Source organism: Podarcis raffonei, chromosome 10 (genome assembly GCF_027172205.1).
Source record: "Podarcis raffonei isolate rPodRaf1 chromosome 10, rPodRaf1.pri, whole genome shotgun sequence".
NCBI classification, from domain to species: Eukaryota; Metazoa; Chordata; class Lepidosauria; order Squamata; family Lacertidae; genus Podarcis; species Podarcis raffonei.
Window position 1 is genome coordinate 6326111 of NC_070611.1, and position 144179 is coordinate 6470289.

At 42.3% G+C, this 144179-nt stretch overlaps 3 protein-coding genes across 8 annotated transcripts in view; 1 reads left to right on the top strand and 2 right to left on the bottom strand.

The window, feature by feature from the left end:
• Positions 1 to 386: 386 nt before the first annotated feature.
• PTPN12 (protein tyrosine phosphatase non-receptor type 12) lies at positions 387 to 60542 on the bottom strand. 3 transcript variants are annotated; one of them, XM_053404601.1, is made up of 19 exons: positions 60292 to 60400; positions 50719 to 50823; positions 34414 to 34522; positions 30966 to 31042; positions 28376 to 28471; positions 27060 to 27098; positions 26546 to 26617; positions 24687 to 24746; positions 23076 to 23218; positions 20492 to 20558; positions 20105 to 20182; positions 19883 to 19981; positions 13775 to 13860; positions 10789 to 11756; positions 5657 to 5737; positions 4993 to 5084; positions 3301 to 3328; positions 1974 to 2090; positions 387 to 1253 (listed from the first exon to the last, which is right to left on the bottom strand). In XM_053404601.1, exons 2-19 carry the CDS (start codon positions 50755 to 50757, stop codon positions 1192 to 1194), a joined length of 2313 nt encoding a protein of 770 aa, XP_053260576.1. In that variant the 5' UTR covers positions 50758 to 50823; positions 60292 to 60400; the 3' UTR covers positions 387 to 1191. The 3 variants fall into 3 exon arrangements, with proteins under 3 accessions (XP_053260576.1, XP_053260575.1, XP_053260577.1); XM_053404600.1 differs by lacking the exon at positions 50719 to 50823 and having other exon boundaries at positions 60292 to 60541; XM_053404602.1 differs by lacking the exons at positions 5657 to 5737; positions 50719 to 50823 and having other exon boundaries at positions 60292 to 60542.
• A 22559-nt stretch (positions 60543 to 83101) lies between these two features.
• GSAP (gamma-secretase activating protein) overlaps positions 83102 to 144179 on the top strand; it is a 68420-nt gene continuing 7342 nt past the window's right edge. Inside the window, exons 1-31 of one of the 4 annotated variants that reach the window (XM_053406705.1) lie at positions 83104 to 83445; positions 91377 to 91453; positions 94614 to 94670; positions 96209 to 96278; positions 97830 to 97886; positions 97978 to 98066; positions 98283 to 98352; positions 99188 to 99234; positions 100090 to 100194; positions 103552 to 103611; positions 103883 to 103926; positions 104772 to 104857; positions 106750 to 106827; positions 109383 to 109460; positions 110901 to 110993; positions 112506 to 112723; positions 113296 to 113365; positions 113673 to 113755; positions 114244 to 114297; positions 115093 to 115221; positions 118856 to 118908; positions 120639 to 120670; positions 122533 to 122594; positions 123612 to 123707; positions 124453 to 124523; positions 125395 to 125489; positions 129110 to 129229; positions 135125 to 135186; positions 136642 to 136746; positions 137371 to 137464; positions 138028 to 138731. In XM_053406705.1, the coding sequence (XP_053262680.1) occupies positions 83352 to 83445; positions 91377 to 91453; positions 94614 to 94670; positions 96209 to 96278; positions 97830 to 97886; positions 97978 to 98066; positions 98283 to 98352; positions 99188 to 99234; positions 100090 to 100194; positions 103552 to 103611; positions 103883 to 103926; positions 104772 to 104857; positions 106750 to 106827; positions 109383 to 109460; positions 110901 to 110993; positions 112506 to 112723; positions 113296 to 113365; positions 113673 to 113755; positions 114244 to 114297; positions 115093 to 115221; positions 118856 to 118908; positions 120639 to 120670; positions 122533 to 122594; positions 123612 to 123707; positions 124453 to 124523; positions 125395 to 125489; positions 129110 to 129229; positions 135125 to 135186; positions 136642 to 136746; positions 137371 to 137464; positions 138028 to 138119 (2541 nt within the window). In that variant the 5' untranslated portion in view covers positions 83104 to 83351 and the 3' untranslated portion in view covers positions 138120 to 138731. Of the gene's footprint in view, positions 83446 to 87602; positions 87868 to 91376; positions 91454 to 94613; positions 94671 to 96208; positions 96279 to 97829; positions 97887 to 97977; positions 98067 to 98282; positions 98353 to 99187; positions 99235 to 100089; positions 100195 to 103551; positions 103612 to 103882; positions 103927 to 104771; positions 104858 to 106749; positions 106828 to 109382; positions 109461 to 110900; positions 110994 to 112505; positions 112724 to 113295; positions 113366 to 113672; positions 113756 to 114243; positions 114298 to 115092; positions 115222 to 118855; positions 118909 to 120638; positions 120671 to 122532; positions 122595 to 123611; positions 123708 to 124452; positions 124524 to 125394; positions 125490 to 129109; positions 129230 to 135124; positions 135187 to 136641; positions 136747 to 137370; positions 137465 to 138027; positions 138732 to 144179 lie in introns of those variants that run through there. The other 3 variants (XM_053406707.1, XM_053406708.1, XM_053406706.1) reach the window with 3 other exon arrangements.
• Positions 140733 to 144179, bottom strand: part of CCDC146 (coiled-coil domain containing 146) — a 65332-nt gene continuing 61885 nt past the window's right edge. The window contains exons 18-20 of the mRNA XM_053406702.1: positions 144034 to 144171; positions 143023 to 143271; positions 140733 to 141428 (exon numbers count right to left, since the gene is read on the bottom strand). Coding sequence (XP_053262677.1) covers positions 141225 to 141428; positions 143023 to 143271; positions 144034 to 144171 — 591 coding nt within the window. The 3' untranslated portion in view covers positions 140733 to 141224. The remainder of the gene's footprint in view (positions 141429 to 143022; positions 143272 to 144033; positions 144172 to 144179) is intronic.

Below are 144179 nucleotides of genomic sequence, written 5' to 3' on the forward strand. Positions count from 1 at the left end.
TCAAAGTTAACACTAAATACATTACTTCTAGTAAATGAGCCACAATAGCCACTGCAGGGCCGTGGAAAATGTGTCTTGGGCTTTTTAGGCTCTTCTACCCATGTACTATCTGAAACCCAAGGGGCACATTGGTTGCCAGACGTGAAATATATTGGCATTCTTTTCGGCTCTCCTACCCGACTACAGGAGTTTTACACACACATCATGTGAAGGGGGGTGAAGGGTAAGAGCGAAACTCACTGGTACATTGAAGTTGTCTCAATGATCTCTTACCAGTGTGGCTCTGAAGGGCTTGTAAAATAAATATACACTCTTAAATGCTTTCCTTTTAGAAGCTGATTCTACATATTCTTAACAGATATATTACAAATGATAACTAGAGTGAGTTGAAGTGTTCTCTTTTTTTACTGGCAGTTCAAATAAGTTGATATGCTGATCTCAATCAGTGAACATATTCATGCTAAAATCTGATATTTTCAAGGCACTTATGGACTCCATGACTAGATGAAAACCAGGACAAATTATGACTGACAGTGAAACTGTATATAATATAAAAATAACCTTTTGCTTACAATTTACAAAATGTATTACAATCTTCATCTCTGCTATCCTGTAATTGTGGATGTGCGCCCAACTTTTTTTTTTAATGAAAACTATTTACTAAAACATTAGGGCAAATAATTTACAAGGTACACAAAAAAATTAGGTCATGCAGAGATTTCTTACACCTTCTGTTAATACTTTATGATTGCAGCTTTATCAAATTATATACCTGCTTGCCCTGTACATATACAAAATAAAGTGTACATGGTAATCAAACGTTAGCAAAAAAGTCCATAAACTCAATTTGTCAAAAGTTTCACCATATTAACATGTCTATAAACAGTGTGTAACAGGTTAAAAGACATTAAGGCAATAATACTTGAAGTAACAAAATAAACCATATGTAATACTTTCTCCTAAATGTAGTAAGGCAGATTGATGGCCCCAGCAAAGTTAGATTACAATACTAGAAAACACTCTTGTGAATGCTTAATGTTTGTGTGGATGTATAGAAGAGTGTACCATTGTGTAGTTGCATGTACACTGTGTTAGTCCCAAAAAATAAAAAGTGGAATACTATTTATTGATCAAGTTCAGTGGCACTTGGAATATTCCAGTATAATTTAAAAATGTCCATTTGTTCTTCCATCATGTCCATTCTGAAGGTGGTTCTCTCGGTCCTCTTGGTTTTCCACAACGGTTACCAAAACCTAAAAAAGGGAAAGGGGAATAGAACTGTTATAAGTTGAAAAAAAGGAATGTAGCAAAAGAAAAGAAATATTACTAATGAAAAGCCAATATAAGAAAAGATATAAAAGATAGGACTCTGCTGTTTTGAAACAAGTTCTCAATCTAAGGGGCTATTCTTCAAGTGTTCATTATGCTTCAAGCACCTCGCCCAAAAGAGCAAAAGAAATGGGAAAAGGACAAAATAAGCAGGCATGTTCATAAAGCAACTATCACAACCCGTGGGAATAATAAATTGTAAAAATTAAGAGTCTGAAATACTTCTTACATGCTCAGCTTACTCACAAACTGAAGTAATTTTCACAATTACTGACTGCATTTAAAGTAATCTTTCCTGCTGAACCTCATCCAGATTAATGGTGCTAAATTATGCCCATATATCTTAGACCTTGTGTAACATTTTAGTGTCACTAGCCTAACAAAGTTTTATCCTAGTTGGACATCTCAGCTATGTGCTGTAATTTCCACAATTATTACTGCTTATCCGCAATGAATTAAAGCTTTAGCTGTTGCAAAAGAGATTTTGTGGCTACCAAGAAATAAACTGTTTCCTCCTGATACATTAACCATTGGTCAAATCATGTACATCATGTATTTTCAAAAGCCACCCTACAAGAGTTATGTACAGATCAAGTAGTTTACGATAAGCAAATGCTAGAAAACAACAAAAAGCCACCATTTACCAATATCTGTAGTCTCAACTGGAACTTCTGGTGTTGGACCTCTTTTAGCAACAGGACTGGAAAGAGGAAGCTGAGGTATAGTATCAATCTGTGATTTGTCTGCTATCTCAGGATGATCTGGGGAGGAAAAAGAAATTCACTGACGCATAACCATATTTGCAATTCTAAGTATTCAGTTATAAAAACTAATTTCTGTTAATATCCAGTTTTGTCCTAAGTATGGGTTAGAGTGTTTCCAAAGGCCTAGTAATAATAATAATAATAATAATAATAATAATAATAATAATAATAATAATTATACCCCGCCCATCTGGCTGAGTTTCCCCAGCCACTCTGGGCGGCTCCCAATCAGTGTTAAAAACAGTACAGCGTTGCATATTAAAAACTTCCCTGAACAGGACTGCCTTAAGATGTCTTATATTAACAGGGCTGCCTTAAGATGTCTTATATTAACAGGGCTGCCTTAAGATGTCTAGTATTATAACACTAAAAGCAACTTTGTAGATATTGCCTTGATAACTGAAATAATTAGTTCCTTAAAGTTATATCCATGTTAAAAGGCAGAATTCTGGCTTCAAGACTAGCATGTCAAAGTCTCACACATTGGAAGACAAATAAAAAAATATTCTGAGTAATGCAAGGAAGGGTGTCTCATTTCCTGCAATGGCATGTTTAAGTGGAGCTATCAATATTGTGATGTAATTTATATGCTGGATTGCCTTGTCCATTTGTGAGCTGCATTGTAATGGATGGCCATTACAATGGCTACAAACAATAAAAACCTGACTGACTGCGAGGAAATGGGAAGCAGTTGCACTGAGAGGGATTGTGCACATGAAGCTTCTAGATCAAGGCATTCATCTGTCAAAGCCTCATTACTTGGAAGAGAATTTTTTTCAGAATACTGGCATCCTACTTCAGGAACTCTTAATTAACCAGTGTTTGGTCAGAAGCTACTCTCCTGTATTCTGACCTAGCTTAAACAACCTTCACAAGGACAGCTGCTATTTATAAACAAAAATACTGGTCAAGAGGTGAATGAGTATGAAAACCTGTTCTGCTCACACACAGGATTATTCAGCTCCCCCTTTCAAGCAACAGTCCCTTACATCCAGTCTCAGAGCAGCAGCCCCATAAGGCCTAAGATGTTACAATCAGAATGCTATTTTGCTTTCCCCATACATAAGTGGAATGACTTTCTAGATGCATCTAGGGTGAGAGAAATCCACCTATTGCAGCCAAGTAGCAGCATATTTCAGTAGCTCAGCATCTCATTTCATTAACAAAACATCTCGTCCCTTTTAAAGTTAAAAAATGAATTGCTTACCAGGCTGTGTAGTCGCCATTTTCAATCCCTGTTAACAATAAAATGTTTTTAAGTTGGTTCAAACGTATTTTACTGATTCAGTGAATGATTTTTTAAAAAAAATCACATTCTCTAATATTTCCATTCACATATAAAATGCCTAGATGAAAAAAAGAGAACATAGCTTCTACAACTTTAACAGTTGTATGAAAGAGAAAGTTTCTTTTATGCATATATTAAAGGTTCAGGAATGCTGGCTGCTTTTTCACCTGGCCACCGTATTCATATGCTAGATGCCTTGTTCAACTAGAAGTATCCACCTTTAAAAAATGTTTCTGCACAATGAAATCCTGAGAAAAGTAAAGGCTGATCGTTCCTTTGGCATTTCTGCCACTGCAACCATAACATCTAGGCAGTTTCAAAAGAGTGGTGTTCTTCAGATGCCAGTAAGTCTATATACCACACAAAGAAGCGTGGCATATGACGAAAGCTACTGGAGTTCCAACTCCAGCAGCTACAAACAGCATTTCCATCAGTCAGGGATGACAGTATCTGGCATTCAATAGAAACTGGAGGACCAGTTCCCAACCTTATGTTGTTATTCATATATAAGTGTGTGTGAGTGAGTATTTTACACACAAACACACACAATGAAGCTCTGATTTAATACTTCATTATTCTTAGGGATTTGTTCAAGTTTTAAAGTAAAAAAAAACAAGGTAGCAACTGTTTATGGCTTAACCCACACATCCCTATTTATCACAGCTTCTCCTCTCTTTCAACATACTCTAGGGGCTTAAATTACAATATAGTATGATTGTAACTCCATGGAAAACATTAAACCCATAATTTGACATAGATGACATACATGCCAGAGTTTGCACATACACACACAGTAAAATATCAGTTGCTTTCCTAAAGAGGTTGCACAGAAAATCTTCCACGCTGGGCTCAGGTGACCCTTCTGGTTAGCAAATTCTAAATATGGGGGAAGACAAGAAACTCCCACCCCAACCTTCCACGCGAATCTTACTTTCTTCCTAAATAGTACCCCCAGCAGAAGCTCTAGAGTGCAGCTGATGTACTGAGACCTATTAGGTTTACATGGGAGGCAGCCATTCCTTCAGTGGGCTAAACTTCTTAAGCAAGCACAAACAATTTGGATGAGGGGAGGGTAAAGATTTTATGAAATCATTTGGATTGAAATCAAAAGTCAAGTGATACTTTGGGGAGCTACCAGAAAAAGGAGTGAACAAGCAGACACTTATTTTGCCCTCAAAGGGTGTATCCCAGGGACTGGGAACCACTTTCAGTCAGAGGGCCAGAACCAAAGGTAGCCAACCCTCCAGGGACCACCCTGTTATCAAGTATGGGAAAGAAGCCATTGGAAAACACTGCTTAAATTGTGCTCCCAGTTGTCCCTTTGTGACCTGGTGCCAAATGCAAGCTGTGATCCTTTCAGACAAGAATTGGATATACTCTGGAGCTCCCAGTTGGAGCTCATGGTCATTCCTTTGCACCCACAGTTTATCCATCTCATTCCTGATATCATAGGATGTCGGGTGAGTGACAGCTGGGCATGGCCTGCCCAAAGCAACCTCACTGGAGAAATGAGGAGACCCAGTAGGGCTAATTAGGCCTGGAGACCAGAAGCTACACATGGCTGCTGTACATCCCTGAAGCATATTCCCAAAGCTAATATCCCATACTTACTGTACATTTTGGTTGATCGGAAGGTTTCTGGTCTTGCGAGAAACTCCACTCAGCAGATCGTGGAAGGATAACAGCTTTGGGGGAAGTTGTGACTACGAAAACCAATTTTAAAATACATTATTCAGTAGACATGCTGCTGTACAAATTCAATCAAACAACAAAAGATTAACGGTTAAGCAAGATTGGTAGTTACAGTATTTTTAAAATACACAACATTACAATATGGGGATTGAAAATGGTAGTCAATGAATTTTTCTCAGTAAACCCACTGAAATTAAATTCAGTGGGTCTACCAAGTAAAAATTAGTTGAATAGCCCCTTGTATATTGATGTTTCCCAATCTAGCCTTCCCAAAGCCAGTAACTGACTAAAAGGGAGAACAATACAACTGTAGGAGCACAGTCCTATATAAACACAGCACAGGGCACTATGGTGAGTGCATGTATCTTTCTATGCAACGCAGCAGCCAGAAAAATTTTACTATATAAGCCAAAACAATAATGCAGCAAACTAAAATTACCTGAACATCTATTTGTTTGTCACTACATGCATTATCCAGCTTCTGGTTACCTCAATATCTATCGCTATTTGGCCAAAGTGCTCCTTTAATGCACAAGTCTGATTCATGACTTTTGTGAAACCAACACAGTACAATGAAACTCACTCTGCTCACTTGCAAGCACAAGAGATTCTGGAGTTCTTTCTGGTAAAGGAGGAGAAGAAGAGTCTTCAGAAACACCAGCATCTAAAGTCACCAAAAATTGAGAACACCTTAACACTTAAACAGATACATTATGTAAAAGAGTGCCTGGAACAAAATAAAATATCAAATCATTTGTGATAAAGGTTTTAACTGAATATACTTTTCACAGTCGGGCATAGCCCTGCTGGCTTTGTACAAGTGTGTTTTGTACAGTAACCACAAAATGGCTGGCTGCCCACAATGTATTTAGATGCCTTGTCTGATGTATTAATTCACTTGGCAAGATGCCTGTAGTAGGCGGAAGCCATGGAACTGCAGCAACAGATTAATGCTTTTTCATTAAGATGACAGGATGCAGACCTTTAACCAAGCTAACCATTAGATTAAAATGGATCCAGCCTTTCTACTTTTCCAGGAAAGTCATGTAAGTAATGGCAACTGAAATTCTTTCATGCTGCAATCCTATACATACTAATCTGGGAGCACATCCTACTTAACTCAATGTGACAGACTTCTAAATGGGCATACAATAGAGTTGTGCTGTCAAGGCATTAAAACAAGCAGTTTACAGAGCTTGGCTGACAATGCCTATGTTACAGTAGCAGGTAGGGTCAAAATATTATACTTCTGGTTTCAAGCTGCATATTACAGCTAGAAGTTGTATTAATATAAAGTTACAAGGAAGCACTGCCCAAGTAGAGGAGGGAAGACCCATTGAGGCTAACGGGACTACTAAAAAGTCAGATTTGCAATGAAAGACGCATTTAGGATGTTCAATCGACTTTCTGAAGAATTTTTGCTGAACAGACTGGACAGATTCAATCACCATTGTATTATTTCACAGACAATGAATATGTCACGTAGACAATTCCTTTCAAACGTGGACTAGACTTTCAGACTTAATCCTGGAGTAAATGTGAGAAGTTCTTTTTTCAGATGTGTTGATGTCTTCAAATCCAAGATTTTGAAACAATTGTGAACAAAATTAACCAGGTATGATAATCTGAAAGCAGAAGCTGTGGGGCTGTACATCTACAGCACCTGAAGGAAATAACTCACTAAGAACCTGTGCATAAGCAGTAGAAGAAGAGCTGTTCTCTATTATTTTACTTCCCTTTACACTTCTCACCTGTTATAACAGAGCATAAATGCTTGATACTTTGCTTCTAAGGCAACCAGAACTATAGAATATAGCTGTGATCTACCACAGACATCCAGTGATCTACCAGTAGATCACGATCTACCTGTTGGATGCGCCTGATCTAGGTTAAATAGGTTAATGTGGTTTACAAGTGGATTTGTAATTGTTGACAAGACTTTGCAAAAGAGTAAACGCCTACTGATTTATAGAACAAGTCATAGTCCATAATACAACGCAGAGGCAGCATTCACGTGCCACAATAAACTAGGGTAGCGGGCTCAGTGTGACTTATTGCAGGGATAGCAACCCACACCTAACTTTCCTGTACCTGTGATATACAGTGTCAGGCACAGGAACCTCTGGGAAGGAACCCTATGAAACACTTTCCCACACCTAGCAAGGAGCGAGCAAGGTGACTGGGTGCAAAGCCACAACAGGTGAGCCAGAATCTAGCTGAGTTACGGTAGCTAGCAAGACAGCTGGGCACACTAGACCTGTCAGTACCAAAGCTAGGCAGATCACACGCACTGTCCCTTCCCCTGTGCACAACAGCTACACCAGTTCATGGAGTAAAAGAATGTCAGTAAAGCTTCTTGGAAGAAAGTAAATGAAAGCTGGTTGGATTTCTAGAGAGTAGGAAGAAGGTACCGTATTTTTCGCTCTATAACACGCACCCGACCATAACACGCACATAGTTTTTAGAGGAGGAAAATCCGTAGGCTTGCCACCCGTAGGCATTCCCTCCATAACACGCACAAACATTTCCCCTTACTTTCTAGGAGGAAAAAAGTGAGTGTTATGGTGCAAAAAATACGGTATGTTGCTCCTTCCCACTTCTCTGAAGCATCCCTGTACAGGGCAAGTAGGGAAGTTCTTTACCTCCCCACCCACTTTCAGGATTCTAGAAGACATTAAGGGACTTGGAGTGGCCAATTCCATTTCTCTACTTCAATCCTCCCCATCCCACCCCACCCTCAACATTCTGTGCTCAGCAATCCTAAAGATCCAAAAATCTTGGAAGTCACCAGACAACAGGACCCACCCACGTTGCAACAATTTTTTAATGCTTTTTAAAAAAGAGGAAGCTACCTTGTACCACTGGCTCAACTAGCTTAGTGCTATCTAAATGACTGGCAGCAGCTCTCCAGGGTTTCAGAATGAAGTATTCTCAGCCCTAGCTAGATATACTGGGAAATGAACCCAGTAAGTTCTGCATGCAATCCAGTTTACATCTGCGAATCTCCAGCTCCAAATGTGAGCCTTTTAGCACAAGTAACAGTTTCAGGAGAGGGAACAGTTTCTCCTCCTGAAAACCCAGTCCCAGCATTGAAAGCCCAGGGCTCATACTCCAGAGCCCTGAAGCGAGAGCATACCTTACATTTTGGTGTGGGTTCCAACTTGTTCCTTCTACTATTAAACCCAGGCAATTCCACACCTATTCGGGTGGAGCTATTTCCACATACCAGTAAAGTATTAATTCTTTTAATTAGAAAAACAACAACAGTCCAACTGCTTTCAAACAAAACGTTAAATGCATACACTGAAATGAAAGGAAGGAAAGAAAGAAAGAAAGAAAGGGGGAGCAGGACAGACTTATTTAAACCCCAAACATTTTAGAGTATCTATCCTAAAGGTGGTTATAAAGGTCAGAGCAGATGCATGTGCATGCGCAACAAAAGAGATAAAGCGCAAACACTCTTTCTACAAATACCTTAATTAGAAGAATTAAGGAAACACCACCCAAGTATCTAGACAACTAGTGAGCAAAACAACTAGACCCAACAGAGATATAACAAATGTGTGTTTGGCTTGCTAATGCATTGTGTGCATCTGAAACACAAACTACAGAAACAACAACACTGGACACCGATAAAATTGGAAAGACCATGAAGTGGCCCCATTCACATGCAGCCCCCAGCCCCATGGCATCTGACCTTCGATAAGCAGTTCCCACATGGCAGTGGCTGCATTTGAAGGACACCTGTGTGGAAACACTAAGGACAACAGGAGATTACTGGTTACTTCCCGGACAAATTGCCAAAAAAAACCTGTTTCCTTTTCCATTAAAAAACATGCACTACTGAAGCTAAACAGCACCTTCAATCAGAAACACACAGGGGGAAAGCATGTTACCGTAATCTAAAGCAGCAGTTTGACTGCTTTTCTGAGATTTCACACACAAAATTTGTATGTTTCAAACCTTAGTAAGTGCCTCGCAATTGGAGAAATGAGGTGCACACCAAGAGATCACTCCCTGTCACAAGTGGAGAAGGTTTATTAAGGAGGACAGATTTTTCCTTTCCCACTCTCAGGAACACAACACATACATCTTGGAAAGGGAATTGTGTTTGGAGTGTTAAACCTCCTCCATGCTATTTGGAGAGATTTCAGGAAAAGGAGGACCTCTAAAAAACCTCCACCCTCCCATTCTTTTAGCACAGTAAATTGAGGCTTCAAGAGGGCAGAAAAAGGTGTCCTTTTCCCTCTTCCCCCTCCTGAAACCTCTCCCAGCTTTGCAAACCCTAAACCATTCTATAAAACTTCTGTGGTAACTGGTGCCTGGAAAAAGAACACTGCAACCTTTGGTTACTGTTTCCTGCCAATCCCTCTAATAACTATTTTAAATGGATCAATGCCTATCAGTTTGGCTAACACAGCTGCCCAAAGGTAAGTTAGTGGTTTAGACTCGGGGGATTTACAATGTACTCATAAGTCTACAGTGGTGCCCCGCAAGACGAATGCCTCGCAAGACCAAAAACCCGCTAGACGAAAGGGTTTTCCGTTTTTGAGCTGCTTCGCAAGACAAATTTCCCCATGGGCTTGCTTCGCAAGACGAAAAAACGTCTTGCTAGTCTTGCGATTTTTTTCGCTTTCCCCCCCTTTTTCTAAGCCACTAAGCCGCTAATGGCCTTTTAGCTGCTAAGCCGCTAAGCCTTTAATAGCCGCTAAGCCGCTAATAGCGCTAATCTGCTAAGCGGGTTGCTTCGCAAGACGAAAAAACCGCTAGAAGAGACTCGCGGAACGGATTATTTTCGTCTTGCGAGGCACCACTGTATTGTGTTTTTAAAAAAATCAGCCCTACAAGGATCCAGGTGTTTGTCACCCACACAGGAGAGCTGGTTGCTTAAAGCTAACAGAATTGGAAGCTGTGACTAACAGTCACTGCCCCCTCCCCAACTAAAGAGCCTTTGAATGACATCAGCTGTTCCCTACTACCAAGGCTGATGTTTCCAAGGCCAACCTGAACAAATGAATGGCCAGCCCTACTCCACTTCATGTTGGCTCTTGTTTATGAAAACTTCCATGTACCAGCTTTCGCATAAACTTCTAATTTCACTTCTCCCCCTCCAGCCCCTGCCCCTAGCACCCCCTGTCACACTTCAGATCAGATTTTTGGGAGCATATAGGGGGCCCAAAAACAAGGATTGCTTGCTCACACTATTAAAACTTACTAACAGAATAAATAAAATAGCAGCAAACATTAGGTCAAAGTGAACATATTAAGTTATTATGTATAGATACCCAGCAAAGATCTGAGAAAATAAATGTTTTTAGCTGTTACCAAAATGTGATGAGTGTCGGCACCTACCTTCATAATATGCACAACCCCTTAGTTTTCTAAGTTGGATCCAAAGGTTGCAGAAGGATCTTTTTTAGCCGCCAGCCAATTCCAGCTGCAACCCCAACACCTACTCTAGAAAGTTGGGGAACACTGCTGAACAGTGTGGTCTGTGATGGACTCACTGAAAAGCACATGGATTCAGTATGTGCAAGTGAAAATGTGCTTGTGCAAGGCACCTCAGTCCAATTTTGCACTCCCACATCACAGCTGATGTTGTTCAGGAAGCGATGGGGGAAATCCTTGCACGAGGAAACTTTCCCTTTCACAAGCTTAGGATCCAACTCTACAAATTTAGTATTTCTAATATGGATAGCATCTAGTAAAGCTTACCTTTATCAGCTATGATTGAGGCATCCTGTCTTGCAATGGACATAGGCAATACTTTTCTAGCAGAAACGTTTTCTGTGCCAGCAGCCACAGAAACCGTGGCACTTGCAGTTGAAACATTAGACATGCTTTGTGTCATAGACACATCAGAGTTTCTTTCATCTGTATCAGAATCATCAGAATGCAGAGGATTTGTAAAACAAAGGGGTACTCTAACTGGAAGCATGCCACTGTGATAATGATCCGCTGATTCACTGGAAGGAGCATCCATTTGAGATGGTGAGTTCGATACTACAGACAGATTTTTAATCCCGTGACATAAAACAGCTGGAGATGTGTCCTCTGGCGTTGATGTTGGCTGCACATTTTTTGTCCCTTGTAACGACCACATAGCATGTCCCTTCTCTTTGAGAGGCAAACAGTCTGGTCTTTGCAGAGGATCAGAACCTACCAGACACTGATGGCCTTCAGGTGAGGATGTTACAGGTTTATTCAGTGGCTGCATATTGCATTCTATGCAAGAGTTTTGGTAGGTATCTGTAGGAGCATCTCCTGAGCCTTGTTCCTGTAGTTTAGATGTCTTGTCCACCGCACAAGATGAGCCAGTTTTAATTTTGATTGCATGTCCCCTATTCAAGAGGGTGTTCCCATCAAAGCTCCTTGGCCCCTCTTGAAGGGGTACCTTTTTAATTTCAAAACTCAGGTTGCGCTCAAGCTTTTTCTCTACACGTTCAGAGACTTCATTCTTCCCTGGTTGCTCTTCTGACTTATTGTAGTTTTCATTGAGGTCTGTTGGATGCTCTGAAGAAACCATGTGCAGAACAGGCTTTGGATGGTATCTATCATTGTCCTGCCAAACAGTTGTTACTGTTGGATAAGCTGAAGGAGGTGATGGTGTTAAAATGGGTGGTACTGGATGAGGCTCTGGAGGCTGCAGAATTTCTTCTTTGACATCTCCTTCTACAAGGCAGCTAAAGAGAATAATTGTGTAAGTACTCCATAATTAAGGCTTATGTACATTTATTATATAAGCTACCTATTCAGAATATGAACTTTAAAAACCCTTTCTCAGAATTACGTTCACAATAAAAAATAGGCACCTTTTACCCAAAATAGTTAGAACGTCAAAATCCACAAAATAGGAACCAAATGCTATAGCTTTGTAATAATCCCAGGAAACAGAACTCTCTTCAAACACCCTTAACTTTTACATCCAATATTTGAATAAAGGTCAACCCAGAAACACATTAAATATCAAGAAAGCATTTAACACATGAAGAAAAAATGGTATCATGCTGTTATTGCCTATGGGCAACCACCAGAACCTACTATTTATTGCTTAAAATCTACAATAAAGCATGCAATTATCAGCAGTCTGCAGGAAAGCCATGCCCCCTTGTGGCAAAATTTGAAATACATGTGTTGGAGGGGCAGGGGTATAATGCTTATTACTGCAGCAAAGCATGATGACTGCACCAGCTTCTATTAAGTTTGACAGAACATTTGAATGCCTTCCTGATTATGACATTCCTGATATGATTGTATAACCCCTCTATTATACATATAACATGGGACACAAGCAGTCTATGGGAAAGCCCATACTTGAAATAATGTATAGGGAAGACTATCCTTGGATTACCGTATTTTTTGCTCTATAAGACTCACTTTTTCCCTCCTAAAAAGTAAGGGGATATGTGTGTGCGTCTTATGGAGCGAATGCAGGCTGCGCAGCTATCTCAGAAGCCAGAAAAGCAAGAGGGATTGCTGCTTTCACTGTGCAGCGATCTCTCTTGCTGTTCTGGCTTCTGAGATTCAGAATATTTTTTTTCTTGTTTTCCTCCTCCAAAAACTAGGTGCGTCTTGTGGTCTGGTGCGTCTTATAGAGCGAAAAATACGGTAACTGCCTGATTCGTGCAACCTTGTTTTGATTAGACTGCTGAAGTCTGAATTAGGCCACAGTTATATAATTTTCCAGTTTATTGCATGTAGATATAAAATACATTGTTTGTCAGAGGTCCATAACCCTGACATTCACCCAGGTATATAGAATGTAGCAAACCAATCTACAATATATTTCCACATTGTCTCTCTTGTTGCCACTCGAGACGTTAGCAGATACACACACACACAATACTATGATTTATGGGCTTGCAGGCCTTAAGATTCAGAAAGTATGTCACCAGGTGGATTTATTTTACAGAAAATCCAGAATTTTTCTTAAGCGCAGCTTTCTCTACAAGCATCAAATGACTACACATGCTTCAAGGATGAATGAAAGGACAAGAATGTCGAATATGAAATAGGATGAAGATGTTTGTAAGTGCTTAAAATGGAACAGATGACAGGCACAGAGATAGTAAGAAATCATTATAGAAGGGCACTTCATGGAAATCATAAAGCAAAAAGCACATGGCTGACATAATAAAACTCTTTCTTTAGCAAGATGTGATGAGCAGTAGTGTCTGCTGACGGGCAAAGTGAGTCTCATCAGCCAGGGTGCTTTTCCTTCATTGAATTAGGAAAATAAGACTATAAGGCAACGTTCAGTAAAATCTTTAAAATTATTATGTTAACTTGCAACTCAGTAAACTGAATCTGATGGGAGGATGTGGCCTGGGAATGTTTTCCCCTAACCTAAAAGAAGTTGCCAAGAAACAGAATGCTTGCCTTCTTAAACATCTGACGGACTACCAGTACTATCAAACTAATATTACATAAATACAGCACCCTATGAAATGTTCCAAGGATGAAAGTGAAACCATGTGCCTCTCCAGATGTTGTTAGACTACAACTCCCCCTAGTCCCAGCCAGTACTGCCAATGGTCAAGAATGATGGGAGTTGTAGTACAGCAACATCTGGAGATTCTCCATTCCTGCCTTACACCAATAAGCTGACTAAATTTGTTCTTGGGCATATGCTCATCTGACCTAATGGAAATAAAATGGGTCCATAATAAACGATTCCCTATGAGTAATTCTCCAGGAGTACCTGCGAGTTCTAGGTGGCTTTGGTGGAGGTGAATCCTGTTTCTCAAGCTCTCCAGAACTGGCGGTATTTTCTGTGCCAACTTCATCCTGTCAAGAAAATTAAATCCCCAAAAGTTTTATTCAAAGGTTAAGAGAAACATCCACACAAAAACCAAAACATACACCAGCTTGGGATTGCGTTACTGTGCATATTGTGTTAAATGTGAGCACAAAGAAATACTCTATGAATGAATAGTATAATTTCACATGACTCAAATTTAATAGGGAGTTTTTCTAGTGTGACGATATAAAGGAATCAAAATTATAACCTACAACCCATTTGTTCTTCATATTCTCATCTGAATTATGTTTTATGAATAATGCCCAATAATGCCAAATGCAATCAGTAAAAAGCAGATCCTGGGTTAGGGAGGTGGCAACATTACAGCCTTGCTGTGAATGTGTGTGTTTCAACTTTGGCTGGGCTTCCCAAGGATTCCTGAGCTTTCCTTTGGATCTCTGCTGGCTATCCAAGCCTGTCCAGTGCTGATCCTTTCGATCTCAAATTTGGAAGTGGAAAAGATTACCGCAGGGTGGGATTTGCAAGGAGGCTGGGTTATCCAGCTGAGCTACAAAGGAGGAGGCACAGGGATGCTCTCGGAGCACAGAAAAATTCTCCGCTTCTGTTGCTGGGATAAGCAACAGAAGGAAGCTTGCATTTTGAAAACTTTCCTTCAACACTTTAGCAGCAGTAGTGGGAGGAGGCAAAGGGGAGAAATAATTCTGTCTCCTCTTCTGTCGCCCCCTTGCTAATGTAAACACACTGGGAGGGACTTTTGCCCCTTAAGGGAAAAATTGTAGATCCATCAAAAGCAGAAAGACCGCCAATGCTCCATAACACAGAGCCCTCTAAAATCAAATTACCATATTTTTCTCTCTATAACACTCACATTTTTTCTCCTAAAAAGTAAGGGGAAATGTCTGTGCGTGTTATTGAGCGAATGTGTGGACCCTGGAGCTGACTGGCCCGAGTGCAGGGGCAAAAATCAGATCACGCATCACGGAGGAGGGAAGGCTGCAGAGAGGAGGTTGGTGCTTTCCTGCATTCTGCCTCAGGGTCTTACTGCCCACCCTCTCCTGTTTTCGGTTGCTGTGTTTGCTCAAACGCAACAAAGAGCAGGGAAAGCCCCTGCTCTCCTGGCAGCATGAAGCACAAAAATGATACATCCACTGTTTCATTCAGAATTTTTTTTTCTTGTTTTCCTCCTCTAAAAACTACGTGCGTGTTATGGTCAGGTGCGTGTTATAGAGCGAAAAATACGGTAAAGGCCTTCAAGCCGCCATGCCATGCATTCTGCCTCCCAACCGTAAGTGCTATGTATAGTGCAACATGAAAGACCAGAAAAGACCAGGCATAATGCACTTTGCGGACAGAGCAGCACAGTGGGAAATAAAAAGCAAAAAACCACTGCATTTCTGTATCTTGCTCTCCCAAGTCCAGCTCACACCAAGCACCAACTAAGAAAAGTGGGGAAGACATAGGCCAAAGCTGCAATTTTCCACTGGTCACAAGCTTCTTAGCAATAAGAGAGCATTCCTGGAGATACCGCTGCAAAGATGAGGGTGACTGAGGAATCAAGCAGTGGCTGGAGGAGCATAACTTGCAGACTCTGTAGCCCCTAAGCTGAGAATCACTGGCTAGACCCAACTGCAGCCAACATGGACCAAACAATCCACATGACATTACGAAGTACACAGTTTTATAAAACTCTCATAATATTTATCCACATTCTTTGTTAGTAACCCAACAAAATTTAGTTGAAACTGTAAATAATAACAGATGTGTTTATTTTCTTTATTATTAATTGCTGGATCATTGTATTACAGCAAAATTGTACCTTGTGAAAATTCCTAATAAAAAGTCCCAAGTCAGCCAACAGATTTGAATGTTATGAGTACAAGTTTAAAATATTTTAATGACTGTTTAGTCATTTACAGCCCAGTGAAAAGGCCAGCTACTGCTGAAGGATCTTTACATAATATATTTAATAGCGAAGTAGTGACAGACTATATAAGACGTCTGGGAAAGTGTCTGAACAAGGCAAAGAGGGAAGACAGGACGAGGACTTATAAAAATAAAATAAAAAAGGCAGGTAGATAGAGAGGTGTTAACTCAAAATATTCTGCAATATATAAGCCAGGCATGAAATATTTTCAAATAATTCAGTTATGAGAAGCAAATATTTCTCAACATTGTTTCAAGGCAGCAAACTGAGAGTTTATGAGAAAGATACAAAGGAATTGAGAGCAAATCAGCTTGTGTAGAACGAGGAGGTTGAAAGGAAGAACAGAGCCAAGGGCAGACTACTAGAGATCTATGAAAATAGACCCAGGAGCTTATATCATTAAATAAGATTAAAAGCGGTATCTACTGAAAGAGTCAAATGTACCATATAAACCCATCTAATTCAACATATTGCCTTAGCATCCAGCCCCTTGTTGCCATTACAGAATATTAACAGAAGTGCTTTTGTTTAACTGCTCAAGGACGAAGATTTACTCATACTCCCTGCACCACCAGCTACATTCTCCTTTGCATTAAAGTATCATTGAGCAGCCTAATCCATTTCATGTCATGTCCTCAATTAATGTACCAAATGTTATGGCTACTGAACATGTGGATTAAGACATTAGCTTCTGGCAATCAAAAAAACAAAGCAAAACCCAAGAAGGTATAATGCATGTTATGAAGATGAGCTCATCTACGGTGGGGAAGAACAGATGGTGGTCTTACAAGAGAAAACCTTAGCCTCTTTAAATCAGATTTTCTTCAGCCAACTTATTGCCTATTTTCCTAGGCAAATGTTATTCTATTTTATTTCAGTAGCTACATTTAAGAAAGAATTTGCTTTGATGCAAAAGATATTGTGTAGCCCACAAGAGCTTGGTCTAATAATTTTCAAAAGCTGATTATATGCTTATGAACCAGAATGTGGCTTATGAAAAAAAATTGGTCCATTGGCACTGCTGGGAAAAGCCAATCTCAACGCTGAAATGGCTGGGCTTTAATTAAAACAGAGGGGGGAAATAACACAACACACACAGGCATGGCTTTGTCCACACATATTTGTGATGCAGCAGCCATTGTGGAACTCAGAAAGGAATTAAAAGTTCTTTTCTGCCAACAAAGAAGCCACTAGATTCGGCACAGGAACAGCACTCAATCTCCCACATACATTAAGGAAATATAAAGTATGAAATAAATGATCCCAACAGCAGGGACACAAATGGTGATCTAAGTTGTCAAAAATTCACAGGAGAAAATGGACAACTTGGTGAGCCCTTACTTAAAATATTTAACAAACTCTCTTAAAATGTGAGGTTTTAATAGCGTTGTTCTATTTCTATTCTAAATTGGGCGAAAAGCATTAGAGCCGATGTGGAACACACTTCTTTAAAAATACTTATTTTGGTTAATGGAAGAGAAGCTCCTCCAGACAATTACTGCAATTTTACTTTATACTTCCTGCATAGGTGTAAATTAGGTTTCTGCCTACTAGAACTGATGCGATGCCCTGTTAGGAAGACAATTGTGTATCAAGACCCCAACCATCATCAAATGGTTTCATTTCATCAAATAATAAGGATGTGGCCAAGAAACCACAGAGCCTAGGGCTTGCCGATCAGAAGGTCGGCGGTTCAAACCCCCGCGACGGGGTGAGCTCCTGTTGCTCGGTCCCTGCTCCTGCCAACCTAGCAGTCCAAAAGCACATCAAAGTGCAAGTAGATTAATAGGTACCGTTCCGGCAGGAAGGTAAACTCCAGATGAGCGCCGCAACCCCAGAGTCATCCACGACTGGACCTAACGGTCAGGGGTACGTTTACCTTAAGAAAGACTCAATCATGATATGCTCTTTTTAAAGTCAAATAATAATAAAAAATGCTACTGTGGTCACCATCAGTTCCTCCCTTCCCTGTGTTCTCAGTGAACTGGAAAGAGAGGGAGGGAAGGGAGCCATCTTTTCCCGTCTTTTCTGACTTTTCAGCCAAATACGGAGGGAGCAAAACAAAAGACTCCTACTGCTGTCATTACTTAGTTAAAAATAAAGATGACCCTTTTCCCTAGTCCTCAGGCAAATGCAGAAGACGGCTATCAGCAAGTCTCTCTTGCCACTTTTTCCTTCCCCAGTGCCTTTAGGCACTGAAGAACAATTTCTTCTGGAAAAGCTCTGCTGTGACAGGCCAAAGGCTACTCCAGCAACCTCACAGGGCCTGATCAGAAACCTATGATAAGCCCACAAGCAGGACATGTGCACAGAAGCCCAATCCTATTGCACTGTTGCTGCGGACCCCGCATCCTGAGACGACCCCCTCCCCACATTCTCTGCAATTCCTGGCAAACTTGGATGAAGGTGCCTGGACGTGGCAAGCTACTAAAGGTAAGATGTAAGGTTCTAGAACTGAACTGCATCTCCTGGCTTGCCTCAGCAGGCCCACTGATGACTAACACCCAAGAAGATTCTTTCTCCCAAGCATTTTATGTTTACCTCCCAGACTAAGAGTCAAGAGAAGTCTGCAGGAGATCTTTGTGGTAACTATAAGCAAAGCAGTTTCAGAGGGAAGATTAAGGCTTTGTCTGCGTGTGGTTACTTTGCCTGGATCAGTCAGTCCAACAAAAGTATTGTGCAACATCCTTTTCAGCTGTTATAGTCAAGAAAGTTGACACTGGTAGAGCATGTTAGACAAGAATGTGCTCCTAAACTATACTTAGGCCAGGCCAGTTCAATCCTATGTGGACTAATAGAACTTGCTGGGGGTGGAGGGAGTTTCCAGCTGAGAATTAAAGGGGCAGGGCAGTTTTCAGCTGAAAACAATAATCCTTACATAACTTGGGTATTCAGCTTTATTTTCATTAATTCAACACTATAATACAAACCAAAGGCACAGCCCTAATGAGGTTTTTTCCATTTTAACTGAAAACACAGCATCAAGGCCTGTTTCTAATAATGCATTAAATAACTGAGCGGTTTGCTCCAAAACAAACCTACTAAGTATCATTAGGTTGGATAGTTTAGCCTCAGTGGTACCTCGGGTTAAGTACTTAATTTGTTCCGGAGGTCCGTACTTAACCTGAAACTGTTCTTAACCTGAAGCACCACTTTAGCTAGTGGGGCCTCCTGCTGCTGCTGCTGCTGTGCTGCCGGAGCACGATTTCTGTTCTCATCCTGAAGCAAAGTTCTTAACACGAGGTAATATTTCTGGGTTAGGGGAGTCTGTAACCTGAAGCGTATGTAACCTGAAGCGTATGTAACCTGAGGTACCACTGTATTATCTATTGTAAGTCATGCCGATATCAAAAACATAATTTGTCAGATAAGTCCCTTGTGTCATATCACACTAATTATCATGGACCAAAATGCAATGAGACATGCTCTCAACACTGCAAATGCACCAGAACTTTCTGCCTCCCCTTCTCAATGCTCCTCCCAGCAGCATTCAGAAAAGCTTCTGCAGAAACATCAGGAACCCCCTAAAGTGAGACTCCTCAAGACACGAGGGAATACAGCCAGAAATTAAAAATATCCACTATCACCCCTTACCCCTTGGTGCAAGTGTGGAAGCACTTTCTGATCACATACCAATGGAATGAGGTGGGGAAGAGAAAAGAGACTGCATCCTGGCTATGCAACCAGTGCTGAAACAATAACAACCACAGTAATAGTTTCAAGAAGAAAAAGAAGACAATGACTTTGGTTTCTTTTCAAAAGAATTCAATGGAATAAAGTTTGTTGCAGTAAACTGACCCCTTTTAGAAAGAGCCCAACTGGCAGCAAACTCATACAAACAAGAATGGATTTTAATACCGTATTTACTTGAATGTAATGCACACCTTTTGGGGCCAAATTACATCACAAGAAGTAGGGTGTGCATGTGATGGCGCATTTACATTTGCCAGCAAACACTTTTTTGGTTTTGAAAATTGAGGTGAAGCATTAGGTTGATGGTGCATTACATTCGAATAAATACGGTATCTTATTACCACAAACAAAAACTAAGATGAACAAGGGTAATTTAACAATAAGGAAAAGCTACTATTTCAAATCTCATGAAATATGACAAAAACACCTACCAGCCCATCTGCAATTTTCCAGTTTGCACAACTTTCATATTTTTGAAGTTGCTTTTCAAACAACTGTGCTATGGCTCGATGAACAAGTTCATACTGTTCCTGGGTGCATGATAAAAACCAAGATTAGCATACAAATATATAAGCAGTGTTTCAAAGACACTATTTCACAAAGTGGTGATGTCACAGCCATATACTGAACCACTGAACTGAAAGCAGTATTACCTTAGTCTGTACTGCAGAATGTCTTTGTGTTCTCATTTCTTGTATTAAATTAAACACATTGAATTCCTCTGGTATTTTCTGAAATACAAAGGAGCAGAAGGTTGTCCACTGATGTACTTTGGTTCAAATACTATCTAGAAGTAACAAAATGCTTCAGTATTTAGTATTTCTATTGCAATCGTGAACTAATTAGAAGTAACAAAAGAAAAAGGAAAATAAACTTGCTGCTACGGGAAAAGGTATTCTTTAACTTAAAACTCATTTTCAAATTATGTTCAATTCTGCACACTGAGGAGAACTCCATTACTCCCCTATAAAACTCTACTCTAATGACTGGCATAAGATGACCTAGTTTTGCAGCATTAGATTGCTATAAATCCTCCTTACCCCAGCTTTCAACAAATTCCATGTATAATCTATGGCACAGATGGCTCCTGTTCTTCCACACCCAGCACTAGAGTGGAAAAAGATGAACACCATAAGAGAAAAGGAGGCTTAAAACTTTGCATTTATGTTTATACCTACCAAACACTTAACAGGAGGTATCCTTGAAAAGCTATTTTAGAGTTGAAGTTTAAACAATTCTGAATTATCACCAACTGGATTTTTGTTATAATGAGTAGTGGTTTGTGTTTTCATATCAAAAGCATAAATCTACAATTTTGCTTCAAGGTTTTCTCTATTCAACGTACCAATCTACACCCAAAAATATGTCCCTCTTCAACAAACACATTGCCAATACATATAAAACAGGACTGTATTGTAACAACAAACATAATGGTAAAGGTAAAGGGACCCCTGACCATTAGGTCCAGTCGTGGCCGACTCTGGGGTTGTGGCGCTCATCTCGCTTTACTGGCTAAGGGAGCCGGCGTACAGCTTCCGGGTCATGTGGCCAGCATGACTAAGCCACTTCTGGCGAACCAGAGCAGTGCACGGAAACGGCGTTTACCTTCCCGCTGGAGCGGTACCTATTTATCTGCTTGCACTTTGACGTGCTTTCTAACTGCTAGGTTGGCAGGAGAACAAACATAATAACCATATACAATTGTTAGGGTAAGCCACATAGGCATTTTCTACATACAGTACATCAAAATGAATCAGTCCATTTATTTGCCATTTAATGGTTGCCATCAATTTGAGTTGAATCAATTTTATAATGAAATGATTTTAGAATGTTGTACTCTTTTATTGTTGTTAGCTGCCCTGAGCCCGGCTTCGGCTGGGGAGGGTGGGATATAAATAAAATTTATTATTATTGTTATTATTATTATTTATCAGCTGGTGACTATTTACATTTTATTTCAACTACAGTCAAGCACAAAGGGTAGTTGAAAATAAAAACTATCTGGGAGTCCTATTTTCAAGATACAGGCCTGGTTTACATATTACAATAAATCATAGTTAAAACCCAACTGTTGTTTAATGTGGACCACACGGCATGCTAGTGCATGTACCTGAAAAGTTATTGCTCTGCTCTACTGAGAACCAAGCCAGAGAATAGTATGTCATAACATCCGAATATAGGGTTGTGGTTTGTTTCTTTTCACACATCCCATGAATCGCAACAAGGTTTGCTCTTGGCTTAGGACTTCAATCAATCAATCAATCAATCAAATCAATATTTTTATTGTTTATAGCCAATGGCCATCACAATACAATATAAGTACAAATCACACAACTACAGAATAAAATACGTCCTTTTGAATAGTGCAAGTGCCAAACCCTAGGGATGCTAACCAGAATGCTTGTTTTTTAAAAAAATTCTGCACATTGTAGATTTGTCTAGGTCTGACATAGGACTTATGATTTATTAAGGGAAACAAATAATGTACCATGGTTCAAATATAATGACAAGTATGACTCTGGCTTGTTTACTAGTGGCATGGCAGAAGCAGAGTGAGAATCTTGGGGCAGTATGCATGAGCACACTGCTTGTACACATTTAACCGCAGTTCATAACTATGGTTTAATGCAGCATGTGAACTGGGCTGTGTCTCAAATGTTTTCAAAGACAGTCCACACAGAAGTCTGTATTTAACAAATATAAATATGTTTCAAGCCTTATTACATTACTGTAGTCCCCTTTCCTCTGTCAAGAACTCTAGGCAATGTGTTTTTGAGAAAGTATTCCTAGATTTAAGAAATTCCTATAATACTCACAGAATAATTAACGGGTGTTGAAGACATGACAAGTTAAAATATAAAGGATGCTTTGAATTAAACACACTCTAAAGTACAATGTAGCCCCCCCCAAAAAAAAACCATTACAGAGACATCAAGATTGGTATCACACACAGTGACAACTTTTTGAGTTTAATATCTATCTCATCATATCCCAGGATCCCTGGGAGGGATAGCAACAGTTTTGAATGAATATGTTACACTCACTTCTACAAATGTCTAGAAACAGAAGCATGTTTACCCCACAATGAAGATGCACTTGCTGCATTTTATCTGTCTCTTGTACTTAAGGTAACATGCTTCCTGTATAAGCATACTTTCTCTCCTTCCAAAATAATAGGCTGGGTTTGGTTACCTCTTTCCCCCCCACTCAATATTTATTTACGTATGATATTTATTTACCACCCGCTAACGTAGGTTCCAAATAAAATTACACAAAAAGTTATTACTGCTGCAACAATGTTAACATTATTCAGTAATACAGTGCATCCTGATATGTACATAACCTATAATACTACAGAGGTATAGCAATGAAAATATCAAAGAGATGCACCAGCCATAGATTTTTACAAATGTTTATGCATCCATGTTAATATGATTCTGCTGCTTTATCCTCAAGATTAGGTTTAGTACCCTCAAACTATCTTGAGCTCACCAGCTGATTGCAATGCACTATTAAACTTACATACACAAAGGCAACACATGAAAGGCATCAATTCCAAAGTTAAAAAATAATACTTTCTAGGATCCCCCATCTAAATTCCTGCATGAAAATTTTAATTTGTACCTGCAGTGTATGCAAATAGGAACATCTTCATGCTCCTGGTATTCCCTCATTAAGCTGATCATGTCCAGAATAGAATCAAAAGATGATGGAACGTCATGGTCAGGCCAATTCACATAATGAAATTGATAAACCCTACGTGTTTCCTAGAAGAAAAAAAGGTTGTGTTATATCTTTGGACGGGGGTCAGAAAACCTTTTCAGCAGGAGGCTGGTCCACTGTTACTCAGACCTTGTGGGGGGCCAGACTATATTTGGGGGGGAATGAATGAATTCCTATGCCCCACAAATAACCCAAAGATGCATTTTAAATAAAAGCACACATTCTACTCATGTAAAAACACCAGGCAGGCCCCACAAATACCCCAGAGATGCATTTTAAATAAAAGCACACATTCTACTCATGTATAAATATGCTGGTTCCAGGGCCATCCATGGGCCGGATTCAGAAGGCGATGGGGCCTGATCTGGCCCCCAGGCCTTAGTTTGCCTACTCATGTCTTTGAAGGTTGACTTGTAGAAACTGTCCATTTTGGGAGCTGATCAGGTACTCAGAGAAAAGTGAATAAAAATGTTGTGAAATACCACCATTAAGAAATATTTTTAAAGAAACAATGAAGTAAATAAGTAAGTGTAGGAGCTGCTTCACACAAATGGCTCACAGTATAGAGCTCATGAGGCTACATTTTACGTGGCAAGCACACCACTGCCAGCATCTACCCAGAACAGACCAACAAGTTTATAATTATTTTCCTACATAATGAATATAATTTTAATAAATTAATACAAACCCAAAGACTACATATGGTGTCTCTGAAATAGCACAAGTTGCAAAATTTGCTTCACTTAAAAGTTGACACAGACACTGGGTCAAAGCCCACGTCCTTCAAATATTAAGCTTCTGTTTGTTGAGCCTTTACAAATACACTCCAGCCCATTCGTGGCACCCTAGGCTCTTATGCAGGGCTACTGACAACAACATAGAAACAGGTTCTGCCAGAGGTAGAATTTAGAACCAAGTAGTGAATTCAGCTACCTGGGAATCACAGCTTTAAATTTACAAGGCCTAGAAACATTTCTGCAAACTATACAAGATGAAGCAACAAAACCACCATTAAGCTCAGCCCAGATCCCAATGCGCACGACACTCAAATTTATTAAAGCTGAAGAAAAGTGAAGTCACTCAAGTGCCTCATAATGCACCAAGAAGCATTTAAACCACACAAATTAGTAACTGAAGGAGCATCATCTCAAAGTCAAGATTTGAGTTGAGCTGCCGCTGCCCCAAACGACCAAAAACTCCTTTTGTGTCTTTTGGATGCCAAGTTATTATTAATTTTAGTATTATTTATTAAATTTGTGTACTGCCCTATACCTGCAAGTCTCAGGGTGGTTACAACATAAAATCACAATATTAAAACACAAAATACAAAAAGTTTTCAGGACGGTTGACAGTTGGAGGCGTTACCCTGCCAGTTATCACATGTCGCAAGGCCATTTCAGCACCACATTAACATGTTGTCAAAAGGGGCAAAGTGATTTGGTACACAGAAGACACCAGACTAACAATGCTATGTTTAAACCAGCTGTAATATAGAGCTTTTATCTTACTTACATTCTGAAAGGCTAATAGCAGAGTTCTAATATAGTAGTCTGTTCTGACTTGCTCAGCTTCCTAAATGAAAAGGAAATATTTGTGAATAGAGGGAAACGTCACAAAATTTTAGCTTAGTACCGACAGTAGTACTTTACTCACTCAAATCTAATTTAGTCCTAACAGCAATATTGTATCCACTTAGGTTAATCTTTAAAAATAGCAGAATTCAGAATCACACCATTCATAGGAGAAAATGAATGAATTTTTATTTGCTTCACTTGTTTTAAGTAAAACAATAACCAGAATTTAGGTTCTGTGCCAATGTAGCATTAACCATAACTAAAACTGGAATTTTTGGGGGAAAGTCGTATCTACACTGACACTAAGCCAGAGTGGTCAGCACTTGTGTGCTATAGTTTCTTTGCATAATGGGATAGATCCAAGCAACCATGAGTGGAAGGAAAGTAATTGCTACTGTTGTTCCACAAGATCTTGGAAAAAGCTTGCACGGTGCTATCATAGGAGGTTTTTAATTCTCCTGTTTCTGATTCTCCAACGAGTGTGAGCTCTTGGACAAGCAGCATGACTGTTAAGAGAACATTGCATGGGAAGTGAAACTGAATCTAAATCTAAAAAAGCATAAAAGATCCCTCCTGTGAGACTTCTGCATCCAACCAAGAGTCACCTGTCACAACCCTTGAGTCTTTCAGGTATTCTCTTGCACACATGTGCATAACTTGCCCTGCTTTTCTTCCTTATTGGTTTTCTCATTTCTATGACACTATTCCTATTTCAGTGGCTCCTTATAATAAACTAAACAGAACCACATTCTCAGTATAAAAGGCCAGCTTTCTTCTATGGCAGTTGATTCAAATTTTGCTACTTATGCCTTACCATGGCTTTCTTAAAATTCCTTGCAACCTATAGGCTTCTGCCACTTCTCAAACTCTACCATGAGTTATGAGTAGTTCACCAATTCGTAAAACACCAGCAGCATACCCCTATGACTGCTGTTCCCCATTTTGCCCAATGAAAACTTTTTTGTGTAATAACGTTAGTTGATGTTTTAATTATTCAGTGGTCTCAATTGCACATACTAACCTATTGTTTAGTATTACAAGAATGGATGTGGGAAAGGAGTGGGTTTGCTCCTTGTCGCCTCTAGCATGTCTGCAAGGAGGTCAGAAGCTTTAGTTGGCAGCTTTCAACTGGAATTGTTTCACCAAATCATAGTAAAGACCAACCACAGTTTGTTGAGGCACTGACATATGCTATACTGTGGTTATTTAAAAACAAAAGCTCCTGATTTCTTCTTTGTAGACGTGTCAAATGAGAAGAGAGGGGGGATGTAAAACACCAAGGTGAGTCCAAGTTTATTCCTGTGGTTGTAAACCATGTCACCATTATGTCCACAAAACCAATGCATAGTTTGCCTTGTTTCAAAATGTTCCACATGCCAAGGGGAGAGACACAAATGTAAGCAAACTCTTCAAATTATTTCATATAAAAGAATATCAATTTGGCATCATTGAGGCTTATGGACCAGCATTTCCTCAGAATTAGAGCAATTCAATATACTGTAATTACAGTAAGCCCACAACTTATACATTCCGGGAATCACACCTCAAGCCAAAATCATCTATAGTCAAAAACCATTGGGTTCAGTGACGGGCAGGATTGCCAAAGTCGTTTTTCCTTGAACTCTGCCCCCTTTTTAATTTTTCCCACATACATAAAGCTAAATGAAAACAAGTTAAATACATGTGAGTTGCAGGCTTACTACAGTTAATATATACATTTCTTTAAAATGGAATTAGAACTTTTTTATTTTTTTAAAGCATCAATTAGTACTGCACTATCATTAACAAAATACTTACACAAGAAATATGAAATGGTCCAAAAGAAACACCTTCTTCCCCATACAGAGGCCAGTAACGTTCACATTTTTTCTGTTACCAAAGAAAATATAGTTACCAAAAATATAGTTTAAAAATAAGCACACACATTTATGAATATTCACAGATAGTTGGATTTAAATGGGCAAGGTCACCCTTGCTAATACGCCCAAGACCTTCATCTCCCTTTCAGGACTTTTTTTGTGTTTCCTTTTAGAATCTGGAAGATCCATAGGAAAAACTGCTATTTGCTCTGTTCATGCACCCACATTGTGCAATTCCATTCTAAAACCATTTGTTTCTTTACACCTTCCTACACTAAACTTAACAGAGTGGCAAGAAAATGTGCTAGTTTTCATTAAGTAGCAAATGTTCAAGATTTACATGGGAATTCCTCAAATAAAATGAGTAACCTATACAGAGATTTGATTAACTGCATTGTCACAGTAACAAATTTAGCGAAGGCCACATACAAGCCAGCGCTATTAATACATACCCTTCCCATTTCAAACTCTCGACAAGCCATCACAATAATCTATTAAAGAAAGAAAGAAATGTGACTGTACAAAGTTTCCAAGAATCTGTGCTTTAAAAGCCTTTCCAGGTGCATATTCATATACTGACTACAACTGAAGGAGTATACCGTCCAAGGACTTAGAAGCAGGCCAAACACTATATTATCCATGTGCCAGAGTTTAACAAAAAAGTGGATAAACTTTTGGGGGGTCAAGGACAACATCTGCCCTTGTGCCAATCCTCTGGGGACTGTATCAATGTTATAAACCACCCACTTCTAAAACCAATCAATCTATCAATTAAGGATTTCATCACCATGCTGTTATGATAGTTGCATCAGTATTTCTGCTTGCCATGTTCTCCTGACCCCACAGAGCCAATTCTGGGGAGGGAAGGGGGAGAAGTCCTGTTGCACGACAGGGACTCACAACTATTTAGATGAAGCTGTCCCCAAACTCATGCCCAATCCTTCTTCTAAAAGGAGCTTAGGGCAGCAAACAAATAAGTGATAAAACAATAAAAAATCTTTTTAAATGTTTTTAAATTAAAACCTGCCTAAATAGGCTTCTATCCAAAGGAAACAATGGCAAGTTAACAAAAGATGTATTGTGAAAATCACGTGATTTCAAATGTGACAACTTGCTGACAGCACAATCTCCTCTTTGAGGATGGGGCTTTTTGTTGAGTTGTTTATATGGATATCAATACAAGAGACCTGCTGAAGTGAAGCACAGGTGCTCCACCATTTAGTGAAGTCAGTCCTTGTTTCTTAATCCCTTCTCCCATTGTGAATTTAACAGCCACATGATCTGACAGTTCATGTTCCTCCTCTTCTGCCCAGACACTGTAGCTCAGGGGTGTGGAGTGTGTGGCCCTCCAGATGTGCTTAGATTACAACTCCCAGAACCTCTTACTACTGGCCATCCATGCTGGCTGGAGGGCTGATGAGAGTTGGAACCCAACAATATCTGGAGGGTCATACATTCCCCGTCCCCAAGTTAGGCAAATGCATGCTGGCACAACAGACTTTGGCTGTACCCATTCAGCACATCACCAATCAAACTCTTATTGTCACGAAGACCCCTCTTCTCAAAGTAGGGGGGATGTCACTGATCTCATATCACAACTTGGAACACAGCACGTCAGAGGAAAATGTACTCCACTTTCTATCCCTAAGCTTAGATTAGAGGATGAAACATAAAACAAACTCTGGTTCCAAACTGCTCAGAACGAGAAGTAGGGGCAGAAGTTTGCTCACATCACAGAATGAAATAAATATTGGGTTAGCATACTTACTGCAACATTGTACTCCCATATCATCCTCCAGAAGTCTATTACTGTGTTAGCTAGTGGTCCTTGGGTGGCAACATATGCTTTTGGCCCATGAACTCCCTAAAATTTCAACATATAACGGAATGCAAAAACAGTTAAAGGCATGCTTGAAACAGTTCTTAGACACAAACTCTCCCAAGGATGCTTCGACTATGGGTGTGTTGAAAAGGTTTTGCATTTTCAAAACTGATCTATTCAAAATGTCAACATGCTAATCTCTTCAAAAACAGGAATGGAAATTTAAAAACTGATAGCACCCAAGATAAACCCTACAGGATATATACCAATTTTACTCTACATTAGATAAGTAAACAGCAAATTCCAATACAAAAGTTCGCTGCTAATGCCCAAGTAACTGAATAACCAATAATAATACATAACCTCCAACGAATCTTGGTTACAAAATATTTGTGAAGTTTCCCCTTATCTGCTCGCTCAACATACCTACTGTAACTGGGCCAAACATTCCATTATTATTTTTTCAAATGCTCTGCTATTTTTCTCCCCTTTGAGTATTTTGCTCAAAGTTAAACATCAGTTCAGGTGGTTGATAGGGAGAAGGGGCAAAAAATGCCACATCCATGGGCATTAAATACTCCAAATTACAAGTCATTTCATAGTGATGCAGCAAGGAGATACCGAATTCTCCTTATGGGAGTGGGAGTGCAGGGATGTTAAAAATGCAGTACTGTACTGCATTTTATTCACACCTCCAGGTAATCTTTTTAAGTCAAAAAATAATGCATGAGTTTCATGCATTTGTAAGACCAAGAACAGAAATTAGCATCAGGTAATTACATACCTCAATAATTGCACCCTTGTGCTATTTTACATTACATTAAACTTTAAATTGGAAACAATCAAAAATTTGTTTTATTTAAACGTATTTATTTGGAATCCCTAGTTGCAGAAAGTGCACAGAAGTGTCGAGTGTAGCACCATTCAGTACTTTTCAAGATAGCTCAGTCGGTAGAGCATGAGACCCTTAATTTCAGGGTTGTGAGTTCAAGCCCCATGTTGGGCAAAAGATTCCTGCATTGTTGGGGGCTGGACTAGATGACCCTCATGGTCTCTTCCAACTGTACAATTCTATGATTCTATGAAGACATTCACAAATAACAAGGACCACCGCACTATATTTTTAAAACCCAATGAGTTACAGGACTGCAAAACCCTTAATAAACGTCACATCGCTTCTCGGCCTTTTGGCTAAGATCAAGTGTAGTGTAATAAACGTCACATAGAATGCATAACTGAGAGAAACAATGGATTAAACCCAAACTAGTGTGAGCCAAAGAGTTAACTGATTAGCACTTTTCTGTGAACTGCTGTGCAGGCAGGAAGACTTTGCACAGCATTGTATTTGGAGCCTCATCCTAGTATACAAAGAGATTATGTAACTCCACATCTGAATATAGGATTATGGAATTCCACATCGCAAAGCAAACCAGAAAGAGGAACTATATGCACTCCACCCATCAAGGCTTGCTTTGTACAAGGGGCTTCATGATTTAAAGTGGCCATTCTTGCAAACCACAAGCACTTTGCAAGACAGAACTCCATGCATCCCAGCCTTGGGGACTTGCTCCACAATGGGGAAGTGTCCAGATTCATGCAAACGGGATTTAAACGATGCACAGCTATGGAATTCAGAGAAAGAATGAATGATCTTGTGTAAATGGATGCACAATGTTTGTTCAAACTGAAGAGCGTATTTTGACCTAAGCCACTGCACCAGGGTCATGCGGATAGGTGGAACCCAGAAACTTTGAATTGTGATTCTTGTACCGTCAGCCACTGCACAGGATTCCTCCACTGCTTTTACTAACACAAGCCTATCTTATGTATGTGGCAAAGCACAAGTCCATCTTATAAGACCTCTTAACGTCTCAGTGGGTACCTGGTTCAACAACCTCCTCTAGAAACTATTCAGTAACATAGAATGAGGTGTAGCCAGTGCTATTTTTCTAGAAAAAGAGGTACCAGAACTCACCACAAACACCTCCCTTGTTCTCTTACAATGGCACCGGTGCCCAACTGAGAGGGGCCAGAATTGAGTTCCGGCTGGAAAAAAACCTCTGGGTGTAGCAGACATTTACGTAGCTCTGGAAGTTCATAAAATATGCCAATGAGACCATGGTCTGACAAACAATGAAGCCCCAGGGACGAACCACAGCTGAAGTGAGCCAAGAGCTGGGCCAAGAGTCTCATGCTCTACCAAATGAGCTATCCCAGCTATGATACATTCTATCGATCAAACCATTGTTATTTTATATTATTGTAATAAGAGATGTTATCTTTGTCAGTGCTGTGAATTATCCCTGTGATAATCACTGCTTAATTGTGTACTAGTTTAGGAGGTCAGCCTTCCTCCTTTTTTCATTCTTTCTTCCACTTTTTATTTTTTCCCCTACTTTTTCTTTTTGCAATCAAATTACACAGAGCCACAACATAATCACATACAATACTTTGGCATCAGTTTGGTTTTCTGTAAAGAAACACATGTTAAGATTTTAGAAGTTTTATTATGTAATAAATCTATGTCAATACATACCTTAATAAAATTTGCATTGATGTAGTCTGAATCTTGAGGGGGAGTTTTTAAAGTCAGTTTAACTCTGCTGTGATCAACTAAAACATAACAATTTTAGGAAGAATTATTTTCCATGTTAACAGATATTCTCCAGCAAGAATGATAACAAGTTCTTACCCAAGAATTTTTCCACTGTATCTAGGCACTACTTTAATCTACCCTAAGAGAATTCCTCACTCATTTTCAGGACTGCTTGCTCTTCACATTTCTATTTATTTCACTGCAGAACTCTGCAGGACATAATTCTATATATTTTCCTTAGAGAGCATTTCCTTTATTAATGAAGTTACTCATGAACCACTGGATATAAAATTCTGGGTTGGCTGATAGTTCCAAGTTCTATGATGAGATAGCAACTATTTTGACAGTACTGGGCTGTTTCAAAGCATCTTTCTTTCACTTCTAGGTATCTAGGGATTAAATTTAAGCAGTTTCCAGGCCACCTTATTCTCTGAATAAGTGAAAATGTTCCAAAACAGATGTTAACATTAGAAGCAAAATAAGTTCACACAAATGAAAATGTGGAACAGTATAGACATTAACTCAAAATATATTCCCCAGCCAGGGGCTCTTGAACAACTTAAATTTAACACACAAGCACAATGTCTTTGAGACTGGCTAAAAAAGGCACCTACAGCAAAGGATCTACACAGATAACTCCAGATAGTAAACATTAATTTTTATACTTATAAAAATATTTTAAGATGCACAATTACAATAATGTATTAAGTGCTCGTGTGTTCCTCTATAGAAAGGATAGCACATTTAGTTTTTCCAGCAACACTTTATAATTGCTTGCTTGCTGCTCAGTGTTAAAGTTGAAGGCAATCCAAAATCACATTATCAACTTCACAGAATAGACTGACAGTCATCTAAATACTAATTCTTAGAGAGAGAGAAAATCCAATTTCATTTGCAAGGTTGTTCTATATTTTGAAGACTTGGGGTTGTCTTTTAAGTCTTTGGTAATACTTGTTTCCAGGTGTTGCAGGTTATTTGAATTGCAGTCTTGTCCTACTGTTCCTGTTTTACTTGTATAGATATAAGCTGTTTGCAGAAGACAACACTTCCTTAAAGACTCGTTGTCAAAGTGATAGATATTCCAGTTATGCCCTGATGACAACCAAGACCTTGATAAAAGCATTTGCTAATAAACCTCTCTTTGCCAAACACAAAAAAAAAATGTAGCCCTACTGACACAGAGGCCTCATTTACGCATAATACTAAGCCAAAGCATGGCTGAGCAGGAATGAACAGGCATGCTATGGTGCACAGTTAGAAAATCACAACTGCTTCACTCCTCTTCCCCTGCTGCCACATTGCCATGAAGACCTGGGCTCATGGTTTGTCTCTAAACAAACCACGATCTGCAAGCAAGGTTTGTTCTGAGCTTACTACTTGTAGTGAGTTTGGGAAAGACACCGCTAAGTCAAATTATGGCTTAACCTCTAGCAGAACAGCAGCAGCAGAAGCCAATTAAAGCAGCTAATATTTTCTAACTGTCCACCAGCACACTTCCTCGTTCATGCAGAGCCATGGTTTAGTGCAAACCAGACCAGATAGTTTAGAACAGGCTTCCTCAAACTTGGCCCTCCAGATGTTTTGAGACTACAATTCCCATCATCCCTGACTACGGGTCCTGTTAGCTAGGGATCATGGGAGTTGTAGGCCAAAAACATCTGGAGGACTGAGGTTGAGGAAGCCTGGTTTAGAAGATCTGGTAATAAATGCTACATTTGGAAATACAGGTTACACCACACTATAGACATTGTTTATCCAGTAATTGTATTTTGGGCATTTTTCTGTCACCAGCTAGCTTTAGTGCTGCTCAGATTTCTGTTACGTTTTCACTTCTGGGCAAGCTAAACTTGGGAAACAGAAGTCCACACAGAACTAAAGAGGATCCAAAAGTTCAGACTTCCTCAGCCAAAAATTTTCAAGGTCTATGGCCAAAATTTGATAAGGAAAAGATTGTCCAATATTTTAATAATGGCCAACCTTTTCTGTAACAACAACAAATCAACTAAAAACATATTGGCCGACCGTATTTTCAGTATATGAATTCATCATTTTGTAGTGTCAGACTAACATGGCTAGCAGTCTCCAAATTCTCAATGTTTTATGAGGGTTTCGAACAACAGGATGTTCTCCGAGCTTCATGTATGTATTTTGACAAAATCAGTCTGTCTTTATTCCAGGTTCTGCCTGTTTTCCGATAAGATTCAGACTAAGGGAGTCTTTCAAGAAAAATAGCATTCTGAAATAAATGGGTATATTTTGTGAGTCAGAAAAGCTTTTTCTGCATTAGTTGGAAGGTTAAAGTTATTAACAGATTTTTAGCCTTGGAAATGGTTGAAATGAAATTCACGGCATGTAATGCCTTAAGAGAAAATATTATGAAAATGATATACAGGTGGTACATGACCCCAGTCAAGCTTGCAAAAATATATCACTTGCCCGAAAATAAATGCTGGAAGTGTCAGGAGGTTGAAGGTTCATTCTTTCACCTTTGGTGGACTTGCCCAAAGATTAAGGCCTTCTGGGAAATGATTTATAATGAAATGAAAAAGATATTTAAGTACACTTTCCTGAAAAAACCAGAGGCTTTTCTCTTGGGCATAGTCGGCCATTTGGTGCCAAAGAAGGACAGAACGTTTTTTATGTATGCTACAACGGCAGCAAGAATACTTATTGCAAAGTACTGGAAGACTCAAGATTTACCCACTCTGGAAGAATGGCAGATGAAGCTGATTGACTATATGGGACTGGCAGAAATGACCGGCAGAATCCGCGACCAGGGAGAAAAGTCAGCAGAAGAAGATTGGAAGAAATTTAAGGAATATCTACAGAAATATTATAAAATTAATGAATTTTGAAAAGATGTTGGATTGAACTTTGATGGTCTCTAGCTGTTATGATAAAGATAATGGGGATTATAATTGCTTTTGTTATGAAATTTAAAAAAGAAAAAAGGTGAGTGGAAAATAAGGTGATATTCTAAAAGGAATGCTAAGAGAATAGGATTTGCTGAATAAACAAATTGAATTAGAGAACAAGAAGGGGAGGTATGAGGAAGTCAAAGAAACATGTGATTGAAAAAATGTTACTGAAACTGAATTGTTTTTAATATTTTTCTTTTTCTTTTTTTTTTATGTGTTTATATAAAATTGGAAAATCTAATAAATATTCATTAAAAAAAAAAAAAGGAAATGGTTTTTAAATAGATACTGGGAGGCTGACACACATACAAAGAAACATTCACTTAGGCAGATGAAGCATCTTAAAAAATACCCCTTTCGGCAAATAATTACTATCTAATTTACCTATTCAAGAGAACTTAAATGTTAACAGGCAAGATATCTTAATAAATGTTATTAACATGTCTCTCGAAGGGAAAAGTCAGGCTTACATGGCAGTATGTCCTTGTATCTGTTCTTTTTCACATTTTCTTCTTTTTCTCCAGTGACTGTTGGGTAGATCTTTTCTGTTCTATACTTCGTTGATAGCCTCCTCAGTCTCTGTAATTAAAATGTTCTGGTTTAAGTTACTTTTTCAGCTGCTCCTTTTTACTTTCCCAGAAAAGTAGTCTCTGAATAGGAGTAAGTTTAACTAGTCGTCTCTACCACTATTACTCTGCACAGCTATCCTTCTCTGAAGACCACGCCAAACAATGGAACTGCATACATCAAGGAAATATCACGAACGATGTGGAACATATAGCAGAAAGCTTTCATTTCCTACCTTGGTCACACATTACTGTAACAAAGAAACTTCATTTCATATTTAGAAGTTGGGGGGGATGTCCTTTTTTCTTTACTTGACAGCATAGGGTGTTACAGTACAAATCGTTTCAGCTAATAATAATAATAATAAATTTTATTTATATCCCGCCCTCCCCAGCCGAAGCCGGGCTCAGGGCGGCTAACAACAATAAAACACTCTAAAATCATTCATTATAAAATTAATTAAATTAATTAAATTCAAGCCACTGGCCACCATTGGGCCAGAGCTCTGCAAAGATTGCCGAGGGAGGGAGTCAGGCTGTGCCTTGGCCAAAGGCCTGGTGGAACAGCTCTCTCTTGCAGGCCCTGCGGAAAGATGTCAAGTCCCGCAGGGCCCTAGTCTCTTGTGACAGAGTGTTCCACCAGGTCGGAGCCACAGCCGAAAAAGCCCTGGCTCTAGTTGAGGCCAGCCTAACTTCTCTGTGGCCTGGGACCTTCAAGATGTTTTTATTTGAAGACCGTAAGTTTCTCTGTGGGGCATACCAGGAGAGGCGGTCCTGTAGGTACGAGGGTCCTAGGCCGTATAGGGCTTTAAAGGTTAAAACCAGCACCTTCAACCTGATCCTGTACTCCACCGGGCTACAGGATGCTGGCCAGCACCAGCTGTGAGAAAGGCTCAGGATCCAGCAGATCCCCGACTGGCTTGTCACTCTCACCCTCAGGAGGGCATTTCAGGACATTCCACCAGGCTCCAAGGGTGGGGGCATCCCACCTGCCTGCACAATGGGCAGAGGTTGGTGGAAGCAAGAACGAGTGGAGAAGCGCCTTTGCTCAACTCAAACCCCACACAACCTGGCTTAAGAGAGACTTAGATTGCAGACTTAAGGGGGCCACCAGGGGGCGCATTGGAAGATGGCCGACAATAACATCTCTCCGACCCACACGAGGTAATTAAGAGGCTGATATGGGAGTATGCAGCCTCCCCTGCCCCCCAAGGGAATGGGGGGCACTGCCTGGCCTGCTGTGTCCATAATTCACCCCCGGATTCGAAAGAAGGGGGTGAGGGCACTAGGCTCAAAAGCCCTCGGGTGGGGACAGTTCTCCCGGACGCTGTCTCTAATCGCGCACTGGTTTGCATCAGCTCGAAATATATAATTGGAAAGAAGCAAATGCACATACTTCAAGTAAAGATCAGGAGTAAAGACTGCTGATTAATGGGATCTCTGTGAGCAGAGCGACAGGCTGGACAATAAATCAAGTGAAGACTCATCATTAAAAGATCGGTATGTCGGAGCGAAACAGAAAGGGGGGGAGGGTTAGGGTTTTCTTTTTTTGTCTTATGTGAGTACCCTATAACCCTCCCCCCAGAGAGAAAGAATCGTTGCAAATTACTAATCACAAGCAGGAGATTAAGAACTGTGTGGAAATGAATTACTGATCAAAGAGAGGACTGGTGGAAACATCGGGAATAGAAAGAAAGCTTTGTGACGCAGTTACAAATGGAGATTCGTTAAGACAGGCCTGCCCACAGGAGGACGAGGGGGAGGAGGACCATGGTCATTGGAATGTGAATGTATGGTTACCGGAATGTGAATTTGGCCTGGCAGGGCCCCCTGAGATACAGATTGGCAAGCCTGTGGAAATCAACGGACAGACTGTGGGAATGTTCTTTACGGAGGTGTGGAAATGGAGTCTGTCCTTTATGTGATATGGCTCTTGGAGAGTGTAAAACCCACACAGGATATGTTTGTTTTCAACCCGCTTGTGAAGATTATCAGAGATCACAAAAAAAGGAATATATAATAACAACAAGAAGATGAGGAAAATAACAAAGAGACTATCTGGACAGAACCGTGTAATTAAAGCAGCAGCAAGAGTGATGTTTGGATCCCTTTCGGAGCTCGAAGTATGGGTACCCCCAACAAAATTTTAAAAATTTGGCTGTATAATTTGGAACTAATGTGATTTGGATTTAATGTGATTTGTTTGGCCTGTTAATAAAAAGTATTAAAAAAAAAAAGATTGCAGACTTAAATCACCTTAAGCACCATATAATTAGATGTATACATTAATGAAGTAAAATCCATTTAATCGGAAAACACAATTTTTTTTGATTATTTTAAGGTGTCACAGTACACCTTATGGTTATGTGTTTTCACTACCCTATCAGAAAGATTTTAAAATGGAGACAGAAAAGGTATAAAGAAGAGAAACAGAAGTTATGAAAGAGATAAAGAAGGGGAAAAGAAATAATGTTTGTGGAAGGAGCAGACCATGGGTAGGTAAACTAAGACCTGGGGGCCGGATGCAGCCCAATCGCCTTCTAAATCCAGCCCATGGACGGTCTGGGAATCAGTGAGTAGAATGTGTGCTTTTATTTAAAATGCATCTCTGGGATATTTGTGGGGCCTGCCTGGTGTTTTTACATGAGTAGAATGTGTGCTTTTATTTAAAATGCATCTCTGGGTTATTTGTGGGGCATTAGAATTCATTCAAATTTTTTTTTCAAAATATAGTCCGGCCCCCCACAAGGTCTGAGGGACAGTGGACAGGCCCCCTGCTGAAAGAGTTTGCTGACCCCTGGAATAGACTATTTCAGAATGGGTGGCATTCAACACTAGTCCTACTCAGAGTAGACCCACTGAAGTTAATGGATGTGGCCAACTTAGGGCCATTAATTTTAAAGGGTCTACTCTGTGTAGGACTGATGTGGAACTCAACCCAATGAAGGTAATTGTTTGAGAAAAAGGAAATATACTGTTTCCTATGGCATAGTACAGGTTTGAGGAATGCCCTCACAGCTAAACTTCTGGGGGCTGCATGCTGGCAGCAAGTAAGACTGATGCAAAAAGTCAGTGCGGACCACCCAACACACAAAAACTTCCTCTCTCACACGTGTGGGTGTGTATGAATACAACATCTACCCACACCTATTTTCAAACATAACACACACACACCCATATATACATTTTCTCCCCACCACACACACAAAAAGGCATTTTTCAGGCCGGATTGTTGTGCAAGATGGGGTAAGGAGGGAAGCAGAGAAGAAGGCTCATGGGCTGTACCTGGTCCAAGGGCTGGGGGCTTCCCAAATCCCACCCCTGGAGTGGCTGATTTCCATTTTGTCAATTCAAAACATTCAGTCTACTTTTAGGCCATGGATAACAAGTAGATTATGAGCAGCTTTAAAATGAAGGTGCCACATTTTCTTCATATTTGAGACTTACTTTATCCATGTAAAGGTAAAGGGACCCCTGACCATTAGGTCCAGTTGCGGACGACTCTGGGGTTGCGGCGCTCATCTCGCTTTATTTGCCGAGGGAGCCAGCGTACAGCTTCCGGGTCATGTGGCCAGCATGACTAAGCCGCTTCTGGCGAACCAGAGCAGCGCACGGAAATGCCATTTACCTTCCCACCGGAGTGGTACCTATTTATCTACCTGCACTTTGACGTGCTTTCGAATTGCTAGGTTGGCTGGAGCTGGGACAGAGCAACGGGAGCTCACCCCATGGCGGGGATTCGAACCGCCGACCTTCTGATCAGCAAGTCCTAGGCTCTGTGGTTTAACCCACAGCGCCACCCACGTCCCTACATTATCCATGTAGCTTCTATTTATTTGTGGTTATGTAGTTGGTTTTTTAAATAAATGATTCAGTGCCTCTTATCTGCTTATTGACAGTAATAGAAGAGTGTTGGTGGTGGTGTGTGTGGCTGTGTGTGTGTGTGTGTGTGTGTGAGAGAGAGAGAGAGAGAGAGAGAGAGAGAGAGAGAGAGAGAGAGAAGCCATTGCCACATATGAGAGGGAAGATATTTTTTACAGAACAATGTACTTCCTGGTCTCAGAGTTGTCAGACAACAATGTTATCAGTTGCTGGAATTCTACTACACTGCCTAACTCAAATGGCATCAAAACTTTAAATTATGAGCCCACAGTCAAGTTGGGTAAGAGGAGGCACAACTTTTGGATTTTTCCATAACAGTTTTGCACTATGCAACAGCTGCTGAGGGTAAATCTAGTGCGCACAGAATAAAAATTTTCATATCTACAATTGATATCCATCCTTACAAAATACAAGATCAGACTGCAGAAGCTTATGTTATTAGCTGCAACCACAAACAAGCATGTTTTAAATAGAATGCGTCTTCCCAAAAACATTTGCAGCCAATTTCCCACTTAATTCTGAAAAGGAAAACAGATGTTAATCTGTTGGAAGATTTAAATTATTTCTTGAGTTGAGTCGACCTTAGTCCCCTATAAGAGGGGACAAATAGACAGAGTCTAAGGGGCACAGACTGGGCTTCAAACCTGCGGTTAGAAACTGAGATATAAAAGCTAGGAGCCAATTGGTCGCCACAATAATATGTCTAGGTGCATTTTTTAAAAAAGCAAAGGAAGACAAGATGGGGAATCTAGCTGAAGATGGAATAAATGCTGTGCACAAAAGACAAATTATTTGAAAACACAAAGGTAATAAAGTGGGAAAGCAGTCTAGATGTGACTGCAGTTTTGTTCTAGCAAAAGTAAAAACCAAACCTCTTTTACTCAGTTAGAGAGGGTAGTTTGCCAAAACCTTTATCTTTATAAATTTGTGAACAACTTAGCATAGATAATTTATTTGGATCTTTTTCTAATTTGTGGCATTTGGAGGGTTGTAACCAGCCATAGCAAAACAGATCATACAGAGAGCACAGTGGGAACTACTGCCGCGCTCCGAAGGCTTGCGGATAGCTTCCTGAAGCCTGGAGAGGGAAAGGGGTCGGTGCACACCAACCCCTCTCGCTCTCCAGGCTTCAGCGAAAGCCTGCATTCGCTCCATAGGACGCACACACATTTCCCCTTCATTTTTGGAGGGGGAAAAGTGTGTCCTATAGAGCGAAAAATACGGTAATTCCCCCTTTTTACTGCTGCCACAACCTGGGTAAACATTTTAATTGAGCTATCCACTAAGACCCTAAGATCTTTGTTCTTTGTCAGTCACCACCAGCTCAAACCTCACTGATATGTTAGGATATCTTCCCACCCTCAATCACTTTACCCTTGTTAACACTGAATCAGATTTATCACTTTAATGCTCATTCACCCAGTCTGGGGAGATCCTTTTGGAGCACCTCACAGTCTCTTTTAGTTAAAAACTATTCTCCTTTTTGTCATAATTTCCAGTATGCTCTCCCCACCTCCATGCTCAACCTGCATTCCTAGAGAGAAAAAATGACGCAGCAGAATCCAAATAAAGGGGGGAATGTTAGAAACTTTTTAAATAATCAGCCAGCACAAGAAAAACACATGTAACCATTTGCAGCTTGTGTTTGTTTGCAAACCACAAGGTGCTTTGTGCTTCCCGCTCCCATAATAGAAAAGCAAGTTCAACTGTCTGAAAGAACTTCTTCTGTTTGCTTGCTTCTGCAAATCGTACAACATTGGAAAGGCTCCCTCTGACTCAGCATATCAAAAGGCTTCCTGAAAAAGGGAAGGCTTCAGTCACAAAGCTGCTCTTCTGCAGAGGAGATATCAATCTCAAACCACGTGACTGGGTAACTCAACTTGGTCACTAGGTGGTGCTCCTGAGTTACAAAATAACTGGCGACAAGCTAATTTTGAACACTGTCCCAACTCATTAGAAATTTTTAGGCCAAAGTTGAACGGCTACCTAATAGGGATGCTCTAACAGTGAATTTCCTTTTTGACAGGTGTTTGGACTTTATGACCTTTGGGGTCACTTTCAACTCAATGATTCTATCAGGGAGGGAAATCAAAGTTGATCTGTAGATCAAGTCTGAAGGTCACCACAAGCTTGTACAAACTTATTTCCCTATATTTTTCCAGACTGGCCAGATCTTTACAATGTGCTGGAAACAATCAGAGGCACAGTTAGAACTGTCTCAGCAATGAACTTCTAGAAAAAGCCCTCTTTGGGAACAGAAGGAGTGGTTGCACAGGAAATTCTGGTACCCGTAGTGTGACATACATTGGCTACATTCAGATGCATTGTTAAACCACGCCTCTTTCCTCCTCCATAATGAGCTCTGTAGCTTCTGCTTCAGATTAACTACAGCTTGCTGCATTGTCCAAACCCTAAACAATGTTTAATCTTAACTATGGTTCATGAAAACAAGCCATCTTAACAAATGATAGCTTGAAGTTGGCTTGTCTCCACTAACAATTTAAGGTTAACTACTATTTGCAACATAGCAAGCTGTGGCTAATTTATAAGGAACTCTCAGATCATGAAAGTTTCTAACCTCCTCCTTGTAGCCATGCTGGAGAAGGAGTGTGTGATCCTTGGAAAAGACCGGGCTTGTCCTTAAGATGCTAAACTATGGTTGCATCTGAAACAGAGAGGAATGCAATATGCTCTCAATAATCTATAATCCCTAGACTTCCACTCGTTATTCTCTATGCACAGATGCCAACTGGGTGGGGCAACAGAAAAACTGTCAGTGGCACTGAGATACCAGGGACAGCTTGGGGTGGAGGGTGGGAGCAAGGATCATGCTACAAGCTTGTACAAGGTCCAGAGGCATTATGCTTAGACACTGACTGTGGGAATGGTCTGGAAGCTAAGAGCAGTGAAGCACTTATGCTGGGAAAAATTATGATAGATCTTCCATGCAGATAATATTGCAAAGCATAGCCAACTTAGGACATCAGTGTCCCTAAGAGAGCAGCATGCCATGAAAGTAATCCATCAGCTCCTGGTGTCTTATTTTTCACTGCATCAGCACCTAATCAGATCAACAGACAATCTACAGTGCCACACAATGCTTACTTACTTATCAAATTATTGCTCTGAGTACCTTTTATTCCAGATAATGCTTCTTTGGCAATCTTTCCCCATATGTTGCATCTGAACACAAACAATTATTGCTATATGAACATTTGTTTTATTTATTATTATTATTGAGATTCCTTTCTCTAGTATGAACACTGCTGCAGGTTTAAGGTAAAGGTAAAGGGACCCCTGACCATTAGGTCCAGTCATGGCCAACTCTGGGGTTGCAGCGCTCATCTCGCTTTATTGGCCGAGGGGGCCGGCGTACAGCTTCTGGGTCATGTGGCCAGCATGACTTAGCTGCTTCTGGCGAACCAGAGCAGCACACGGAAACGCCGTTTACCATCCCGCCGGAGTGGTACCTATTTATCTGCTTGCACTTTTGACGTGCTTTTAAACTGCTAGGTTGGCAGGAGCAGGGACCGAGCAACGGGAGCTCAGCCCGTCGTGGGGATTCGAACCACTGACCTTCTGATCGGCAAGTCCTAGGTTCTGTGGTTTAACCCACAGCGCCACCCGCGGGTGCTAAAGCTGATTATGATCTCAAAGTTTGCTTTAAATTCTCTCTAGTTCTCCCTACATTCAGGTGATTAAAATCACAAATTTTAACACCATGATAGTACAAAGATTTTCCCATTTTAAAGTTTTGAAAGTCAAGGCTACTAGATGACTTCCACTGGCCCTCTCATAAATGAAATCTATATTGCCCCAGTAGTTTGTAAGGTCACACCCATTATGCGTCTGCTTCAAACCTTATTTTGTTAAACTTGCATTCCCAAGAAAAAGCTTTTAACTGAATTTAGAAATTAAGAACCAAGGCAGCATTCCCTTTTCTAATCCCTATCCCTGTGAACAAATATACAGTGGTACCTCGAGTTACAGACGCTTCAGGTGACATACGCTTCAGGTTACAGACTCCGCTAACCCAGAAACAGTACCTCGGGTTAAGAATTTTGCTTCAGGATGAGAACAGAAATTGTGCTCCAGCAGCACGGCGGCAGCAGGAGGCCCCATTAGTTAAAGTGGTATCTCAGGTTAAGAACAGTTTCAGGTTAAGAACGGACCTCCAGAATGAATTAAGTTCTTAACCTGAGGTACCACTGTAAATGTAAGTTAAAAGTTGCTTTCTTGCCCTGCAAGTCCAGCAGTGGCGACCCTTTGGCTCACAGGCATAATCTAGCCTGACAGAAGTCCCAATTTGGTTCACAATCTTCCTCAATTCACACCCATTTGCCCTAAATCTTATATCTTCTCCTTGTGGCCAGTGTTAGAAATTAGCCAGGTGCCAGGCACGTTTTGCTACTGCTGTGGGTCCAATTTTGTCTAGGTGGAGTTTTCTGGGGGCCAAGTTTAAAAACCTCTCCCTTAGTTCATAGTAAATACTATGTCCATTTCCACTGTGTGTTTCTCCTTTTTGCATACTGGGACAAGTGAAGTCAAGAAATGTAGCTGAGATCACAGAATCACAGAACTGTAGCATTGGAAGGGATCCGGAGGGTCATCTGGCACAACACTCTGGCAAATATTCCGTTGTGGCAACTGTAACCTAGATTTAAGTTGCCATTTGGTACCTAGCTTTTATATCCTTGTTTCTAAAACTGCAGGTGGCCTTTGCCCGCATGGTTTGATTTCAAACGACCTGAGCAAAAGCAGCAGGGTTTGCAAGTACCACTGACAAGCTGTTCATTGATGCCTGATCACCTGAGCCTTCAACCATGTGCTCTGACTTCAAGCCACACAGGCAAAAGAAAACACTATGCCCGATTTCATGGTGACATCAGGTGCTTGGCAAAAGGGCAATCCCACCCACCTGGCAAAATGCCTATGGATGCTGGGGGAGACCAGTTCCAAAGACCTGATATAGTTATCAATATAGTTTAGAAACAATGTTAAACTACTTCGCTGGGAGGGGGATTAGGACGGCATGTAAATTTGTACTTGACAATGCCCACCGGTTAAGAGGAGCATTACAAAAGCAGAAGGATTCCACCAAGGCAGAGGCCCTGGTCTTTGCCTAGGAGGTTAGGTGAGCTGCTACCAACAGAGCATGGAAACCCACAAAATTAAGCATTCTGATTTGAGGAACTGATGACTTTGGAACCCAGAGGTAGAGGTAAAGGGACCCCTGACCATTAGGTCCAGTCGTGGCCAACTCTGGGGTTGTGGCACTCATCTCGCTTTATTGGCCGAGGGAGCCGGCGTACAGCTTCCGGGTCATGTGGCCAGCATGACTAAGCCGCTTCTGGCAAACCAGAGCAGCGCACGGAAACACCGTTTACCTTCCCGCTGGAGCGGTACCTATTTAACTACTTGCATTTTGACGTGCTTTCGAACTGCTAGGTTGGCAGGAGCAGGGAACGAGCAATGGGAGCTCACCCCGTTGTGGGAATGCGAACTGCTGACCTTCTGATGGGCAAGTCCTAGGCTCTGTGGTTTAACCCACAGTGCCACCCGCATCCCCTTTGGAACCCAGAAGGGCCCAATTAAGTGATTTATAAACAAACAAACAAACAAATAAATAAATAAATATAATAATACACAGGGGGGAAACTACTCCCCACACCTTCTTGCTCTGGTCATCATGAGATCCACCACTCCTCCCAGACACCAGGTTTGGATTGCTGTTTATGAACTGAAACTACAATAGTGAATTCTGAATCTATTGAAATTTGCCATGATTATTCAGTCAGAAATCTCCAGATGCTATCAGTTTATGGTTTAAAATGCCTCACTCACAAATCCCCCACTGACACAAATCCAGGCCTTTATTCAGAATGAGCATTTTACTTTACCCATTGTTTTGTCTTCTTCCTGACCCTCCCTCAGCAGAGGAAGCATACAGTACATGCTAGCACAAACAACACAGGCCTTTTCTTCCAAGAGCCTAATCCACACTACAATTCACAGAAAGACTCAGTGATGCTTCACCAAAAGGTATATATGCTTTTGTATTGTAACAGTGTCAAAACGGATAATGAAAAATTGATGCAGCAGAATCCAGATAAAGGGGGCAAACCTTTATTCTTCCAAGCAAGCCAGCAAAAATAATATTATGAGTTTTTCACACATGGCTTCTCCATTTTGGTGCTATTAATTTCTAGTACTTATTTTATCCATTTGTTACATTAAAAAGTTTTCCTTTGGATTACACTTGATCAAACTCTTACTAACTGCAAACACTAGCTGACAAAACCCACAATCATGACTGAGAGTTTATTTCATGTAATCCGCTGCAATTTGTTTGAGTAGGCAGTGCCTAAAGTAGAGCTTCAGGCTTGTAACACTCTGCCAGCCGAGTGCAGATTTGTTCTAAAAGTAGCAGATGTCTCATGGAATATATATAATACGGAAAACATTCTGATTTAGTTTTTCCTCATTTTTTTATTGGCATGGGAGCTTGCATGGTAGATAAAATCTCAGTTCAAAGATGAATTATTTTTAGACATTGAAATCAAACTTTCTAAACAACTCCCATTACAAACTCTTCCATTTAAGAATCTTAAACCATATTTGTTGAACTCAATAACAAATCCATTGATATAACCCTGCTCACAGGGTTTCGTCATACATTGTTTTTTAAGCTAGGGAAACAAAATTAAACCCAGTCCAAGCAACTATATTTTGCATGCCAAGTTTCCCGAAACAAACATTGCAACAGAGTGCTAATCCTTTGCCACTTCTGTTTTTACTACATAGTGTACCTAAGCCATTTTCATCTGTGCCCAAACATTTCACCTCTTAAGATGCTTTTTATACTGGGCTAATGTACATCAGCCCTCAGTCATGAAGATTTGATTTGCAAGACCTCCAGAGCCTTTGAAGACCTATGGTGTCCTGGGCCTTTGAGGATCCCATTTTTGTATTGAAGGACTGGTACACTTCAGTACAATCTTTTTTAATGCTCTCTTTGTGGGGCAATCAGACACTCCAGAGGCTGCAGCCACGACAAAAGGTCTAACTTTTATTTATTAAGAGGGGTTGGCCAAAACATATTAAACCCAATAAGCACTAGATTCAAGATTTCTGTTATCACCTTTAAAGTCCTAAATGGCCTGTACCTATCATTATCAGTTGGTGTGAGAGCCTCTCTATCAGAGAGAGCATAATCACTTAAAAGTAGCAATAACAGCAAAACACAAAAGAACAGATCCATCAGCTGTAGCTCACCATAGTCAGAAGAACTGAAGGCTCTTTTAAAAAGGGAAGTCTTTACTCTTGAGCAGAAGACTAGCTAGGAAGGGAATAAGTTGCTCTGTTAAAGCAGCAATTCCAGAGTATGGCTACAGCCACTAAAAACGCCCTTTCCAATCTGAGTCAACAATGCTTTTAGAATACGTACAAGGATCTGTTGTTAATAGCCAGGCAGGCTGATTTTGGAGGAAGAGGTCATTCAAGGACTCAGGTTCCAAACTGCATTGTTGCCTTTACGGTTACTCAGTTGCAAACATTTGTATCCAAAGGGAATCCAATTTTTACACCAATGGAATGAGTCATTAATATGGAATCCTGTTTAGTACACTGGTGTTAGAAAAAATGCTGGCTGGTCTCTCTTTCCAGAGTTTAATACTGGTATGAAAATAATCAGGAGAAAAGCAACAAGGAACGCAGACGGTTCACTGAAACTCCCCTACCCTCTTTACGGAAACTATTACTCCATAGTACTGTGTTAGTAAAAAGGTGCCTTCAAAAATATGTCTCTGTTTTAACACTGATTGTCTTGCAAGTCATAAGCTACTTAAAGTAGTTTGACCGTGAAAACATTCTAATAAATGTACAACTCCAAGCCAGCTGGGGTTTACTACAGTGTCATTACACAAATACTACCAACTAAAGATTGCAATCCTGTGAAGGAAAAGTACAATTTACAGCATATTTGTAACACAGCAAGTTATGCTAGCATAAATATGCTTACATTTTTTTTAACTATCCAATGCCTTTACCATACAAAATTGTTTGGGGCACCAATCTTCAGGATACTGTAGCTAACAAAAACATGGCCTTATTCTTTTAAGTTTGAGCAGCAGGAAGATATAGCAGGTGAGTGATTTGCACAGCCATAAACAATAGGTTTTAGCTACCAAAGGACCTATGAAAGAATGCCTCTAATTAAGCCAAAAGGGGAAAACTGCATCCTACTGTTATATAAATTTGTTATTTGTAAGGTAATTTTTTAGCTCATCCTTCATCATATGGTCCCATAACAGGTTACAATACAAGTACAATAAAACCAATCCAACACAACCTATAAAAGGAGATTAAAGTACAGCATAATTAAAAGCACCCTGGGGGCCACAACTTGAGCTGCTCACTTGGTACAGTGTTGAAGAACTATCATCCAGTCACTAATACTCCCTTCTGCAGCAAGGTGCTCAAGAGAGTGGTGGTAGCTCAACTACAAACATACCTGGAAGCAAATTATCCCCATCCCCAAGATTTTTATTAAAGTTTTCACAGTACAGTGGAATAGTGCCTAGAACAAATTGAATCAAAAGACAAGAGAATGAGAAAAGAGGATGAAGGAAAAAAGAACAGAGCAGTGTTTGAAATTGGCCAGGTGCCAGGTACATTTTGCACATGGCCACTGACCACCTGTAACCAAGTGAAGATGCCTGGGCACCAGGATTGGTGCCTGACGTCTCCACCATCTGGAGCTGCATGCCTGGGGATCATTTGATCTTGACTGTTTTCACACACTAATGCCACATTCTGTAGAATTATATCAATTATCTATTATCTGCACAACCTGTAGCCTGAGCAGGAGCAGTTAAAGTTACAGTCAATTGTTGTAGCTTATCTTCACTTATCTCACCCCACTGCCCTTCTCACAACTGTGAAGAATATTCTTATGTTATCAGTCCCATGATGAGGCCAGAAACCTAATTGGAAGGGGTCCAAATAGTCTGCATCCTCCAGGCGTGTCTGGAGTTGTTCAGCAACCACCTGCTCAATCACCTTGCCCAGGAATGGAAGATTTGAGGCTGGGCGATAATTGGCAATAATGGCTGGGTCCGAAGAGGTTTTTTTTTAAAAAAAGAAGAAGAAATGGTTTAATCACTGTTTCTTTAAGCATGTCGGGGGGGATCCTCACAGAGGAAAGTATTCACCACCCTACGGACATGGCCCATTGCCCAGCCCAACTTGTTTTTATAAGTGAGAACAGGCAAGGATCAAGGTGGTCAGTTTCACTTGTACCATATTCTCGGTGGTAACAGGTTGAAATTGATTCATTACAACTAGACCAGTCAGAGCTCTGTGTCCCCGCTCCCTGTTACCACATAGGAGTCTCTCTCTTTCTGAATAATATGAGTGATTTTATCTGCAAAAAAAACTTTGCAAAATCACTACTGGAGATCTTGGAGTCCTTATTGGACTCTAATGGGAAAGGTGGTTCTATTAGACTGCAAACCACCTGAGTCTCCTGCTGCTGTTTTCTGTAGATGCAATAGGGGCGGCGAAGAAAGTCCTCTTTGCCGTCACTATTGCTACTCGGTAGGCTCAATGTTGAGCTCTAACTTGTGTTTGATGCGATTCAAAGTGAGTTTTTTGCCACCAGCACTCTAGCCATCTCAGCAATTCTTTCATCACCCTCAGTTCTGAGGAAAAACATGGGGCCATCCGGGCTCCATGCAGTCAGAGAGGGTGCTTAGGAGCCAGACAGTCGATATCCCTGGTTAGCTCCTTGTTCTAGCGGGCCACCAGGGAATCAGCTGAAGGGCCAACAATATGGGATAAGACATCCCCTACCACTCTCTAGAAGCCATCTGGATCCATTAAGTAGCAGGGGTGGACCATTCAAACTGGTCCCACTTCCCTGCGGAGGGGAAGGGTCATGGATAAGTCTAATTGCACCAGGAAGTGATCTGACCATGGCACTTTTTTTGTTTCACTGGAACTTAGGGTCAGATCACCTACATCCATAGTGGTAAACGCCAGATCTAAGGCACGTCCACAGCTATGGGTTGGGCCAAACTTATTCAGGGGCAGACCCATGGAGGCCATGCTTTCCACGAAGTCCCAAGCAGCCCCTTGTAAGGTTGTGTTGGCAAGGATTTTTGGGCAGGAAATCCTTGGCGTGGGAGAGAGGCTGGTACATCAATAAGAATCCTGTACTGCCCCTATTGCCCAGCTTTCATGTGACAGTCCTTCAGATAGTTGAAGATGGCTATCATATCACCTCTCAGTCTCCTTTTTTCCAGGCTAAGCATATCAACTCCCATAACCATTCCTCATGAGATTTCATTTTCAGACCCTTTATCATCTTGCTTGCTATAAGTTAAAGGGAAAAGGCATAAGTGATCATTAGTTAATGGTCATGCAGAACAATAGCACAGTGAACAACCATAGTAAATACACTGCACTACATTTCAAGCAAGCTAAGTTTCTGCCAGACACCTATACACCATGCCATGAAATAAGAGTACAGACCCGAACATTGCTAAATTGACAGCTACCAATTTGACAGTCATCACTTTAAGAAAATATTTTGATGTACTGTTCAGAAGTGCTATTAATTCAAATTCTTAATAACTAAAGCAGAATAAATATCTTATTGCTTTTCACAGAGGACCTGAAGATGTTCCCATTTAGAAGACTAAAACTTAAACTATTAAAATACACAATAATTTATTTAACATAACCTGTATATACCACTACACTGCATTGTCTCTCTAAACAGATCATAGTGAAACTCATACAGGATACATCTGTGATGTCATAAAGAGTCTAGTAATATGAGCAATCTACTAGAAAACAATGCAGGAAAATGCATGAGCTATAGGGGGTCAATTAACTCAGTAAAATACAACTACTGTGTCTTCCAGCTGCACCTAACCATTACTGCTCAATATGTTTATTTTCCTTATATTTTATCTTTCTTCCAATGTGTTAAAGGCAGTGCAAAAAATCCCACCCGACCCCACCACACATTTTTATTCTTACAACCATCCTTTGAGATAGGTTTAAGGCTAGTAAGACAGTGTGGCTGTCCAAGGTTACCCAATGAGTTTTCCAATGGCAGGGTGGGTACTTGAACCCAGGTTGCCCAAGTCCAGCTCCAACACTCTAACCTTTATATCACATTGTCTAGGATCACAGTACGTCCAGTGGAAAAGACAATATAATTTCAATACTGTCTAGTATCCACTATTACAATACCTTTTTTCCAGAAGATCATTACTTTAACAGCATTAATAGCAATTACTACTATTAACCTGAATACAGTTCTCACTTATTGCCACTTCAGCTACCATGCAGTGTTCCACCCTTTCAAGCTACTACATTATGGTAGCTCCAATGTAGCATCAGCTATTTTGAAGCAGGAAGCTCTAACCACATTACGCTTCATATCTCTTCCAGCAAGTCCTCAGACAGTGTTACTACAGCTCAGCAATCACTACAGTTCTTGCTGGTAGCACTACACCCGTGCATCCACAATGATAGTGTCTCCCACTCAAGCATACAGCAAGGCATTTGTGCGTGACATGTTTCTGATCTGAATTAGTCTAGTTTTAATATCCAACTACATTCAATAGTAAGCCTCCCAGTTTTATAATTGCTATTGACTACATCCTTGGGATACAACACTTCTCACAATTAAAACCATTCAAGTTCTAAAGAGGTCAGTAATAGCTGCATGAACCTGCAGACTTAACCTGCACTTAAGCAGACCTATTCTGTACAATCCTTAATACATCCTCCTATAACATGACCTAAGAGAACTGCCAATAAAGTCTGTTTATACAAATTATGCAACTTCTGCATATGATCTTAGTTTAGGGTTGCCATACTTGAAACAGCGAAAATCCGGGCAGAAAACGACACTGTGGGGCATATGGCAACCATAGTTTGCATTATTGACCTGCATTTATAGTATACCTGCTAGAGCAATGTATTTCTCATGCACTCCCAGTCCTTACACAGCAGTTGGAAGCTAAGCTTACATATCTCCATATTGCAAATAGGGGTGGGGATGGGGGGATTTAGTCACTATAGGAGTTGTCCCCAAAACATCTACTGAGCCAACACTTAAGGTGAAATGTAAACAAGTGTTGGTTCTTAACTCATTTAGAGGGGTGTTGATAGAAAGGAGTGAAAGACAGGCCTTGTGGCAAAGCACTGCAGATTAGGGCTACAGGTTCCAATTGATTTAAAATCTTGAATAATTTTAAGTGCCCCCAAGTTAAATTGGGCCGAAGTTTTCAGAAGGTGTTAAGTACTTACAAAAATCACAGAGGGCAGGTGCCATCTTAGAAGACGCATCCCCCCTTCCTCTCACCCAAGAGAGAATGCATCTGAGATTATGCTTGTGGCACATGGGTGCATCATCTAAAAGACAAAGCAAGAATGCTGTTTTCTTCAGAGCCCTGTTTTAGTTGTATATGCAATCAGATTGTCAATAATACAATTTTTGATCAATTTTGATACATTTCAGTAGCACTATACTAGGAATTCTAGTGAAGCTTTGGAGATTTCACACACACCCCCAAAAAAAATCCTGCTACAAGAAGAATATACAGTCATAAAGGCAGATTTGAAAGTATATAAGTGCTAGTTATCTGATTGGAAAAACATGTGCTACAGTTTTCCAGATGTTGAATTCTTCATCCAAATGCCATGTCATATTTTTATATGCTTGATCACCTCCTTGGGTAACTTCACACAATCATATTTATTTAGAGTATTTCTAACCCACTCTTCATTAACATAATCACAGAACCTGTTACGTAAAAGAAAACTTTAAAACATCAATATTTTAACACATTTAACCACCTCCCAATGACTGTACCTGTACATATCAAGACTGGTCAGGTATTTTTTAACATAAAAATGTCACATGTTTTGTGGTCTATGGTCCTGTCATGGAGGCATTCAAACAAACTATTAATTCTTGCTTCTTATATAAAAAGTTATATAATCAAGGGACACCAGTTTAAAGATGTATTGTGGTTATCTGTTGGAAAGAGACAATGATGTCCTGTGTTTTACTACAGGCTTGCAAATAACCACTTGCCTGGTTGCCTGATGCAAGTATAAATTACTTCTAGATACATTATCAAGTCTCTTCTTTGAAGCTTCTCTCCAGCATGCAACTTGTCAATGCAAAGGGTATTTTGTGTATGGGTCAATCTATGACATGCACAAATGGCTGCCTGCTACTTCTCACAGCACAAGCATCCAAATGCAGTCTGGGATGCCATGGCTGCCTCTGTTCCCTTCACTATGTAAGTGAGACCTAGTTATCGTCTTATTTTCAGCATAATTATCTGCACAAATTTAGTAGGCATGGGCTTATCTTGCTCTTCTGTTTACCTTTTTTCTGCATGGCTTGAGGCAGTCATTTGGAATTCATTTGAACTGTGAATTCCTGTCCTGTATATTAAACTGTTTAAGATTAACTATCAAGTGGAGAGCTGCAACAATACTTTACTGCACATCCAATAGGAGTGGCTCCTATTCAGAGCTCCAGCCAAGACCAGGAGCCGTGTAGCACTGTTTAGGGTTTAGCCTGGGAGAGGAGGACCTCCTCTTCTCCCTCCCTGCCCACTCCCATGCTGTAAAGTACTGAAGAGTACAGTTTGGGTTATGGTTGTCAATCTGTGTTTTATTGCTGTATCTCATATGGGAGGGTTCTGGAGCTCTGAGGAAAGGAAAATCTGTTTTCCAAGTCTCTCCATCCTGAAACCTCCCCAAATAATACAGGGAGGGAAGTTTAATCTTAGGATGTGTAGTTCACTTCCTTCATTTTGAGGCAGTTGCTAAAGTCTGGAACATTTGGTTCAAAATGCATGAATCTGCAGAAGAGCAGTTATCACCCAGCTTCAAATCCAAAGAATTAGTTTGTTTGCACTTTTTCCCCCTGATAGAAAATACCATTTCGCTTCAATAGCACGTTCCCTTATGGGAAACAATTGATGAAATTCACAAGGTATGCGCAAATAAATAATTCCATTTTCATTTTGCAATTCTAGAAGCCCAGGTACTACCGTCTTTCCCCGAAAGTAAGACACCCCCCGAAAATAAGACCTACTTCCAGTTTTGCCTCTCGCTGTAATATAAGGCCTCCCCCGAAAATAAGGCCTCCCCGATAATAAGGCCACCTAGAATATAAGGCCTCCGAAGTTACAGTAAGACATCTGATTCCTCTGGACTGTAGCGGCGGGCGCCACTGCGCAGCTCACTGATTGGCCACAGCGCAGCCAGAGCTGTTCAGGCAGTGCGAGGTCTCTTTAAATCAGAGAGCCCGCGCCAGTCTGGCTGACTCACAATTAGACAGGACAGTGAGTGAGTCGGGCACATTGTGTGGAATCTTCATGGAATAGTAAGACATCCCCCGAAAATAAGACCTAGCGCATCTTTGGGAGCAAAAATTAATATAAGACACTGTCTTATTTTCGGGGAAACAGGGTATCAATCTTATTTTGGCTGCACCCACATGCTATTTAGTATGCAGTTTGCTCCTACCATGCAAATGCATGCTTTTGTGTAGTGCTACTCAGACTCATTTGTTATCAGTAAAAATACAGCTGTGGCCACTAACACTAGAGAAGTTACAAGCCATACAAGGTGTGCAAACAGTTTTATAGTAGCAATCAGGTGGGGGGTAAAAATCAATGATTTTTTTTAAATAAAAATATCTTATTTTTTATTTAAATCAGTTTTTTTATTTAAATTGGATTTATTAAAATAAAATGCTTTTAGAGGAAAAATCTTTCTAAAGAAAGTTTTCTATTTAAATTACATTATACTCCAAAGGCTATTCATCAGGAAAATAGGATGTTTTTAATTATGTAGCATGAGGCTTTATATGCAATGTTTAACTTTTTTGGTGAATGAATTCCATTAACCCATTCACAATGTCATGCTCTTCCAGAGGTTTCTGTAAGATTATTTGGGGCAGTTTTTCTAATGAGAAGATATTATCACAGATGCTTGTTTTTGCAGTTCTCAAAAGCATGAATTTGTGTCTGCAGAGATAACATGCCTTTTCTTTACAGGAAAAATGTTTTAAAATAAACATACAGAGTTGAGAGGAAAACCTTAATCCCATTGTTCCTTTGCAAATTATATACACAGAATCAGCCCCTTACCTCTTAAATGCTAAGTTACAAGAGTTCCAATAGATTGTTTGGAGTGAAATAGATCTTGCACAAGGAGCTAAGTGTGAAGCAGTAAAAATGAAAGTGAAACCTTGTGAGCAGAATACTCCACAAGTCTTGGGATCTTTGTGTAATAATAGTGCAAGTCAGTTGCATGTCTGTGCAACTCAGACTTGAGGCAAATGCTGAAGGCTCTTCAGGGCTGGCAACCTCTTCCCAATCCCACTGGGTTCCAACAACTGCACTAACACTTAACTGTACAGAATAGGCACCTGAATGTAGAAGCAAATCCAAAGGGGTAGTGGTGGAAACAGGAACTGGGACCTGTAAGTCCTTGGCGAGACCTTGAAGTACTTGCCAGTCAACTAATAAGAGTTCACTGGTTCCAGGCCCTGCTTCCCAGGGCTCGCCTGGCATTCTCCAAACAATAAAGTCTCCTGCAGCAGGAATTCCCGAAGTTCTCCACTCCAGTCCTCGGTTCCCCTTTTCCAGCTTCTTTCTGCAAGTTGTTCCAGCCTAGGCCTACCTACTGTATGTCTCACCCTCACCCCCTAGAAAAAGGAAGGCCAGCCTCTCCAATGCCAGGGCTGCTGGGAGATATAGCCCCTATAGATAGATACCTTATTAAACCCTCCAATATTTTCATAATTACCTATGTATTTCTAATAGTATAACCAAATCAGTAAAAAGTACCCTGAAAATTTATTATTCCAAAAATGAAACCTTATACCAGCAAGAATGAGTCTTTCTGTAAAAAAGAAAAAAAGAAAAAGGTGATTTAAATCAAGTCTTACTGACTACTGATTTAAATTGTGATTTAAATCAAATCCACCCTGGTAGCAATTCCTTCCATCCTTCTCCAGATCTGCCGTTAGTCAATGTATAATCATGCTTAGCGTCTATTATTCCGAGTCACAAGAGTTCTCTCGCCTTCCCATTATGGATGAGTGTGTTAATGCTACAGCTCACTGTTCCGCAACAACACCATGAAGCACTATGAAATATTTTACATGTATTCTGCAACCGTGTATATAAAACCACATCAAGGGCAATTCATCATGACTCCTACGCCCAACTGCACTACAGTGCCCGTTACTAGAGGCAAGGACACTGCAAAGTATCTGGACATCACTTCCAAGAAGAAGTCTGGTCAGGCCTTCCACAGAGAGCTCCCATTAACCCACCCTTCTCCAGGGCCCAATCACACAGGTTCTGAGGATCATGCTGCTCACTTGCGTAAGAGTTTATCATCAGTAAGCTAAAAAACATGTTTTGGTGGAGTGATGACCTGAATAGTAATTAGCTCTGGAGCGAGCACTTTCCTTTTCTCACCTGCAGACTCCAGGATGAAGTTAGACAACTTGCTTTCAAATGTTGAGCAGCCATTAAAAATTCAGATTAAGAATCTATCAACTAACCTTTAGAAATGCTGAACTAGCCTAGCCATCAAATCCAATACCGACATGGAACTACAACCGTTCCAGATTAGAAAGCATGCATTTTAGCCAAACTAGGAAGTGAATCAATGTGAAACAAGTTGGTTAGAGCATTGTGCTTATAATATCAAGGTTACATGTTTGAACTCTACACAGCTGCATATTTCTGCACTGCAGAGAACTGGACTAGATGGTGCTCAGGATCCCTTCCAGCTCTACAATTCTATTATTCTGAGTCATCTTTTTTTAGTATTCAGAGTCCTTAATGAAATACACAATAGAATATATTAATTTGGCTACTATATACCACAGCCATCCAACAAACTGGCCAACTATTCCAAATGTAAACCCATGGATTTAATTCTCCACAACTGCCAAACCAAAACGGTAAACTCATCAGAAGAACAAATAATCAGCCAAAGCCATTTTTAAACAGCCACATTTTAGCAGTCCCCTAACACAAAACAGTGATGGGGCCATACAGACCTTACTTGGCAAAAAAATTCACATAGTGGATGCCACTACAAGATAGCCGTAATCAAGGGGTTCCAAAACTGTGCTCTGCAAACTTCATTTAGGTATTCCACAGCATGTCTGTGAATTTTGTTTATTTCTTATATTGTGTTTCATTCATTATTATTTGAATTCCATAGAATTAGCCCTCATTACTGCCAGCTATGCTTCAGAGGAATGAAGGAACCAAGTGGGACCTCAGATAATGATTAGAGCATGAAGCTAGTGAAATTGCTAACTTGACTGAGATCATACTTGACTTAAAAATACTTTAAGTAGCATTCAACTAACTATTAGAGTAGACTCACTGAAATTAATGAACATGACTGCCTTAGATCCTTCCATTTCAATGGCTCTACCCCAAGTAATGATTAGTTGAATACCACCCCTTTATAAAATCATGCTTTTAAGTAGGATGACAATCTACACATTTTATTTATTTCTTATATTTGTTAGCCACTTTTCTCACAGAGTGACCCAAAGCAAGTTACCAATTAAGAAGAACCAATAAACATACAGATCCCAACCCACAACAGGACCTTCAAATTAAAAGCCAAAAAGCTCAGATAAAGAGAAGTCTTTGCCTAGGACCTAAAATTAAGATGGCATCAAGCATGCCACCCTGGAGAAAGTATTCCACAAGCGGGAAGCCACCACTGAATTATCTGATAGCAGCAGCAATGAAGGCCCCATACTGTGCTTTTTCAGCCAGTATCTGCCAAAATCAGAGCCTGCGGGGCAACTGAAGTTACCAAGCAGGAACAATGCTAGTTTGGCAATGTAAAATTGAAACCATGAGTAATTTGCTATATGAAGGAATATAAAGACACCTGTCAAACTAGGTGTAATGACCACATTGCCAGAACTAAAATAGGCACACCAGCAGGCACAAGGCTCTCAGCAGTGGTATGCTTTTTCTGTTAGAACAACTGGCAGGAGTGTTTACTAAAGATAGTGGTAGCACACCAAAACAGGCATGAAGCTTGCAGGGTGACTTTGGGCCAGTCACAGCCTCTTAACCTACCCCACAGGGTCGTTGTAAGGATTAAACGAAGAGGAGGACGAACCATGTACTCACTGGAGAAAAAGGTGGGATATAAATGCAATAAATAAGCTCTTCTGCTTAGCTGCTTAAGAAAGCTGGAGGGGCCAGCCTGATGAAGATGTCAGTTGCCAACATGGCATCCAGAGATCTCCACATGGTCACAATTGGAACCGTGCCAGTTGCAAAATGCACCTGGTGCCTGGGGAGTTTCTAGCACTGCTTCTCAATTAATCCCTACCCTGGAGATACATTAAGAGGCTGTTACTGGCCCAAGGCCACCCAGTGAGCTTCATGACTGAGTGTGGTTTTGAACCCTGATCTCCCAGGTCCAATCCAGGGGCAGGCAACCTAAGGCCCTTGGGCCGGATGCAGACCAATCGTCTTCTCAATCTGGCCCGCGGACAGTCCAGGAATCAGCATGTTTTTACATGAGTAGAATGTGTGCTCTTTTTAAAATGCATCTCTGGGTTATTTGTGGGGCATAGGAATTCGTTCATTCCCCCCCCCCAAATATATATATAGTCTGGCCCACCACATGGTCTGAGGGACGGCGGACCAGCCCACGGCTGAAAAAGGTTGCTGACCCCGTCCTAGTCCAACACTCTAACCACTGCAGCAAACTGGCTTCATACATTACTGCTATGGGGTTATATAAATTAAGTAGGTAAATAAATATGGGGAAAGCAAAATGTCACTTAAAGAAGGATCTGAAATATTTTCCTTTAAGTTTGAATCTTTTTTATTCTGGATTGTTTTATTTGATGTTTTAATGATTTCGTGATTTTATATGAGTTGGAAGCCACCCAGAGTGGCAGGGGCAGCCCAGCCAGATGGGCAGGGTATAAAAAATGTTATTAGTATTATTATTGTTATCATCATCATGTTGTAAACCACTTTTACAATTTTTCTTTAAAATATAAAGTGGTATAGAAATTAAATGAATAATAATAGTAATAATAATAAATTTCACTGTAAAAAAAAAGGCTCCTAGACATTCCATCGTGGCAACTAAAACCTTGGTTTAAGGTGTCATTTGGCACAAATTAGTTTATATATCTGAGCTTCTAACACTGGGACAAATACTTTAGGAACATCTCTCCCTATACCAGTGCCCCCATGTTTTAAGATCTACAAGGGAGGGTCCTTCTTGTCCTGTGACTGGTTGAGGTCACCACCCTGTTTCGACCTCTCTGCTGTGGGATGACCCTTCTGTGACCATTACCTTGCCAAGAACACCTGATCCCTTATAATCTGTTAGTGGTCTCCCAATGTTCAGACGCTTGTAGTACACATTGCAGACCCAGTCCTCTGGAACTCCTCCCTAGTGAGATTAGACAGGCTTCCTCCCAGCTGTATTTCAGGTTTCTGACAAATACTTTCCCATTTCAGCAGTTTCCACATTCCCTGACCACTGGCTATGCCAGCTGAGGCTGCTGGGAGTTGGAGTCCAATAACATCTGACAGGCTACAGGTTAGGCACCTCTGCCCTAAAAGAAGTAGGGAAGGTGAAAGAAAAGCCTTAAGGAAAGAGTAGCATACAAAGTCAGAAGAAAGCAGGATTTTGTAAACCCTTTAATTAAAGTGACTATGTGTGGATTGTTTGGACAAGAGTGTTCAAAACAGCACACAGGCATAGGAGAATGTGAATTGAAGATATTAAATTTCGTCAAAGGAAACTTACACTAGCTCTGAAAATGCAAGCCTATATACAGCCAATACATCTTTAAAAGCCATTTTGTTCAGAACCATGCTGGGAACCAATTGGTTGAACTGTAGTATATAAATCATTTTCCCTACACCTCCACATTTCAATACAGAAACATCTTTGATGTGATTAGGAGACAGATTATTAAGCGTTATTTTACTACAGGGACAGATTACTTAAAAGGAAGAGTCCGTTTCAGTAAAAGCATTGGCCAGTTTTGGTAAGTTTGTTTTACAACAGTGCATTTACAGTACTAAAGCAACCATCTGGCATCACACCCGGGACCAAGTCCACCCACATTAGCACTTTCATTCCTTCCTGCTGTATAAATTCAGGAAAGAGACAGTACTAACAAGCCAAGTCCTCTTGTTCAATTTCATGCACTTAACTAATGAACACTAAGTTAAGAGCTAGACAAATGTTTCCTTATTCCAATAAGGGATTTGTCAAGTTCTTTATAAGAACATTGCAACTGGTTAAGAGATCAGTCATAGTCAATCCCATTTATTTGGTATTTCACAGGAAATAGTAATATTTGTGCATTTCATCTTCTATACAAAAAAATGTAAGAACTGTAATTAAACACACCTCTACACTCAGCTTTAAGCAGTAGATGCTCCAAACCAGTGAAGTTTAAAGCCTTACGGAATGTGCATCAGGGTAACTACTTCAAGTCAAGTAAAACATGCAAGCTTTCCCCTCCTTTCAAATCCTTTTCTATTTACCTCAAGAACAATAGAACCCTTTCAGCCAGAAGAGCCATTCCTCTTTCCCAGGCCTCCCCACCCGGGATGAGGAAACTGCTTCCTAAAGCCCACTTCCTCTTCCATGCCTCAGACCTGAAACAACTTTCAACAGCCCCTTGGTCTTTCGCAATATCCTGTAGACACCTCCCTATATTTCAGGAAACCTCTTATTTGTCACTTGCATCAGAATTTTTGTGCTCTGAAGCCATCAGCTCAACCAGAGCTTAACCAGAATGCTTCTACCCCGAAGCGAATAGAACAAAAATGAAATGAAGGCGCCCGATAATATTTCCAGTTGGGTTAACCAAAAAGCCCTTCCTTGCCAAAGGCTTGCTGTTCGATATTAAACATTTGCGACAACCTTTATAAGAAGCTACATTGTTTTCAGAATTACAGCTAGCCGTCATCCGCCAGCCGGCAGAGTGAAGTAAAAATGAAGGAGCTGTAACGATCCATTTGGATAAATATGGTCATAGGCCGTTATCTATGCACACAGAGATAAGCCTACCAATAAATGGCTGCAAGGATAAAAGAATGAGGATGCTGCTGGAGATTTTGAAGGGGAGGGAAGAGATGGTGTTGGCAAGAGGACTGGCTCCAAGGAAAGCACAGAGGTTTTGCAGTATGATACAAAAATAGGAACCGGGAACTGAAATTTCGATAAATGCCCGCTGCAACCCCAAGATGCTACTGTGTTGTATATGCAGAGAGAGCACTATACCTGGAGCAGGATTGCTTCGCAGAACTGGGGAGAAGGAGAAAGGAGATAAAGAATCTCCCCGCTGGCTTCTTACATTTCTATTTGTGGAAGCGGCGGGCAGGGTGTATGGGGGAGAGAGAGGAAGGGTGGGATCGCAAGCACAATGGCAGCAGCCCCTCACATGCCACGGGCATCGCGGAAGCCTCCCCGCCACATGCAGCACCAGCAGCAGCCCTACAGCAAAGCAGAGGGAGCCCATTCACGCCAGAGGCTTTCTGGGGAGGGAAGCGGGGGAAGGATGCAGCCCTGCAGGCTCCTTCCAGCTCCCCCCTTCTCCCCGCTTCCTGCCCACACGGACCCCGGGGCGCGATATGATGGGGGGGGGACAGGCCAGGATGCACCTACATAGGGGGGGAGGGGGAGGTCAACGGCATCGCCTGACGAGGCGCCCCGCCCTCTCCTCGCCCCACCAAAAAAGGAGGGAAAAAGGCGCCCCACCAGAGACGGAATTCAAAACGCACAACGCCCCCCCACCCCCAAAACCCGGCGTACCATGAAGTCGGTGGCGAAGTTATCCTCCCCATTGTGGTCGGTGTCCTTCATGGCCTGGACTCGCTGGATGAATTTCCTCAGGATCTCCTCTTGCTCCATCCTCCTCCTCCTCCTCCGCCGGCCCCCTTCCCTCCGCAAAGCGGGAGAGACCCAGCCTGAGGAGACGCCCCGCCAACCGGCTTTCTCGCTGCTGCTGCTGCTGCCGCCGCCGCCGCCGCCCTGGCCCTCCTTCCCCAGCCGCCTCCCCACCCCGACCCCGAGCACAACAACTTCCCCGCGGCGGCTCAGCTCAGCCCAGCGCCGCCCGGCTGCCCGCCCGCCCGATCCATTCTCCTCCCTCACGGCCCCTCCCTCGCGAGCGCAGCCGCCGCGGCCGCCAACACCGAACGCCGGACGGCGGCGACGCCACTCGCCCTCCGCCCCTCTGCGGCGCAGGCGCAGCGGCGCCCGCTCCCTCCCTCCGCTCCCTCCCACGTGTTGATCCGCCGCGCCCGAGCTCTCGGGCCCCGCCATTGGCTTCCGCTCTCAGAAGCCCCGCTGGCGATTGGCCTCGCTGCCCGTCAATCCCTGCCTCCTCCTCCTCCTACCTCGGGAGAAACTTCCTTTTCCCCACCCCCACCCCTAGAATTCCCTAGCGGGTAAGGTCTTCCTTGCGCTTGATAAATAGGACTCTGGGATGTACCAATGCGTTTGCGGGGGGGAGGGGAGGGGGGAAAGGTCGCCTGTGGTTTAGCTGAAAGAGACCGCGGGAAGGCAGGGCTCCGTCTTCGCGCCCGGGAGGCTGCAGGCGTCTCTGGTTTGGCCGCGGAGAAAGTACCTGCCAATATATGGCACGTTTAGCAAGCTTATTTAGAGCCCCCTCAACACGTTTGCGTGTACATAATAAGTAAGTCTGGCCTTTAATAGGACTTACTCTGCTGTGGCCGCTCCCTGAGTGTGACCCCTCCGCTCACAGCCTGCAAGCCCAGTTCAGACGTCTCGCTCTTTGGAAAAACAAAGTTCCCAGGCCTGCCATCCGGCGTGCAGCTAATGGGTCGAATGAAAGCACAATGATAGATTTGGCCATGCAATCGGAGAAGGCGCAGGGCGTGGGTTTTATTCCTTCGTTTTCCCTCATTAAGCTTCCACACTATAAATGGTGCGCTGCCATACGAGGTCTCTCGAGCTGCTTTTGATAACGCTATTTAATTCCCGCCTTCATAAACCGGCAGCTTCAAACAACTCTGCAGTCATAGTTGCAATACTGTAGGTATATGTTGCAGCTTTCTACCCGCCTGCGCTGCACCCTGCAGTTTCTGAGCTGAAAGCAAAGTATATTTTGCCCTGGCTCTGCGGGTAGTGAAAGCAGAGGCCATTCAGAATAGCATGAATATGTGGTTGCACGTTATTATAGGATACAGATAAGCTATACACTGAATCTTTACCAAATATTCACTAATAACAAGATGAGCCTGTTTTCAGAAGACATCTGAAGGGAAGTTTTTAATATGTGACATTTTAGTGTATTTTTCATCTTTGTTGGAAGCCGCCCAGAGTGGCTGGGGAAACCCAGCCAGATGAGCGGGGTACAAATAATAAATTATTATTATTATTATTATTATTATTATTATTATTTTCCAGAAGGCTGAAAACCTGGGTACAGAAATAATGTTCAAAATTGGGGATAGTGTATATGCTGCCCCACAACAGCTTGATCCTGTCCATGTTGACTGGGAAGTAAATCCAACTGAATGCATATAGAGTTGCAGACATAATGTACAGTATTATCAAGCAAAAATGTACAGTACACAACTCTAGTAAGGTGGTGCTCTAAAGGTCTGCTTTGTAGACCTCTCTTTCTCTGAGACCTGAGGGCTCCTGGTGAGGTCAAATTTAAGTTTTACAGATACAAGAGGTGGGGCCCGAACAGTAGGGTGGTTCATATACATACATACATATATGAAATTTCATGCATATCAGTAAATATCTTGACCTTCCTCCACGAAAATAGCTGTTTACTTGGCCATTTTCCTCTGTCACGCAGGCTGAAATTTCAATTCAGTGGAGCAGGGACAAGATATTAACTGATATGCATGAAATTTCAGATATAGCTATATAATCCCTAGTGTAGTAAGATAAGACCTTTGGAGCAGGCATTTTAAAAAAAGTTTTTACTGAACAGTGGAGAACCCACACAAGTGGAGCTCCTTCCCAACCTCAGGGAATATGCTTCCATTAAAGCACATGTAAAACATTCTTTAAACCCATTTATTTCGATTTGCTTTCTCTTAAAGGTTTTTTGCTAATTTATATTTATGTTTTGGCTATTTTATAATGGGATGCTGTTGACCTGTTACTTGATTATACTATTTCATGTTGTTTTATGGTAAATGTGTTTGTGAATATACTGTAGTTTTATGCTTTAGGAAAGCTACTTGTGTGGCTTTGCCCTGAAAGGCAGACCGAAAATAATAAAATAAGTAAAATAATTCATGAGTCAGTATTTAGTTGGACAATAAATAAATGTAAGCCCCTAACCGTTTCAGCTATCACCAACAGTTCATCATAGGCGACATGAGTAACTAGATTTCTTTCTCTGAAGATACAATAGCTCAGCTGTGTCACAGTGACTATTTGGGGAATGGAAGGAAGTACACCCTGACTACCGAAGAAGCCGGGTGACATGATGGGGGTGATGCAGAACAGTTTGATGTAAATAGGAAATGGAACCAGGATACAAACTGAACAGCTTCCCTATCCAGAAATTTCATTTCAAAATAAATCCCTTGGCTAAGAAGTTGAAAGAGATGGATCCTGCATAGCAAAAAAAGATAGAGCAATAAAGTCTTATTGTTCACAAATATAAGGCATAAAAAGCAATTCAAAAGGAATGACTGTATGATTAAACAAAGTCGCTTAGAGCAAGAAAAAAGGTACAGCCTCCAGCAATGAGGCATTTTAGAATCATAGGCTCTAGAGCTGGAAGGGACCATCTGGTTCAACCTCGATGGACTACAACTTACAACTTAAAAGGGATAAATTGCCTTTTAAAATGTGTTTACTGAAACAGGGTTGTTGGTTTTATGCACAATGTTGTATAAAATTTTGCTGTGTGGCTGGCGGAGAGTTACGTGAAGGGTGAGGTTTGAAATACTAAAGCCAAATACTATGGCCGCACCTTCCCATAGAACCCTGGGAAGAGGGGTTGACTGTTAAACCACTGTGGAAATTGTAGCTCTGTGGGGTGATGAAGAGCAATATATAACCTCTCTTACGCAAATGCCAACCTCACCTAGTATACACATTTGACTTTGTGTACCCTGTTTATTCCAATGAGGCTCCAACGACTGAAGTATAGTGGGATATCTGTTTCAGCTGGGTCTAAATAAATGTAGTCCCATAGAAAAATCTACTACACAAGAAAAAGAAAAAAAGTCCTTTCTAACCCATAATCAGGCCAGTGTGGAATGGTGAGGCCTAACACCCACAACGAATCTCATACAATGGGAATGCTGGAGTGAACATGAAGAGCTGTCCATCCAAAGATTGGTGTGAGATGGAGGAGGAGGAGGAAATAGCAGTCTCCTAACAACTCTCATGGGTGGCGCAGGTGGCGCTGTGGTCTAAACCACTGAGCCTAGGGCTTGCCGATTGGAAGGTCGGCAGTTCGAATCCCCGTGACAGGGTGAGCTCCCGTTGCTCAATCCCAGCTCCTGCCAACCTAGCAGTTCGAAAGCACGTCAGAGTGCAAGTGGATAAATAGGTACCGCTCCAGTGGGAAGGTAAACGGTGTTTCTGTGCGCTGATCTGGTTTCGCCAGAAGCAGCTTAGTCATGCTGGCCACATGACCCAGAAGCTGTACGCCCGCTCCCTTGGCCAGTAAAACGAGATGAGTACCGCAACCCCAGAGTTGTTCATGACTGGATTTAACTGTCAGGGGTCCTTTACCTTTACCTTCTTAACAACTCTCAGCACCTTTTACAAGCCATGACTGTTAAAGTGGTACTATAGTGATTCAATTGTATGCTGTGGACATAACCTGAGGCTGCATACACATGATTTTTTATTCTAGGATAAATGGAGGCTACTTGTTTTTTTCTGTGTCCTTCACACACAGTCTAGATCTATGACATACAAATAAGTTAGGTCTGCTGCTGCTGAAGCAGAAGATTTCTGACTAGAAGATAAAGAAGCTGAAGGAGAAAGCTGAAGGTCTGGAGCAGGTGGAAGTGTCAAGGCAGAAGAGAGGCAGGAGCCTAAGAAAAGCCTGGAAGTATCGTCTTCCCTAAAAAGAGTGAAGTCACAGGCTTAAGCAGAATATTGACAAAGAGGCCATCAAAATGCTGTGAGCCGTGAGTTCAGCAAAGAGCTTCTGGAGCCAACCAAACAGAGAACAGTCTGCAAGCTTGGATCATAAGAAACCAGCAGAAGTCCTGGTACTTCCTCAGGCTGCCCACAGCTGTGTCACATTCAGCTGCATTCTCCACACCCAGATTCAGGTGCAACAGGTTTGTTGAGTTTCCCCATATTTTGGACTTCCTGGGGAAGTTCCCCCCCCCGCTCCACTCACAGCTCTTTCTTCACCCTCTGTCCTCTTCTCCTCTGGCTGTGGGGACAAACTAGCTTAGTGGAGGTGAACTAGGAACCTGTCCACACTCTTGGTGAATCAGGAGAACCCAACCATGAAGATACCAATTAAGCACTATGCAGGCTTTTGAGGGTACTGGCTCAGGTTCTGATCATAGCCATCTCCACTGTTTTAGTACACTGTACTATGAGCAACCAAAGGATGTAATTAAGAACTCATTATCTAGTGCCTCTGTAGATGGTGAGATCCATTTTAAGATGTTTAATGATTTCCCCCTTCAACTGTCCTTGGGAGACCATGCAGCATGTGCTCACTCAGAAGCAAGTTCAGTGAGATTTGCAGCACAACCCTCAGCATATTTCCACAGAGATAAACCCCACTTAGCTGAAGGGGGCTCTTAGTGCTATCCTACACATAGCTGCTCAGAAGAAAGCCCGACAGAGTTAAAGGTTGCTTGCTTTCAAGTTGGTAAAGAAAGGATTGCAGCTTAACTTCAAGATTGCAGCCTCGTTCCCAAGGAAGAGAGCATAGGATTGCAACCATCAAGAAGGTTTAAAAACTAATTCCTTTGTTGTGGACTTCCAATAAGCATCTGGTCGGCATCTGGTTGGCTGATCTAGTAGAGCTCTTATTACATTCTTAAGTTAAATTTATTCACAGTGTTTGAAAAAAATGTATTTTTACCGTATTTTTCGCACCATAGGACACACTTTTTCCCTCCTAAAAAGCAAGGGAAAATGTGTGTGCGTCCTATGGAGCGAATGCAGGCTTTCGCTGAAGCCTGGAAAGTGAGAGGGGTCGGTGCGCACCGACCCCTCTCGCTCTCCAGGCTTCAGGAAGCTATCCGCTAGCCGTGGGAGACCCAGCTCTCCCACGGCTAGCGGAGCGCTGCATTAATCCCGAAGCTTGGGGCGTGCGGAGCTCAGCACGCCCCAAGCTTCTGGGTGCCGGCAAGGTCTCCGCTAGCCGTCTAGACCTTGCCGGCACCCAGAAGCTTGGGGCGCGCTGAGCTCCGCAGCCCCAAGCTTCGGGATTAGCGCTCCGCTAGCCGTGTCTAGGCTGCGGATAGCAGCCTGCTTCCCGGAGCGTCGGGCGCCCTGAAAGCAGAGCGCCCGGCACTTCGGGAACACATCCGCAGGGTGGGGAGCCCTGCAGGAGTTCCCCGCAAGGCTCCCCAAGCTGCGGATAGCAGCCTGCCGCCCGGCGGGCGGGGCGCCCTGAATCAGAGCGCCCCTCGCGCCGGGCAGACATCCGCAGCGTGGGGAGCCCTGCAGGAGTTCCCCGCAAGGCTCCCCAAGCTGCGGATAGCAGCCTGCCGCCCGGCGGGCGGGGCGCCCTGAAGCAGAGCGCCCCGCGCGCCAGGCAGACATCAGCCAGCCCCACAAGCTCGGGGGACAGCAGGGAGGCGCAGCGCCACTATCCCGCTGTTCCTCAACCTGGTTCGGTTTCCCTGACCTGCTTTTGGGGGGGAAATAAAGGGAAAAAAATTTTCCTTTATTTCCCCCCAAAAAAACTAGGTGTGCCCTATGGTCCGGTGCGTCCAATCGTGCGAAAAATACGGTACTTTGTTTTCTATTAGATAATTGTCATTCTGCTAGTCTGCATTACAGTTGCTAGTAATGCAATGGTAGAATACAAAGGTCATGTTTCCTTCAGTGCAGGTCTGTAATTGGAGGAAGCAGCAGTAGGAGAAGAATTAGACATCTTTTCTCCTTCTCACCACCTCTTCCATCAAGCCCTCGCAATGCTAGTCTGTATCTAAAAAGCACAAGTCAACCAGTGTTTGGAAATGCAATTTGACTAGGTATGCAGTTCCTCATGAGTGTGTTTTCACTAGGCGAAAAAATAAGTTACCATATTTTTCCATGTATAAGACTAGGTTTTACCCCTAAAAAATAATGTCAAAAATTAGGGGGCGTCTTATACACTGATACATCTCCCCCCATTTTCTTAATTCTGAGTCCCCAAAAATAGTCTTATACATGGGGGTGTCTTATAGACGGCAAAATACAGTATTTGGATCTCTCAGAGGCCTTCCATAACGTTGACCATGGTATTCTTTTAGAGAGGCTGTTTGAATTGGCTGCAGGTGGCACTCAGACCTGGATGGGCATTTGCAGAAGGTTTGTTCTGGAGAATTTGTACACAATCCCTGTATTCAACATCTATATGAAACTGCCAAGTAAGGTCGTTCGGAGTTCTGGAGTACAGTGTCATCAGTATGCCAAGGATGACACACAACTCTGATTTGTCTTTTTCCTCAATTAATGGATGCAATAATTGGCTGGTTTGAGCTTCAGTTTATTGGCCCTCATCCAGTCCATGTCCTGTTCAGTGAGCACTCAAGCTTACAGGGGAAACAAAGCAGTGCGCCATCAAGAGGCCAAGGCAGGCATTCATGATACCCTGAGCACCCACAGGACCTTGGAGAGCTCCTAAGGTCCTGCTGAGGTAGCTATAGGTCTGCAAGTCCCTGGATCCAACTAAAATCTTACATGGGTTCTCTGTTAAAAAACAACAACCCCTGTCTCTCCAGAGGATATGGCTGGCTCCTAAAGGGCCTTCACCTTATTTTACAGTCTTTGGGTCCTAAGGGTCTGAGGAGAAGTTGGAACTGTGGGAGATTTCTCCACTGAATCAGAGGAGGGCAGCAGAGCTGTGTCCTCTAGCTTGGAAGATCCTGACAGGTCCTGGAAGTTCTTTCCCCTGGAGCCAGAACTTGGTCCCCCTCCAAGTCCTCCCTCCATCACACAGTACACAGTCTCCAGACAAGGGGTTATGACAGAGAAAATGGAGGTACTGTTAGTGAGTAGTTAGTCTTTCCAGGTGACTGATGTTCAACCTGTTCTGAAGAAGGTTGCACTCCCCAGGATCATTTTAAAAGTGCTTCTTATCACTAGAAGCACAAGTGTCAGCTGTAGCTTTGAATGTCTGAAGAACAGAAGAAGACCTGTCCCATTTACACAATGGCCAACCGGATGCCTGGTGGAAGCCAACAAATAGGACATGAGATCAACAGCACTCTCCCCACTTGTACTCCCCAGCAAGTGGTACATTGGGACACAGGTGGCCCTATGGTTGAAACCACTGAGCCTCTTGGGCTTGCTGATCGGAAGGTGGGTGGTTCGAATCCATGCAACCGGGTGAGCTCCAGTTGCTTTATTCTAGCTTCTGCCAACCCAGCAGTATGAAAGCACACCAGTACGAGTAGATAAATAGGTACGGCTGTGGCAGGAAGGTAAACGGCGTTTCCATGCGCTCTGGCTTCCGTCATGGTGTTCCATTGCACCAGAATCAGTTTAGTCTTGCTGGCCACATGACCCGGAAAGCTGTCTGTGGACAAATGCCGTCTCCCTCCGCCTGAAAGCAAGATGAGTGCTGCACCCCATAGTCGCCTTTGACTGGACTTAACCGCCCTGGGGTCATTTACCTTGTTTACCTACACTGGGACATAGGCAGATGCCTTTCAACAAGTCAGAATAGTGGTCCATCTAGTTCAGTATTTTTGACACTGACTGGCAGTAGCTCTCCGGTGTTTCATACTGGAGTCCTTCCCAGCACTACTGCAGATATCTGGGATTTAATCTGGGGTGTTTTGCATGCAAAGCATGGAATCATAGAATCGTAGAGTTGGAAAAGACCTCAAGGGTCATCTAGTCCAACCTCCTGCAATGCAGGAGTCTCAGCTAAAGCATCCATGACAGATGGTCATCCAACCTCTACTTGAAAACCTCAAAGGAAGGAGAGTCCACCATCTCCCAAGGGAGTCCGTTCCACAGCTGAACAGCTCTTACTGTCAGAAAGTTATTCCTGGCGTTTAGTGGGAATCCCCTTTCTTGTAACTTGAATTCATACTTCCATTTTCTGAATAAAGCCTCTTGCCTCCAATAAGCATTTTCTTGGCATGGTGGTACCTTGATATGCATTACCTATTCTACCTGATCTTTGATTGTTGTCTTTCTGAGCAAACCTCCAAGTACTCCCTCTTGACTTTTTATTTCAAATTACTTTTTGCCAATCCCTTCCTTTTTATGAATTTCCTCTTTTGAAGTCAAATATGATGGTTTTGGACTTTCTTGGCAATTTTCTGCTTATACACATATCTCCTCCATGGTATGGGCAGCAGTGCCACAATGGCCATTATGTGTTACTTATGAGTAAACTTTCAGATCATGTGGAACAGGAAATATGTCGTCCTAGTAAAAATAAGGCAACCCTTTTAAGCACCTCATATGGCAACATGAGCCTAGGTTTCAGCCCCCTATCCTCCACAAAATAAACAATGTGATCTCTCATTGGTCACAAACTATGACATCTGGAATTATATTTAATGAAGATATCATATTTCCATGTGTTTCACTGAAATAAATTCGCATGCTGCACTGCCAGACAAACAATCAATAGGGCTCTCTCTTTCTGCATATCTGTCATGCAGTTCAAGGACCAAAATGGGAACTCCATCAGTCAATGCCATCTGGATACTTGATATTCTCCAGAGAGGTTTTTGCATATAGATCAATGGACCAATTATTAGCATCTATAAACGTGGTTCGTCATCCATGGCAGCGAATACAGATAGTATTTCATCTCATCCCTAAGCATAGCACAAGTCGACAGGCACAGTGGCGTAGTCATGCAATTTAACTGTTTCAGTAGACTGTTCTGGAGATGACCCAGATGAAAAGGAAATTGTTCATGCAAAAGGAGGCAGAGACAGCCTGCAGCGCATTGGTACAAGTTATGTCTCTCAAGGGGACTGGGAGCTATGCAACATACTGTTCAGGGTGCCTAAAAAAATTCAAATCACATGACCTAAGATGAGTTATGCCTTCTGCTACACTTGAAATCACAGCACACGACACAAAAAGCTTTCCTTAACTGGAAAGAATGAAGTTCACATTTAGAAAATTATACAACCAGAATTATTTTCCTATATGTTCATGTTCAAATATTAAATCTGAACCAAAACTAGGGGACTGGAGGAGACGTTTAAATAAAATTCACCTAGACAGAACCAAAATATACTGTAAGGTGATAATTTTGTTCCAGTAAAATATCTCCTCTTTAAATATTTGCAATACTTTAAACAGATTTTAAGGAGGCGGGGGAATAATCTCATTAAGCAGTCATTAAACCCTAATAGACAAGTATTCACTGTCCTGGTTATAATGGCTTGTGTGATTGGAAGGTATTTCTGAACACACCAGGGAAGGAGCGGGCTTTCTACTGCAGTCTCCAGGCTGCCCCAGATGACCCAAACCTGCCCCAAATCTTAGGGGGTGCAGGGGACAGCAGAGGGAAAGGGAAAACACAAACACTTCTGATAGGAGTTTTATGGTCTTAGATATATATGGTCTTAGGAAATTAGATTGGCTTCAACCAGAGCCAGGGCCTTTTCAACTCTGGCTCCGGCCTGGTGGAACGCTCTGCCTCTCCCAGGGCCCTGCAGGATCTGATTTCTTTCCGCAAGGCCTGTAAGACAGAGTTGTTCCGCCTGGCCTTTGGCTTGGAGCCAATTTGATTCCCTCCCTCCCTCTCTTTCTTTTTTCTTTTCCTTCTCCTCCTGCAATGAGGCTACATTTTAATATTTTAATGTTCCATTATTTTAATGTTGTATTTTATTTTTGTTTTTAAGTTGTAATCATTCATCTTGTTTTTATTATTGCTTGTAAGCCGCTCTGAGCCCGGCCTTGGCTGGGGAGGGCGGGGTATAAATAAAAATTATTATTATTATTATTATTATTATTATTATTATATATGGTAATGTTCATAAGTGTACCAACCAAGCACATACAGAGATCAGCACAGGAAGGCCAACCTGGAACCATTTTGATTCCTAAACTGACCAAATGTTTTCTCTGCAAGGTCAAAGTGGAAACCTCCCCATTTTCTCTTTCCTCACAAATCCTGTCTTAAGGACACATTTAAGATATGAATAGGGTGTGAGCCTGTGACCTGGCCCAGGAACTAAGTATTTATCATTACAAAAGAATGGCCAGGCTCCCCAGGCAATCCAATCAAGTAACCTGCCAGACAGGAGATAAACAACAACAGGAGAAAAACAATATTCAAATTTCTGTTTTAGACCGCCTTTTCTGTGATGTAGGTGTGATGTATCTGTTATGTACTGAGTTGAATAGGATCCAAACTGCAGCAGTCTGATTGGTCCTAGAACAATAGGATCCAAAAGGCAGCAGTCTGATTGGTCCTAGAACAATAGGATTCAGAATGCAGCAGTCTGATTGGTCCTAGAACAATGCAGCAGTATGATTGGTTGGCAGGAACTACCCAATCATGCTCCAGATAGAAGTGAATCCACAACCTGATTGGCTTACAGTAGAATTCCGGAATTAGCCAATCATGTGCAGCCCATTGTGTAAATAATGTATATAAAGCAGATACTTTGAGGGGACTTTCATTCATTCCTCCTCACCACTATGAGCTGAATAAAGAGCATGAAATCACTTTGCAACTCTGAGTATATTTCAGTATCTGAGGGGTGGTCTTAGCTTACACCCCTTCTGTGATGTATGTATGATGTTTCTGGGGGTGGTCTTGATCTACAGGGTGGCAATTTCAAAAGTCTTTATAAGGCCTTGCACGTCATTTTTCTGGGTCCCTCCTCTCTCCTGCGGGTGAGGGGAGCACCCTGTTGCAACAGATCAATAAAGATCAAGCTTACTAGCTGCTTTGCTTCTCAGTATTCTCTGGTTGGCCTCTGTTATTCTCTCCTACCAATAGGGAACCTATGTAAGGACTCTATATGGGCTCTTGGATACCCCATAAGGGAAAAGGGCAATTTTTGTTTACAACACACTCTACTCAGTTTCTGGGACACAAATTATATGTCTATGTTATTTCTTGACTTCTGCTATTTGGAAATGCAGTACCTATTTCATAACCCTAGTCACTGGTGTTTTAAGAGTTCCTTAACATTCAGCAGAATATCTCCTTTTCTATGCTCCTTCCTGGTTTGGGGTATGTTCACCTTACTGGCTTGCAACACAGCAAGGTCATTTCCTCCTCCTGAATTTCAAGCCAAATTTGCATGGAGTTCTTCACATCAGAGCGGGGGCAGGGATGTCTTCACCTGACAAAGATGACCTTTTTGGTTTCCCCGATCCTGCATCCTCTCTGCAACTCCTATTTATTAAGCTGTCATCTGCGCCCGCGCAACAGCTGTTGGGGTATGTTCACATTGCCACTTACTTTGCATTCAGTTTTGTAATCAGGCTGAAGTTGATTTGAGCAAAAATACACCAGCAGTGTTTGTTAGGAAACTACAGGTAGAGCTATACCTTCCTTGGTGGCCAAATTTCTTTTTTTAGCTTTTAAGCGTCGCAAGACTATAATTGACTGTATTGATATGGGGCTATCTGTTTAGCCCATTTTAGTGTTGGCTAAGTTCTAAAATCTTCCTGGATGTTTTAACTGTGTATTGACAAATGTACTTTTTTTCTGACTGATGGTCGAATAAAAAGGTTGATGATGATGAGGAAACTACAGGATCAAATTAGCAGAGGCAGTGCACTGGGTGCTGGGTGAACTCTAATGTGAACATACAGATTGATGGGGAACATTTTCTGCACCCTGCCTATTTGCTAGTCCTGCAAATCTCACTTTCTTTCCCATTTTCTCCCACCTTTTCATAACTTTCTCCCCACAACACTGACATCACAACTGAACCCACATTGCAGGAAGAATTCCTCAGCCTGACAATTTTTGTAATCTGACTTTGGACCGAACAGCAATATACACAACAAGCATATTGTCTGTGGTGTGGTTGTATGCATTTGGACCGAAGGGGCCGAGAGAGCAGGCATGTTTTTTGGTGTTTCCTGGGTGGCGCTGTGGGTTAAAGCACAGAGCCTAGGACTTGCTGATCAGAAGGTCGGCGGTTCGAATCCCTGCGACAGGGTGAGCTCCCATTGTTCGGTCCCTGCTCCTGCCAACCTAGCAGTTCGAAAGCACATCAGAGTGAAGTAGATAAATAGGTACCACTCCAGCGGGAAAGTAAACGGCATTTCCGTGTGCTGCTCTGGTTTGCCAGAAGTGGCTTAGTCATGCTGGCCACATGACCCGGGAGCTGTACACCGGCTCCCTCGGCCAATAAAGCGAGATGAGCGCCACAACCCCAGAGTCGGCCACGACTGCACCTAATGGTCAGGGGTCCCTTTACCTTTTTATGTAAGGTGGCAGTTTTCTATGCCTCCTGAAGCAGAGTCACAGTCACCCATAGTTGTGACCTTTAGACCAAAAAAACCCCATACAACTGTAAGGGCTTGACTCTCACACCCCGAGACACAAAACTTAGGAGGGGTTGTAGAGGTGGGAATTTAGAAATCCCTCAGGCTCAGAGTTTTACACGTGTGGTCAAACTGCAGAAGCCAATGAAGTATAGGGCAGGAGGAGCTGGAAAGGTAAGTTTTAGCTTGTTTAGTTTGTTGGTGAATAATGATAATGTCAAAACAAAAAAATTTTTTTCCTTCCAGTAGCACCTTAAAGACCAACTAAGTTAGTTCTTGGTATGAGCTTTCGTGTGCATGCACACTTCTTCAGATACACTGATACAGATACACTGATACAGATACACTGTGTATCTGAAGAAGTGTGCATGCACACGAAAGCTCATACCAAGAACTAACTTAGTGGGTCTTTAAGGTGCTACTGGAAGGAAAAAAATTTTTTTGTTTTGACTATGGCAGACCAACACGGCTACCTTTCTGTAATGATAATGTCATTTGTGATAGGGTATGAATATGTATTCAAGAAATGTTCACCTTTGGGGGGGCGGGAATTCCTGGGTGTATACCATAATGAATTGTGCTGCACACGCCTAAGGCAGACAATTAAGAAAAACTTCTGTAATAGTCAGTTGGTGATCAGTTTTAATTTTTTTTATTTATTTTTTTGGTGAAACAACTTTGATTTTTTTAAATGAAACTGTGGTATTCAAATATTTTTACAAATAAAAGAACCACCTCTCTACTAGCCTGTCCTACATATTGACCTACTAGTGACCTCGGATGTTGCTCTGAGGGACCACCCTTTGAAGGTTGAGAAGTAATTCATTGTCTCCATTAGCCTTTTATAAGCATCTCCTGAGTATACGCCATCAATCATAGCAAATTACGGTAGCCTTGATTGCTTGCTAAGTTGCTGGATGTACATTTTTGCCCATTACTGGGCAATCTATCCTATTCTCTTCTGAATTAGCATTGAATAGGAAATAAGCCTCATATTAGCTTTTAAAGGTAAGAGTGTCTGGCGGAACCTATTTGATGTGCATTTCATCTATTTCAGAATAAAAACATCACAGATCTATTTCTATTACTCCAAATGCAACTGATTTTGATCAAATTATATGGGATCACTGGAATTGTAATCTGAGATGTGAAAACAGAACCCACTTTTTGGATGGGTGTATAGAAACAATAGCAAGTGCTACTTGATGCAGACTATTACACTATTCTACTAATGTTTAGGTTTTATTTTAAAATATATGCATTTAAAAACATATACAGGCTAGTAAGAAATGTTCAGCACAGTGATCTGAGCATTATCTATTTTAATTGCTTTGAAACACCATGTCTCCCAATATTTTTGTACACAAATCATTTTTTGTAAAGTATGTGCAGGCTTATCATATCCATGTTGATCAGGACAGGCCAAAGCTCAATACAACAGCATCCATTTTGCATGCATAAAAAGGTTCCAGGTTCAATCCCCATAATTGCCAAGTAGGGCTGGAAGAGACTCTGGTCTGAAACCCTGGAGAGCCATAGCCACTCAAAAGATGGATGGACCAATGATCTAACTCATTACTACGAGGTTGTTGTTGTTGTTTAGTCATGTCCGACTCTTCGTGACCCCATGGACCAGAGCACGCCAGGCACTCAGTTTGGTCAGACTCATGTTTGTAGCTTCGAGAACACTGTCCAACCATCTCATCCTCTGTCGTCCCCTTCTCCTTGTGCCCTCCATCTTTCCCAACATCAAGGTCTTTTCCAGCGAGTCTTCTCTTCTCATGAGGTGGCCAAAGTATTGGAGCCTCAGCTTCAGGATCTGTCCTTCCAGTGAGCACTCAGGGCTGATTTCCTTAAGAATGGATACGTTTGATCTTCTTGCAGTCCATGGGACTCTCAAGAGTCTCCTCCAGCACCATAATTCAAAAGCATCAATTCTTCAGCGACCAGCCTTCTTTATGGTCCAGCTCTCACTTCCATACATCACTACTGGGAAAACCATGGCTTTAACTATACGGACCTTTATTGGCAAGGTGACGTCTCTACTTCTCAAGATGCTGTCTAGGCCTGTCATTGCCCTTCTCCCAAGGAGCAGGCGTCTTTTAATTTCGTGACTGCTGTCACCATCTGCAGTGATCATGGAGCCCAAGAAAGTAAAATCTCTCACTGCCTCCATTTCTTCCCCTTCTATTTGCCAGGAGGTGATGGGCCCAGTGGCCATGATCTTCGTTTTTTTGATGTTGAGCTTCAGACCATATTTTGCGCTCTCCTCTTTCACCCTCATTAAAACTATGAGGTTAGTCCCACCAATTTTAATAGGGCTTATTACCAATAAGGGTACAATAGAATAGCTACCTTCATTTTGACTGAATTGTTGTTAACATGTCCCCCCCCCATTTTATACAGAAAAACTATTCCCTATCCTCCCCTCCCTTCAGAATACATGAAAACATAGCATTTACTGAGAGACAGGACAGAGACGGGTTTAGGGCAGTGGCTGGGTATTGCAACTGTGACACAGTGAATTGAACAGAAGGAGAGAGGTGGGGGGTGCTGAATTTTGGACTTACCACTGAAATTTGAAAGACCAAAGGCTGTCCTTGCATGGGAACCCATGGTGGCTGGTGCCCATTGGCATGGATGGGCAGAAGGGAGAAAAGCCAATAGTAGGCCATGTTGCAGCCAATGACAGGCAGAGTCAACTAATTCTTGTTTGGCTCCCATCCTGCTGCCTGCTGAGTTCCTACAGTGGCAACACTAAGCAGGAGGAAGCTGACCGTCCGTGCCACATCCTGAAGTGGAGCCTAGCTGTGGTTGGGTTTCCTTGTCTCCCAGAGCTCAAATATTGCCAGCCTGGCTGCTCTAACCTCTCCAGCACTCAGTCCTCATGGCGTGAAGAAAGCTTGCTTTTCCAGTGGTGCAGAATTACACATTTGGCAAAGGTGGATGCAAAAGCCAGGCCTTGAAGTTGGTTGGGAGGTTTAAAATAATTGGTTTTCACAACAGGGACATTGCACATAGGTTTCTTTGGGTTTGCAAAAAAGAAGTTCCTTTTCAACTCTGTTAACTAATTCACAGGCAACAGGAGGGTGTGTGTGTTTTTAAGATGATCCTTGTTTGCAGGTTTTCTTCTGGCCCCTTAAACAGTTTTAAAAAAGCACACAAAAAAGATTGTGATATATGCATTTGTGGTTTACAATGGACTGCATCAAATGCATTAACAATGCACTCCTACACAGTTATTCAGAAATAAGTCCACTGTACAATGGGGCTTATTCCCAGGTATATCTGCATAGCATTTTGCAGCCCAAGTGTTATAATTTCTGGGTGGGGTGGTAATACCATTTTCTGGCCCCAGCTAGGCTCCCCACAAAGCAGTTGACAAAGAAGAACATATTAAAACACAAAGCTTAAAAACACTTCTACTGAAAGTAGTTTCCATTTTCTGTTGCTTTCCAACTTTTAAAAGTTCATTTCTTGCAGCTTTTATTGCTCTCCCTACTTGCAAACTGCAACGTGCGTCCTTCCTCAGCTCTTCTTCTGTGGTTTAAGCGTGGGTGGAATGCAAAAAGCTATCTTTAAGACCTGATTACAGTGTTCAAAATGAGCACCGCCGAATACAACTCACGGCAATTCTGACCATGTCCTTATGGCACGGCAGGATTTTAAATATATCCTTAGCATCTGGTACAATATGAAAGCTCTAAACTAACAGTGTTACTTTAATGCCGGGGTTATCCTAAACAGATGATCTGGCATCGTGAAGTGACATCCTGGGCCTTGGGTGCAGCATTATCTTCTTTTGCTTCCAAATCATGCTTCCCAAAGAATCTATTTTAAGGGCCAGAAATGCTCACGCATGCTTCAGCCTGTATTTATGCACTGACACAATTGACTGCAGACTTTGCTTCTGTTCCCTATAGCACTCTTAATTCTTTACTACTGTATTCTTAACTAATTTGCAGGGGCTTGGGCTGGATGACCTTTAGGGTCCCTTCCAAACCTACAAACCTACAGTGATAATCTATGTTGGAAATGTAAAGAAAATGTAAAGAGAAAGAAGGTACCTTTTATCATATGTGGTGGACTTGTCCCAAGGTGAAAGACTTCTGGGAGAAAATTTATAATGAATTGAAAAAAATGTTAAAATATACATTTATTAAGAAACAAGAAGCCTTTCTACTTGGAATAATAGGTTTGGAATTGCCCAAGAAAGATGTCAGACTGTTTTTGTATGCCACAACTGCAGCTAGAATTTTGTTAGCCAAAAATTGGAAACTATAAGAAGTACCAACAGTGGAAGAATGGCAGATGAAGATGATGGACTTTTCGGAGCTAGCCGACCGTGACCAGAAGGAGGAGGAGTACCAGGAGAAATGGAAGAAATTTAAAGACTATTTAACCAAATATGCTAAGATAATCTAAATAGAAATATTTGCAAGCACCAGATTGGCCTAGGTTTTAAATATGTGATGTTACAGAATACTATGTCTAAAGTGAAAATGCTAAGAAAGAAAGATGTTAATTGCCTAAGTAAATTTTATGTGAAAATAATTTTGGAAAACTGTTACAATGATAATGATTGAAACTCAGCTTGGGGGAGTCGAGGAAGTCATCCAACAATGTAAACAAAAGTGGAATTATTACATTTAAGAATAATGTTTGTTTGTGTTTGTTTATAAATATGGAAAACCAATAAAATTTTTGAAAAAACAGAAACAAACCTACAGTTCTATGCTCCCCCTGCCTCTGTCAGTACTTTCCCCTTTTTAAGAGAGAGTGTAGAGTAGCCCAGCTGGTCAAGGTTCCACAGTTGCAGGTGCAGGAACAGAGGAAGTTTCCTTCAATGGTGGACATTGGTACTGGGACCCTGTCGGAGCTTCACGCCTCCTTCCCAAAGCCCAGCACCTTGCTTACTGGGCTTTGAGACAGCACCCCCTCAGCTTAGCGCCATGTGCACCCCTCACACTGCTATAAATCTGCCCCGCCACCTTAGACCAAGTCAGATTGCTGGTCGGTCTAGATCAGAATTGTCAACAGTGGCTAGCAAAAGCTCCCTGGGTTTTCTAACAGGAGTTATTCCCACCTTTCCACCCCACGCCCAGTATGGAACCTGGGACATATTGAATGTGCATTACCACAGAGCTACACTGCTGTATTTATTCACAAGTTTTTAGCTTGTGAAATAATGTTATGCCATTTTGTGCGTATCAAGAGCATTCTCCTCAATCTGATCCAAGTCTCCAAGCCAAGTTGAGGAGAGAAAGTTCTGGTGCATACTGACTGGGCTTAATGAGACTGCTTCTGGAAAAATAGACTTAAGTATCTCCTTAATTCAGTCAGTATGTATTCAAAGAGCTTTGATCAACCCCAGGGGGAGCTAGCCTGTGAAAAGAACAAAGAGTCCTAAGAGATGGAAAGGGAACTGAAAGAAGAAAAGAAAATCTCTCTCTCCCCAAGGGTTTATCCTTCTACCTCCACCTCATTTAAGAATCTAGGAGCCACTTTCTTACAAGTACATCCTAGTCTATGAAGATACTTTTCAAAATAAATAATTTTGTGATCTTTGACAGGGCCAACGAATAAATACTTCAATCAAATGATATGTTTTCCCAAGTTAAAAGTTAGCACACTAAAATTGCAATGCAGTGCCATATTTTTTCTCAAGTTATTTGCAATATTTAAAAAAGTGTACTGCTGTTTTGTGAGTTTCGGAAGCGTAGTTTTCAATTAATTTGAATAACTTTAAAGAGACCAGAGAACAATCCACACACATCGCTCAAATCATATTTTCCAGTCCTCAAACCCAGGCTACACATCACTTACAAACAAATGCACGAAGTAAAAGCCCAACTGCTCCTTGAAATGATGAAAGCCTAGCCTAGTTCTGACGGGAGCAATAAAGTTTGGAGAGCTGGTGGAAAGGATAACCCTTAGTATGAAACCCTAAATGGCTCAAGACTAGGATATCCAAAAGGCCATCTTCTCCCACAGAAACCTGCCTGTAAATTGATATCATTTTTAAGGCCATCTTATAAACCTTACCAAAAAAAATTTGGTTGGTGGGAACCATGAGACAGGGCCTTTTATGCAGTAGCACCCTGGTTGTGGAATTTGTTCTCAAAGGAGGTGAGATTAGCATGATCTCTGACTGTCATTTAGGTGGGCACTGAAAACATCATTGCTCCACATAGCTTTTAATTTAGGATTGAGGCTTTGTTTCTTTTGATTTTCAGGTTTTAGTTTTAATTTCTGTTATTTATTATGTTTTAGATGCATATATACAGAGCGAGCTTTGGGAGTCCTCATCAGTGCTAATAAGCAGTCCAAATTTTTTTCATAAATAAGAATAACTGGCTGAGTTATTATAACCTATATGGTTGCATAGAGAAACCAGTACACATGAATATGGCAGCATAGCTAGCATGTGGCCTCTTCTGTTGGGAAAGAATTAGCTAATTACCGCCGTATGGTGAAGTTACTCACTGTATATTTAACAGTGGAACCTCCAATAGCAGTGAAGCTGCTGGGATGGCCATGCATTCACCTTTACAGAAGATTGGGCTCTATTTGAAGGACTGTATAGTCTGTCTTAAAGATAAAAAGGGAGAGCACAGGACTTAAGAATGTCCATCAATAGTTAGCACGTGGTGACAGGTCACAATTTCCCCCACTATGGCAAGGGGTGCCCTTGGGAAGACCATAAGCCCCATATCAAAACAATCACCAATATGAGCCAGGGTGACAATGCACCAGTGCCCAAAAGAGACCAGGGTCAAGCACGGATAATTCATCCAAGTCCAAAATGTAACCAAAAGACAAGGCCAGGCAACACTTTAAGGTCAACACTAAGGGTAACCCAGGGAAGGTATAGAAAGAGCAGGAAACCATTTTGGCTGAGGGGTGGCGGCTCCTCCTCCTGCTCTGAGAGTTCTTCAGTGGGTTCTCAAACTGGTTTCAGGAGACCCTGCCTACTTCCCAAGATCCATTGTCTGTATTGAATCAGGTTCAACCAGAGGACTCCATGCCCATCCTGTTTCAGAGCAGAGCTAGGCATGGGCTTTTTGTTTTGTTACTGTACTGCCAATGTTGTTGTCTGTCTTGAGAGACAATGGGGGAACCTCCAGGGGTGAAGCCAAACCACTGTGTTAGCAGCACTGAAGTGATCTCCCTGGCATGCAAGCCTGGGCAGTGTATTTGGAGGTCCTGGGCTGCGCAGACAACAAGACCCCAAACCAGAGCAATAGGTTTGGCACCAGCTTGGCTGTAGGAGTTGGCAGAAGGAGGCGTACAAGGTGCCTTAGGGACTCCACTCTGGATTTGTGTAGTGTTTACTCCTTAGCCCTTATATTTTTTTTGAAGATGCAGTGATAAATAGAAACACATTACACCCTCACCTCAAATAGGTATGAGAAAGGGCCACAGCTCAGTGGTAGATTGAATTCAATGGGGCCTTCTCCTAGGCTCAGGTAAGCGGGGTTAGGACTGCAGCCTTGTTAGAAATGCAAGATAGTGGCATGAAAACAGATTGGCCTGTAATAAGAATAACTGTGTAGCACACAGAATTGTAAAACAACTGCCAAAAGATGCTTTGACAATGTGACATAAACATATTTTTATAGATCCTATGGCTGAGGTTCACTGCGAGTATAAGGTGATTAAAGGGTATTAATTTAACATACAGTGCAAGCCTAACCATGTCTACTCAGATTTAAGTCCTATTAAATGCAATAGGGCTCCAAGGTAAGTGGGATGAGGATTGCAACTTAAGACCCTACACTCACTCACCTAGGAGTAGGTCCAACTGAACTCAGTGGAGCTTACTTCTGAGTAGACATACACAGGACTGCTTCCTCTCTGTTGTGATAGCTGAACAGCTGCCATCCTATTAATTGTGTGCAATTTTTGGTGGCTCAGTTTGACCACCAAAACCCTCTGCTCTATCAATGAATTTATTTCGGTCACTGACCAGAACGAAAGCTATATATAATACTAAAATAATGCTTTTAGCCTGAATCCTCTTAATTCAAATTATATGCAATTATGTTGGGAAATACCTCTCCCATTATAAATTCAATCTGGAAAGTTTTCTGAAGAAAGGCAATTTCAGCTGATACTGATATGAACAAGGATTGCAAGTGAGGACACATCATACTCCTGTTATGAGAAAAAGCCGCTCTATTCACAACTAATTGTTACACTGCCATGGCTTCCGGCAAATGATATTGTTTACCACTTCCTTTTAACAAGATAACCCATTAGGTTCAGCAATAGCACACAAGGACTGGTATGCTGGTTTCGCAACATTTAAAACAGTAGTATTTAAACCAGGGGAATCTTATCTGAAGAGTGAAAATGCACAACATTATCCTCATACTTCATGTATTAGAAAGCAGTTCATTCATCATTCATGTTTTTCTGCTTTAAAGCTTCTTGCTACCCCCACTGCAAATGATTCAGAACCAAATATGGGCATAGTCAGGTTTCCTCTTCTTAATCAGGACCTGCAATCCAGGCAGTCATGACCAGCTAATACTTCACATGTGTATGAAGTTTAAAGTTAGGAAGGGGGCTGAAAATAATGTGAACGTTATTTACGAGGCTGCTTGAAAATAACTTTTCCAGTTGGTCTGATTCTGAACCATAAATATAAATAAGGGTTTTGTTAAACATATGCAGATCCATCTAGTCTTGCATTGTCTATTCCGTGTGACAGTGGCTTTCTCAAGTCTCAGGCATTTCCTACCTAGCTGAGCTCCTGGGGATCGCTCATGGGAACTGACACATGCAAAACATGTGGTATACCACTGAGCTCCGCCAGCTGTTTCTTGGTATCACTAGTAGGGCTTGCAAGAAAGTGCAAGAAGTATGATGCCACTTTGAGCAGCCACGGCTTTCCCCAAGACTCCTGGAAGCCATAGTTTGTTAAGGGTTGCAGGGGGTTGCCACCTTTGGTCGGGCAAAATACAGGACAGGTTGGGGTGGAATTGGGGGGCTAAAAATTACTTTACCTGCTGCAGAAATGACTTTAAAGCACTCCATTACAATGGCCTATGGGGGTTACAGTGGTTTATTCAATAATAAAAAACAGGCCCATGCAAAACCCGTTCCTCGCTCTCTGACTTGAGTGTCCGTCTCTGACCTACCCGCCTCTCCCTGCGCAAAAACTCTTTCCCCCGTTCTCCACGCATCCAAAAAGCTCTTGCATGGTTGAATCCTTGTTGTGCAAGTTTTCTCCTGCTGCGGTATTTTGCACTGGAAAGAGACTTCTTCGTCCTGGAAGGTTTGCACGTGTCGATTTGTATGCAGGAGGTTAGAACTGTCGTTCACAAGGGTTCCTCCTGAGAAATGTTTTTGCATTTAATATGTAACAAGTTCTGGAGCTCCAGCCTATCGCGCCCGTTAGGCGGAGCACTTTAAACCGCAGCTTACTTGTTTTGCTTTCACACCAACACCCGGTTTCTTTTAGGGAATGCTGAGACCTAGCTTCTCGGCATTCAACATGGCGAAAAAGGGGAAGATCGGGGAGCTTAAAGGTGCGCCTGCAAGCGCCACTCAGGGAAACACTCCCGGTGCAATTTAAACACTAACGGGGCCCCCGCGCGCGTCCCCCCCCCCGCCACTGCCCACCAGAAGCAAGATGCGATTTCGCCTCGCAAGATCGACACGCGACCTGGATCCGCATTCAAGATGCAGATAGTGGAAGAGGGGGGGGCGGACGAGGGGTGTCTACTACGGGCTACTCCGAGCGCATGCAATCATAAGCGGTCCCTGGAGAGGATGCGACCCATTTACTTTCGGTTTGGCCATTCACCGCCCCAGTTCCAGACCTTCCGGCGGCGTTTTGGGAGAATCCCCTTTGAAGTACCAACCCTCGCGAAGGCGCCCAGCCAGCCATTGCCGCCGGCGCTGCGCGAGGGGCGCGTCTCCCTTTCCCCGCGCGTCTCGGGGGAGGCGCAGGCTCCGCGCACAGGCTCCGAAGTTGGCAGGGCAGGCGCTTCCCCGAGTGACACCCGGCGCGTCCAATAGGCAGCGGCGCCTCCGCCTAGTTTGGGAGATTCCCCGCGAGGGGCGGGCCCGGGGCAAAAGCGAAAGGCGCTCGGGGAGCCCCGGGTCCCCGCAGGGCAGGCGAGGCCTCAGGCGGCGTTGGCGGGGCACCCGCCGGGCTGCTTCTGGAGGCTGCTCCCGGGAGGCTTTTGCGGGGCTGCTGCTCCCGGGCTCCCCCTGATCAGGAGGCAGGAGGGGCGATGCTGCTCCAGCTGAGCGCCCACTTTGATCCTCAGAGAGATGTGGGGCCCTGGCTTTCCGAGCAAGCGGCGCTGCTGGGAGACGCTGAGGCTGGTGAGGGCTGCTGCTGCTGCTATTGCTATTCTTATTTTTATTCAAAACAAAAAAAAAATTTCCTTCCAGTAGCACCTTAAAGACCAACTAAGTTAGTTCTTGGTATGAGCTTTCGTGTGCATGCACACTTCTTCAGATACACTGAAACAGAAGTTGCCAGATCCCTCTATATAGTGAGAAGGTGGGGAGGGGTATTCCTCAGAAGGGTGGTGGGAATGGGTGATTGGCAGATAGCTGTGATGAGCCTGTTGACGACTCTTAACGACTGCAATAGGTCTTACAGGAAAAAGCAAGGGGTGAGAAGGTGAAAAATGGCTTTGTCACGTATAATGAGATAAGAATCCAATGTCTTTGTTCAGACCAGGTCTCTCCATGGTTTTAAGTTTGGTAATGAGTTGCAATTCAGCAGCTTCTCTTTCCAGTCTATTTCTGAAATTCCTTTGTAGTAAAACAGCTACTTTGAGATCTTGTATAGAATGTCCTGGGAGACTGAAGTGTTCTCCTACTGGTTTCTCTGTCTTGTGATTCTTGATGTCCGATTTATGTCCGTTTATTCTTTGGCGTAAGGTTTGGCCTGTTTGTCCAATATAGAGAGCTGAAGGACATTGTTGGCATTTGATGGCATATACAATGTTAGACGATGAGCAATTAAATAGTCCCGAGATGGTATGTGTGATGTTGTTGGGGCCAGTAATGGTGTTGTCTGGGTGTATGTGGCAGCAAAGTTGGCATCTGGGTTTATTGCAGGCTCTGGTGCCAGTGTCCGTGTTACGTCTGGTTGTAGTATTATTGTGGGTTAGGAGTTGTTTAAGATTGGGTGGCTGTCTGTAGGCAATGAAAGGTCTTCCTCCCAGAGCTTGAGAAAGAGAACTATCATTGTCCAGGAGAGGTTGTAGATCTCTGATGATGCGTTGTACTGTTTTAACTTGGGAGCTGTATGTGATGACTAGAGGTGTTCTGTTATTTTCTTTTTTGGGTCTGTCTTGCAGCAAGTTCTCTCTGGCAAGTTATTCTTATTATTTTTATTCTTCTTCCTGAGTGGTGGAGTCGCGCATTCCTGTCCTTGTTGCCCGCTCAAAAAAACCCCTCGCGACCTGTTAAATGTGCACTCAAGCCAAACTGCAATTTTTTTGGAATTGGGGCGGTGGGACTCAGCTGCTACCTCGCCTTGTTCCGCTCCGGGTTCGTACTTGGGAAACTTAGAAGCAGTTTTCCCAGCGCAGGGAAGCCCCGGCCACGTGACGAACGTGTCTCGGCCTCAGCTCAGGGACCAACGTTGCTCAGGCAGGTGAGCTGAGTACCTGTGAGCAGGAGTGGGGCGGCAAAGTCGGGAGGGCAGGTTCCCCTCATGACCGTCGCAGCCTCCCCCCCCTTCTCACAGCTCTGCCCTCTTCTAAGAGAACCAGAAATAATCTTTAAAATGTCTGGCTGCGTACCCTTAAAGCACATTCATAGTTTCCCCTTCGCTGCTCCTCAAAGAATTCTGGGCACTGTAGTTTACCCCCTTCACAGAACTACTATGACCAAGAAGCCATAAACTACAGTGCCCAGAATTCTTTAAGGGAACGAATGGGCTTCAGGTGTGCTTTGAATACAGCCTTCCTCTGCTTACATTAGAACAGGATGCTTAAAACGGACGTTTAAACCTGCTGCAAAACACCCATCGTCAGTCTTGATCAAAAACAGTGATAAGCGATCACTGTGAACAGTGATATCGTCCCAGAGGAGACGATAATTCCATCTAATAAAATCCTTTACAAAGCTGAAGGTCACTGTAAGTACAATTGGACTATTGCTTTTTAAAGTGAATGTCTTATGTACTGGTGCTGTTTTGTATATGGTTCTACGAATGATGTTGTCTACCAAACGCCAGCCTCCTTTCAAAACACAGAATATCACCCATTATAGGAAGACAGACAAGTTTATGTATTATGCACAATCTACTGTATTACTAACAGCACATTATTTTCTGACCAATAACATATTGGCTCTTCCCTAAAATAACATTGATGATCCTAATCCCAAACAGACTACTAATGTGTCACTTTGTCTGATGTATAACATGAAGAAGCAGGCAGCCTGCGGGTCAAACTAGACATGATAAAGGAGATGTCTGATTATATCTATCGTCTCATTAAACCTATCATAAATAACAGCTGCTTGAGTGCCGGATGAGAAGTGGAATCCATTCTTAGGACGGGAGGGTTGTATCCAGCTTATCTTGTACTCAGAGTAGATTCATCGGTGGACTTAATTGAAGCTATTCAGTGTTTCAAAACAAAAGCCCCAGAGAGACAAAATATGGGGTACTTCCAGCCAGGAGGAAATTTGGTCATTAGAAACACAGAGATGGTGTAGCTCATGTGATTGTGTTGGAGAAGCACTAATGGTCATGTCAACACCAGAGAAGTTGAAAAATGTGCTGTTTTTGTTTGTTTTTTTAACTGCAAATAATTTTGTTTTGCTAATAATAATAATAATAATAATAATAATTATACACTGCCTATCTGGCTGGGTTTCCCCAGCCACTCTGGGGAAACTGCAGTACAGTGAAGAACAATTACAAAACAAGAAGTTACAGAGCCCCACGTGTCTTTATTACAGCATATGACTGGAGAAGTGATAACCATTAAAATCAGATAAACAAGAACTAAAGCAACTATCTGATATAAACCCTCAAAAACCCAGTGTGGGTAGTTGGGGGTCATGAACTCTCAAGAGAAGCATTTATGAAAGTTAGGAGCAGAAACCATACCATATCAAATGGATTAGGTGTACTTTGACCCCTCAAACATATCTAATGTATTGAATGTAGAGTTTTGCAAAATTTTGGAACCTGGGTGTGGACAAAAGGGACAGGCTTCAAAATGGAACCAGCTTGCTGCCATTTAATAGTAACCAGTTGTAGAGCAGTTTTTAATCTGAGCCATGGGGAAAGGGTTATAGGAGCAATGGAGCACCTAGTTTGGGAGGAATTGTCCACAAGAGATGAGCATGATTCCCAAATAGCAGTGGGATAGAATAAGGCAACTGAACTAGGTGTTCAATACGGCATAATATCCAGTCAAAGAGACCAGAGGGCTGTATGGGAAAACACACATGCCACAGACATTTGGAGATATAGGTCTGGATAAGCCAATTCTAGGAAGTTACTGAGCCAATATGGGAAATCCACAAGGCTTGGCTTTGTTGTTTCGTGACCCCATGGACCAGAGCACGCCAGACACTTCTGTCTTCCACTGCCTCCCGCAGTTTGGTCAAACTCACTTCGAGAACACTATCCAACCATCTCGTCCTCTGTCGTCCCCTTCTCCTTGTGCCCTCCATCTTTCCCAACATCAGGGTCTTTTCCAGGGAGTCTTCTCTTCTCATGAGGTGGCCAAAGTATTGGAGCCTCAGCTTCAGGATCTGTCCTTCCAGTGAGCACTCAGGGCTGATTTCCTTAAGAATGGATAGGTTTGTTCTTCTTGAGGTCCATGGGACTCTCAAGAGTCTCCTCCAGCACCAGGCTTGGCTTTAAAGGTGAGCAAAGATACTTTAGGGAGTATTCTAGTGGAATGCAGAGAACCAGTGGGATATAGTTGTATCTGTAAAAAAACCTCTAAAAGAAGGACAGGAAAGGGCATATGGTAATGGTGGGGTGTATCTCAGAGGGAATAAACTAGAAATCTCAGATGAAACAGACTCCCCTCCCCAGAAGCAAAATGCTCAGGGTGATCTTGAAATGGAGACCAAGTTATGTCAGGTCATGGTTTGCTTATATATAGCCTAGGACCTTGGTGGTAACTTAGACCCAAAGGCCCTCAAAGCAGTGAGCAGCATAATCATGTTAAGAAATATAAATTAAAAGTGCACTAAATACAGGAAATCAATCATCAAAACAAAACACCTGACATTGGCCTACCTATAATAGGGGTTGATGGTTGAGGAATATGATCCCTAGTGGTAATTGGCTAGTATTGTAGTAATAGATGGCTTCAGTTACCCTTACACAGACAGTGTGAATGTGTCTGCAAGTTATGGCAAAGAGGTAAAAATTATAGATAACTTCAGCAACTGTGTCTTGGAATGGTTGACCATGGAACTTGCCAGAAGAGAGATGACACTGGACTAATTTTCCGTTTGCAGTTAAACCATAGAATGTTGCCCCAACATGTGGCAATGGATTCCAGTTTAGGTGATTTTCAAAGTTGGGTTAGATCAGTGAACCTCAATATATCTGATGCAATAGACCTGGAATCCTCCCACCATATTTATGGGAGGGACCAGAACCATATTTGGACCTTGAAGAATCACATCCAACCTGGGCTGTAGTGGAGTCACCAGGAACCATCAGCCAACAGTTTGTGGACTGGCACCAGTCTGTGCACCACCACTTTGAAAGGCACTGGATTAGATGACTGTCATCTGCTTACTTCAAAAGTAAGTTCCAGTGGTGTTTCCTCTTAGGAAACACTGCATAGGATTGTAATCAACACTATTTAAGAAGGAGCAGCGCAATAAAGAACCCCAATCATTTTCCAGGAAGGGTGTATTTCAGAACATTTGCTCCCGAGTCAGGCATTTTTTATGAATTATTGCCACAATATATAAATATCTGGAAATTCCTGTTGTCCTTGCTGTGCTTTTTTGATCCTTCAAAAAATTATTAAGATACCCGTTGTGGAATTCCTTCCCAAAAGAGGTGAGATTAACCACATCCCTGGTAGCGTTTAGATGGGCTGTGAAAACATTCCATGTGGTTTTAATGGTTGTAAATTTATTTAGGTTTTTACACAGCTCCTTTTAATGTTAAGGTTTTAGTTTAAAGGTAAAGGGACCCCTGACCGTTAGGTCCAGTCGTGGCCGACTCTGGGGTTGCGGCGCTCATCTCGCTTTATTGGCCAAGGGAGCCGGCGTACAGCTTCCGGGTCATGTGGCCAGCATGACTAAGCCACTTCTGGCCAACCAGAGCAGCGCATGGAAACACCGTTTACCTTCCCACCGGAGTGGTACCTATTTATATACTTGCACTGGCATGCTTTCGAACTGCTAGGTTGGCAGGAGCAGGGATCGCCCGTCGCGGGGATTCGAACTGCCGACCTTTTGATCGGCAAGACCTAGCCTCTGTGGTTTAACCCACAGCGCCACCCGTCTCCCAAGCTTTTAGTTTACTTGATGGTATTTTGTTCTTTGTTGTAAACTGCATTGAGGGCTCTTGCTAGGGCCAAATATAGACAATTTTTTAAGCAGACTCTGTGACTCTTAAGAAAGTCCTCTGTCTTCTCTGATTATTTCTTCAATATGTATCTTCAAAAGTAGTATCTGGATATGTAATTCTACAAATGGCTCTGGCAACATTATTGATCTTATTCTGACAAGTAGCTTAATACAAACTTTAATTTTTAGAGTGAAACCCACTTTGTAAGGTGACTTCTGTGTGTTTGTAAAAAGAAAAGTGTGATGGTTTCCTTTAGTTTGCTTAGTCCTGGCAAGCATCAAACTTGTTTAATAAGTATTTCTGGTTGAAATCAATGATACTTAAAAGTACTTAACCTTTGGCTGGATCCTCCCCAAAGTTACCGTAAAGAGTTGCATAATCCGTGTGAATGCCAGGAATGGCATATCGAATTGGAGTGCAATATCAGATACAGCCTGAAAGCTCTGAATGTCTACATAAAGTGTAGAGTTTATTTTTCTTTTTAATTTGAACTTCCTTGAAATATGACCCAGTTTTACCTTTAGCATTATAATGCTGGTGATTCACACAAAAGACTTGAGAATGCTCGAACCGAAGCATAAGAGAGCAGGAAATTCTTCTGCAGATTCAGCTTCCTACTAACTGTCTATCATGTGCCCCAGTTTTCCTTTGGTGTGTCACAACTTATCTTGCTTCCATTTTTCTCCTGTCAAAAATGTGGCAAGAGAACATTTATAGCACCTCTCTCTCTGGACTTCAAACTCTAAATGTGTAACAAGGAAATGCTACAGTAATTAAACTGCAAGGATTGTTCAGGTTGCAGGTGATAGCATTTTGCAAGAATTATTACACTGGGTAAGGCAAAACAATAAATTAGGGCTGTCACTCAATTAAAATGGGGAAAACAAATCTTAGGCTGCAATCCTGTGCATGCTTCCTTTGGAGTAAGCTCCCCTGATCTCAGTGGGGCTTGTGTTTGAGTAGACATGCACTATGAATTGATAATCACCAGTGACTTTTAGCAAATTAGTCCAACAAATAAATTTGCTTCTGGATTAAAGCAGAAGTAAGAAGCACACTTGCGTTGTAGCTCATTCATGCTCATGCCATGGGAGACGTCTTAGAGTCTGCATGCTATGAGAAGGAGGTGAGGACCACTCCTTTAAAAACTGCCATCAGTAATCTTTAGAAGTGTGAAACGATGTCTTTTAATTTTTTAAATCTACCCTATCAAAGAGGGGCACCTTTTCAAATGATTACGGTAATGTCAGTTGGTTAAATGTTGCAGCCCTCAAAAAAATATGGTGGATTTTGGCACAGTGGATTTCAAATTTACTATTATTATTGGTTAGTTATAAAGCGTTTCATATTTGTGGGTTGACCTGTGCTAAGGGTTTGGGACAGAGAGTGCCTATATTTCCCTCCTGACTACAAGGGCCAGCCCAAGCCGTTTATCAGCCTGAGGGAGAGCAGCAAATGAAGACTGCTGCTCTTGTGCCTGCAGCAATCCCAACCCACTCAGTTATTCTGCGTTTCAATTAAGGATGGGCAAATCTGTCCATATCAGTTCCTCTTCGTTTCTAATTTTCCCACTCTTAAGTTCAGTTCTCTACATTTCCACAACATTTCCATATTTACAAAACAGTCCTTGTGAAAATTCTTCAGCATTGTACAGTGGTGCCTCACAAGACGAAATTAATTCGTTCCGCAAGTTTTTTCTTCTTCTCCCTGCCGCCCCTTGCTTCAAAAGAGGTCCGGGGACAGCGGGGAAGACGCGCTGCGCTTCCCCGCTATCCCCGGAGCTTGCGGGGCAAGCTTCGTTTTGCGAAGCAAGCCCATAGGGAAATGCGTCTTGCGAAGCGGCTAAGAAAACGAAAAACTCCTTCGTCTAGCGAGTTTTTCGTCTTCCGAGGCGTTCGTCTTGCGGGGTACCACTGTATTGTTTTTATTATTATTATTACAGTGGTGCCCCGCAAGACGAATGCCTCGCAAGACGAAAAACTCGCTAGACGAAAGGGTTTTCCGTTTTTTGAGTCGTTCCACAAGACGAATTTCCCTATGGGCTTGCTTCGCAAGACGAAACGTCTTGTGAGTTCTTGCGAGTTTGTTTCCTTTTTCTTAAAGCCGCTAAGCCGTTAATAGCCGCTAAGCCGCTAATGGCCGCTAAGCCGCTAATAGCCGTGCTTCGCAAGACGAAAAAACCGCAAGACGAAGAGACTCGCGGAATGGATTAATTTCGTCTTGCGAGGCACCACTGTATATAGGGAGCTCCCCATTCGAGTCACACGTGACTGCTGACACACATGCCGCTTTGGGCATTGGAAAGGGACAAAGTGGGGGCAGAACAGGGCAGGGTGGGCTGATGGGCTCCCCACCATTGCGTGTGGTGCTTTGGAACGTAAATGGGGAGTTGCCTGTATGCTCCTCAGCTTCTTGAGATAAGGTCATGTGATTTTCAAAGTTCCTTCTTATAGATGAAATCAAATCTCCCATTTCGCTGTCCCACCAGTTAACAATATCCACGGGACACTGTGGCTTATATTACATTAGAAGACTAGAATTCTAAACAATTTCCCCATTCATGCTGAAAAAGCTGCAATAAGGCCACTAAGCAATAGTTTAAAACTACTAATTATTCCTATAACATTGCATGACATTATTGTCCTAATGATGTTTGTTTCTTTGTCAGTCTTTTTAAAAAAATATAATTGAGCTTAAACTGGCCTGAAGCATCTTATGGTTGTTATTTCAGATATTTTGGGGAATAACTTGGAGACACTCCGCACAGTTAATGTTGAAAGAAATGGAAATATTATTTATACCTGGAAGGTAAGTAAAGAAAGAGAGATAAGACTTAAGAAATGGCCTGCATGATGCTATGTCTGCATTACTGGAAGTAACACTGACTACAAATGGGCATTGCACTCAAGTAAGACTTGGTGTGTTATATAGCAAATAATAAGTGTGTCCATCCCTTCATTTACAGTGGTGCCTCGCAAGACGAAAATAATCCGTTCCGCGAGTCTCTTCGTCTAGCGGTTTTTTCGTCCTGCGAAGCAACCCTATTAGCGGATTAGCGCTATTAGCGGTTTAGCGGCTTAGCGGCTATTAAAGGCTTAGCGGCTAAAAGGCTATTAGTGGCTTAGTGGCTTAGAAAAAGGGGGGGGAGCGGAAAAAAATCGCAAGACTCGCAAGACGTTTTCGTCTTGCAAAGCAAGCCCATAGGGAAAATTGTCTTGCGAAGCAACTCAAAAACGGAAAACCCTTTCGTCTAGCGGGTTTTTCGTCTTGCGAGGCATTCATCTTGCGGGGCACCACTGTAATTCAAACTTTAATTTTGCGCTGAAATTAGAGATCTTATCATTACAAAACTGATTAATTTGCAATGCTGACTTCATATCCTGCTTCGTTCATCAGTGAAGTGCTTCTATTTACCACATTTTGGACTGCAGGGCTACATACACTTACCTGGGAACTGGCCGCATTGAAACCAGTGGGATTTAATTTGAACAAACGTGCATAGAATTGGACTCCTAGTGTTTGAATCCATTGTTATATTAGCTGTCCTCCTATCTTGCCTTTCACCACCAAGATGCTCCCGGAAGTGCACCACTGTGCTTATCAGACCCTTGCACTGGGACAACCGATTATCTGTAATCCCTCCTAAAATCCAGTCCTATTTATTTAACAATTTATACAACTCTCTTTCCTTGTTTGCTATCAGCTGCTCCTCAGAAGGGTTGGAGCAGCAGGGGTCAGCAACCTTTTTCAGTCGTGGGCCAGTCCACCGTCCCTCAGACCATGTGGTGGGCCAGACTATATTTTGGGGGGGGAAATGAACGAATTCCTATGCCCCACAAATACCGTATTTTCCGCCCTATAGGGCGCACCGGCCCATAGGGCGCACCTAGGTTTTTTGGGGGGGAATAAAGAAAAAATTCTTTATTTCCCCCCCCAGGCACGGGGCTGGGGCGGGGGAAGCACGAGCTTCCCCTGACCCCAGCCCCCAGAACAGGCTGCTATCCGCAAGCCTGGGGATATCTACCCGAAGTCCAGGGCGCGCTGCTCAGCCCGCCCCAGGCTTTGGGATGCAGGCTGTTATCTGCAAGCCTAGGGAGCCCGGCAGGAAGTCGCGCCAGGCTCCCCAGGCTTGTGGATATCTGCCCGAAGCCCGGGGCGCACTCCGCTGCGCTCCCCGGGCTGCAGGCTGCTGTCCGCAAGCCTTGGGAGCCCGGCGGGAACTCCCATGGGCTCCCAAGGCTTGCGGACAGCTTCCTGAAGCCTGGAGAGCGAGAGGGGTCGGTGCGCACCGACCCCTCTCGCTCTCCAGGCTTCAGCGAAAGCCTGCATTCGCCCCATAGGACGCACACACATTTCCCCTTCATTTTTGGAGGGGAAAAAGTGCTTCCTATAGAGCGAAAAATACGGTAACCCAGAGATGCACACATTCTGCTCATGTCAAAACACGCTGATTCCTGGCCCGTCCGTGGGCCGGATTGAGAAGGCGATTGGGCTGCATCCAGCCCCCAGGCATCAAATGCCTCTGAGCTTCAGAAGAGTGGGCCGGGTTGCATTCCCTCCGCCCAACAGTGGACGACTTTTGCAAACTGTGGCAGCTGAAGCAGCTTCAGAAATCTTACCCAAAATTTCCTGGAACTCTCCCACCACTGACTGACTGCTCATGATCATTGGGTCATGCAAGTATGTTTTCCAGCAGCTGCTGTCTTCTTAACTGGAGAAACTGGTTGAACCTGGTACTTTTAGACATGCAAAAATGTTTTTTGCCACTTTGCTCTGGCTTTTTCCGCAGACCACTGACCAGGTGCTTCATCACTGAGCTGTGACGCTTCCCCTCTTGTGCCCAGACTTTAAAGCATGAGATTGTTGTTGTTTTTCCACAGACTTCTGATCTGGTGATACAGACTGGATGTGCCAGTTAGTTACATGGTGGCTGTGCACAGCCCATGCTGGTTCCTCCAATAGTCTGTCCAGCTGCTTTTAATTTAATTGTTCCTGTTCTGTTAACAGTGGCCTGATACACAGCAATCAAACATCTGTTTATCTCCATCCCAGTACAAACACCACATGCTCAATTTCTTTCTGTTGAGCTGCTGTTAAAGAAATAGAAATGGGGTCAGTCAAATAAAGTTGGCAGCCTTCAGGCAGATGGTCACACTGCATAGCAGAATTAAGAGGAAGTGAAACTACTAGGTGCAAAGATGAGATGATTTTAAATGGGTTTCCGAATTTCCCAACATGTTTTGATGAGTGCTTTTCCTTGGGAGAAAAAAAACCAAATCTATAAGTTCATTCAAAATTGTATTCACAAGGCATTAGAATACAGACTTATGTGCCTTTTCTCTTTCTTCTTACCATGAAAGGGAGAAGGGAGGATATATTTAGTTGAGGAAAGAGGATAACTGAGAGAGAAGGTATGAGAGAAGTAGGATTGTCTATGTGTGCGCCTGCTCTCTCGTTCTATCCTGGCCTGCTTTCTGAGTCTCACAGCAGCTCAGCATCAAGAAGTTAAGTAGGTGAAGGATGATCATCATCACTTTTATCTCAGAGATGGGCAACCTGTGGCGCTAGGACCACACACAGTTCTTGGTCTAATATCACCTCCCTGCTCCCAAAGGTGGTCAGTTCAGGCTTTTGGCGAAAACAACAGATTCCTTTCCCTGGCTGTCTGCTGGGCAGGAAGGAGGAATGAAAAGGAAGAGAGCAAGGACTCCTGGCTGTGGCCTTTCTGATTTATGGCTTCTGCCCCATTCAGCACTGACCCATGGTCCCTGACATTACCCACAAGGAAGAAAAACGTCACCTCCCTTCATGACAGGGGAAAATGTAATCATATATTTTGGGCTCTTAAAGATAAGGGACCAGGGCCAGTGAAATTTGGACAATTGAAGATAAATGGTTATATTATTACAGGTGACACTGAATGTTTTTAAAATGTTCTGTTCTCATGGCTGAATCACTTCCCTTGCAGGGGAATCAGGCGCACACCTGTATTGGATTGTATGAGCCCAGTAGTCAAAAGAACCAGGTAAGCTTCATCCACCATATAGAATAGGGAGTGTTATAGAGTTTGGCTGTGTCCAAAATCAAGGCTTTTAGAATTTCTACAATAAAACCAACAAGCGTAAAATCTATAACAGTTAATCATTCACATATATATGTATGTGTATATATATATGTGTGTATGTGTGTGTGTGTGTATATATATATACACACCCACCCACACATTTATAAAATTATGAATATTGACATATCATTATAAAGCAGCACTATTGACTTCTTCAGAATCCTCATAGAAGAAAAAAGGGTTTGGCCAAGATCATGACACTAAAGGGAATAAGCTTAACAGATCTTCTAGATAGGGTAGGATTTAAAGATGCAATTCAGGTAAATCATTTTGTTATTAGCACCCTCGGAATGAACCTCCTTAGGGGCTGATTTGCCTGAGGATCTTAATTGGCACAGTGAGGTTCACATGGCAGAAGTAACTCCCCTTATGAATTGGGGCTTGGGTTTGACTCAGTTTTGGCAGGAAACATGCAGTGAGTGGCAAATGTTCTGGCGTTACATGTTACCTGGCTTTCTTCAACGTATATGAATGGCTTCATTCTGTGACACCTACAATTTTTATACCACCCTCAGGTGCAGGTACGTGCAGGCAGTATTGCAGGTCAGGGTATGAGATATTCGGAGACACCTTTTCTCCAAAAGGGACTCAGTACCCAACACAGATGTAATTGAGAAAGGTCTCCCTGGGCACTGCTGCCACCCAGGAGCCAAGGCAGGTCCAGCAAAACCATCATATCACAAACCAGTGTAATCAGGGAGAGAATGTGTAGCTAAACTCATATCCCTAAAACTGCTCATAATCTCCTGTACCTCCATGTGACTCCTTCTTGGATTGACCCATCATCCTATTACCATATCTAGACACAGTGATTCACAGTCAAAATAAGATCCAGCATTAGAGGGAAAGCTGGTGGAAATTGGCATCTATTATAACTATGAGAACTTTCAGAATAAATAACTTGAACAAAACATGACCAGTAGATAAGATGTGCAGGTGTTGATTGGTCTAGCATAATAGGCAAGATACCTCTATTCTCTATACTTCCATAGCACCAAATTGCTTGGTTTTGAGGGTATGGACCATGGGTAGGCAAACTAAGGCCCGGGGGCAAGATCCAGCTCAATCACCTTCTAAATCCGGCCCGCGGACGGTCTGGGAATCAGCGTGTTTTACATGAGTAGAATGTGCCCTTTTATTTAAAATGCATCTCTGGATTATTTGTGAGGCATTCATTCATTCCCCCCCCCCAATAAAATATAGTCCGGCCCCCCACAAGGTCTGATGGACAGTGGACCGGCTCCCTGCTGAAAAAGTTTGCTGACCCCTGGTATGGACTTTAAGGAACCTAGTTTTAAGCGGGTTGCACTAATACTGATTGCTTTGGTCAGTTGTGTGGAGACTAAAGTGTGTGAATGTAAAGAACAAGGAGAAAGCGATAACTAAATGTAGTTAAGCTATACTCGCTCATAAAATGTCCAAACATTTCCCCCCAACAGCACTTATATACTTTTGAAAAGGACTTGCACATGATCAGCTGCTCTGTCAACAGTGAGAAGACATTGCTGGGTAAGCTCCTTCCTGTTGCTTTCTCAGTAAAGTTATGTTTCTGTACAGTGTTAGAAACTCAGACATATAAGCTATGTGACAAACGGCACCTAAAATCTAGGTTGCAGTCACTACAATGGAATATCTATTTGCCAGGGGGTTGTAGTAGATGACCCTTGGAATTCCTTCCAATGCTACAATTCTATGATCTCAACTGCATTGCTTGGTCTTACAACAATTCACTTGCCCCAGTATGCAAGAAAGAGAAACACACACAGTGGAAATGGTATTAACTATGAACTGAGGGAGAGGTTTTTAAACTGTGGTCGCCAACTTGACCCCAGAAATCTTCACATAGTTGCAGTTGGACCCACGGCAGTAGCAAAACGCACCTGGCTAATTTCTAAGACTGGTTCTGTATGAAGACTCCTTGCATCTTGTTAACTTGTACCATTAATCCTTTAAGTGTTGCAGTATAATCTAAGTTATGCCATTTTTAATGCAGGCTTTGGCATGGCGGGTGGCGCTGTGGGTAAAAGCCTCAGCGCCTAGGGGTTGCCGATCGAAAGGTCGGTGGTTCGAATCCCCGCGGCGGGGTGCGCTCCTGTTGTTCGGTCCCAGCGCCTGCCAACCTAGCAGTTCGAAAGCACCCCCGGGTGCAAGTAGATAAATAGGGACCGCTTACTAGCGGGAAGGTAAACGGCGTTTCCGTGTGCGGCTCTGGCTCGCAAGAGCAGCGATGTCACGCTGGCCACGTGACCCGGAAGTGTCTTCGGACAGCGCTGGCCCCCGGCCTGTTGAGTGAGATGGGCGCACAACCCTAGAGTCTGTCAAGACTGGCCCGTACGGGCAGGGGTACCTTTACCTTTACCTTTACCTTGGCATGTTAGTATGCAGTGTGGTGAGGGAGTGGGCCTGTGGGTTTCACATTTGTACATTTAAGCATTCTTTAGTGCAACATGAATGAGCAGGAATGAGTCCTGGGTTCCTCTTCTCCACTTGCTCCTCCAAGCCCAGAAGGAGGAGGGGTTTGGAAACATGTGGTTCCACATTTGTTTATCTGCAGATAGTTACACTGGCCAGTTCAATCAAGCCAACTTCAAACCACGTTATTGAAGTTGGCTTGTTTAAAATAAACATAGTTAGAATTAAGCACAGTTATGGTCTGGCCAACACAGAATACTGTCATTAATCAGAAGCAGAAATCAAAGCTTCTGAATTTATCCTAGTCTTGCAGTAGAGGAGGGGAAAGTACTCAGTTCCAAGGTTTGCCTTATCTTCTTTCATCCCATGCCCATGACGCTAAATTATGGTTTTAGTATGATTTGCACACTGAGTATTCATTTTTAAATATGAGTTAACCACCATACGTTTTTATTATAGCATTGCTTTAAAGTAATATAAACATAGTAGTAATACAATTGCGTTAGACAGGCCACTTTCATTCCCTAGGGCTGAGGATCCCCTCCACTGTAGCAATATCCCTTGAAAGTCTTGTTAATTTCCCTCAAACAAAAATTGTGGGAATTCAATATTTGACGCTTACAATTTCTATATATTTGTTGTTATTAGCGGTCAGTTTTCTCCAGTCAACAACAGAAGAAAGAACAAATCTCTTGTTTCCCCCAGGTATTTAAAACATTGATACAGCTTTAAATGGATGTCGGATATAATTTACAAACAGCAGACTAATATTATGTTAATTCTGCTTTTATCCTAGTGTCTAAATGTCTGACCTTGCTGATTGAAATTCACCCAGTAAATAATGTGAAAGTTTTAAAGGCTGTGGATAGCTGGATCAGAGTGCAGGTAAGTAATATTTGCAAACTTTTCATGATTAGGTGTGTAGTAACAGCCGTTAGGTTTGCTTTTTGTGCCAAAGTGACATAAAGCCTGCTTTCTACCTTAAATATAATTTAACAGTAACAATACCATTCTCTCAATTAGACTGTGCAGTACACCACTAGCCAGCTATCTAGCCTCAATACAGCAAGCCTGTTATCTTTGAACAATTTCCTTTTACAGTTTGTTTATCCAGTTGCAGAAACAATTACTTCTCCAGCAAGCTACCTGTTGCTCATTTCAGAAGATAAATGTAAGTACTTAAATTTAAAAAGCATTTTGATAAAATGTACATTTTGAGTGTAGGTTGGTATGGTGTTCTGCAGTGTCTTGCCTTTTCCTGCTTTGGAGACAATGTGTTTGTAAGGTCCATTTCTCTTTTTTAATCCTGCTTTAGGAAGTGTTGAGAGAAGAAAAAGATCTAGGCCTGAGTGGCATTCATGGGTGGCATTCTATTGTATAAAAAACCATCTCTGATTAAATGATGGTGGCAGGGGGAGGTCTCTTAAAATGACCTTGTGGTTGTGAAAATGCATTGTTCTGTTCTTTCCAGAACCTCTTGGGTTGTTTGAAAAAGCATTAAGTTTTATAGATGAACTGTGGGAATGGTTTCACGCAGACCTAGAACCACAAGAAAGAACTCTGTGTGGCTGGAAGCTTTGTTTCTTGTCAATGCATCATGACTTTCAGATCTGTTTGTTTATGAAGGATAACCGACAATTTGCCCTTATTTGTAAAAAAGTGTTGTTGTGTCCCATTTGCAAATTGCCAGGTTGAACATTAGCACCAGCACACAGAGGCTTAGAATGTGGCATTCAGGCTGCCGTCCTATCCCCAACTTCCTGGGAGTACCATAGAACTTAAGTCTGAGTAAATAAGCAGAGGATCGCACACTAAATCTGTACTAGTATGCTTTCGGAAACTCAATATTGCCACCAGCATTGTGTTATTATGCAACACTCATGTGCAGATATGATGGCACAAATGTGCTCATCATTTAGAAGCAAAATATCCATTGAATTGTTTGATGGTCTGTGTGTCTGTACTGCATAAAAAGTCACAAAATGACATTGTTTTTCAATTTTAAGATATTGAAAAAATCGACATCAAAGTTGTCAGAGAAGGAGACAGTGTGGTAAGAAGCGTAATCCACTCCCCTTTAATTCTTTTGTTCAAGTGGAATTGGTTGGGTTGGTATTTTTATGGACTGTCATTGTGTAATATAGATAAGGTCAGCAACTAGATGGCCAAATTCAGCCCCCAGCTGGAGTACAAGTTGGCAAGATCTTGCCATTAATCTAGTTTGGTGACTCATAGTCTTGGCCAGGGGTAAGCAACCCGCGGCTCCAGAGCCGCATGTGGCTCTTTTACACCTTTGCCGCGGCTCCGGGGCAGATACTAGCCAGGGGAGGAGGCGCATTGTGCCACACTCCCCACTGTGGCGGGCGCTGTACTGGCTGTGACGTCGCATGGGGGCGGCGTCCGTTAGTCACGCACCTTCCTGACGTCACCTTCCCACCCGCCCGCTACATTGAAAGGGGGCATGTACGCTGGTCACTGTTTTGAAGGGGAGTGAAGAACACACACACACAAGAAGGTAACTTGTTAATTTAATGTTTATTTCTATGAGGAGGAGTAATTCTGAGGGGTCAAACAAAGAAATAATAAAAAAGTGACAAAAAAGTTATTTTTATAATGACGAGTTTTGCGGCTCCCAGTTTTTTTTTCTTCGGAAACGGGTCCAAGTGGCTCTTTTTGTCTTAAAGGTTGCAGACCCCTGGTCTTGGCTGTCCTCCTAAACTAGGTCAGGTGTTTTTCTACATGCTGGGGATGGTCGGAAAGAAACATTACCTGCATTCTTATCTAAACTGCACATGTTGAGTTTCTGGGAGTGTTACCTGAACAGGTCTCTAGTTACTGCAGTGTATTTGATTTGACACACATTGTTTCACTTTTTTCCTGATTAATGCTGATTTTCTGTCCCTTCTAGATGATAGAAAATGCAAGCCAGCTTTCAAGACAAAGAATTGTTGACGATATCTTTTGGGCCCAGTGGGATACGCTGGAGCAAACATTATTTTACATTGCCTCAAAGGTTGAAAATATGCAATATTTTGTTGCTTTGGTTACGCACTTGCATGCTATTTATTCAGTGAAAATGTTACATTTTAAAATAGTAACGGTGTTTCTGATAATAAGGAAGATAGAAATGTGTTTTGAAATATACCTCGAAATTAGACTTTCATGCCATCTGCCATTTATGCCCTGATACTTAATTGAGTAAGGGGACGCGGGTGGCGCTGTGGGTAAAAGCCTCAGCGCCTAGGGCTTGCCGATCGAAAGGTCGGCGGTTCGAATCCCCGTGGCGGGGTGCGCTCCCGTTGCTCGGTCCCAGCGCCTGCCAACCTAGCAGTTCGAAAGCACCCCCAGGTGCAAGTAGATAAATAGGGACCGCTTTCTAGCGGGAAGGTAAACGGCGTTTCCGTGTGCGGCTCTGGCTCGCCAGAGCAGCGATGTCACACTGGCCACGTGACCCGGAAGTGTCTCCGGACAGCGCTGGCTCCTGGCCTCTTAAGTGAGATGGGCGCACAACCCTAGAGTCTGTCAAGACTGGCCCGTACGGACAGGGGTACCTTTACCTTTACCTTTACTTAATTGAGTAGGGGGAGGGGAAATGTGATTACCTACTGGAGACGGAACGGGATCCTGTATTACTGAGTTGAATATTGGGAATCTAGTAGTGAGAATGGATTCTTGAGTGACTAAGTGTTGATTTTGCAAAATTCAGCGGAAGCTTCTCCCCTATGTGTCTACAGTTCCATGTTCATCTCTGGGGTGAACACGAGCAGAGTCTTCAGCCATGGAATGAATTGCATTTTATACCAGAAGGTATTAGCAATCAAAAGACTACAGGCCAAAGCTTAGAACTGATTACGAAAGAGAGTGATTAATATTCAGTTTGTGATGAAAGTAAAAGATTGGTTACAGAGGCAGCATTCACATTGGATTGGCATCTATGGGTGAAATCTACAAAGTGGTAGAGGCTGGATGGATTCAATGCCAAGAGTTCTGGGGAGAGGGCAGCAGGACCCAGCGAGACATATGTGGCTGAATCAGATTAGGGTGGAAAGTTGGACTATAAACAGCTCTTTCAACCAGCAGCTGTGGCTTGATGGAGGAATTGGAGAAGCAAAGAGCAGAAACAGAGTATGAAAGAGGAAGCTGGAGGGCAGAGAGTATCTCTCTTACAGCAAAGGCAGGAGGGAAGAAGTTTTCTTCTTTAGGGGACAATAACTATAAAGCCCTTTAGGTCTGTGATGGGGAAGTGAGGACTAGCAGAGTCCCACAGATCTCCAAAGCCTGATGTTACACATGGCTTCTGCAGTTGAAGGCAGCACTATTTCTGAATAATTGTTGCTGGAAATTGCAGCAAGCTTGGATCCTGTTTGCGGGTTTCAACCAGGCATCTGTTTGGCTATGGTGGGAACAGGATTCAGGGCCAGATGAGCCATTGGCTTGATCCAGAAGGCTCTTCTTATGTTCTTAGAGGATTGTAACGTGAGACAACAGGCTGTGCTTTCCTCTGGTCCTTAATTAAACTGAATACAAAATGACAAAAAGATGGAGTGGGGGAGAGCACCGAGAAGACTGATGTTTTAGGGCAAAGAACTCCCCTGCGGGAGAGAATAATAGACTCATGGAATTGTAGAGTTGTAAGGGAACTCGATGGTTATCTAGTCCAACCCCCTGCGATACAGGAGTTGAGGCTGAAGCATCCATGACAGATGGCCATCCAGCCTCTGTTTAAAGAAGGAGAGTCCACAATCTCCTGAGGGAGACTGTTCTACTGTCGAACAACTCTTACTGTCAGAAAGTTCTTCCTGGGAGGTTTATACTAAATGAAGAGTGAGGAAATACTAGATTCATTAGATAAGATATTCACGTTTCCAACCACAGTGCAGAGGTATGTGGTGTACAGGCAGATTGCAGTGTGCATATATATTTGCATTGGGTCATGTCAGTGAGTGCTGATCTGCCATGGGCACAGAGCTTTGAGTAGGTCCAATCATCATGTGGGTTGGAGGTCAAGTAGAAAGAGAGGCACTTGTATGTTCTGGAAGTCTCATACTGGGTTGTGTGTTGAATATATGCACATAGACATACACACATTGAAAATTGCCAGCAAGAGTCCACTATTGATCTAAACTGAGGATACCCCCAGTACAAGCTTCAAGTTCAACTTCTCTCTGAGTGCCTAATGTATCTGCATATTAGCACTTGAAAGGCATCAGGGAGATTTCTAACTTAAGGCGCTATGGCCAAGCTTAAAATGACAGTGAGTCGGAGTTCCTTGGTAGCAAGCCTGTAAAAATGTCATCTTCCTGAAAGTAAAAAAATACTGGCATCAGAAGTGTACCCAGGTGTGCAGATTAGGGTGCCCAGCTGTCACAGCCTGGCATCTTTCCCCCCCAAATAATTCAGAACTGCTGATCTAGCTATGAGGCCACATTTCATAAGGACTTGCAGGAGAGGTATACTTTTGTGGTGGTTTTTGCTGTTGTTGTTAATAGAGTTCCTAGTAAGGTAAAGGTAAAGGGACCCCTGACCATTAGGTCCAGTCGTGACCGACTCTGGGGTTGCGGCACTCATCTCGCTTTACTGGCTGAGGGAGCCGGCGTACAGCTTCCGGGTCATGTGGCCACCATGACTAAGCTGCTTCTGGTGAACCAGAGCAGCGCACGGAAACGCCATTCCTAGTACCAACTGTTAAAAACTGTGCAGGGCAAATGTACTTAACCCTACTGAAATGTTGTTGCAAATTGTAGACTGTAATTTAAAACTAAAACACACACACACAGCTACTCTAAGTTTTCAAGATCCACTCTGAACTGAGAATAGTGTTTGCAGTTTTTCTAACATGTCTGTGCCAAAAGGCAATGGGAAGCAGCTTGACACCCACAAAAGGTTTCCTCTTATGAAACTGCAAACAATGTTTTATGGTAAGCAAAACCATAAGTATTTACAGACAGAAGGTAGACAGTCTGGGGGAGGCAGGAAGGAAGTATCAAAGCTGTGTTGTGGTGAATTTTTTGTACTTTCTTTCTGAATTGCTTCAGGGCACATATGTTCAAAGAAGGGTCATATATTTTAAGGATGGAGAGCTTTTAAGGGCAGAATTAGATGTTAGAAGGTCAAACACAGCTCTAATGCTTTTTCTTCTTCTCTCACAAATTGGACTCTAAAGCTAGCAGTGAGCCTGGCTTTGTAAGGAGTAGTAGTGTAGGGAGATGCATTAGGGGGAAACTATGGGTTCAAGAGCAGAGGACAGAATTATTCTCCCCATGCATGCATTCCTATTGACTTAGCCAGCATGAGCATGCTTTGCCAAGATAATGTCCAGTTCTTCCCCAGTGGTTTAAATGTATGCCAATAAAGTTTCTCTTTGTTGTAGGAATCAAGGGACACACTATATTGCATCCAGTTTTATCCTGATAAAAACTTTAAACTTATAGTAAGTTCTATTAAGCTTTTATTTGTTCAATTCAAAATACAAACATTCTGTTGATCTAGACTGCAATCGTAGCCTTATTTACCTTGAAGTAAAGCCCATTAAATTCAGTAGGACCTACTCCTGAATAGACATAGTTAGGATTGTGTTGTTTAAATAGTCCACAAAAGGCCTCCATTCTATGAAAAGTTCATCATTTTGATCTCTTAATTTCGCTGTCAGCTTTGCCATTTCTGCAGAGTCCATTACTTAGTGCCTTTCTGTTTTCCAACAGCTTGAAACACCTTTGGATATCAACTTGGATGACATAGGATTAAAGTGAGTTTGGGTGGAGTGCCTTCTAGCTGCTTTCCTCAGAGCTATTTAGAATTGAATTAAGCAACATCTCAGCTTCATGTGCTGCTACACATACATCTCCCCACTCCAAACCAGTTGTAAAATCATTTCCTGTCAGGAGATGTTGCCGTTGGGAAGCCAAATTTTAGAGGAGACCATTTGTGGGGTGCTCTTTTAGAGCTGTAGTGGCACATTATTCAATGTAGATAGTGATTGCAGATTCATTTCTGCATCTTGATATCCCATATGTATTTATGAATTGGTTTTCTGTTTGGCAAGCCTAAAAGCAATCAGTGATTGTTTCATGCTTCCCTCAATGCTGCAACAACTTAGTTCTTTTTTAATTTTCCTGCATATATACAAAGATGCAAGAATTGATGAAGATGACTCCATCTCCTGAAGATTTAATTCAGACATAATGGTGTCATTATGAGGAAGAGTCCAAGCAAAGCACTGAGTTCATATGCTTAATAAAACACAACAAGCTATGCCTTGTGCAAACAATGGCTTGCCAGCCAATCAGGTTTCCAGACAATTATGGAATTGTATTTGGAATCCTAGTGTAATGGTAAACTGTGGTTTGCACAAGCCATAGCCTGTCACATTCAGACAAAGCAGCAAACTATGGTTTGCTGCAGACTAGAAGCAGAAGCTTCCCGTCTCCTATTGTGTGCCAAGGGGAAGAAGACTCCCTGTAGCTTAGTCTCATAATGACAAATTTGTCTGAGGGCTGCCAGTGTCTAACTTAGGCTGCAGATTGATATTGACAAGGCTTCAAAGATGTCACTATTTTGAGTAAAGAAGCAAATTCATATTTCTGTTCCTAGATCTGTGAATTTGGATTTTAACTGTTCTCAAGACCAAGAGATGATATCTAAACCTTTGAATATTCAAGTTTTTACCAGTGAAACAGGTAATGTATACATGAGGCACAGACTTGTGAACCTAATTTACCCAAACCTTTGAATTTTACTTGCAGCTTAATTCTTTCTTACCTTTCACCATCATACAGTAAACTTATCCCCTTTAGGTATTTATTGTAGTAGGGAAAAAATGCCAGAAAACGTCGTGCATGAAGCTAGCATTTGTTGTGAGCAACATGCCTATTTAAATTACTGTTCTTCTCTACTTAAGTTGGGACACACTCTGTTCTCTATCACTTCTTCCATGAAACTTGCTGAGAAGAGCATGTCTGCATCACAAATCATGTAAGGCACAAATGATATATTCACATCAGTACCTGAGCTCAAGAGTGGTGTAACGAAACAGCTCTTGCATTTCAAAGTAATATATTACGTGTACGTTACTGATCTGCTTTTTTATTTCTTTTGGTAACGTGAAGGGTGTTTGATGATTACTGTGTTTTGCCTTGATACAGACATGAAAAGCAAACCTTTTTTCAGAGGTGTAATCATCCTGTCTCTCAACTGAATTCATTCCACTTCCACTACTAGCAGAAAATTTTACTAGAACTTCCAAAATGTAATACCAGTACTTCAGGTTTAAGGATGAACTTGTTTGATGACATACCACATTATTATATAATAAATGAGCATATATAGAATCATAGAATAGAATCATAGAATCATAGAGTTGGAAGAGACCACAAGGGCCATCGAGTCCAACCCCCTGCCAAGCAGGAAACACCATCAGAGCACTCCTGACATATGGTTGTCAAGCCTCTGCTTAAAGACCTCCAAAGAAGGAGACTCCACCACACTCCTTGGCAGCAAATTCCACTGTTGAACAGCTCTTACTGTCAGGAAGTTCTTCCTAATGTTTCGGTGGAATCTTCTTTCTTGTAGTTTGGATCCATTGCTCCGTGTCCGCTTCTCTGGAGCAGCAGAAAACAACCTTTCTCCCTCCTCTATGTGACATCCTTTTATATATTTGAACATGGCTATCATATCACCACTTAACCTCCTCTTCTCCAGGCTAAGACAGGCTATGTCTTAGATCTTTGAGCCACAATTATTGAACATTCATAAAGGGTTTTTTTTAGGAAGCACCTCTGATATTCACACCTTAAGTGCACAATATCACATGTATTTGCCCTCTGAAGTGTTACAGGTGTGTGAGAGATGACTACAACACATTTTGGTAGTACAGTCATACCTCAGGTTGCGAACGTGATCCATGTGGGAGGCATGTTCGCAACCCGCAGCGTTTACAGCCTGAAGCACCGCGTCTGTGCACGTGTGTGACGCGATTTGGTGCTTCTGTGCATGCACATGGTGTCATTTTGTGTTTCTACACATGTGCGAGCGCCGAAACCCAGAAGTAACGCGTTCCAGTACTTCCGGGTTCAGCACAGTCCGCAACCCACAGTGTTCGTAACCCGAGATATGACTGTACAGGAAGATAACGTGTGTTCTGCATCTGAACTCTTCTTCCATAGTGGGTAGGCTGGAAAAACTGAAATGAAATATCCTCTGCAGCTTCTAGTATAATACAGCTGCAAGTGACTTAAGTACCGTATTTTTCTGTGTATAAGACTAGGTTTTTTCCCTAAAATAGGGGGCTCCTTATACATGGGGGCGTCTTATAGACAGAAAGTACGGTACTTAACAAGTTGCTTTTTTCAGGGAGTCTGAGAGAAGGGACAGCTGTTCCTCCCAGGAAGCTTGAATGTTACTAGAGCAAACAACAAAATGCGTAGTTCAGAGAGGAAAGGTTAGAGCTACCATGTTTTTGAGCACAAGCGGTCAAACTGTTTGAGATGTGTTTGAGATTTCCTTCCTTCAGCTTCTAGGACTGAAAGAGTTTGAGGAACTGAAGAAACATACTTTCTTCTTCTTTTTCTAGGATGTCTCTGCATATGCTGTAACCTGGTTCCTGTTAGTCCTGAAGAAGTAACATACTCGGTGTCCTTTTTACATAAAGGTATGTCAATAGTGCACTCCTGTGCATGTCTACTTAGAAGTAAGCCCAACTGAGTTCAGTGAGGCTTCTCCAGGTATGTGTGGATAGGATGGCAGCCTAATGCATCTTGTCCAAACTTTGCTATTTGTATTCTAGAAGGCCTCATTCCGTTACAGGATTTGTATTTATTTTAATCTCTGTCGCCTCAAGCCTCCTTACCCCTTTGATACTTGCTTTTGTTTCATATCCAAATTTTCAAAAGCAAATACGTCTAATTTCAATTATTTAATTTTGTAAAGAATAAAGTAGATAGTGAAAGCACCAAAGGAAAGAACTATTTAATAAAACTGTATGGAAAATATCTTCTTGAATTCATTGTTTTTGTTGATGTAAAATACAAGAATTCAAATTCAAAAGTACTCTCTGCCCATCATAGAATTACAAATGTATGTAATTTGCCCATCATAGAATTTTGCATTGTCAACACAATCTAAGCTGTATTTTTACAACATTGCAAGAGGACTTTGGAATTTGCCTGCTTGAAATTTATTGTACTTATTTATTTAAACAAAGCTTTTTTGGGTTTTGCTTAGTAAATTTTATTCAAGGCCTGCTCTTGGCTTCCTTGATTCATAAATGGGAACCACATTCCCCCAGACACGATTACCTGAATATCTGCACTTCAGTGAATAAACCAGAGGATTTTATCCAGTGCTGCACAAATGGAGTCTTATTTGCGCAACAGAACTTCCCTTCTTTGCCTCTGCAGTTGTGCTCCCGGTATCTCCTCTCGAGGGTCCCTCAACCCTCAGGAACAGATTTTGAGGGTGCAAGGGAGAGGGGCTGCAAGCGAGAGAAGTTTTTGTGCAAGCAGAACAGCAACACCGGACACAACCCAAGAAGATTCAGATAATAATAGTTTGCAGCTCAAAGTTGAACTTTGTGATGCAACTGGAAGCAGGAGAGTTGGTTCTGTAATGTTACACACACTTATCTGAGAGAAACGACCAGGGAATTCAGTAGGCCTCATTTCTTAGTAGAGGCAGATTTCTGATGTGTAAGAAGCTTCTAGCAAAGGGGTGGGTAACCTTTCAGACTGTAGGGTTGTATCTGCACCACCACCGAACTCTCCCATTGGCCATGCACACATGGGAAGCAGATCACTTCCTCCTCATATGGTGGTCTAGACCTGGTGATCACTCATCAGGTATGAGCCCATCCTAGGGCTGTGTTCAGGGGTAACCTCTGCTGTGAGGTGAGGCAGTGGTGTCTTTCTAATGCTGAATTAAGATATTTTGGAGCTCTGGTCCAGTTCTCAAACTAGGACCTCCCTCCCTTCCTAAAGGTACACATGAAATCAAGTACCACAAAGTAAGTCTTGTGGTTTCTTAAAGAATGGCAAATTGATCATGGCATAAGTTTTCATGGACCAGAAGAAATACTCCTGAGCATGCGCAGATGGGGCAATAGAGTTAGGCTCTCACAAAGCAAGTTTGTTGAATTACACCCTTCTTCCACCATAGCATGCAGAGGTGTGCATGTTCACATACTTCTTGTTGTTTAGTCGTTTAGTCGTGTCTGACTCTTCATGACCCCATGGACCAGAGCATGCCAGGCACTCCTGTCTTCCACTGCCTCCCACAGTTTGGTCAGACTCATGCTGGTAGCTTCGAGAACACTGTCCAACCATCTCGTCCTCCGTCGTCCCCTTCTCCTTGTGCCCTCCATCTTTCCCAACATCAGGGTCTCTTTTCCAGGGAGTCTTCTCTTCTCATGAGGTGGCCAAAGTATTGGAGCCTCAGCTTCAGGATCTGTCCTTCCAGTGAGCACTCAGGGCTGATTTCCTTCAGAATGGATAGGTTTGATCTTCTTGCAGTCCATGGGACTCTCAAGAGTCTCCTCCAGCACCAGAATTCAAAAGCATCAATTCTTCAGCGATCAGCCTTCTTTATGATCCAGCTCTCACTTCCATACATTACTACTGGGAAAACCATAGCTTTAACTATACGGACCTTTGTTGGCAAGGTGATGTCTCTGCTTTTTAGGATGGTGTCTAGGTTTGTCATTGCCCTTCTCCCAAGAAGCAGGCGTCTTTTAATTTCGTGACTGCTGTCACCATCTGCAGTGATCATGGAGCCCAATAAAGTAAAATCTCTCACTGCTTCCATTTCTTCCCCTTCTGTTTGCCAGGAGGTGATGGGCCCAGTGGCCATGATCTTCGTGTTTTTTTTATGTTGAGCTTCAGACCATATTTTGCGCTCTCCTCTTTCACCCTCATTAAAAGGTCCTTTAATTCCTCCTCACTTTCTGCCATCAAGGTTGTGTCATCTGCATATCTGAGGTTGTTGATATTTCTTTCGGCGATCTTAATTCCGGCTTGGGATACAGAGAGGCATATGTGCGACACTGGGAACGGCATAGATGCAAATGAAAGACAATTTCAAATTTAAGGTGGAAACCTAGCTGAGGTGGAACTTTCCAATTTCTATTTTTCTATTATTTGTTCAGGAATAGTTGTATAAAACTGACTTTGTGTCTGTGGTATACCAAATCTCCCCCCTCTTAATCTTTTGCAGGTTATAGTAAAACGTATACTGTTACTCTGGAAAGAGGGGATTCCTCAGAAGTGAAAGATCTTACTTTTTTAAATCTTGGTAAGTTTCTAACTTCCTCTTTCTCCTTCAGTACTTCCCTTGATTACATACAATTATGATCAAAAATCCTTAAGTGGTTTTTTTATTGTGAAAAGTGGAAATGTACATATTTTCCTTCCTTTGTCTTACATGGGTCTATTACGCTTTCCCAAGATGATTGCTAAATAAGCAAATCTTTCTGCATTGACCTTCATTTCGTTTGGCCTTAGCAAGTAGCTTTAGTTGTCTACAGTCATGAGACCATAGCATGCTTTTGGGGGGAAATGAGAATAACCAGGCTGCTTATTTCCTGTGGCACGGCATGCATAAATCTTGCTGTCTTGTGTATTGTGCCTCTGAGACACAGGAGTGGTTTTTGCTGGCAAAGGAAACTAGGCTGGGAGTCATGTAGTTGGCACACATACAGGATACAAGTATTCTGGTTTTAATGAGATTAAACATACACAGAATATTGTTACAAAAGTTGGGTGCCTCCCTCTCTTTCTGCTGAGCAGCGGCAAGAGCCCCTGGGGTTCCAGGCACTCACTTAGGGTCTATGGTCCTTTGGAGAATTGAGACATGGCAGAGGCTGTTGTATCTTTAAAAAACATACAGTGGTACCTCTGGATACGCACACCTCTGGTTGCGTATCCTTCAGGATGTGAATGCGGCAAACCCGGAAGTGTTTTACTGGGTTTCGCCGTGCGCACATGCACAGAAGTACTCTACCACACGCATGCACAGAACAGGCACCTCCAGTTGCGAATTCCTCCGGAATTCAACCGGAGGTACCACTGTAGTTTGTTCACCTATTTACATGTTTGGGCTGCATGGAGGGAGTCCAGAACTTACAACATGGTTATTTCAAGAGGGGCTTGTAGTATTATTATTATTATTTTTATTTATTTATTTATTTATTTATTTATTTATTTATTTATTTATTTAAAAAATTGTATACAACCCTATACCTGCAGCAGTGCAGTCATCTTTCAGCCAGCCTGCGCAAGATGGCTGCTTTCTTCCTGCTTCTTATTCCCAGAACCCCTTGCTACTAGACACACAGTTACCCAGGCAACCTTCCAAACCCATTTCTCTGTTCACACATGAAGGTTAGGAAAGCAGTTCTCTTGCATTGCCAATGACCCTCAATGGCCTTTCATTGTTTCTTAATGGCCCTAGCTTGGCCAGGTCGTTTTGCGTAGGCTAGCCCAGGAATTCCTCTGCAGCTTGTATTCTCCCTGCAGATCCCTAATAACCAAAATCCTACCATTTATTAATTTCTAGGGTTTAGGGGGTCCCCCCTCCAAATCTATAACAATATTTTGAATACAATAGTTCTGAATAACTCATCTATCAAATAAACCTAAGCTGTAAGGATAATTAAGTGCTCAAAATTAACAATTCTCTCCTGTTTCTCCCCCCAAACGTATGTATATCTGGTTGTTGTGAAAACAACTACAGACTATTATGTGGCTGTCTACTTACCTGGACACTTCCTGCATCTTCTCAACACTCGGCATCCTGACCTGATGTGCTATAACTTCTTTCTAACAGGTACAGTGGATTCTTTAACAATTAGTTCTGCAGCAGCTTCTCTCAATAAAAAGTCCTTCTGTGTCCTTCAGGTGCCTCTACAGAAATGAAACCCACATGGACAATGCAAAATAGAAAGAACAATGAACTTTAAAAAAATTTAAAAGCAAAGCCTCAAGCTCTCTAGCCAGTGTGTACTGTCATGCTCTTTCCCAGTTTTCTGCACTGGCTCTTTAATGATGAAATTTTGGGCAAATTGGCAAAGATGCCATTTACACCACTGTGTACTCAGTGCACAGACAGATCATGCCCTGAGGGCATCTTCCACCAGCATATTTTCACTACATATGCCTTGGGGATAAATGGATGTTTGCACAGGAGAACATCATACACTGTGTGCTCTTGAGGAGGCCCCATTAATTTCAAAAAGGGGTTTGTATGAGAACTACTGAGTTTGACCTTGCAATAATTTGGAATTCAGAAATTGCTGAAATGTCCATGAAAATTTGAACGTATGGCAACCCATGTTGGATTTTGGCGAATTTTCAAAACAACAAAAACAACGACAACAAAAAACTCAACAACTTTGGCTAAGTTTCACTTTTTGAAATGAGGCAACCCTTGCTTATTCCCAGATAGAATTGTGTCTAGAATTGCAGCCTCGTTGTTTTATCTTCTCATTTTTACTGCACGCTTGCATGGTTCTAGTTTTTCTTTTACCTGCTCCCACCCACCAAATATAAAACAAAAACAGGAATGTGAGCCTACCTTTTCCTCTTCCAACTGTGAGACAAGCTAGGCAGTTTATGTGGGATATTTCCCCCCACTTTGAAAACATGACCCCATAGGAAGGTTTGAATGGGTTTATGATGAGACGGGAGCTTTAAGTTTCTCTCTCCATGTTGACATCTTGACAAAAATTACCCCTCCCACCCCCCACAAAACTGCTGTACCCCCTGAGGGGGGGCTGTATTTGGGGGTTCTATGTCAGGTTTTAAATCCTTTTTCATTTGTTATTTGCTTGCCTGGACTTTTCCGTGAGTAAGCGTGGGATATCAATTTAAGAAATAAATATGTAATACCAAGCCATATAGGGTGGGGTGGAAGAGCATCCTCCATTGCCCTCCCTTCAAATCTGGTGAGCCCTTCATTAGTTTAATGTAAATACTGTTCATGTGTCATGTGTCATTGCTAGCTTTCTTTGATCACGTAGCACAGGAGCCACAGCTTTCGAAAGCTCTTAGAATAAAGGCAAACATGTGATGCGGGAGGTTCCTTTCCTGCCTTGATTAATGTTTTCAGTCACCTAAAGGCAAAAGCATTGCAGCCCTTCTGAGAAATGCCACCAGCCTTACTCACCTGAAAAGCACACCATTAGTCATACACTGAAGCATGCAAAACGAAGGGTGAAAGTCACGGGTGTATTATAGGGCTTGTTCCTTATGGAAATTACACTGGGGCACGAGGGGATTTGTGTATTTCAATGTGCCGTGTGAAATGTAAACTACTTCTCTGCAACCCTGTGTTATTCAGGTGGGAATGCAAAAATTAATAGCTTGCACACGAACGCCCTCCTTTCCCCTCTCAAGTCGATGGTCTTGGATCGCAGCACAGGAAGCATATTTACCGTTGCTATAAACAGGCAGGCCTTGCTGCAGTTTTTGTGGAACAGCAAGTCGGATAACGACAGATTGGCAGCACTTCACTGTTTACTTCTGCATATTGGAAGCGCTAAGGAATTGGAAACCCAGGTGGGGAAAGGATTCATTTTTTTCATGCAGCACAAAGGTGGATGCCATTTTGAGTGTAAAACATAACAGCACAGTTTCTTTTATTAAGCAAATAGTTGCTAAGGCCACGTGTCCCATGAAAATATGCTGCAATCTGAAAGCAGGAGCCCATATATATGTAGGAATTTTAACTCAGCTCCTACAGAAGTTTAGCTTCGCAAAGAGTTTCAGTGGCTTGCGGCCCCCAAAGTAGGTCAGAACAAAGCCACAATCTTGGGATGAGCACAGTGGTAGAGAGTTGGGGAAAGTAGAAAACGTTCCAGAGATAATCTGCACTCATTGTATAAGTTTGCAAGCAAAAAATTAGACGACAGTAAGATTCAGATGATTTGGGGAGACTTGATGGACTCCCCCTCTAGCCAGTCAAAATGGCGGGAGGAAGAAGCTTTGTTGCTTGTAGGTTAAGTGGAAGGTGGGATATGTTTAGTCTTGACTCAGGAAAGCAAAGCACAGAGATTTAAAGTCCTTACATTTTTACTGTAAACCTTCACACCTCAATCTGTGCTGACCATTTTATATTCTTACTTTTACAGATTATCCAGTGGATTATAGAGAACACAGCCACTTGTTTTACATTTGACCCCATACAGGAACTTATCATAGGTAGGTGTTTCTAGGACTGGTGTCAAACTGGAAGTAGTGTGGGGTCTGTACACATGAGTTTGTTTGCCTAAAAATTCAGAGGTCACCCAGAGAGCTTCATGGCTGAGAGAGAATTTGAACCATGGTCTCCCAGAGGCTGGTCCAGCTAATACACCACTCCTTCTGAGAAGCCCAAGGAAACCCATGCTGATTCTTCATATCTGATATATTCTTTGAACTCCTGGTAGTTTTTGGAACAATTGCAGGAAATACGTTGACTTGGAGGTTGCCAAAAGCCTTCATTGAAATGTTCTCTCAATTTTCTCAGCTTCTTTGTCCTGGAGAATGTGTCTGAAGGACAGCAAACTGGATAGTGTTTTACCATATACACCACTCCTGTACTGGAATGAGGTAAGACAAATGCAGAATTGAAGAACTTACCCTTTCTCTTCAGCTAGGATTTAATTAAGAGTCTGTAATCACTCCTCTTTAATATGGCCCCATAATTGGAAACGGGGGGGGTGGGGTGGTATCAGGCTGCCACTGTTCCTGTGTGGGATTCAGTCACAGACCAGCAAATTTAGGTTGTGCAGTTACAGAGGATGTGTCACTCTTGTACAACAAACCCACGACCAAAATGGGACTTCCCAAAGTTACAGGAAAATGCACTGAAAAATGTGGTGTAACAGTTGGTTGACGCAAAGTTGTCTAACCTCCCTGCAGTTTTTTTGCAAACAAATTGGGATGAATGTTTAATAAGCAGGTTGTCTTGAAGCAACCTTGAACACAGAAGAGAAGACGATTCCCCTTTTTTTCCATAGCCTGCTATCCAAGTCTGCAGGGAAAATTGGTGCCACATCCCTAGCCTAGATTAAGATCTTGTGTTCTTGTATTTGTAGGATATCCCTGGAATCGTATGCAGAACACACATTATCTCACTACCTGTGTTAAAGGTATGTCTGCATAAGAGACACTTGCTAGCAGGATAGAGAGTTCCATGTTTGTGGTTTTCAGAAATACTTACGTAGGTTTATCTGTATGTGTAATTCATCATATTTTACAAAATTGCCACAAGGGGACACTATTGTTCCACATTGTTTTTCAAAAATTCTATCAAATACTGTAGCATACTTGCTGCAAGAGGCAATACCTGCAAACTCTGAGACTGAATGGTGAACTAAATGCCTTAAGCATCTGGATTTTTGAAATGATTCCAACATTTACTGTTTTTCACAGATTAATATTAGAATTCCACACCCTCATGGATTTTATATGGCAGATGTTTAAGCAGGAGCAGGCAGGATTCAAGGACTTTTGTTTGACTTCATATTTCCTTCAGAATCCATGTGGATGTTTCATTCAACATAATTGTTTTATGTTGTACTGATGTGAAAACGTTGAGCATGCGTTAAAATTACAAGCAAGGTCACTGCCAAATACTTCAACATGCAACTAAATTGTTGAAGTTAATATCTGAAGATTTAGCATAACCAAACCTACCCTCAAGATTCCCCATCTTCAGGAGAAAAATGATGGTTGCATGTATTTTGTTTCAGTGTATAAACATTTGAACTTATCAGTTTTGAGGCTGTGCAACAGGTTAATGTCTGGGTGATGCAAAATTTCTCTATCACTCACTTTAAAGCTCTTTGCATACCAAAGCTAGACTCTGCATGTCTCATTATCTTCTTTTGCTTAACTTTTGTTTATAGGAGGAAATAACTTCTCTGCTCTCTCTCGCTCTTAAGTTACAGAAGTGCAAAGGCTTCTGGGAAAAGCTAGGTTCAAGCTTGGAGTGCTCCAGGTGTTTTGACCCACACATGTGTTTCAACAGCAAGCTGCTTAGGCTGGAACGGGATAAACTGCTTTCAGATGAGGTAAATGGATCTCAGTAATGAATATTATGGATCAGACTTTCCATTTTGTCACAGCCAATTTATCTGTGTTCCTCACTTGTGTTCCTCACAAGTACATTATGCTCAAAGTGGTTCATAGGATATATAGAGTATAGTAACATTAGGCGCGAGTGATCATGCTCTTCTGAAGTTTACTATACAGCGGAAAGGAGCAGCCAAGCATACTAGGCCTCAATTTCTCGACTTTAAGAAAGCCGACTTCATAAAACTTAGGGAAGTGCTGGGTGAGATCCCATGGACAGTAATACTAAAAGGAAACGGAGTTCATGATGGCTGGGAGTTTGTTAAGAGGGAGATAGTAAAAGCACAACTTCAGGCAATACCAATGAGACGGAAACATGGAAGGTGCCTAAAGAAGCCAGGGTGGCTATCTAAAGAACTTTTAACTGAGTTAAGATTAAAAAAGGATGTGTACAAAAAATGGAAAAGGGGGGAAACCACCAAAGAGGGATTCAAACAAATAGCCAGCACGTGTAGACACAAAGTCAGAAAAGCTAAAGCACAGAATGAACTCAGGCTTGCTAGAGAGGTTAAAAGCAACAAAAAAGGCTTTTATGGGTATGTTCGTAGCAAAAGGAAGAACAAAGAAACAGTGGGGTCACTCAGAGGAGAAGATGGTGAAATGCAAACAGGGGACACAGAAAGGGCTGAACTCCTCAATGCCTTCTTTGCCTCAGTCTTCTCCGATAAAGAAAACAATGCCCGACCTGAAGAATTTGGAGCAAAGGATTCAGCAGAGGAAACACAGCCCAGAATAACTAAGGAGATAGTACAAGAATACTTGGCTAGTCTAGATGTATTCAAGTCTCCAGGGCCAGATGAACTGCATCCAAGAGTATTAAGAGAACTGGCAGATGTGATTTCAGAACCACTGGCAGTCATCTTTGAGAATTCCTGGAGAACAGGCGAAGTCCCGGCAGACTGGAGGAGGGCAAATGTTGTCCCTATTTTCAAAAAGGGGGAAAGAGAGGACCCAAATAATTACCGCCCAGTCAGTCTGACATCAATACCAGGGAAGATTCTGGAGCAGATCATTAAGCAAACAGTCTGTGAGCACCTAGAAAGGAATGCTGTGATCACCAATAGTCAGCATGGATTTCTGAAAAATAAGTCATGTCAGACTAACCTGATCTCGTTTTTTGACAGAATTACAAGCCTGGTAGATGAAGGGAACGCAGTGGATGTAGCCTACCTTGATTTCAGCAAGGCATTTGACAAGGTGCCCCATGATATTCTTGTAAAGAAGCTGGTAAAATGCGGTCTTGACTATGCTACCACTCAGTGGATTTGTAACTGGCTGACTGACCGAACCCAAAGGGTGCTCATCAATGGTTCCTCTTCATCCTGGAGAAGAGTAACTAGTGGGGTGCCACAGGGTTCTGTCTTGGGCCCGGTCTTACTCAACATCTTTATCAGCGACTTGGATGATGGACTCAAGGGCATCCTGATCAAATTTGCAGATGACACCAAACTGGGAGGGGTGGCTAACACCCCAGAGGACAGGATCACACTTCAAAACGACCTTGACAGATTAGAGAACTGGGCCAAAACAAACAAGATGAATTTTAACAGGGAGAAATGTAAATTATTGCACTTGGGCAAAAAAAAATGAGAGGCACAAATACAAGATGGGTGACACCTGGCTTGAGAGCACTACATGTGAAAAGGATCTAGGAGTCTTGGTTGACCACAAACTAGACATGAGCCAACAGTGTGACGCGGCAGCTAAAAAAGCCAATGCAATTCTGGGCTGCATCAATAGGAGTATAGCATCTAGATCAAGGGAAGTAATAGTGCCACTGTATTCTGCTCTGGTCAGACCTCACCTGGAGTACTGTGTCCAGTTCTGGGCACCACAGTTCAAGAAGGACACTGACAAACTGGAACATGTCCAGAGGAGGGCAACCAAAATGGTCAAAGGCCCTGAAACGATGCCTTATGAGGAACGGCTAAGGGAGCTGGGCATGTTTAGCCTGGAGAAGAGGAGGTTAAGGGGTGATATGCTAGCCATGTTCAAATATATAAAAGGATGTCACATAGAGGTGGGAGAAAGGTTGTTTTCTGCTGCTCCAGAGAAGCGGACACGGAGCAATGGATCCAAACTACAAGAAAGAAGATTCCACCTAAACATTAGGAAGAACTTCCTGACAGTAAGAGCTGTTCGACAGTGGAATTTGCTGCCAAGGAGTCTCCTTCTTTGGAGGTCTTTAAGCAAAGGCTTGACAACCATATGTCAGGAGTGCTCTGATGGTGTTTCCTGCTTGGCAGGGGGTTGGACTCGATGGCCCTTGTGGTCTCTTCCAACTCTATGATTCTATGATTCTAACCACAATTATAATACATTACTATATAACAACCAGTAATGTATTAATAATACATTACTATATAACAACCAGTGCAACAATTGCAGTTGATTTAAAAACATATCAGAAAATTAAATGAATGTAATAGGACGTACCAGTAGACCACAAAACAATATCCAATATCAATGTTATAATCAAATTAAGCAGTTCATTTAGTAGTTAATAATTCAAAGACCTAACAGTATGATACCATAACCACATCAAGCTAACAGAAAAAGAGGATAAGATAAAACAAAATAACCGCAAGACACTTTAGAGAACTCAGATGTGTAAGTGGATTTGCATATTGATTAAACCACATGACAATTTTTTATGTGAATTGCTTGTTGGCAGAAGTAGTTTTGTAATATATGGTTGCTGTATTAGAGAAATAACGCATTTTTGCACACTCATTTCTCTTTAACTAAAACCACCGTTTTGATTGGTAATTGGTTCTGTGTTCATGAAGAAAGGTTTGTCCTACAGTGAAGAAATATCTGGGCCTTGCTGTGGATTCACATGTTCGCTGGTAACTTTAAATGCTCATTTAGACATCTCTTTGTCTAATCCCATTTCAGTACTCCTTTAATCTTCCATCTAGACGGGTGTGAGTCAGCCTGGGGTGACCAATGTAGGCTATGCATTTTGTACATGTGGCTTCTCCTAGTCAGTGCAAGGGCTGGTTCGGGTGTAATGAGCAACCACAGCTTCCCATTCTGTGAATTAGCTTACATGAAACTCAGGTTCATGCATTTCCCACTATCCTACTGTTGTGTAGCCACAAGGAGATTAGCTCTTCATTGTGTCCTAGCCTAGGGTACTGTGGGTGGTTAAACTGCAGTTTGTTAGAACAAGACAGAATCAAAACATTGTGTAACATCCTTGCTTGTTCTGAGACAACGGTATAAACAAGAAGAGAGGTGGGAAGTGGGAAGGCCAAGGGAGGCTTATTCACATATCTGGAAACCATGTTTTTTGTAACATCTCGGCCAGCTCAAAGAACATTCTGGGGAGCAGAGGACCCACTTTTATTCTGGGTCACATCCACTGTATTCTGGTTTTCTGGAACTTAACTAAGAACTTCTGAAGCTGTTGCTTGCACAGTTGGAGTACATAATTTGACAATGTAGGTTTCCTGTCTTCCTTCCTTCCTTGCTTTTATTTTGACTTAAAATTCTTATTAGACATTGATAGAATAAAATTGACTGTATCTCATAATGCTCTTAATTCAAGTAATTTACACTTTGATTTAGAGAACTGAAGAGAGAACAATATATACGGAAAGCCTGCTTGAAAACGCAAAGAAGTAAGTTGATTTCTGTAACGTTGCTGTTTCCAGAAAGTGAAAGACTGCATTTTAAAGGGTCTGTCCATTTTTAGTGTGTTTGTGAAATTTAGCTGAAGAACAAGTTGCAGATGCCTCCAAAAAACACTTTGGCTCCTCATGGCGAACAGTTAATGGTCCATTGGTAACTTCAAACGGTGTGAGTTTCTGCTATCAGGTTAAGCAGGGACACCATCTTGTTGGGACTGAGTTATGTTGGGCTCCCCCCAGAATTTGATCCCATCACTCATGTACCCTGTGACACATGCCACCACCGCTCCCATGTGCAACAAAAGTTGGCGCCTCTGATGTTGAGTGTTCACCCTCTTCACTTTCATCAGCACTGGCATTTATGTTGGAGTTCAGAGTGTGATGGTAGAGATCCATGTGACAACTGCTTCTGTGTATTCTGACTGAGGCAGGCATCACTTGACACAGAAAGGCCACCCTCCCTGTCATTTTCAGGCTGCCCCCAAGACAAAACAGCATGCCTTGTAGTACTGGCGTATCCGTGGCAGAATTTTTAAGTGTTCATCGACCACCTGGAGGAAGGCAAGGGACTGGCTCAGTTGTATAGAAGCCTGGTTAATTATGGTAGCAGTATCATTATTTGAAATAAAAATATGGATGGGTAGAATGAGGAGTGGTTATTCTGTAGCATATAATAAGCTTTACTGGGCTTTAACTAGTGACATATAAACCAGCTGTCTGAGACTATTTTCCATTTCGAAGTTTCCATTATGAAGAAATGCTCCAGTTTTGTGTTATTAGTATTCAGTGAGTTATCCACGTCTGGTGTGTGATATAATTCACACCTTATCCTGTTTCGATTTGCATTTTTGCAAGCTTCCGCTTGTTCTATTTGTTGGTGTGTGAGCATCTATATAATAATAATAATAATAATAATAATAATAATAATTATTATTATTATTATTATTTATTATTTGTACCCCGCCCATCTGGCTGGGTTTCCCCAGCCACTCTGGGCGGCTTCCAACGAAGATGAAAGATACACTAAAATGTCACATATTAAAAACTTCCCTGAACAGGGCTGCCTTCAGATGTCTTCTGAATGTCAGGTAGATGTTTATTGCTTTGACATCTGATGGGAGGGCGTTCCACAGGGCGGGCGCCACTACCGAGAAGGCCCTCTGCCTGGTTCCCTGTAACTTGGCCTCTCGCAGTGAGGGAACCGCCAGAAGGCCCTCGGAGCTGGACCTCAGTGTCCGGGTAGAATGATGGAGGAGGAGACGCTCCTTCAGATCTACTCTTGGGTTTTCATTTCTTTCTGCAGCAGAGTTCCTTTTACAGAAAAGTTTTCCTGAATCTTTTACTTCTGTGCAGCAGCAACAGCATTCCAGCTGTCTCTTAGTGAAATTCCCATTACAGGAATAAACACCATTTGGTTCTGTTTCTCAGAGTCTTTTTTATTTACAAAACGTTACACTGGTCATTAATAACGGAAAAAAACACACCAAATAAAGCAACATAATCTATTTCTCTTTTTAGCCATCTGGCCAGAGACCTAATCCTGACTCATTCACATACTCACTTATACTGACCCAGTGTCTTGCTGGACACTGTTTTCAGTTTCTGTTGTGTTTTCATTTCAGAAACCAGTGGTTGTTGTGTAGATTGTGTGTGTGTTTTCTACATATGTTTGAGCGATTCTGCCTTTGAAGCACATTAATAACATTTTTCTTTTCACTTAGAGTGTTTTCCAGCCTGAATAAATGGAACACAGGTAAGACCTACTATTCCTTGATGCTGAATGGCTACAAATAGTGATATTTAAATTCCTTCCCTGTGTTCGCTGTAGACTTGACATTTTTGTCATACAGGCAACTCCCAATTTACATGGGGGTTACACTGTCGCATGTGTAACTGAAATCATGTATATTGGTAGCACTTTGGAGAGTCCTACTAGCTTGCAAGGAGACTCCATAGAGGGGCTTTGTTGAGGCTGCTGAGCCTCCCTGCCTAACAGCCAACATGCGGGATAGTGCAGCAGCACCCCCCTCCCGCTTCCCTGCATGTCAGCTGAGTGAGTCAAGGAAGCCACGCTGCCCCTCCGGCTTGTGTGGCTTGCAGAACTGACATGCAGGGAAGTGGCTGTGGCGGCTGCGCTACTCCGCATGTCAGCTGTTAAGCGGGGAGGCTCAGCAGCTCCACAAAGCCCTGCTGCCCCTCTGGCTCATGACAAGCCCCCCCCCCAGCCCAAACAAGATGTCTACTTTGGGCTCTGGGGAGGGTCTCCTTGCGAGCCAGAAAGACAATTCAGGGTGCTCCCCATTTCCAGAATCCACTTCCCGGTTCCTGGCACCACGTGTGTGCGTGGTTGCATGCAAATTGTGTGTGTGTAAATGGTGAGTTGCCTGGTACTGTGAATCACACAGATTTGCTGAAGACAAAGTAAGTGGGGGGGCATTTAATTAAAATGCAAGAACGCTGCTCTAGATTTCTTGGGAGAGGTACTTGTATGAAAAGATTGCTGTGGGAAATAAGTTTGCAGGCAAATATATTTGCTTCATTTCAGTGGGGAACCTGGCTCCTCTGTATTTTCCTAAATATGTTTATTTATCATGGAACTTTTAGTAAAGTGTTCCAAGATCAGGGTGCTGATAGTTACACATAACTTAGAGGTACCATTTGGAAGTACCAAAGTCCTGTCTCAAAGGCATCTGCAAGTTAATTCCCATTAGGTTTGGGGGCCTAAAACATGAGCTGGACTGCTCATTGTGCTTAAAGAAGCAAAGTGGCAAGTAAGCAATGTTTTGCTTCTAGGACCCGAACCTACACACCAATAATCATTTGTTCACCCCTTCAAGGATCCTGTGCATGCTGTGGGCTATGAATGTCAACTTCAGAACAAAGAGCATTTTGTATTATTTCCCCTGATTTCTCTGGACCCGCTGGCTCTAAAGGGCTTGTGGTGGTTAGAGGGGCATCTTGGATCCTACCAGCCTGTTCCTATGTTAGGCTTCGCAGAACTCACTCCAAGTTTTCTCAGGCTGAACCCTCAACTGAGCTTGCCTTACATAGCCATGCATGGATATTTTTAAAAAATTGATAAGAAATTTATTTCCTTATGGAGAAAGACCATCACTCAGTGGTTGAGAACATACTTCACTCGTAAATGGTCCTGGCTTCAGTCGCCAACATTGAAGGATCCCTCTTCGGATAAGAACTTGCTGAACTAACATTTTGAATTGGAATATAAGAAGGGGAGGTGTGGGGAAGTCAGGGAAATATGTTATAGAAAAATAAGGATTGTGAACTTTATGTGTTTTTAAACCTTTTTGTTTTTCCTTTTTTGATTCTTTTTTAATGTATTAAAGTTGAAAATTTCAATAAATATCTTTAAAAAATAATAATGAAGGATCCCTCTTCTCCATTCCTGGCAAGCTATAGATGCATCAATGAGCTGACTCGGTTTAAGGCAGTTTCTGTGTTCCCTGATCATCAAAATGAAGGCAGCATGTTGGCACTACATTCAGAAGCTGCTCAAACATGTGCCCTGTTACCCAGAGGACTCTGATGTATAGCATAGTCCTTGAATAACAACAACAACATAATATGGCCTCTCCTTCTCTTGTCTAATTTCAGAAGAAAATATGGTTCCTCTCTTCCAGGAAGAAGATTACCAGCAACGGTTGCTAACAGGACTGGTATGTGTTGGCAATAGGTGGCACAAGTTGTTTAAGAAAGGATTTTGGAAAATCTGAATGCAAATGTTAGCATTCAACTTCCTCATGAAGCTCTGATTTCTTTGGTCAGCAAAACTACTATACAGAAATGCTCACACATTTCCTCAGGTTGAATTTTTCGTTGTAAACAGCTCTTAGGTAATCTTCTGATGTTGAATATGAGCTTTTGGACTGCTGAGAAAATACCATGTAATAGCCACTGGCAACCTCCTACTAAGACCCTCTCTGTATAGAAGGCTCTAGACCCCAATTTTCACTTCTGGAATTTACATAATAAGTGGGAGTATGGGTTGCACGCGCAGAAAATAAATTGGTTCACTTACTGTTTCCATGTCACAGGTATATGTGGAGGTCACAGAAATACATGATAGTTGGAAAGCATATAAACCCATGTTTTTCTATACTTATACAGCATAAGATGATAGAATGGGTGGAGGGAGAGGAACACATTAATTCATGCACCATGCTGCTGTGAGTCATATGACTTCAAGTGCTGCATCTGAACTCACCACAGATATCTTCAGTGTGATCCTACTGGATTGTTTTGGGATATTTTTGTACCCAATTTCTTTTAATGCTGCATTTGAAAAAGTATATCCCAACGATTTTACTAAAACGCACGTTGCCATATCTGTAAATTATTTTTTGTTGAGGATTTTCATTAATGGTAATGAATTAAACAAAATAATGGTAATGAAAACAAAGAAAAGAAATACAACAAAGAACAACATTGAACCAGGAATAATTAATGTGAGACAAAGCATAGAGAGGACCGTGGATCACAGAGTCCTAGATGATAGAATTGTAGAGTTGGAAGTGACCTTGAGGGTTGTCGCAATCCCCCATCCAATTACTACTTGTGGCTAAGGCATAGACAATTGTTTGCTTTATAAAACTAATCTTAACTGCCTAGGATTACCCCTCCCCTTGTTCTCCTCTTTAATATTAGAATTGTAAGTTACTGGTTTGTATTTTCAGATGGTAGCACAGTTGAAAGATCATCTCACAAGACACCTGCAGCATGTTGGCAAAAAGAAGATTGACCAAATAGCTGTGGATTATGTTTCGAAATCGGTCGGTTCTTTTTATGTATCTATGTATAAAAGTAAAACAATGTTTTACAGCAAGACATCATTTTGTCCCTTTAGAATGTGTGTGTTGCTGTCAGGCCTCACCATTTAGCCCGTGAGACTATTTCCCCCAAACAGCACTCACCTGCCCTGCACTCGACATCCTGTGTGATGGAGAAGCAGCAGGATGGGCGCCAGTCCCTGTAGAAAGCAGGGGAGCTTTAGCTGATGGGCAGGGGAGCTCAGTCCTGCTTGGTTTGGCTGCACCAGACAGTTCCCTATGGGGAACTTATTGACACACCCAAACGTTGTGGAGAAAGCAGGATTGAATTCTCTGTTTAGCAGCTGATGCGTGAGGAGTTTGCTCCTCCTTGGTTCAGGTGCGTTGGCAAGCTCTTTGACCACATTGGCTGGGCCACCAACTCTACCCAGAAAGCTGCTTTCACATACAGCACATGTTGTTGGTCCAATTACAGCATAGTCCTATAAATGTTGCTCGGAAATCACAGATAACTTTCATTTGAGTTCAGTAGCGCTTACTCTAAAGTAATTGTTCATAGAACTGGTCCCCTGCAGTGGAATCCCTAAGCATGTTTGCTCAGAATTAAACTATACTGTGCTAAACAATGTTTCAGCCATAGTAAATGATTTTAATCTGCTGGTGAATAATTGTGAGAATTTTGAGAGTAAGTTAGAAAATTGGAAAGTCTTGTACATAAGAATTCAAATATACCACCTCCCCTTTCCAGCTGGATCTAATATGCTTGATAATGGAGAACGTTTGGAAGAAATATAGTCTTGGTCCCTGGATCTTCTCATGGTAAGTAATTATTTTCAATTAAGACACAATAAGTTCAATAAAAAAGAGAACCCCCACAAAAGCTGAAAAGAGTGTTGTGTTTTTTCTTTGGAGTGGTGAGATTGTGTCATGATTACCTGACTCCACACATGATAGACTTGCTAAGAACATTGATCAGAGCTTTATATGCATAAAGGTTTATTTAATCTTTTGTTATTGCCTGTGACAAATTCATTCAACATGTTCAACAATGCTTATGAAACACCACAAAATGCAATTATGCTACAACTGTTGCTTTAATTTTTAGACTGCATTGTATTGTTTCATGCTTATGTTCTGGTCTAAGCAGCAGAAGGGTCATTTTAGACATAGCATTCCTTGCTACGTAATACATGGTTTGTGAGGTCAGAAATGGGTGTCAAGTCTTTTATTGTATTAAGGGAAACTGAGGCACTTTAGTTACAGGTAGGTAGCCGTGTTGGTCTGCCGTAGTCCAAACAAAATTAAAAAATTCCTTCCAGTAGCACCTTAAATGGTTTTATTATACTCTCTCCTGGGATTACTTGTCAAGGAAGAGGGGGCTAAAAGTATTTAAGATGCATAAACAAGTTTGCAAACTCCTTCATCCTTTGCTTCATTCTCTTGCCAGTGTGGCTTTGACATGGAGATTCTGACCTAATGTCCCGGCTAGTAAACTGATATTAAATTAAATCAGAGTTCCCTGTTTTGGAAAAACTGGTTAACCAAGCAGCTTCTCCAGATTGCAGCTGGCTTGCAAGAGGAGGGTTGAGCATATGGCTTATGAAGCTGGACTATGAATAATGAAAGGAGTTCAGGGAAGTATGTGAATTTGCCGTTCTTACATTCCATGCTGTTCTTATCTTTTATGCAGTAGGCAGGAAGGAAGATTGGATGAGATGGTCGTATTCTGTATCATGTGTCAGATTCTACAGGCCACCAGTGGAATGTGCATGCCTTTGCCTCCTGGTAAGTCCTAGGACAGTCAAGCTGTGTGTTCCATTCATCTAGGCAGGGAGAGCCAAAATGCTGTAGTATTTTTAGTAATTGGTGGGTTTCTGGATGAAACATCGGCTCTGGATCCATTCCAGTCTGGCTTCCGCACTGGTCATGGGACCGAGACAGCTCTGGTTGCCCTAACATGATCTTCGTAGACAGCTGGATCGAGGCGGGTCGGGGCTGCTGATTCTTCTAGATCTGTCAGCAGCTTTCGACATGGTCGATCACGAACTTCTGGACCACCGCCTTGCTGACGTGGGGATCCAGGGCACAGTCCTTCAATGGCTGCGCTCGTTTCTCTCTGGTCGGGGACAGAGGGTGGCGCTTGGGGGGGAATTGTCATCGCGCCACTCCTTGGTGTGTGGAGTACCTCAGGGTGCGATACTCTCCCCAATGCTTTTCAACATCTTTATGCGCCCCCTCGCCCAGCTTGTCCGGAGTTTTGGGCTGGGTTGCCACCAGTATGCCGATGACACCCAACTCTATCTGTTGATGGATGGCCATCCTGACTCGGCCCCAGACACACTGACCAGATGTCTGGAAGCTGTGACTGGATGGTTACGTGGGAGCCGGTGGAAGCTAAATCCTTCGAGGACAGAGGTCCTGTGGCTGGGACGGGACGATATGGGATTGGGGGGGCAACTCCCATCTCTTGCGGGGGCGCAGTTAGTGCCAGCACCGTCCGTTAAGAATTTGGGTGTAATCTTCGACACCTCCCTTTCCATGGAGGCGCAGATTGCAGCTATAACAAAGGTGGCATTTTTCCATCTCCGCCAAGCTAAGCAGTTGGCTCCTTACCTCTCTCGCCCTGACCTAGCCACTGTGATCCACGCGACGGTCACCTCCAGACTGGATTATTGTAACTCGCTCTACGTGGGGCTGCCCTTAAGACTGACCCAGAAACTCCAGCGGGTGCAGAATGCTGCAGCGAGACTCCTTACGGGGTCTTCGCTGCGAGATCACATTCATCCGGTGCTATATCAACTGCACTGGCTCCCGGTGGAGTACAGGATCAGGTTTAAGGTGCTGGTTTTAACCTTTAAAGCCCTATACGGCCTAGGACCCTCGTACCTACGGGACCGCCTCTCCTTTTATGCCCCACAGAGAAACTTACGGTCTTCAAATAAAAACATCTTGAAGGTCCCAGGCCATAGAGAAGTTAGGCTGGCCTCAACTAGAGGCAGGGCTTTTTCGGCTGTGGCTCCGACCTGGTGGAACACTCTGTCACAAGAGACTAGGGCCCTGCGGGACTTGACATCTTTCCGCAGGGCCTGCAAGACAGAGCTGTTCCGCCAGGCCTTTGGTCAGGGCACAGCCTGACTCCCTCCCTCGGCAATCTTCGCAGAGCTCTGGCCCAATGGTTGCCAGTGGCTTGAATTAATTAATTTTATAATGAATGATTTTAGAGTGTTGTTTGTGTTGTACTTTTGTATTGTTTTATTGTTGTTAGCCGCCCTGAGCCCGGCTTCGGCTGGGGAGGGCGGGATATAAATAAAATTTATTAAATTTATTATTATTAATTATGGATGCACTGGACTGGAGACCTGCATTTGAAGTTCCCGCTCAACTGCATAGCTGTCAACTTTCAGATTTGAAAATAAGGGATCAGCAGCCTTGAAAATAAGGGATCAGCAGCCTCACCTGTCCCGGGGACAGTCTACGGGATATCTAACAATCCGGGATAGCAGTGGGAAGCAGCGGGAAACGGCGCTAGAATAAGGGAATTTCACGCAAAAAAAGGGAAAGTTGACAGCTATGCTCATCTGTGAGGCTGATCATCTGAACTTTGGGCCAGTCTCTCTCTCTCTCTCTCTCTCTCTCTCTCTCTCTCTCTCATTCTGACATACCTCCATGGGGTTGTTGTCAGAGTGTAATTTTGTAGGAGAGAAAAGCCACGTATACCCTCAGTTTCTTGTAGGAAAGGGAGAAATATAAAAGTCATTGTGCCCATTTCTGGGGGCTAGCTTTCTTCAGTCCCCACCTGTGTCTGTGTACAGAGGAAACTTTACTGAATTTTTTTACGTTGGTTGTTTAGTACAATAATTTATATCTTGCCCTTCAGGATACAGATCCTACCAAGGCAGTGATAAAATCCCAATAAAAAACCACAAGTCAGGATCTTTCCTACCAGGCAGTTGTGAGAGGGGACTCTGTGGGGCTGGCAGAGCTGGAACGGATGCTTGGCATTATCTTTCCTTCCTCCTGGGCCTCCCCTCCCCCCAGCCGCCTTCATGTCAAGATAAGGTGTTCTTATCTAGCAGTACAAAAAATCAAAACTAACAGGCGAGCATTGATTTGAATTTGTCCTATGCCATCATCCACACACCATTCTAAGAAATATTCCTGATGTACAAATAATGTTGGCAAATTGCTGGTGACAAATGCTGCTTCCCTAACCAATTCACCTTCATGAGCCACTGGGCGAATCTTATTCTGAGCAGGGAAGATTCAGAGGAGTTATCCATGAAAAGAGGAATTGTCCTTATGATGTTGACTGCACTGTAGCTTTCTGAGAAGCAGCTCTGGAGAAATTTCCTTGTTGCCCATGTTGCTGGGCAGTTTCCCAAAACAGTAAGGGGTTTCTCATCTGACCCAATAGACTTGGGCTGGTTTTCAATCCAATTAAGAATGTTTTTGCCAGAGAACGTGGCTAATCATCTTGTCACTTGTGAGGCCATTAGAGTAATGGTGTAACCCGTTGCTTATTTTTACTCAGAGTTGATCCATTGAAATTAATGTTGTTGTTTAGTCGTTTAGTCGTGTCTGACTCTTCGTGACCCCATGGACCAGAGCACGCCAGGCACTCCTGTCTTCCACTGCCTCTCGCAGTTTGGTCAAACTCATGTTTGTAGCTTCGAGAACACTGTCCAACCATCTCGTCCTCTGTCGTCCCCTTCTCCTTGTGCCCTCCATCTTTCCCAACATCAGGGTCTTTTCCAGGGAGTCTTCTCTTCTCATGAGGTGGCCAAAGTATTGGAGCCTCAGCTTCAGGATCTGTCCTTCCAGTGAGCACTCAGGACTCATTTCCTTAAGAATGGAGAGGTTTGTACTTCTTGCAGTCCATGGGACTCTCAAGAGTCTCCTCCAGCACCAGAATTCAAAAGCATCAATTCTTTGGCGATCAGCCTTCTTTATGGTTCAGCTCTCACTTCCATACATCACTACTGGGAAAACCATAGCTTTAACTATACGGACCTTTGTTGGCAAGGTGATGTCTCTGCTTTTTAAGATGCTGTGTAGGTTTGTCATTGCTTTTCTCCCAAGAAGCAGGCGTCTTTTAATTCCGTGACTGCTGTCACCATCTGCAGTGATCATGGAGCCCAAGAAAGTAAAATCTCTCACTGCCTCCATTTCTTCCCCTTCTATTTGCCAGGAGGTATTGGGAACAGTGGCCATGATCTTTGTTTTTTTAATGTTGAGCTTTTTGTTGATGTTGAGCTTTTTGATGTTGAAATTAATAGACATGACTAAATTAGGTCTATTAATTTCAGTAGGTCTGCTTAGTCGAACCTCACCCAGCAGTTCTGAATAGGGTGTTTGCTTTGCTTTTGCTTTTGCTGAGGAATATTTCTCTCTCTCTCAAACTGCAGGATTTCATACTCTGCATATAGCACTGGGCATCCGATGTCTCCCTTTGCATGCACTCTTGCATTACATTGACCATGGAGTGCTACATTTGACGGAGAAGTGCGTAATGAAACTTTTGAAAGGTAAGATGGATTTTCCATATCCCATCATTAACTATTTGCTAGCAGCTCTGAATAGAACGCTAGAACAGTAACAACTGTTATTTGGAAATGACCGCTCCCCGCTTAAAACGGGGGGCGCCCTTTGCGTGGACGCATGCAGCCCCTAGATCTGGAGCGGCTCCAACAGCATAGGCTTGGCCTTGCCTTCACTCAGGTGGGATACCTGGAGGTCTCCGCCTACCTCAGTCAGTTGTCCAATCCCACCTGGGGGAAGCGTTGCCAAGGAGACCAGACCAGGTAGGGGAGGGATTACCTGCCCACACAATAGAGGGAGGATCTTACCTGGGAATCCTCACTTGGCTCACGCCGTGTCCTAGTAAGTAGATTTGTTATTTGGGATGGCATGCAGGAGAGAGTCTTGAATTTCCACTGCCACATACATAGCACAAACGTCAGTATGAAATGAGGCCTGCAAGTATCTCTCTCTCTCATATGTGTGTGTGTGTAAATAAATATATGCCCATTTAAGTGGGTCTGTTGTTGTTTTTTTAAAAAAGAGGATGTGTACCAAAAAGAGTTGGATTTTGGTTCACACTAAACTTTCCAGAGGGGCAGGACATGAGACTTAAGATTCACTCCAGTCTTTCGCTGCTCTTCATACTCTTGTGTTTATAGCATTGATAGAGAGATGGTTGGAAGGGTAGCATAAACAGAAGTGGCTTGCCTCACCTTTCATAGGTTGTGGTCCACAAAAGTTTATGCCTCATTAATTCGTTATTCTTTTAAGATGCCACAAGACATTTTATGTTATCTCTGTAATATTTAAGTTCAATTCAAATATTTTAGCTGCAACAAAGAACACCGTAAATTGTGGGCAGAAATATTTGATTTTACTGAATTCATGCTGATAGAAGAGTGTAGAAAGGAGAAAATTTTGTGTGATAATGGTTTAATTACGTAAACAGTAGATCTAAAATAAATTGACATAGCAATAATTGGGTGGAAGCCTTCTGCATATAGTTTTGATCCTACAGTTCTGGGGCCCTTTCCAGTTACTGTGTTCCTTGCACAAGTCGTAATGTATTTATCTTGGAAATGTAAATACTGGAAAGGGACTTCACTTCCTCCAGAGTACTCGTTGCTACAGCTTTACAACAACACGCCCACAGTGTTTCTCTATCACCTCCATCGATTTTGCAAATCTCATCTCTTGTTCTTCTGCTTTATATAGCTCTGTTCAGCTGGTATTTAATAGGGGAGGAGGCAGTGGTTCTGACAGCCATGAAACATCTAAGTTGACTGAACTAATCGTCTGTTCCGCCTTGGAAGTGTGGGCTTCTAAACTGTGAAACAGCCTGGAGGGACTGATGTTTTGGTTCCTCATTAGGATTTTGAAGTAGTTTGGTTAACAAAATTCTCTCCTGAACAAATTCACTCTCGTTAATGGTTGTGTTTTGCCATGATAAAGAGATGTTATGATTTGTAGGAAGAGCAAATATTCCAGTTTTTAAAAGCTTTATGTTTTATTATTCTGAAGGTCATCATACTTAAAGTGTTTGCATCGGACCAGAACTGTATGTGATGATGATCGAAACAGCACCCTCTTATTCCTGTAATTGGTTGTTAAGGAAATGTGTGACATCTTGTGATTACATCCTGTGTTTTTCCCTTAAACATTATGGGTTGCTGCTGGAGAAATGCACAGGCAATAGGTTGCAGTACATGTTTTTGCAGCTACACACGGCAGGGAGAGCAGATGTACTATTTCAGTGTCAACTGTGTTTGGCATTTAAGAAGCAGTTGTTTCAATGTAACAGGACTTTGTTTTTCTTTTTTCTTTAACTTTTTCTTGTAGCTGTATAAAAATTTGGTCCCAGCCACTTAACTTGAAAGTATTATTTTAATAAAAAAGTAAAGGTAAAGGTACCTGTAATGGAAATTGGGGGTTGCTCGTGCGTAAGTTGGCGCCACTCTTGGCAAGGTTGCCTGGATAAACCTTTCCCTGGCTGGACAGCCCTGACTTCGCGGCTGTCTCAGTCACTGGCAGAATCCGTCAGTGGGCGTTTCCTGAATTCTTCCAACATAAAAGTTCCTTGATGGATAGTCTCCGCCTAGCTTCCCTGCGCGGAAGTCTTCTGCGCAGGGTGGGTGTGGGCAGCGGAGGACCTGTGCTCTCCCCACTGGTCTCTGGCGAAGAGTCCTGGAGCCATCTCTCCGAAGCCCGCCTCTCCCCGCCTTTTTCCCTGGTGTAATGCTGATTTCCTTCCCCGGCCGATGAGTCACCTCTCTCCCTGCTGGGCCCTTCTCCGGCATCGCTTGAGAGCCCTGCCTCCACTCCTGGCTCCGATGGCAGTTCCCTGACAGTACCCCTGACCGTTAGGTCCAGTCGTAGACGACTCTGGGGTTACACGCTCATCTCGCTCTATAGGCTGAGGGAGCCGGCGTACAGCTTCCGGGTCATGTGGCCAGCATGAATAAGCCGCTTCTGGCGAACCAGAGCAGCGCATGGAAACGCCGTTTACTTTCCTACCGGAGTGGTACGCATTTATCTACTTGCACTTTTTTGGCGTGCTTTCAAACTGCTAGCTGGGCAGGAGCAGGGACCGAACAACGGGAGCTCAGCCCGACGCGGGGATTCAAATTTCTGACCTTCCGATCAACAAGCCCTAGGCTCTGTGGTTTAGACCACAGCACCACCTGCGTCCCTTATTTTAATAGTAATGCACAAGTAGGGTTATATATTAGAAAGGCTATTGTAAAATCCTGTGTTCTTGAATTCATTCTAATATGTAGTCAGGCAATTACATTAAAATTATATTTGAGAGTGGACTTGCTCAAAGTTATTTAGATCGTGAGCTAAGGTAACTGAGATTTAAAATGTTGGTTTCATAAGTTGTCTTGCTTACAAGCTGTTTTGAGGGGGGCAGGGTTGATAGCAAAGTACAAATACACATTTGGATATGGATATACATTAATAAAATCACCATTAAGACACATCTGCAAAGTGTCCTCAGTGTAATTCAAGGCCATCTTTTCTTAAAGAAATGGAGGGTATTTTTAGCCAGCATGACACTACATGAAAATCTGGATCAGTTTTCTATATAAATCTGGTTTATTTGCGGCACAGGCTTGGGTGTTCTGTTTGTTTTGAAGCTATACCTTAGTTTCCACCCTTTTGAAAAGCTAAGCTCTAGTTCTTTGTAGCTAAAGCTCCAGATACTCTGGGATGAAACCAGTTTTCTGGATAACTTCAATTGGACGCCTGGTTGGGTGCAGAGACTGACTTGGCTGCCCTGTATGAAAGAAGACCTGCGTTGGGAGACAGACAAAGGAATGTGATGCTGTTGGTTTTCTTTGATTTTGCAGCAGCATTTGATACCATCAACCATGATACCCTCCTGGTTTGACTGCCCAAGCTAGGAGGGAGATTTAATGCCTTGTAGGAGTTCTGCTTCTGTTAACGTGCTTCCCCTACTTGGATAAGATTAATTGGTTAATTTTCACGAAGGAAAAAACATGCAAGTTCGATGGCCTCTGTTATATTTATTGTTTAGAATTCTTGGTTGTAAGTGTCATTTTTAATCCTCTTTTCATTCCGAAAGTCTTACTGAGTGAAATATGTCTATGTGTGTTCATAATGCAAGTCACATTCTTTCTCGCTACTTTTATACGATAGCTGTAATTATCACTGCTGAGTGAATACTATATACAGGCTGAGCGAATACAGGTGGGGCCCAGAGCCTGCCTTGCCCCACTTTCCCCATTGAGAGCAGTCCTACAGAGGACTAAGCAGGGAAGGGCTGGTTGCAAAAAAATAAGGTTCTGCTATGGCTGGCAGTGTCATATCCAAAGAGGCTGACACCAAAGGGACACTCAGGATATTGATATAGGCTGTTGTAAGCCAGGGACTGTGGGAAACAGTTCTCTAACCCTCACCCATGGTGACAGCCTCGTATGTTGGGAATCTGAGGTGAGAGGGACACATAGTGCATGTTTCCCCCAGTTCCATTCACCACACAGAGGCATCTTAAGGTCCAAAATAGTTTACTGCTGCAGAAGATAAGGCTTCAGTAATACAGTTCCAGACAGTGATATGTGCAGACAGCTTGTAGGCTTTGTAGCTACAGATACAGATATATACAAGTACAAAGTATCTCTGTTGTTCCAGCACTTCAAGACATAACACACATGCATAACACTCATGCTTCCAGTCAGACTCACCCATTTCACAAGACAGACTCCAACACTGCAGCACAAGACTCCAGACCCACTGATGTGCCTCGATCACTTAGATAGGTGGCACTGGCCTGTTGCCATAGCAACTGACTTGGCTAACCATGCACCTGTTGGCTTACCTTATTGATGGGGTGATTTGTTCTCATGAAGGAAATTAACCTCTTCCTCAATTTCCAGTTTCTCCAACAGAGTAGAGGGTCAGTTTGGTTTGGTGGGATCCCCCTTGAGTGATAGACAAAGGGAGAACTGTTAAAGTGGACTTATTATTTTCCCCATGACTGTGTGGGATGTGCCCACTACTGGGACTTAGTTTATTTTCTGTGGCCCCATTCTTCTAGTTTTATGTGGTGATATTGAATGATTGTACTGAAATGTCTCTGGGTGTGCAGGTAGCAGGGAGGTGCAAAAATGCTACAGTGATCCAGAGCCCACAGGCACAACAGTGTATGAAATTTGTATATGCTAATTTATATGCATATATGCATATCAAGAAACAATTACTAGAACTCTATTTTATGATAGGCATGGTAGTTAATTTTCTGTCCTAATCACCAGATAATATCTTCACATGTCGTCCAGATCTGTTCAATTAATTACCCCATTACCCCATTAATTTCCTGTCCTGATCCTCCTCCAAAATCAAATTCTCTTCAGTTACCTCCATTTATCACACCATTATCCCTCTAAATTGAATGAAATACAGTTCAAAATAAGCCGGAGGCACATCTTGGTTCCCTTTGGGTGGTGGGAGGGGGATCTGTACTAAGGTGAGGTGGCTACTGGTGCTCACTCAGAATTTTTTAAACCTTGCTGAAGCCCAAAAGGCAAAGTGGCAGCTGGTCCACCATTGCTGCACCTCATGCGCTGTGATCCAAAACCACAAATGCCCCAGGAAGAAGGGAAATGACTTTGTTTCGACTTCTTTTTCAGAGACGTTATATTATCCAGCCATTTATTTTCCCATACAATATTCCTTCAAAAGGGAATGAAAACATTACAGTGGCACCTCGGTACGCAATCCATTCTGGAACAATGTTCGACTTCCGAAATGTTTGACAACCAAGGCCCAATGGGCAGTCAGCAAATTCCATTGAGAAAATGGAGAAATGCGCCTCAGAAGCTGTTAGGCTTCGGAGGTGTGTTCAAAAACGGAAGCATTCACTTCCAGGGTTTCGGTGTTCAAAAACCGAAACGTTCAGCTTCCAAGGCACTCGAAAACTGCGGTTCCACTGTATTTCACTTCTTCCCAGTGGCATATGTTGTTTCTGTGCAGCAAATGGAAGGCAGCCGTGGCGATGGCAGCTCAGCCCTTCCTGCCCGCTTCCATTTCCTCACAGAACTCTAGCCCAATGGTTGCCATTAATCTGATTTTGAACTGATTTTAGAATGAATTGATTTTAGAATGCTGTATTACTTTACTGTTGTTAGCCGCTCTGAGCCCGGCTTCGGCTGGGTAGGGTGGGATATAAATAAATTATTATTATTATTATTATTATTATTATTATTATTATTATTAATTTGCGTAAGAGTGGCAATAAAAAAGAAAGGAAAGCTTGCATAATGGAATAGGATGTGATTAACTTTTTAAGTTAGTGCCACTTGGAGTAAATGTAGCTGAATGAGGATTTGTATAGTCGGTGACCTTTTCCCTTTCTTTTTCTTGTATCCTTTTGTTTTCAGAGCTGGACAACACTGAAAAGAACGAAAAGCTCAAACTGAGTATCCTCATAAGGCTTCCTGAGGTGACTGTGTGATTTATTTGTTTCGTATTAAATCTGTTTGTGGGGAACATGCGTGTTATTGATGAAGTCAGCCGTACTACTTTTATTCCATTAAAAGGTCAACACCAATTTTGGAAGTGGGGCTTAGAGGAGAGTGTTTTGAATAACTGTAAAATGGCCACTTGTAGAATGTGTGTCAAAAGCTTATCATAGCTTAGGTTGGCACCTTACTGCGTGAGTCACTGAGTCCTGGTAATTAGCTTTTAACAGGGGAAATGTTTTAAAATGGCATGGACTGAAAGCCAGGCAGTGTTGTCTCTGGCCATTGATTCACTTCTGCAGAGCTAGTGAGACAGGATCTTCATTTGAACCTAAGTCAAGCCAAGATTTAGTGTGGACAACCAAGACGAGATTGTGACCACTTTGCTTCTCTCTGGTGGCTCTTAGTGCTGCACTGAGCTCAGCCACCAGTCAGCTTGTAACTTTGTATGCTGGCTGAACTTGGGCTTGTAGTTTTGCATTCCTTTCTATAGGCTGCCATGTCTATTTCAAGAAACAAGAAGGGCTAATTGAACTTCCTTACAGAAAGGGGTTCTTTATTTGGCGCATGGCAAAAACAAAGCTGGTTCTGTCTTTGCTACATTTTGTTTTAGGGAGTGGAAGGAGTCAACTGAATGGCATTCCTTCAGGGGCTGCAGTGTTGCATCTTAAGTCCTCGTCAGCCTTAGGGTCAGAACTCTTCAATTACGCTTTAATTTAGGTTTGGAGCCAGAACTAATATTACTTTGCCTCTTGCGTTGTATGTAGCTTATTAGGAACATTAATCTTTTGTCCTTTTTTGACACTTGTCTCTTGATTCGGTTGCCCTGATGATTTCATTGGTGAATTGGTAGGGAAGAGGCCATTATACAAAAAGTAACAGAAGTAGAATGCAGCTACCTGGCATTTAACAGGGCAGAGCTTTGTGGGATGGAAGCAGACCCTCTGCTAGGCTGCATTTGACCTTTTGGGCACTAGCTGAAGAATTCTGGAGTCTAAAGAATGCTGTTGACCACATTGTACAAGCAGGATTTTCACTATGGTGGAGAAAGCACGTCATTTGCTATTAGAGCTACATTTCTTGTAGCTTGATTCGACTGGTTCGTGTCCTACCCTCCCGATCAGGAGAAAACAAGCTTGCTCCATCTTCCATGTGACAGCCTTTTAGATATTTGAAGATGGCTGTCATGAAGCCTACATCTGAAATTGTGGCTTGTGCTATTATTGTTTATTAATAATTATTATTTGGGCAGAAGAAGGCTGCAGTCCTAACCCCAGTTACTTAGGAGTAAACAGCATTGAACTTGGTGTGACTCATATCTGAGTAGATGTGGTTTAGGACTGGACTGCAGTGTAAATTAATCATCATCCAAAAAGGAACAGATCAATGCTGCATTGCCCTTTAGATATCTAATCTTAATTTATTTTGTCTTATAGGCAACTGGTCGTAAGGTTAGTCAACTCTGGAATCACCCTGTAAGCACCAACAGTATTGCAAGGAACTATGTTAAAGTCTTGCTTGAGAAACTCAGCAGTAAACAGGTAAGTATCTTGGGACGCGGGTGGCGCTGTGGGTAAAAGCCTCAGCGCCTAGGGCTTGCCGATCGAAAGGTCGGCGGTTCGAATCCCTGCGGCGGGGTGCGCTCCCGTTGTTCGGTCCCAGTGCCTGCCAACCTAGCAGTTCGAAAGCACTCCCGGGTGCAAGTAGATAAATAGGGACCGCTTACTAGCGGGAAGGTAAACGGCGTTTCCGTGTGCGGCTCTGGCTCGCCAGAGCAGCGATGTCACACTGGCCACGTGACCCGGAAGTGTCTGCGGACAGCGCTGGCCCCCGGCCTATAGAGTGAGATGAGCGCACAACCCTAGAGTCTGTCAAGACTGGCCCGTACGGGCAGGGGTACCTTTACCTTACTATCTTGGGATTAAACCTCAACTTGAAGTTGTTGTGATTCTTGTCCACATGGAAATTTGCAAACCTCCATTCGCTTGAGTGGCACTGGAAAAGATCAGAAGTTTGGAAGACAGGAGTGTCTGAGTCTAAATGGCATAGCAGGAAAGCGGGGAAGAGAGATGAGGGGATCTGGATAAATTGAATCTTAGAAGTTAAAGGGCTTTACTGTTATTCCTAGTATTAATCCAATACTTAAAATGCATTTTCCTTCACAGTACAGTATGCTAGTTATGGAGAGTTTGTCCCCTCAAATAGAGTTTCTTCCGCTTAACTACTTGGTCAATATGCTGTCAGAGGTGGAGAGTCAAGGTAACTATACTCCTGCAGTTTTCTACCCAAGTTCCTTGATTGTTTAAAAACGCATCTCATCTTGCTATTGCCATGTTGTTCTGGGGTTCACATGCACCTTGCTGGAATATAGAATTATTAAGCCCAATTTGCAGCTTCCTTAATTAGTGGCAAAATTATCCTCCCCTCTCCTCCAAAAAACACATTTTTATTGAATGTTGGTTACATATAAATACACCGGAAAAGCAGGTAAGCAACAAAACAATTGTGGTACGCTTCTTAAACGCTTTATAAAATTCATCAGTGCCTGATGAAACTCACACATTTCAGATGAGGCACTGTGTCTGCTGAGAAGCTCCTTCCAGATCACACTGGTTACTTACAGAACCTCACCTTCCTCTTTTGTGTCTGCTGCCGTGAAAAGCAACCATTGTGCTGCATGTGATGAGATTCCCATATGCCAGCCGTATGATGAGTGGGTTTTTTTTAGGAGTACTAAAAAACAAATTGTGCTTTTTCCGCAGTCGTATCCACCAGCGTTAACTATAAGCCTCTCAAATTCACACCCTTTGTATCCTTCCTAGGATGGATGACTTCTGTGGCACAGGAAAACATGAACGCAAGATGTGTGGAAGAGTTGGCACTGAAGCACACGACTGTGCTCTTAGGTCTTTAGTGAAACTTATCAAAAGCGACCTTCTTACCTCAGCTGCATTTCAGCCTTGCTATGTCTGCTAGTGACATGTACTGATTCAGGAGAAAAACTTCCTAAAACTTCCGCTGACTACTTAGAGAGAGTTCAGTATAATGACTTTCTCATTGTCACTACTTATTATTAGTAATGGGATACATGCCAAAGTTGCTGTGCCCAAAATGCAGTGATTTTCAGGTACCGACATGGAATTACGAACTTCTGCTTAATTTGCCTGCTACTCCAGTTCAGATTCTGGCAAGTAAATTCTGAATATGGAGTAACTATATAACAGATCAAAAAGAAACTGGCAGCTGTTGTACACTGATGTATAAGGGGATCAATTTATGAACTTGGGAAGTATGATTAAAATAGCTCTCTGTAAATAATGGGAATAAATGTATAATTTTGAAACTTAATATATCCTTGCTTATGTAAAATATCATCTTTCTTTTGTATATTTTGCTACACTCATATGAAACTTCTGCAAGGCAACTAAATTTCAACTGGGGCATATTTATATCTGTATTGTCCCTTAGCAATCAGTGGGTATGATCCACTTTTAAGTTAAGCATTATTAAAGCTTGTTGATACTGATGTGAGAGGTGATTTCCATTTAAATCAGTAGGACTGGAACGTGTCTCTTGCTGATAGATGTAGATCAGTGCGAAAAGAAATAGTTGCTATCAAAAAAGTCATGCATCTCGCTCTTGCTTCTCACCTATTTTTGTAAAGCACTAGGCTTCTCTGTTTGTTTTCTTAGCTGTGAACAGCAACAGCAATAGAAAAGTTGGATTCCAATCAGGAACATTTTCAGTTTCCTACATGCTGGCATACCATTAAACTGATGTCAGTTTCCTTGCAGCTACAAAAAAACCCCCTATTATCTAAGTGTTTGACTTATAGTGAACAAAAACTTCTTCCACATATTTAAGTCAGACTCTACATACCTGAATGTCCTATTCCAGTAGGACGGAACTATAATTAATTGTGGAAAAACTGCAGCTGAAATTTATTCCATCAGAGTGCTGGGTACTAAAGTATTTTTAGTCAGAGCATCATTTTAAACAGGTAACTGTTTTGCTATATAAGCCTAATGGGTGGTACCCAACTATGTCATGGTCTACCTAAGCCCGTTATTTCATACGCAAGAGTAGTCCCACTGAAATTAGTCACAAACTATGCAACAGGATTAAAATATGTGTGGGATTCAGATCTAGAAAGTGGAGGAGTGCAAAATATTGTACAGGGTACTTCAAGGGGATCGGGGGCTTCTTCAAGGTTAACATGAATCAAAGTGGGAATGCCTGTCTTGTCTGGCTCAGAAATCCAGACATTTAAAAAAAAGCTGTAGAAAAGTGAAACTGTGTCTCTAATTTAACCAGGATGGAGGAGGGGGAGAGGGAACAACGTTGAAAAATTGCACCTCAAGTCTCTAGCTTAAGCGCCAGCAGCTGAAGAGGGGGCAGTGGTGGCTGGACTGGAAGGTAGAGAGGACAACTGTAGCTGGAGTCAGGGACATTGACAGGCACAGGCAACTGATGCTACTTTCTCGCCTAACTCCTTCCTCCTGAGGTCTAAAATGCCAACCCTGAGGCTCGGGGAAAGGAAGCTGACAGCCGTGTCCCCTTCTGGATTGCTTGTCTGTAAGAAGACAGGCAGGCAGGGCTGGCTGAGGGCAGTCTGAAGTTGGGGAGGGGGCCAGTGCCTCATTTGGGGGCTCTCCTTAATGGCCGACAGGTTTAGTCGTAATTGATAACACACTCTAATCTTTGTGGCTTATGGCCCTCGTATTTACAGGACCGCCTCTCCTGGCATTCCCTGCAGAGGACCTTAAGATCCATGAATAATCATAGTTTAGAGTCAGATTATCCTCCACCAGGGCCAGGGCCTTTTCAGTGATGGCTCCGACCTGGTGGAATGCTCTGTCCCATGAGACCAGGGCCCTGCAGGATTTCACTTCCTTCCACAGGGCCTGTAAGACAGAGCTATTCCGCCTGGCTTTCAATTTGAACTTAGCCTGATCTTTTATTCCCCTTCCTTCCCTCCCCCTCCCCTTTTGAAGAAAATGCCAGGATGGGGAGAGGAAAGTAGGAGCAATGCATTGTGACTTGACAGGTCAAGCTTTTAAGTGCCCAGCACAGGAGTGTCTCATCTTACTTGTCTACACAAATCAGCAGCTTTGTTACTCAGGCAGGGACGCCTCTGTCATGTCTGCAATCTTCAAAACATGTCTGCTGGCAAAACATTGGGGTGGGGGGTTAAGTGAAATCTTTTTAAAACCACTCCCAAAATAGTGAATGGGGGAAGGTAAATGAAGTAGACTTGGGTGGACCAATTAAATCAGGCAACCAATAAATCTCCTCCAACTAAGGTAGTTTGCCTTACAAAGTGCCAAACAGATTACTGTGGTTGGTGCACACCCTAGAAAACATACCGGGTTTTGTTTATCTAAGTGCAAGAATTTACTCCTTTCCTATTTTTGTGGTAATGCTTGCTTCCTACTATAATGCAGATATCTAAAGTTACCAAACCATATTCTTTGCCTTTTAAGAGGAAGGAATGTAATCACAAATTTAAATAAGCACAACCACCTCATTTTATTTCACAGTTACTTTTATTTGTGCATTGAAAGAGTACTTCATACATCTGCAGAAAACAAGAAGGCACAGATAGTAAATGTTAATAACCGATTGTATAAAGTATGGGAGATAAAGCTACCAAACTACTTGGCAGCCTCCAAACATTTCCAAATACTGCCTTAAATGTTTGGAAACTAACTGCATACAGGTAAGAGGATTGTACTGATGATGATCTATGTCTAATTTACTACTTGTGATTATTTAAAATATAGATTTTTTTGCAACACAAATATATGGGGAAATCTGCTTTATAGTTTTTTAAATAAAAAATACTTAAGAGGGTACAATTTGCCAACCCCTTACTGTACAACACCATTCATTAAGTGTTGCGTGACACTAGGGAATGTTTGTCAACAACACTGTGTGATCTGTTATGACATTGTAGGGAGTTCTGACTCTGAACATAAGAGTAGGCCCTGAATTATAACTTCTGCAAGGTTCTGTCTCTTTAGACTTCAATTGGCTTTACAATCGGCTTCCTTATATGCCTCATATTTGCACTAGGCTCGCCTGGTTTGAAAGGAGCCAGTGCGCCGTAGGGCCGTGGCAGAGGGAGAACATTTTCATCATCTGGGATGTAGGCATTGGGACGTTGCTCGGCTGTGGTGAATACAGAAGTTGGTAAGGAATATTGTTCCTCTTCTGTAGCACGCTGTAAAAACAGAATTTTTAACTGGTTAAATGCAGGCTATTAATTAAAACAGCTGTTATGAGTGCTATATATTTCAAAAGAACCAGGACATTAGTGTGCACCAAGCATAAGCAAATCTGTCATTTTTTGGTTTCTCGTTTTTCCCATCTGAAGTTCAGTTCTCCACAATTCCACATCATTTTTTGTTGTTTCTTAATCAAGGTCCTTATGAAAATTAATCAGCATTTAAGTGCAAATCCCCCCCCCCAACATACACATTTTACTAAGCTATTTTCCCTAATGCATTTTCATACACATTACCTGGCTGAATTGCAAAATTTGGAGAAGTGTGAATTTTGGGAGGATTTCTGTGTATTGGTTCACATGGAATAAAATTTTGCACTTTAGTGTGCTTCAACAGTAGAATTATTGTAGACAAGAGCACAGATAGGTAAGATATCAAGGATATCAAGCAGGTTGTACTATTGTGCATTTTTTCATTGTTCTGGCTGCTGAATTGAATGGGGAGGGGAAAGCTTAGCTCTTTTCCATGGCATTGTTTTCTCCAACCTAATTTGTCACCTTCCTCTAAGCTACTGTTAGTACTGCAGAGGAAAAAGATTGTCAATACAGTACCTGTCCTTATCACAAATCATCTACATTATGTCTAGCTTGGCCCCAAGCTTCAGTTAAGGAGCCTGTCTAGCGCCATGGCTCTGATATCTGGGTTCAGCAATGATAATAATATGAATATCAAGGCTGATAAGTTCCACAGCTGTCTTCCATGGCTGTCCTAGCAGAGACTGATGGGAGTAGAAATTCTAAAATCTAGAGGCCACCAGATTGCAAGAGCCTGTTCTTCTGAGAGAATATATCTGGCTGTAGTCTCACTCCACAAGTTATACATTGAGTTGCCAGCTTCAACAGCACTTGGGCTCTCTCCTCGCTATTCTCTTATTACTGAGATGCTATAACCAGAGCATTTTTTCAGCCTGAACGCTCCAGAACTTATTTCTGGCATCTCTCCAGAGCGTTCCGGCAGACCCTATCTGTGTCCATCATCATCCTTGTGTTGCAGGCAGAAAGCACGTTTTCCGGGTGGAGGAACTGAGATGGATTGGGAGTTGGCGTGGTGCGCGTTTTCGGCGCTTTGCTTCTCTTCCAAAAGAAGCTCGTTAAAGGAGGCAACGTGCCGCGTGTTTTCGGAAGCTCCCCAGAAAAAGTTCAACAACTTTTGTGTCCTCCTGAAAGAAGCTCAACAACGTAGGGTTGTCAGTCAGAAAAAGTTGGGAGTTCCTGCACCTCCTGCACTGTCTATAACAATTACTTTAGATGATAAACCTGAGCTGTAGCAACACCAAACGATCTCTTAGGTACCTTGTCTAAAGTGGGATATTCTTGGGCAGACCCGCTCTGAAGAGCTGCTTAAGGATCTGAAGGGCTACAAGATGCAGCCAAGTAGAGATTCTGTCAGAATGGTGCTACCAATGCAACATAGGCCTTTGACTACCACCTAGAAGTCCATGTCAAAAAGTTACCGAAACCTCTTTTTAAATTCACATTGGAGAAAACACAAAATGAGCTTGCAAAGAGCAGTATCCCGGCAGAAACTCACTTTTGCTTTGGCTTCCATTGCTGCTTTATACACTTCTTCATCGCGCAACACCTTTAACCACTCAGTCTCTACATCCTTAGGAAGCGGGAGCCCTTTTTCCAACCTGGAGGTGATGGTCATTAAAAACTGTTCTTTGTCTCTCATTTCTTGCTGCAGCTTAATGGCGTGTGCTTGTTTCATAGACAGCTCTGCAATAAGAGCCATCATTTTTTGGGTTGTACTTTTTATTTTCTCTTGTAGTCCATTCATCTGAAATGAGCAGCAAAAGCGCAATGATATACCCAGTTCCCCAAAGCAGCCAGGAAGCTCTGCTGCTGTCTCATCTGAAGCACCTGAAAATGATCCATCTTGAGAGCATGTCAGACGGCTGCAGGATCCAAAGGTCCCCAGCTACTCTAACATGTCCCCAGGAAGGCCAACAAGCTGTGTCACCCCTTGAGTAGCATACTTTATTTCCCCTCCTATAAAAACATTAAAAACAACAATGGCTGACCAGGGGAGGGGCCCGGAAAGTCTGTCACTCCAACTTTCTGCCCTGGCCAAAAAAAGAGAGAAAAAGCCACTCCATGTTTTCCCCATCTGTGTACATAAGATTGCTTTGTTAACCCTTCTGTGTGCTTAGGCACAATCTGGTAAAAAATAATATGGAGCCACACTGTTCTCTAGAGAAATAATTTTATACTAGGACTCCTTTACAACTCAAGGTATTTACGCAAATCTAGCTGCATCAGAATGTGGACAAGGATGTGGATTTGAATTCTGTTCATATTACAACTGGATGCGAGTTAATGTTGCAATTTCAATCTCAATCTATTGAAATCAATATATGCAGCTCACAATTCTGTGTTCATAGAATTTCTTAGGAATAAGATAGAAGTCATTGGAGGTTAAATCACCTGGATTTTGGAATAAGAAAATGTAACCACTCCCATTTAAGCAACCAACAGACATGCTGAAGGCTGTTGAAATATGTGGATATCTGTATCTGAACTGGATAGTGGATGACTTTACCTTTTTTGCCAATATTAATGTGTCCTCCTTGCCGTTTTCAGCCTTGGCATGTATTTTGTCCGTCAGCCGGGCAACTTGCTCAAAGATAAAGTCCTTCTCAAGCAATCTCTCTTCTTTTTGTGTCAACTTTATTTCTAACTATAGTG

What these genes read in the sequence shown, in the direction of transcription:
- PTPN12 (XM_053404600.1), bottom strand. Translation starts at nt 60,390, where the DNA reads ATGGAGCAAGAGGAGATCCTGAGGAAATTCATCCAGCGAGTCCAGGCC. An exon ending in GGAATTTGTTGAAAGCTGGG is followed by an intron (nt 20,183 to 20,491) that starts GTAAGGAGGATT and finishes TTTGTATTTCAG; the next exon opens with AAAATACCAGAGGAATTCAA. An exon ending in TGTGCTTGCAAGTGAGCAGA is followed by an intron (nt 5,085 to 5,656) that starts GTGAGTTTCATT and finishes TGGTTTTCGTAG; the next exon opens with TCACAACTTCCCCCAAAGCT.